General features: G+C 45.6%; 2 protein-coding genes across 2 annotated transcripts; both read right to left on the bottom strand.

Annotated features, from left to right (window-relative positions):
• Positions 1-702: 702 nt before the first annotated feature.
• On the bottom strand, positions 703-24954 carry LOC116966380 (bone morphogenetic protein 1-like). The gene is made up of 7 exons (XM_033012581.1): positions 24761-24954; positions 10868-10978; positions 9702-9839; positions 7847-7964; positions 4844-5022; positions 3562-3667; positions 703-859 (listed from the first exon to the last, which is right to left on the bottom strand). The coding sequence occupies exons 1-7, from the start codon at positions 24876-24878 to the stop codon at positions 703-705; spliced, it is 927 nt and encodes a 308-aa protein (XP_032868472.1). The 5' UTR covers positions 24879-24954.
• Positions 24955-41873: 16919 nt separating this feature from the next.
• tm9sf3 (transmembrane 9 superfamily member 3) lies at positions 41874-120869 on the bottom strand. The gene is made up of 15 exons (XM_033012867.1): positions 120697-120869; positions 104487-104682; positions 82345-82467; positions 78919-79079; positions 76012-76089; positions 75093-75224; positions 72055-72221; positions 63984-64078; positions 55261-55391; positions 53314-53453; positions 52800-52868; positions 51666-51812; positions 49661-49744; positions 47797-47873; positions 41874-43225 (listed from the first exon to the last, which is right to left on the bottom strand). The coding sequence occupies exons 1-15, from the start codon at positions 120778-120780 to the stop codon at positions 43158-43160; spliced, it is 1752 nt and encodes a 583-aa protein (XP_032868758.1). The 5' UTR covers positions 120781-120869; the 3' UTR covers positions 41874-43157.
• Positions 120870-121237: the final 368 nt, after the last annotated feature.

The following is a 121237-nucleotide window of genomic DNA, read 5'->3' as shown; positions in this document are numbered from 1 at the left end:
GTGACTCCATAGCCTCACAGACCACTTATGGTCGAACCCTCGTCAGTAGCTACGAGGGCTGGCACGTGACATCATGGGCAAGGGGGAGTGTCCTGCTACTTAAGCTTATCTGACCTTGAGACCACGAGAGTCAACAGGTAGCTGAGCCTGAGAGAACAACCTCGGTGTTAGCAACCTACTGTTTGAACCTAGCCTGACGTCTAGCCTTATTCACCACGTTTGGTGCCGCTACACCCACTTCCATAGGCCATCGTCCCGTGTCTTAGCACATTGACATTGATAGAATATTTCCAATCAAAACAGAGGTTCAAGTTCTGGGAGTTACCTGGCCAACGATATAGGTCGTGGAGTTTAGCTTAGTTTAGTTTAGAGATATAGCGTGGAAACAGGCCCTTCGGCCCACCAACCAGCGATCCCCATACAATAACACTATCCTACACACACTAGGACATTTACCATTTACCATTTTACGGAAGCCAATTAATCTTCAAACCTGTACATCTTTGGAATGTGGGAGTAAACCCACAATGTCACAGGGAGAACGTACAAACTCCATACAGACAGCACCCGTAGTCAGTATAGAACCCGGGTCTCTGGCGCTGTGAGGCAGCAACTGTACCACTGCGCCACCGTGCCACCCCCGGAGGTAATGGGCAATGGTACAGGGTCAGGGGTTAAAGGGCAACGGTAAAGGGTCAGGGGTTAAAGTGCAATGGTATAGGGCCAGGGGTTACCTGGGCAACGGTACAGCTTCTTGGCTTGGCTGATGTCCCCTTCACTCAGCTTCACTCTCTGCCCAATGGTTGGTCTCAAGCCTTGGTCATCTCTCCGTGGGAGGATGGTGTCCAAGAAAACGCCCCTGTGGAATGAACGCAGGGCACCAGCTGTGAACACGGCAATGTCAGCACCAGGAGACACACAGTGGCTGTGGAAGGCTGTAGATCAATGAAGTGTGTAAGTGTTAATGAAGGAAGTGGCTGGAGAACTGAGTGAGATGTCCTGGTGTGTAGGATGGTGCTAGTGTACGGGGATCGATGGTCAGCGTGGACTCGGTCCGTTTCCGTGTTGTATCTCTAAACGAAACTAAAAAAACTACGGGACCTGCAGGTCTGCCTGGAATAACCAGCGTGTATGTGTAATTGGAGATACTATCTGAGCCGCTAAGTTACTACAGCATTTTGTGTCTATCTTCGTGTAAACCAGCATAAACCAGCAATCCCCAATGGCTTTATGTCCAGCACCTTAACCACTCTGCCACGACTACCAATGTCTTTGGTGTGAATGGCCCGACCCTGACTAGCTCACTGCCAGGCACATTCTGGTTCACACACCAATTAACAGTTTAGCCACCCTGCTGTAGGAAAGATGTTGGCAAGCTGCAGAGGGTACAAAGATTTACGAGGATGTTGCCAGGACTCGAAGGTCTGAGCGACAGGGAGAGGTTGAGCTGGCTGCTTCTCTATTCCTTGGAGTGCAGGAAGATGAGGGGTAATCTTATAGAGGTGTATAAAATCATGAGAGGAATAGATCAGGTAGATGCACCTTCTTGCCCAGAGTAGAGGGAATCAAGGACCAGCGGACATTGGTTTAAGGTGAGGTGTGAAAGATTTAGGAACCTGAGGGTGGTGGGTGTATGGAACGAACTGGCTGATGAGGTCGTTGAAGCACAATGTTTAAGGAACATTCAGACAGGTACATGGATAGGACAGGTTTAGAGGGATATGGGCCAAACGCAGGTATTGGGGTTGGTGTAGATGGGGCATGTTGGTCGGTGTGGGCAAGTTGTACATTCACTCCTTACACACTAGGGGCAATTTACAGAGGGCAAATTAACCTACAAGCCCATACGTCTTTGTAACGTGGAAGGAATCTGGAAGAAACCCACACGGTGACAGGGAGAACGTGCAAACTCCACACAGACAGTACCTGAGGTCGGGATCGAACCGAAGTCTCTGGTGCAGTGAGACAGCTGCGCCACCGTGTCGCTTATAAACATTGAAAGGGATTGAACAGGAAGGTGGGAGAAACTCTATCCTCTGATGGGGGGGGGAGCCCAAATTAGAAAATCATCTTGGACTTTGGAGAGGAGCAGCTTCACAGATGGCACTGGGCCGCGATGTTTTGTAGTGTGTGTGTGTGGGGGAGGTAGAGAGAGAGAGAGAGAGCTCTTGGCCCATCTAGTCCACGCTGACCAGCGGTCACCCTGTACATTAGCAACATTTGGACAGGTAAACGGATAGGAAAACGTTCAGAGGGATATGGGCCCAACGTGGGGAGCTTGGACTAGTGCAGATGGGGCATATTGGTCGGCATGGGCAAGTTGGGCGAAGGGCCTGTTTCCGTGCTGTATCTCTAAACTAACCTCCATAACTTATGGACAACCTGTACATTCAATCGAGTGTTTGGGGGACCAAATCTATGCTGTCTAGTATTTTATCATTCCACCTTGGATAAAGGTTTTGACTGTGGGAGGTTTCTGAGGGATAAGAATTTGGAAAGACCTACCACAGATATAAGACTCACTGGTCTATAGTTTCCAGACCTAGCCTCGCAGCCCTTCTCAAATAGAGGCACAACATTAGCCACCCTCCAGTCTTGTGGCAGTCTCCAGTCTGAGAAGCAACCTTCCACCATCACCCTCTGCTTCCTTCCATGGAGCCAATTTGCTATCCATTCAGCTATCTCTCCTTGAATCCCATGTGATCTAACCTTCCAGAGCAGCCTACCATGTGGAACCTTGTTGAATGCCTTGCTGATGCCCATATAGATAAAGTCTATGGCTTTGCCCACGTCAATCTTTTTGGTGACCTCCGCAAAAACACTTAATCAGATCCGTAAGACACGATCTCCCATGTACGAAATTATGCTGACTGTCCCTAATCAGCCCGTGTCTATCCAAAGAATATAGTTCCCTGTATTTTCCCTCAGTAGTTACGATCTGGGGAGTATGTTTTCCTTGCAACGCTCTACACCCAACAAATTACAAGCAGCGTTGCTATGGAACTGAACCATCGCAGTTTAGTCCAAAGATACAACATGGAAACAGGCCCTTCAGCCCATCAAGTCCACGCCAACCTGAGATCCCCGCACATTAACACCATCGTACACACTAGGGTCAATTTACAATTCAATTAAGCCAATTAACCTACAAATCTGTCCGTCTTTGGAGTGTGGGAGGAAACCGGAGCACCCGGAGAAAACCCATGCAAGCCACGGGGAGAATATACAGACTCCACACAGACAGTCAGGAAAGAACATGGGTCTCTGGTGCTGTGAGGCAGCAACTCTGCCGCTGCGCCACCATGCCTCTCCTTTAGGGAGGGGTACAGGACATCCAGACGGTCCACTGAACTACGCCTTAAAACTAAGCCAGGGGTGAGGGCTACTTCAGTGGGGGTGTGTGGAGCTCCACAACTATGGGTGGGACTGGTGGGATTGGGTCTGGGCCATTGGGACAGAGTGGACCAGGAGGGGGGGATGAGACCTCCAGAGACGTCTGGGGCCTTGTTACAGTTGAGAGAAGGTGTGAAAGACGAGTTCCCGGCAACCTTGGCGCCCAACCTGGAGAAGGTGTTCCTGGCGTAGTGCATGATGCTGTCAAAGTCATAGATGTCTCCCAGGGAGTTCACTTCTGCCGGCTCCATCTTCAGGAAGTTATATTCCTGCCCTACGACACAACAACACACGGCGTTACTGTAGCTCAGAGAGGGGCGGCTCGGTGGCGCAGCGGTAGAGTTGCTGCCTCACAGCGCCAGAGACCTGGGTTCCATCCTGACTGTGGGTGCTGTCTGTACGGAGTTTGTACGCTTTCCCCATGACCTGCGTGGGTTTTCACCGGGTGCTCTGGTTTCCTCCCACTCTTCAAAGACGTATGGTTTGTAGGATAATTGGCTCAGTAAAATTGTAAATTGTCCCAAGTGTAGATGGTGTTAATGTGCGGGGATTGCTGGTTGGTGCAGACATGGTGGGCCAAAGGGCCTGTTTCCACGCTGCTTCTCTAAACTAAAGTAAAGCTGTCACTGGGAACTGCACGCGCACGCACGCTTAGTAACGTTCGTGTTCACAAATGATGAGAGCAGAATTAGGCCATTCGGCCCATCAAATCTACCCCGCCATTCAATCATGGTTGATCTACCTTTCCCTCTCAACCCCATTCTCCTGCCTTCCCCCCCATAACCCCTCACACCCGCACTAATCAAGTATCTATCTCTGCCTTAAATATATCCATTGGCCTCCACAGCCTCCTGTGGCAATGAATGCCACTGATTCACTCCCTGACTGAAGAAATTCCTCCTTTAATTCTGAGGCTACGACCTCTGGTCCTAGGCTCTCCCACTAGTGGAAACATCCTCCCCACATCCACTCAACCCAGGCCTTTTACTCTTCAGTAAGTTTCAATGAGGTCCCCCCTCATTCTGCTAAACATAATAATGGGGAAATATTATTCAGTGAAGCTGTTTGCTCACTTTCTGGGGTCTTGTAAAATCACCTGAGACATTGTCCCACCAAGCTGGCTCATAGTTTGGGTGCAGGGGTGCCTAGTGGGGGTGGTGGAATGGGGGTGGAGAGAGGGGGTGGGCAGTGGGACACACGGAGGGGGGTACAGGGGTACAGGGTACCTAGCTGCAGGTTGTCCAGGTGGATGCTGATGTGTGTGGGGGGCGTGGGGATCGGGGAGCTGGGGGATGGGGAGTGGGAGTAAAGGGGTACATGGTACGGGCGTACGGGGGTACAGGGTGCCTGGTTGCATGTTATCCCGGATGATACTGACATGGGAGTGGGAGTGGGACAAAGAGGGGGGCAGTGGGTTACACGGTACACAGTGCACGGTACAGGGGGTTACCTGGCTGGATGTTGCCCCGGATGATGTTGACGTGACCGTCCCGGTCGGGCCGGGTGTGTTCATGCCAGAAGCCGATCACGTGACCCAGCTCGTGCACCACGATGCCAAACTTGTCGCAGTTTTTGCCGATGGAGATGGCCTGTGGCCCCCCCCCGCGCCGGCCCACGTAGGAACAGCATCTGGGTACAGAGGTGGAGGGGGTCAACCAGGGGGCAGGGCAGGTACCCGTCCCACAGCACACTCTGTCACCCCACACATCCCACCCCACCCACACCGTCACCACGCACCTCCTCTACCCGAGTCCCACTGCAGAGACCAGGCCAGTGAACTGGCAGGACCTAGAAACTAAAGTCGTGGCCCGGCTGGGGCGCTGGTCGGGTCTCCTCAGGGTGCTTTCCTACCAGGGCAGGGTGTTGGCCATTAACCAACTGGTGGCCTCCATCCATGCTCTGCTTGACCACCTTGGCCACCTTTGCTAGGATCATCCAGAGGAAGTTGTGACCTTCTTCTGGGGCAACGGAAAGCGCTGGGTAATGCAGCGGTCCTGAGTCTCCCGATCGAGGAGGGCGGTCAGTTGCTGGTGTGCATTTGCACCCAGCTGGTGTATCTCCGCCTCCGCCCCTGTACTCCAGGCATCCTCCCAGATGGCACGGGCTGGTGACGCACCTTTTCAAACGGGACCGCTACCTTCAAGGAGGTACGCGGATAATGGTGGTGGGCGTCAGTCATGCAGAGGATGCCCAGCCTACCAGGACCTTCTGAGAGTCTGGAAGCTGGTTGCTGTCGACTGGGCCCCCCCTCCGCCGGCGGAGGGTGACGGGCCAGGCGTGAGAGCAGCCGGTCCTTGTCCCACCCAACCGGTTGTCGGGGGGGCTCGAACGTGAGGAGTACCTGTAGTTGAGCAAACCCCCGCTCAGCCGGAAGTACTCATCGGACCCAGGCGCCGTAATCCACCCCGGTAGCCGGTCCCACACAACCAGTGCCGTCAAACCCTCTCCATCTCATACGCAGGGAGGCATGTCCTGTACGGGCTCCTCCTCCAAACCCTGCACTTCCTCGCCCTGGCCCACTGTCCGGACCCCAAGTGGCGGTCGGTGTAGCCTTCCGGCCGCGAGGGGGGCCCCCGGTGGGGATTCTCCCCCTCTACATTGGGGACCTGGGGTGGAGGGTATTGCACCGAGGTGTTCCCTGCAACCTGCTTCTCTCGCGGTTCACAGACTCGCCAGCCGCCTGCCACTGTTGCGGGCTGGAAGAGTCTGTGTACCACGTGTACATGGAGTGCGTGAGGCTGCAGCCACTGTTTGAATACCTAAAGGGGCTGCTCCTTGCCTTCTGGCTGCACTTCTCACCCACCATCCTCATCTTTGGGCACCCTGTGCATTGGGGAACGGGTAGGGCTGAAGATGTCCTGGTTGGGTTGCTCCTGGGCCTGGCCAAGCTGGCCATCCGCGGGTCATGGCGCCAGGCGGAAGAGGGCTCTACCCGAGCCGGCTGCCTGCCCCTTTTCCGGGGTTACGTCCGTGCCCGGGTGGTGTTAGAGAGGGAACACGCGCAGTCCACGGGCACCCTGGGGGATTTCCGGGACCACTGGGCACCGCGGAGGGGGGGGGGGGGGGGGAGGGTGGAATGTATCCTTTATAAAGATGGGGAAATAGTTATCTCAGGTCAGTATATTTGTTTTACTTGTATTATGGAGTTGGGTGTGTTTGTATTCTACATATTATTGTAAATAATTGATCTTTGAAAAACATTTATCTTTGAAAAAACAGTATCCTTCCATCAGACAGCAATCCCCCACTACCCCGCCAATCCCCCGCACCCAAGCCCACCTGCCCCACCCCAGCCCACCTGCCCCACCCCATCCCACCTGCCCCCATCCCAGCCCACCTGCCCCACCCCATCCCACCTGCCCCCATCCCAGCCCACCTGCCCCACCCCAGCCCACCTTCCCCACCTCAGCCCACCTGCCCCACAACAGCCCCCTGCCGGTACCCACCCATGCCCCACCAGTATCCCTCCATCACCCACCCACCTCTGCCCACCGTGGCCCCCCCACCCCCCACACCAGCATTCCTTGACCCCGGCACTGTAATCTGTGACCCCTCCCTGACCCCAGCATCCTGACCTGTGACCCCTCCATGACCCCAGGTCCCTTATCTGTGACCCCACCCTGACCCCGGCACTGTGATATGTGACCCCTCCATGACCCCAGGTCCCTTATCTGTGACCCTCACCCTGACCCTGGCACTGTGATCTGTGACCCCTCCGTGACCTGTGGTTCACTGTGGGTGGTGCCGTGTGGGAGATACAACAGTGGGCCCAGCGTGGTGCCACGCTCAATGTAAGTACCTGGGTGACCAGTGCCCCCGGGCAGGATGGGCAAGGTTCACTCCCAATGACGTTATTGGCAAGTGGGGCAGAAAGTGAGGGGGTCGCACTGCTCATGTTCAAGTGATGATCTCCTTTCTATAGGTACATCCTTTTATTCTGAGGCTGTGCCCTCTGGTCCTAGACTCTCCCACTAGTGGAAACATCTTCTCCACATCCATATAACCATACAACCATATGACCATATAACAATTACAGCACGGAAACAGGCCATCTCGGCCCTTCTAGTCCGTGCCGAACACGTATTCTCCCCTTTCGGTACTTTCTTGATTGGTTCGGGTGTGAGGCCTTATGGGGAGAAGGCAGATGAATGGGGTTGAGAGGGAAAGACAGATCAGCCAGGATTGAATGGCGGAGTAGACGATGGGCCAAACAGCCTAATTCTGCTCTTACAACATATGAAATATGAGTATAGTCATAGAGTCACACAGTGTGGAAACAGGCCCTTCGGCCCAACCTGCCCAGACCGGCCAACATGTCCTAGCGACACTAGTCCCACCTGTCCACGTTTGGCCCATATCCCTCCAAAATAGAGTCATGGAGTCAGACAGAGTACCGGGGTGATCCCACGGTGTTCCCCTCTTGTGTTCCCACTCTCACTCGCCCGTCACTCACCCACACGGTCGGTAGGTAAAGACAATGAAGCTGTCCTCGGCCAATCGCTCCACAAAGGTGATGCAGGTGTACCTCTCCCAGTGCCTCATGGCTTGTTTAAATATGGCTCGCTGCGTTCCTGCATCATCCCAAACATAGAGCTGGCTTAGTCGGGTCACTCACAACACACAGAACGTACAACAAGAATCATTTGCACAATCCTCCCCATGTTAGAGTCTTAGTTTTGTTTAGAGATACAGCATGGAAACAGGCCCTTCAGCCCACCTAGTCCGCACTGACCAACGATCACCTTGTACACTAGTTCTGCCTACTCACGAGGGACAGTTCGTAGAAGTCAATTAACCTACACACCTGGGATAGACATAAAGTGCTTGAGTAACTCAGCAGTTCAAGCAGCATCTGGGGAGAAAAAGGATGGGTGATGTTTGAGGTCAGGACCCTGCATCAAACCCGAAACATCCTTTTTCTCCAGAGATGCTGCCTGACCCGCTGAGTAACTCCAGCACTTTGTGTCTATCTTTGTTATAAACCAGCACCAGCCCACAAACGTGTATGTCTTTGGAATGTGGAGGGAAACCGAAGCACCCGGAGAAAACCCACGCAGGCCACAGGGAGAATGTGGAAACTCCATACACACCTTCTACATTCACATCCAAGTGGTTAACTCACTGTGTGAGAGGTACAGCACTGAAACAGGCCCTACAGTGGGCCCATGCCAATATGCTTGCCCATCCACACTGATACCATTTGCCCACACTGGGTCCGTATCCTGCTATGCCTTGCCTATCTTGGTCAGCATGGACAGCATGGGCCGAAGGGCCTTCTCCCCTGCTGTATGACTGTACAATGACTCTTATCACCATAAGTGTCTCTTAAATGTAGTGTTTGCTGCAGACTCTGGCAGCGTGTTCCACGTCTCAATCATCTCTGTAAACTAAACCCTTCCCCTTAGATCCCATCTAAACCTCCCCACCCATGCCCCAGTAGTTTCACATCCCTCTGCCAGCTAATGCCCACTTGCCCATCGCTGTTCATCATGCCTATCTGAAAGCCTCTTAAACGCCACTATCGTATCTGCCTCCACCACCACCCCCGGCAGCACATTCCAGGTTCTCACCACCCTCTGTGTAAAACACCTTGCCCCACACATCTCCATTAAACATTCCCCCTCTCACCTTATACGTAGCTGTGCACTCTATTGTTGGACATTTCCACCTTGGGATAAGGTTCTGTGTCCACTCTATCGATGCTTCTACTAATTTTAGATACTTCTATCTAGTCCTCCCTCAGCCTCTGACGTTCCAGATAAATCAATCTGTCCGTCTCATCTCTCCCTGTAGCTGAAATGCTTCAATCCATGCAACATTTATGTAAATCTCCTCTGCACCCTCTCCAAAGCTTCCGCATCGTTCCTCTAATGGGGTGACCAGAACTGCACGCAATACTCCAAAGGCAGACTAACCAAAGTCCTCTAGAGCTGTAGAATTGTGGACAGGAGCCTTTGGGACCTTGGCCAGTGGCAGAAGTAGAAGGGGAGATCGCTGCTCGACATGGACTAGGTGGGCTGAAGGGCCTGTTTCCACGCTGTATCTCTATAGTCTAAAACAGATATGTACAGTGAAGATAGATACAAAATGCTCGAAAAACTCAGCGGGTCAGGCAGCATCTCCGGAGAGAAGGAATGGGTGATGTTTCAGGTCGAGACCCTTCCTCAGAGGGTCTCCAGTGATACTGCCCATCCTGCTGAGTTACTCCAGCATTTTGTGTCTATCTTCGATTTATACCAGCATCTGCAGTTCCTTCCTACACATTATGTACAGTGAATGTTTGCCCCCACTTTCAGACTCACACTGACCAGTGAAGTTCCCTCCTATGACGTAGGGAATGACTCCCTCAGGCCAGATCCGTTCTGCCCTCGAGGTCGCGGCTCGCTCCACTCTGCTCCGGGAAGCTCCCGCTTGCCCACTCTTCTCTCTCCCGATGACGGGGCTACCTGCAAAGACAAGGGAACAGTGACATTACAGCGGGCACCATCCCCATTATACAACACTTGCACCATCTCTGTGGCACGGTGGCGCAGCGGTAGAGTCGCTGCCTTACAGCGCTTGCAGTGCCGGAGACCTGGGTACGATCCTGACTACGGGTGCTGTCTGTATGGAGTTTGTACGTTCTCCCCATGACCTCATGGGGTTTCTCCGAGATCTTCGGTTTCCTCCCACACTCCAAAGAGGTTTGTAAGTTAATTGGCTTGGTGTATGTGTAAAATTGTCCCTAGTGTGTGTAGGGTAGTGTTAATGTGCGGGGATCGGTGGTCGGTGCGGACTTGGTGGGCCGAAGGACCTGTTTCCGTGCTGTATCTCTAAACTAAACTAAACCGGAGACCCAGGTTCAATTGGTAAAATAGTACAACATTTATGAAGGTTTAAAAATCGTAAAAACCGTCCCTTCCGGAACCCGCTGTCAATAACGCGGCGAGGAGAATAAAAAGCTGAAGGGGCGGAGTGTGTTGAGCGGCTCACGGAGAGTCAGCGGCTCACGAGAGTGTGCAGCGTGCGGGCTACTTCTGCGGCGACCAGCTGGAAGCTGCTGAGTTGAACCGGAAGCCTCTGAGTGAAGCCGGAGTGGAACCGGGATCAGCTGCGTGAGGCCGAAAGCTGAAGGTGCGGGGTGAGCAGAGTTCACCCCACCTCCCCCTCCCCCTCCCACACACCAACCCCTCCCCCACCCCCACACCCCCACCCCCACCCCCTTCCCCGCACCTCCCCCTCACCCCCCTCCCCCGCACCCCCCCTACCCCACACCCACTCCCTCCCTCTTCCCCACACCCCCACCCCCACACCTACCCCTCCCCCACCACCCCCCTCCCACACACCAACCCCTCCCCCACCCCCACCCACCCACCCCCCACCCCCGCCCCCCCCCCTCCCCCGCACCTCCCCCTCCCCCGCACCCCCCCTACCCCACACCCACTCCCTCCCACACACCAGCCACCACCGCAGTCTCCAGCGTAGCGATACTTACCCGAGGTGTGGCCGCTCCTGTCCATTCCCTGTCCCGTCAAATCTGTGCTTCCATCGCTATGGAAATATTTCAGATCCTCTTCATCCAGAGCAATATCTCCCCAGAAAGCCACTGGTAAAACAGAAGTATTAATGAGTGGGCTTTCCCAGCACTGGGCTGCACAGCAATGTGTACCACAATGGAGGGTGAGGACCAACTATAAAGTCAGAGTCATACACCACAGAAACAGGCCCTTCAGCCCAACCTGCCCATGCCGACCAACATGCCCCATCTAAACCAGTCCCACTTTTGACTCGTTTCCCTCTAAACCTATTTAATCCCATCACATTGTGACTTTTCTTTGTAATCCAGCATCTGCAGTTCCTTGTGTCCATTCATTTGACTTTGGCCACGCCGCATTTGCAGTATTGCGCGCAGTTCTGCGTTTACGGATATGAGTGAGTGACCGGGGTGAGACTCCAAGACATCAACGATTTCTAGAGCCAGCTCTTTGAGTACCCTGGGATGCCGACCATCAGGCCCTGGGGATTTATCAGCCTTCAGTCCCATCAGTCCACTCAACACCATTCCCTGACTAATGTGAATTTCCTTGAATGGCAGAGTAAATTTGATGGGCCAAATGACCTAATTCTATTCCTGTCACTTGACCTTATGTTGCCAGAACTCAAGGCCCTGAGTGGTTGAACAGGTGGCTGAACTTTAATCCTTGGAGCGCAGGAGGATGAGGAATGATCTTATAGAGGTATAAGATCATGAGGGGGATAATTAAGGTAAGCGCACAGACTCTCTTGCCCAGAGCAGCTGAATCGAGGATCTGAGGACATAGATTTAAGGTGAAAGATTTAATAGGAATCTGAGGGGTAAACTTTTCACACCTCTCAGATGTGTGAAAAATCTGAGTGGTGGGAGTATGGGAGTAACGAGCTGCCAGAGGAGGTAGTTGAGGCAGGGACTATCTCAACAGTTAAGAAGTGGTTAGACAGGTACATGGATAGGACAGGTTTGGAGGGACATGGGCCAAACACAGGCAGGTGGGCTAGTATAGATGGAACGTGTTGGTCAGTGTGGGCAAGTGGGCTGAAGGGCCTGTTTCCCACTGTATCACAACGACTAAACCACTTTCCTTTCCATCTGGTCTCTCAGCAACGTCAGGAATGAACATTGAATTCTCCAGCTTCAGGTGAACTGATCTCTCATCACTTCCCATTACCATGTTTAGGTACCGTTCTCACCCCGTTTACTTTAAATTACATCGCTAATGAACGGTCAGCAGTCCAGCTCCTCATCTCAACTTCCCTTCCCACTGCCTTTTGTCTTACACCCCACCCACCTCCTCCCCTCAGCACTGCCTTGGAAACTGTCAACACCACCTCTCCCTTGTTCAGAGGATGTGGGAGTAAAAACTGGAAAACGTGCAAACTCCACACAGACAGAAAGTGGCAAGACAAATGGATCGAGTGGTAAATAATAGTAAGATTAAACGAGAACTTACCAGTTTGAAGTTTGATCTGTATTTTATGAGGAGTTACGATGAGGGATTACGTGAAGAACCCGTCCAGCACGCATGCGCGACATACTTCAAAGCAGCGGTGTGGAATCACAGAAAGACACAGTAATTGAAATAAATATAGTAAAGAAAAGCAGAGCTTAGATACCAGTTGATCTCTATTATTGAGGGTGGGAGCGGAGGGCACGTAATCCCTCATCGTAACTCCTCATAAAATACCGATCAAACTTCGAACTGGTAAGTTCTCGTTTAATCTTACTATTTTACTTCGGAGTCACGTGAGTGACTACGTGAAGATTTTAAAGCTCTGTGATTTCAAACCGTGTAACAGTTCATACTTCACGCGATGCCGAAGTCATTCGAGGGAGGAAGTATGTTATCGTAATCAACCATGAATCTGTTTGTAAAACAATAATGGTGTTATTAACAATAACAAGACCAAAATGCTCCCCCGGTTTTAAATTATATATTTTTTGCAGATTCTAATACTTTTTCTGCAAACGATACAGGTTCTGCCAGCGGCTTGTTATAAATGTTTGGAACGTATACTCCCTAGACCACCCCGCTGTAGCCAGGATGTGGTCCATAGGCACGTCCATCCCCTTAGTCACTGATGTGGATGCTGCCCTAGTGGAGTAAGATTTATACACGTTAGTATGTACTCCAGTAACTCCCAGTACCTGCTTGAGCCACTTGAGATAGTTTGGCTCGTCACCCGACCATAAGGTTTCTTGTGGCTGACTCATAAGGCTTTTTCTCTCCCTCGAGGATTACTTATTGTGTCGATGTAGTTCAATGTGGGTCATGACACATAACCGTGGTTCAGGTGGGTATGCCTGGAATTCCATGACTAGACCTGATGTTCCTGGTCTGCTCTGTTTGACCAGCCCCTAATGGTAAATGTAACACGGTCTAGTAAACCATATTGTCCAATCGTAGTAGATGGAGGAACGGGACTCTTTGTGCTGATACAAGGCCATCAGCATGACCGTCTTCAGGGTGGGCTGTTCCAGGGTGAGGGACCTGGCTGGTGGCCATCCCCTAAGGTACGTCAGGTCCACACTGACATCCCAGATTTGTGTGTACCTAGGTCTGGGGGATTAGAGTTGAATATGCCTCTCCTAGATCACCAGTGGGTGGTACCCTATGGCCTGTTGTCCTGGTGCCCGAGTTAAGTAGGCTGACAGAGCACTTCTGGCTGTGTTGATGGCGCTGTAGCTGAGTCCTTCATTGTGGTGAAGACCTGCCAGGAACTCCAGTACAGGTTTAGTTGTGGTTGAATATGTAGTTCCTGTATTTGAATAGTATCTTCCCACTTCTTGATGTTCGCCAAGTATGTTCCCTAGTGGATATGCGATGGGATGCTATCATCGTGTCGATAGTGCTATTTGACAATCCAGGCCCAGCAGTGGCCTTCCCAATTCTGCAACACAGGCCCGGTAATGGTCTTTTCAAATCTGCAATCCAGTAGTTTAATTTATCGTGGCATGGGTGGCTTATGCCTGAAACTGGGTGAGTTGATAAGTCTGGGCTATTGGGAAATCATTAGGGTTTTGATGACCATGTCGAGGACCACTAGGAACCATGACTGTGGGTTTGCGTAGTACCCGACTGATGAGGCTGTAGTACCTGACTGATGAGGTAGGAAAAAAGGGGAGAGAACATAGAGATTAGATCCCCCCCCCCCCTGGTTCAGCGGGAATGTATTCATTGCCGCTGCCTCAAAGTTTGGTTTCAAGCGACATACATCGGTACGTAGTGATTCAATTGAAATACAGGGAAATCGATATCTGGTGTTCCATATTGCTTTGTAATTTCAACAAATACTTTGGTTTAATATGTCTGTTTACAGTATTTAGCTCACCTGGTAGGTAAGTTTGCTGATGGTCGAATATGTTTGACGACATACGGTTACCAATTGTTAAATAAATTGTCACATGATATCGATTTTATTCTGCCCAAGTGGTTTGGTATATGCCACCACTGTGATGTTGTTAATTTATAAACGAACATGCAAAATGGTGCACTACTGAATAATATGCTTTTACCAATAGAACGTACTCAATATTTCCAACTAGGTTTTATGCCCAGTGTCTATAGTGATGACGACTCCAGATTAGTCCATTTGCCACCATGTTCTGGGTATGGGTATTTAGTTTAAACACTAGCACCTTCGCTCTAATGGAAAGGTTCGTTAAGTAGCAGGTAATGCTGCTACTAATTCCCAATTACTCTAGCCACTTGTTGAATGGTTGGTTGATTGTTACGATTAATTGTTACAGGTTGTGCCAAACGCTGACTCTCCTCATGTCAATGTTATAGATGAGTGGATAGAGTTAATTGAATACCAGATAGTCAATAGTTGTGGATGGTGTCGACGTCGACTGGAGTTTTTGGCTCCATGACCTTACTCTAGGCTTGGAGAACAAACACTTACTTGCTCTCGGGCGGTAGTTTGAAGTGCCGGTTCCATCTTGCGTGTCTGTCTCCAGCCTGAGGTTTGGTTGCTGACTTTGCTCTAGAGGCTGCCTGCCATTTTTGGGTGGCATTTCTGCGGTTCTCGGGCGGCGAGTCTCCTTGTCGGGAGTATGCAGGGGTTACCGGCCGTTTTTTTAGTTTCCCTCCAGTCCGCTGCTGTTGGTCAGACAGCTGTTAGCGGACTGGAGGGAAACTAGACTGGAGGAACGGGGGCCGTTTCCCCTCTGCTGCTTTGCTGTCTCCAGTTCCCCTGGAGCAACAAAGAGGAGCAAAGTAGTGAATTTGAACCTGTGGGTAAGTACTTACCTAACGGTCCGTTCCTTCAGGCTTGTAGCGGGAGCGCCCGTACTCCCGTTCGTCGCTGTTGCATCTGCGTGAATGCTCATGCCGCGCATGCATGCTGGACGGGTTCTTCACGTAGTCACTCACGTGACTCCGAAGTAAAATACAGGGCATTGAGTGGAAGAGTCAGGAAGTCATGACATGGGACTTTGGCAGAAAGGAGATGAGGAGGAATTAATTTTCTCAGAGGGCGGTGAACCTGTGGAATTCATTGCCATAGGAGGCTGTGGAGTCTATCTATGGATATTTCTACAGCAGAGATTGACAGATTTTTGATGTAATTGTGTCAGGGGTTATGAGGAGAAGGCAGGAGAATGGGTTGAGAGGGAAAAAGGTCAGCCATGATTGAATGGCGGAGTAAACTTGATGGGCCGAATGGCCTAAATCTGCTCTAAGAATTTATGAACCCACAACGGCCCATTGTTGGCTATGGAAGAGGTGATAACTGCAGATGCTGGTTAATATATTAAAGGACACAAAGTGATGGAGTAACTCAGCAGGTCAAGCAGCATCTCTGGAGAAGATGGAGAGATGGGGAAAGATAGACCACAACAGAAACGCTGATCTCGGATGCTACCACCCATCACCAAGACAGAAGCGGTGACTCTGATAAGAACTCCAGTAAGACGCCGGTAAGAACAGAGGAAGTGGTCTTTGCATCGATGTACATAATGACTGGTGTACAAACAGTAAGATCAAATACACCCATTGCTCTCCTCACCTGGAGGTAATGACTGTCACTTGCACACCCTTCCATTTGCCTAGAGAGTTCACTAGTGATGATGACAGCTGTCTATATTCCACCAGATGCTAACGTTAGCACAGCTCCTGCCCATCTGCATGACACCATAAACAAACAACAGCAGGCTCATCCTGAGGGAGTCTACATTGTTGCGGGGGATTTCAACCAAGCATGTTTAAAGTCAGCGCTTCCAAAATTTGTACAATACGAACAGTGTCCCACCAGGGGGAAAAACACACTGGATCACGTCTACTGCAACTAAAGGGCCTGTCCCACTTACGTGTCCTTGGCACGCAAATTACGCGACCTCGTGGTCGCGTTGAGCCGCGATGGTTCCGCAAAGGTCGGGCGCGATTACATGCATACGCACAGCCGTCTGGAGCGCGTGATGTCATTTGAAGATGGACACAAAGCTGGAGTAACTCAGTGGGACCGGCAGCATCTCTGGAGAGAAGCAATGTGTGGCGTTTCGTGTCAAGACTCTTCTTCAGTCTGAAAAGAAGGATTTGACCCGAAACGTCATCCATTGCTTCTCTCCAGAGATGCTGCCGGTCCCGCTGAGTTACTCCTGCATTTTGTGTCCATCTTCAATTTTCTTGGCCCCGCTCTGGGAGTAGAAGTGGGGGCGGATCCGGAGCACAACGGCCGTGAGCCCCAGGCCGAGCTCGGCGATCGTTTGCCTGCTTCTGCTGCTGTTGGAGGTGAGATGTTGCATCGTGCCAGGGTCCTGGGCCTGTCCCACTTTGGCCGTTGGCGCGCAAAGATTTTGTTCACTACAAAAATTTCGGAGTCACACACAACTCCATACCCCTCCGCACTTCTCAGTGGGACCGGCCCCATGCGGCCACATGATGCCCGTGCGCCTCAACGCAACCACGAGGTTGCATAATTTGCATGCCAAGGACATGCCCATGGAACAGTACATCTCCCACAATTGGGCCTGTCAGACCATCTCTCACTGCTCCTCATCCCAGCGTATACTCCCCTCAGGAGGAAAACCAAGCTGGACATAAAGATCATAAAAACCTGGCCTGAGGGAGCTCTCTCTCAACTGCAGGATTGCTTTGCACGAACAGCATGGTATATATTTGAACAACAGGACTCACAGGAATACACAGAAACTGCACTGTTCTACATAATGAACTGCACCGATAATGTCACTGGTGATAAACACATCCGGGTTTATCCCAACCAAAAACCCTGGATGACTAGTGAAGTACAGTCACTCCTGAGAACCCGCAACTCTGCCTTTAGATCGGGTGGCAGGGCCCAATACTGCATGGCTAGAGCACAACTGAGGAGAGGCATCAAAGCTGCAAAGGAGGCCTACAAGAAAAAAGTGGAGGACCATCTATCTCACACACAATAACCCACGGCAGGTGTGGCAAGGATTGCAGTAAATCACCAATTACAAAGGCAACACACCGGTGACTGACAGTGCTAACACCTCGCTGGCGGAGGAACTAAACCAGTTCTTTGCTCGATTTGAGGTAAAGAGGCCCCATGCAGTCACCGACCTCAAGCTCCCGTTCACTCACTCTCCAGGAACACCAAGTGAGGTGCACGCTCAAGTCGGGGAACCCAAGGGAAGCCGCTGGACCTGATGGTGTACTCGACAAAGTACTTAAAGCTTGTGCAGACCATCTATCAGGGGGTGACGTGATGATGGGTGTTTTGGGGAGGGGGTTGTGAGCAGAGTATAGGTGGGGGGGGGGGGTGGGAAGGGCTTGTGGGATGTATTGTGTACAAGGGGACATGTGGCAGGGTGGGGAAAGGTCGCACAATAATCTCCTAACTCATATATTCTGTGCCCCAAACAACAAAGGCATCCGTGCTCTATGCTTTCTTCACCACCCTGTCCACTTGTGTGGCCACTTTGAGGTGAATTATGGACTTGATCGCCAAGGTCCCTCTGAACAACATTCTTCAGTGCCTTCATTGCGTGTTTTTAAGGCGGAGATTGGTAGATTCTTGATTAATACGGGTGTCAAGGGTTATGGGAAGAAGGCAGGAGAATGGGGTTGAGAGGGAAAGGTAGATCAACCATGATTGAATGGCAGAGTAGACTTGATGGGCGAATGACCTAATTCTGCTCCTACGACTTATGAACTTAGCATTTACTGTATATCTCCTCCCCATATTGGACCATGCATCACCTCACACTCATTGTGATTTAATTCCATCTTTAGCATAGAGATACATGTGGAAACAGGCCCTTCAGCCCATCAAGTCCACTCCAACCAGCGGTCACCCATACAGTACCATTATCCTATATACTAGGGAAAATTTACAGAAGTCAATCATACTACAAACCAGTGCATCTTTGGAGTGTAAGAGGGAACCGGAGCACCCGGACAAAACCAACACGGTCGGGGAGAACATACAAACTCCGTACAGTCAGCACGCATAGTCAGGATCAAATCCGGGTCTCTGGCGCTGAAGGGCAGCAACTTTACCGCTGCAACTGCATCGACAACCTTCCGCACTAAAGGTAGACACAAAATGCTGGAGTAACTCAACGGGACAGGCAGCATCTCTGGAGGGAAGGAATGGGTGATGTTTCGGGTCGAGACCCTTCTTCAAAGTTCAAACCAAGAACCAGAGGAGAGGGAGACTAGAGACATGGAAGGGTAAAGGTGTGAAAACGTCAGATCAAAGTTGGCAATGGTCAAGGAAATGTAGAATGGTTCATTGTTGGCTGAGGGGGTGACAGCCAGCATCTGCAGTCCCTTCCTACACAACCTTCATCACTATCCACAACACCATCTACTTTCCTGTTATCCAAAACATTTACTAACCACACCTCATACATTCATATCAACGGTGTTTTAAAAATATAGATGATATTTATGACAACCAATCCCTGTGGTGCATCACAGGTCCATGTTGTTCAATCTGATAACATCCTTCCTCCCCACCCTCTGCCTCCTGTCACCAAGGCAATTATGGATCCAATTCACTCGGATACTTTGGATCCCACGTGCCTTTATCTTCAGTCATCATTCAGGACCTTTAAATATACTGTACTTTATTAAAGTCCCTATACACAACATGGACGGCACGGTGGCGCAGTGGTTTTTGTCAGTCTCCCTACCTGCTTCCACTACCTGCAACCTCCGGCAACCACCTGCAACCTCCAAGAACCGCACGGAAACCTTGGGTGGGGCGCAAAGTCTCCAGAGGTTTCCGTTCAGGTTTCCTAAGTGGGACAGGGGCAATACAGTTCCGGGGACTCAGTTGAACCTGACTATGGGTGCGGTCTGTACGGAGTTTGTACGTTCTCCCCGTGACCTATCTCCGAGATCTCTGGTTTTCTCCCACACTCCAAAGACGTACACATTTGTAGGTTAATTAGCTCGGTATAAATGTAAGTTGTCCCTCGTGTGTGTAGGAAGGCGGTAATAATATGCGCGGATCGCTGGTCAGTGTTGTCTCGGTGGGCCGAAGGGCCTGTCTCTAAACTAAACATCTACCAACCTGTCTTCAAATTCATGAGATACAATTTCCTTCACACTGTATAGCCATGCTGGCTATCCCTGCTCAGTCCCAGCCTCTCTAATGAGCATAAATCCAATCCATAATAGTGCCCCTGTTCCACTTAGGAAACCTGAACGGAAACCTCTGGAGACTTTGCACCCCACCCAAGGTTTCCGTGCGGTTCCCGGAGGTTTTTGTCAGTCTCCCTACCTGCTTCCACTACCTGCAACCTCCGGCAACCACCTGCAACCTCCGGGAACCGCACGGAAACCTTGGGTGGGGTGCAAAGTCTCCAGAGGTTTCCATTCAGGTTTGATGCAAGGCTCATCAGCCTGTAGTTGGCTGGCTTGTGTTTAGTTTAGTTTAGAAATACGGCGCAGAAACAGGTCCTTTAGCCCACCAAGTTCGTGCTGACCAGTGATCCCCATACACTAGCACTGTCCCACACACGAGGGACAATTTATGATTTACCAAAGCCAATTTACCTACAAACCTGCACGTCTTTGGAATGTGGGAGGAAACCGGAGCACCCGGGGAAAATCCACGCAGGTCACGGGGAGAACGTACAAAATGCGTACAGACAGCACCCGTAGTCAGGATCGAACCCGGGTCTCAGACGCTGTGAGGCGGCAACTCTACCGCTGTGCAGACCCTGCTGCTCTTCTGCAATAAAGGAACAACATTAACTATTCTCCAGTCTTCTGCTACCTCACCTGTGGCCAACGAAGGTGCTAATCAATCCGCGAGGGCCCCAATAGCAACCAGAGACGGATCCTCATTCAAACGTGGCGATTTATCAATGTGTACACATCCCACAACATCTAACACTTCCTTCTTCACACCAACCTAACACACATTCTCCACGTTCCCTACCCTGAACAGTATTGTGGAAGGAATCCGGAGAAAACCCACGCGGTCACAGAGAGAACGTACAAACTCCGCACAGACAGCAGTCAGGATCGTACCAACTCTACCATGTGCCCCTTCTGCTTGTTGTATACAAACGAGGCATTCTATAGCACCTCACCCACATCCCCTGTCTCCACACGTGGACTAACACCTTTGGACACCACTCCCTTCCCCTGGCTAGCCTCTTGGACCTGATATAGCCATAACATGTCTCTTTAATCTTACTTACTGTCGACGTTTCAAGGCTCCATTCTGCCCAGATAATTTTTCTTATTCGATACCTTCAATATCCTTCTGCAGGTAGAAACTGCAGGTGCTGGATTTTTTTTCTCCAGAGATGCTGCCTGACCCGCTGAGTTACTCCAGTATTTTGTGTCTATCTTCAATATTCTTTGTCATCCAAGATTCTCTAATCTTGCCATCTTTGCCTTTCACCCTCATGCTGGATCTGAACTCTTACTAACTTTTATTTCAGTTGTTATTTTAGCCTCATGTGTCTGCTCCAGTCTACGTTCACCAGGTCCACTGATCAGCCTTCTTCCTACTGTGGAATTTTATTTGAGGACCAACTTCATCCCCTTACCATAACTAGCTTGCTTGAAACTTAAAGAATTATTGTCACTATCCCCAAAGTGTACCCCCACTGACACTTCCATCACCTGCCAGGTTTCACTTCATGGAGTTGGAAACAGGCCCTTCGGCCCATCTCAGTATTCCAGCCGTTGGCATAATGGGCTAGTCCCGTTTGCCTGCATTTGGTCCATTGCCCTCTAAACCCTTCCTATCCATATATATTAGGGTGGCACAGTGGTATTGCTGCTGCTTTACAGCGCCAGAGACCCGGGTTCAATCCTGGCTACGGATGTTGATTGTACAGAGTTTGTATGTTCTCCCCGTGACCTACGTGGGTTTTCTCCAAGTGCACTGGTCTCAGTCCGCACTCCAAAGACATGCAAAATGTATTGGTTAATTGGCTTCTGTAAATTGTAAAATGTGTCTGGTATGTAGGATAGTGCTACCATACTATCGCTAGTCGGCATGGACTCAATGGGCCAAAGGGTCTGTTTCTGTGCTGTATATCTAAAGTCTGTCTGTCCAAGTCTCTGTAAAATTCCGAATTCCGAAAAATCCTTGTTCGAGGCGTACCGTGGCCCTATCCCCAAACTCTACCTCCGCTACATTGACGACTGCATTGGTGCTACCTTCTGCACCAATGCAGATCTCACTGACATTATTCATTTCACCACTAACTTCCATCCGGCATTCAAATTTCTAAACCTCACCATCTCCATCGCAGGTAACAGACGACTGACCGTCATCTGCTACAATCCCACTGACTCCCATGGCTATCTGGACTACACTACTTCCCACCCTGCTTCCTGTAAGGACTCTATCCCCTACTCCCAATTCCTCCGTCTAAACATAGAAATTAGGTGCAGGAGTAGGCCATTCGGCCCTTCGAGTCTGCACCGCCATTCAATATGATCATGGCTGATCATCCAACTCAGTATCCCATACCTGCCTTCTCTCCATACCCTCTGATCCCTTTAGCCACAAGGGCCACATCTAACTCCCTCTTAAATATAGCCAATGAACTGGCCTCAACTACCCTCTGTGGCAGAGAGTTCCAGAGATTCACCACTCTCTGTGTGAAAAAAGTTTTTCTCATCTCGGTTTTAAAGGATTTCCCCCTTATCCTTAAGCTGTGACCCCTTGTCCTGGACTTCCCCAACATCGGGAACAATCTTCCTGCATCTAGCCTGTCCAACCCCTTAAGAATTTTGTAAGTTTCTATAAGATCCCTTCTCAATCTCCTAAATTCTAGAGAGTATAAACCAAGTCTATCCAGTCTTTCTTCATAAGACAGTCCTGACATCCCAGGAATCAGTCTGGTGAACCTTCTCTGCACTCCCTCTATGGAAATAATGTCCTTCCTCAGATTTGGAGACCAAAACTGTACGCAATACTCCAGGTGTGGTCTCACCAAGACCCTGTACAACTGCAGTAGAACCTCCCTGCTCCTATACTCAAATCCTTTTGCTATGAAAGCTAACATACCATTCGCTTTCTTCACTGCCTGCTGCACCTGCATGCCTACTTTCAATGACTGGTGTACCATGACACCCAGGTCTCGCTGCATCTCCCCTTTTCCTAATCGGCCACCATTTAGATAATAGTCTGCTTTCCTGTTTTTGCCACCAAAATGGATAACCTCACATTTATCCACATTATACTGCATCTGCCAAACATTTGCCCACTCACCCAGCCTATCCAAGTCACCTTGCTGTCTCCTAGCATCCTCCTCACAGCTAACACTGCCCCCCAGCTTAGTGTCATCCGCAAACCTGGAGATATTGCCTTCAATTCCCTCATCCAGATCATTAATATATATTGTAAATAGCTGGGGTCCCAGCACTGAGCCTTGCGGTACCCCACTAGTCACTGCCCGCCATTGTGAAAAAGGACCCGTTTACTCCTACTCTTTGCTTCCTGTTTGCCAGCCAGTTCTCTATCCACATCAATACTGAACCCCCAATGCCGTGTGCTTTAAGTTTGTATACTAATCTCTTATGTGGGACCTTGTCGAAAGCCTTCTGGAAGTCCAGATACACCACATCCACTGGTTCTCCCCTATCCACGCTACTAGTTACATCCTCGAAAAATTCTATAAGATTCGTCAGACATGATTTATCTTTTGTAAATCCATGCTGACTTTGTCCAATGATTTCACCACTTTCCAAATGTGCTGCTTTCCCATCTTTATTAACTGACTCTAACAGTTTCCCCACTACCGATGTTAGACTAACTGGTCTGTAATTCCCCGTTTTCTCTCTCCCTCCCTTCTTAAAAAGTGGGGTTACGTTTGCTACCCGCCAATTCTCAGGAACTACTCCAGAATCTAAAGAGTTTTGAAAGATTATTACTAATGCATCCACTATTTCTGGAGCTACTTCCTTAAGTACTCTGGGATGTAGCCTATCTGGCCCTGGGGATTTATCGGCCTTTAATCCATTCAATTTACCCAACACCACTTCCCGACTAACCTGGATTTGACTCAATTCCTCCAACTCCTTTGACCCGCGGTCCCCTGCTATTTCTGGCAGATTATTTATGTCTTCCTTAGTGAAGATGGAACCAAAGTAGTTATTCAGTTGGTCTGCCATATCCTTGTTCCCCATGATCAACTCACCTGTTTCTGACTGCAAGGGACCTACATTTGTTTTAACTAATCTCTTTCTTTTCACATATCTATAAAAACTTTTGCAGTCAGTTTTTATGTTCCCTGCCAGTTTTCTTTCATAATCTATTTTCCTTTCCTAATTAAGCCGCATCTGGACCCAGGATGAGGTGTTCCAAACCAGGGCATCAGAGATGTCCTTATTCGTTAGGAAATGGGGGTTCCCCTCTTCTACTATAGATAAGGCTCTCACCAGGGTCTCCTCTATATCACACGCAGTACACTTGTACACCTCAGTAAGGTCATCACCCCGCAACCTCCTACTTTAAAGAGACAAGTCTATCGGCACGGTGGCGCCGCGGTGGAGTTACAGTGCCAGAGGTCCTGACTACGCACGGTTCGTTGCTGACCACGGGTGCTGTCTGTACGGAGTTTCTCCCCGTGATCGTGCGGGTTTTCTCCGGGTGATCCGGTTTGTAGGTTCGTGGCTTCGGTAGAATTGTAAACTGTCCCTCGTGTGTGTGTAGGATGGATGGTGTTAGTGATGGCTGGTCGGCGCGGACTTTTCTGCGCTGTAACTCTAAACTATACCTTCTGAATTTTGTAGTCGGCAGAGCAGTCTACATATCGCCAACTTGGACAATTTTACATTTTTTATCAAGCCATTACCTACAAGTGTGGAGGAAACCGAAGCTCTCGGAGAAAACCCACGCAGATCACGGGGAGAACGTACAAACTCCATATAGACAGCACCTGTAGTCGGGATCGAACCCGGGTCTCTGGCGCTGCATTTTGCAACTTTATCGCTGCGCCACCGTAAACGATCCAAACTCTCCCAGTTACCGGCAAAACCAGGCAGCAACTGGTGATCTTTGTTTGAATAAACCTGAATAACGTAAGCTAAATAAACTAGACAGCTCTGATACTCGGGAAAGTGTGATGTTACACATACCCCTGAGCGGTGCGGGGTGAGCACCGGGCGGGGCCGGGCGCCGGCGGTCCGGGGATGTTCGGCCGGACAGAGGGATCGGGCCGTGACTGACCGGTGCCGGCGCCCGGAGCCCCACAGAGGGAGCGGCCGGCACGGACAAACGAGTGACCGGTAGCGGCCGCCCGACCCCACGGCAACATCCCCCCCGATCACTGTCCCCTCCCCGACCCACCTCCCGCTCGTCTGGCCGCAGGATCCCCAGCGCACGCTCCGGACATTCCGGACAAACTCTTCACCGGACCCTCTCCCCGCCCGCCCCCCGCACTCACCCGCCTTGCAGGGGTCCAGGTAGCGGCTGGTTTCGGAGCCGGGCCCCGGGGCGACGGGCAGCGAGCGGCCGCACAGCTCCAGCAGCAGGTGGGACACGAGGAGGCGGCGGAGGGTCATCGCGGGGCGGGGAGAGGGGATTCCCTATCCCGGGAGAGGTGGGGTGCGCGTCCGGGCAGAGAGGGTGTCCGGAGCGGGCCGGAGAGCGGGAGGGAGGGAGGGCGGACACGGAGCTCTCTGCTGCCCGACTGTCCCGGTCAGTTCACGGGCCGCCACTGAGCGGCGACTCCGCCCATCGCCCGCACCGTGTCCTGGGATAGGAGGCAGCGCCGCTCGGCCCGGCACGGTCCGGCATGGGCCAATGAGTGTAGCCAGGGCGGGGACCTGGGCCAAGCCGAGACATTCAGCGAGACCCAGCACGGCCCGGGTCAGTGTAGCGAGAGCAGGACAGGGTCTGGGATGGGATGGATCGGCGTGGCAAGGTGAGCCGGCACAACAGCACGGCTCAGTGTATTGAGGACAGGGGACCCGGCACGGCTCCGCTCGGGATTGGGATGGGCCGGGCCAGTGTAGGAGGGCAGCAGACCCGGGCCAAGCCAGGACATTCAGGGTGACCGGAGACGCGGAGCCAAGCCCCGGGGTGGGACAGGACTCGCAAGTGAGACAATCTCAAACAAAGTTCCACTCGCAAAACCCGCGAGGAACCACATTTTCACGAACAACCCGCGCCGGGCGCGGATTTACGCGCAAGATGCAACCTTCCACATTGAAGATGTGCGCTTGGATGAAGTACAGTAGTGAGAGGCCTAGCAGGTCTGCGCAGGGAATGTATGGGCGACCCTTCAGCCTGATGGAGTGGCGGCGAGAAAGAGGGGAACGTTACACTAATTTACTAAAACAGGTGGATAGGATAGGACAGGTTTGGAGAGATATGAACCAAACGCGGGCAGGTGGGACTAGTGTAGCTGGGACATTGTTGGCCGGTATGGGCAAGTTGGGCCGAAGGGCCTCTGTCCACGCTGTATCACACTTTGACTCCATCTGAAAGGGAAAGGAATAAACTGGGCAACATGTGAAAACTTCTCAAACACAGATGCTTCAAGGTCGTCGACAATCGGCTTTTCAAAATACATAATGTATCAGTTTTTATTTAATTTCATCTCAAAAAGCGGGAAACAATATTATGTTTAAAACATTACACGATAATGCTCAGGATGAATTTCGCAGTTATATGTTTAAACAGGCCCTTCGGCCCACAGTGACTGTGCCGAACATGGTGCCTAATTAAATTAAACCCTCCTGCCTCCACGTGATCCATATCGCTCCTACAAATCCATGTGCCCGTCTGAAACCCTCTTAAACACCAAATATCCTATAGTGATCTTTGTTAAACAATCCTTAAACCTTCACCACCGCCCCTCGACCGGCAGCAGACGGTTTAAGAAGGAACTCCATCAGAACAAAGCCTAAAACTTACAACTAGCCAAAGAAACTTGTTTAAGAAGGAACTGCAGATGCTGGAAAATCGAAGGTACACAAAAAAGCTGGAGAAACTCAGCGGGTGCAGCAGCATCAATGGAGCGAAGGAAATAGGCAACGTTTCGGGAGAAGGGTTTCGGCCTTCGCTCCATAGATGCTGCTGCACCCGCTGAGTTTCTCCAGCTTGTTTGTGTACCCAAGCCAAAGAAACTTCCTTGATTATAGTATAATAACTGGGGGGAAATTAATATTAAAATTTTGGAAAAGTCCAACAACCCCCACAATCAAAATGTGGATTATGGAGATGTCGGAGGCTTTACATTTGGAAAGAACTAGACTTGTCTTAATTGACAAACAAGAATTATTTGTTAGAATATGGTCTCCATTTATTAATTTTTTGAAAGGGTAAATTCATCCGGCACGGAGGTCTGACTGAAGCTTGAACCCAGGGTTAGATGAAAAGTTATGTTTTATAATCTACGGCCCTATCTCCATAGTTGTATTATTGATCATTTATTCTATTTTTTAATCGTTTTTTTTCTCTTAATAAATTTTTTTTTTTTAAATTATTAAAAAAAAGAAGGAACTGCAGATGCTGGAAAATCGAAAGAAGACAAAAATGCTGGAGAAACTCAGCGGGTGCAGCAGCATCTATGGATCGAAGGAAATAGGCAACGTTTCGGGACGAAACGTTACCTATTTCCTTCGCTCCATAGATGCTGCTGCACCCGCTGGTTTCTCCAGCATTTTTGTGTACCAGCAGACATTTACCACTCTGTGTAAAACAAGCACCCAGCACTCTGGGAACAAAAACTCTCCCTCTCACCTCATAACCGCCCTCTAGTCTTTGACATTTCCACCCTGGAGAGAAAGAATCTGACTGTTTCTGTCTCGGCTTCTCATCATTATACATCGGTCAAACACCCAGGCCAGTACGCGACTGAAGACTGGGACGCGCAAGAACAGAATGGACACAAAATACTGGAATAACTCAGCGGGACAGGTAGCATATGTGGAGAGAAGGAATGGATAGCGTTTCGGGTCGAGACCCTTTTTCACGACTGTTCGATTTAAACCAGCATCTGCAGTTCCTTCCTACAGAAAGATAAGAATGGGACAGTGTAAACCGGACTGGGTTACAAATGGAATAAGATTGCCACGTTGGATCCCAGGAGGGTTTTGTGAAGGGGAAGTCCTGTTTAACGAATCTGCTCGAATTCTTTGAGGAAGTAACAACCCGGGTGGATAAAGGGGAACCGGTGGATGTGGTATACTTGGACTTCCAAAAGGCTTTTGACAAGGTGCCACATAAGAGACTATTGCTAAAAATAAAAAATTATGGGATTGGGGGTAATATATTAGCATGGGTAGAGGATTGGCTAACAAATAGGAAGCAGAGAGTGGGGATAAATGGTTCATACTCGGGATGGCAACCGGTAACTAGCGGGGTTCCGCAAGGGTCGGTGCTGGGACCCCAGTTGTTCACAATTTATATAAATGATTTGGAGGAGGGAACCAAGTGTAATATATCAAAATTTGCGGACGATACAAAAATGGGAGGAAAAGTAGGGGATGAGGAGGATAGGAAGAGTCTGCAAAAGGATATAGATAAGCTAGGTGAGTGGGCAACAACTTGGCAGATGAAATTTAATACTAATAAATGTGAAGTCATTCACTTTGGGAAAAAAAATGATAGGGCAAGTTATTTTTTAAATGAGGAGGAGCTGCGTTGTAATGCAACGCAAAGGGATCTAGGGGTATTAGTACATGAATCACTAAAAGTTAGTATGCAGGTGCAGCAAGCAATCAGGAAGGCCAATGGAGTTTTGGCCTTTATTGCTAGGGGGATTGAGTATAAAAACACGGAGGTCTTGCTGCAGCTGTACACAGTATTAGTGAGACCACATTTGGAATACTGTGTACAGTTCTGGGGTCCATACTTAAGAAAGGATGTACTAGCCCTGGAGGCAGTGCAGCGAAGGTTTACAAGATTAATTCCTGCAATGAGGGGATTGACATATGAGGAAAGGTTAAGTAGGCTGGAACTCTACTCTTTGGAGTTTAGAAGAATGAGAGGCGATCTCATTGAAACATATAAGATCGTGAGGGGCCTTGATCGGGTGGATGCACCGAGGATGTTCCCAATGATCGGGGAAACTAGAACTAGGGGACATAGTTGCAGAATAAGGGGGGGCTCTTTTAAAACTGAGATGAGGAAGAACTTCTTCACCCAGAGGGTGGTTAATTTATGGAATTCACTGCCCCAGGGAGCAGTGGAAGCAGAAACTTTAAATATATTTAAGACTAAAATAGATGTTTTTTTAGCTGCCAAGGGGATAAGGGGCTACGGGGAGAGGGCAGGGATATGGACCTAGGTATGGTTAGTATAGTAAGACCTGAGTGATCTCCTGGACAAGTGTCGATCGCCTGGATTGGGGTCGGAGAGGAATTTCCCGGATTTTTTTCCCGAATTGGACCTGGGTTTTTATCCGGTTTTTTGCCTCCCCCAGGAGATCACGAGGTTCTTGGGGTGGAGAGGGGTGATAGCGGTATAAAGGGGAGGGTAGTGTCTTGTGTTCTGTGTCTTGTGTCTACTGTTTGTGGGTAAGTGTGTCTGTTTAGTGTTCAGCCATGAGCGAGTGGCGGTGCGGGCTCGACGGACCTGGTGGTCTACTCTCGCACCTACTTTCTATGTTTCTATGTTTCTATGTAGGGTCTGTGCAGCATTATTCAGCTCTGATAACATGGGAGAAGCAGACTTCCTGGAAATAAGGACGTTGGGCAGGATGGGGTCGTTCACTGGGGCAGTACAGAGCCCTCAGGATGGGAGAATTCACTCTGGACCAGCAATCATATCGGAGATAAACTAGCCGTCATGTACCTGGCACAGTCCGGTGGTGGCCCAACTCTCTGGACAGGTTCTTGATTGGGAAGAGTTAGTCAATGGGGAGAAGGCGGGAGAATGTGGTGGAGAGGGGAAGATAGATCAGCCCTGATTGAACGGTGAAATAGACTAAATGGGCCGAATGGCCTAATTCTGCTCCTACAAATTATTAACATGAACACGGAAGGTGCTAGGATAGGTTTAGAGGGATAGTGGCAGAAACCAGGCAAATAGAACTGGCCATGAAAGACGTCTTGGGCAACACGGGCGAGTTGGGCAGAAGGGCCTGTTTCCATGCTGTATAACTCCATGCCCCAAGGTGGGTGCTCTGTTCCCGCCTTACGTTGGGACTGGATGATACACCGTAAGTGGGTTAATGACCAGTGCAGGACTGCGCATTCAAGAAAGGGCAATGTATCTGGAACATGCAGGGTTAAGGACTGGAGGGAAAGCGGGGACAGGGCACCCAGTTTGGGCCATGATGGAGTTATACAGCATGGAAACAGGCCCTTCTGCCCAGCTCGCCCATGCTGCCCAATATGTCTTTCCGAGCCAGCCCTATGTGCCTGGTTTCACACCACCTCGACGAAAGCAGTCACCATAATTAAGGGCGACTCACACACACCTCGGTCATCCCCTCTTCACCCCGCCCCTATTGGGCACACATGCCACCAGATGCAAGAACAGATTCTTCCTCCATTATTATCAAACGCTTGAACGGACCTCTCATGTGTTAGGGATCCAGTCCTGATCTTCCAATTTACCTTGTTACTTTTTGTTTAAACTCTGCCCTTTTGCACTAACTGAGGCACTATATTCTGAAGAAACATTGAAACAGGGGACTGTAGATGTAGATGTTTACCACGGAAAACACAGAGTGCTGGAGTAACTCAGCGGGTCAGGCAGGCAGCATCTCTGGTAAACATGGATAGGTGAAGACTTCTTTAGACCGACCCCCCCACTCACTCAGTAAGTCTAACTCATTCAGGCTCACTCAAGAACCCAGTCTGAAGAAGAGAATCGACCCGAAACGTCACCTATCCTTGTTCTCCAGGGATGCTGCCTGGCCCAGAGTTACTCCAGCATTTTCTGTCTTCCACTATATTCTGCACTCTATACTTGTTTTTTTTCTTTTGCACCACCTGACGTGGCCACATATGATATGATTTGCCTGGATAGCATGTTCACTGATCTCGGTCTACACGATAATAATAAGCCAACCCCTCATGGTTCTACATATCTCTAAGGTCACCCCTCAGCCTCACACACTCGAGAGAAAGAAGTCCCAGCCTACCGGTCTCTATTTATGACTCAGGCGTTCCTGTCCTGATAACAAGGTTAATTCCCGGGATGGCGGGACTGTCATATGCTGAGAGAATGGAGCAGCTGGGCTTGTACACTCTGGAGTTTAGAAGGATGAGATGGGATCTCATTGAAACATATAAGATTGTTAAGGGCTTGAACACACTAGAGACAGGAAATATGTTCCCGATGTTGGGGGAGTCCAGAACCAGGGGCCACAGTTTAAGAATAAGGAGTAAGCCATTTAGAACGGAGACGAGAAAACACTTTTTCTCACAGAGAGTGGTGAGTCTGTGGAATTCTCTGCCTCAGAGGGCGATGGAGGCAGGTTCTCTGGATGCTTTCAAGAGAGAGCTAGATAGGGCTCTTAAAGATAGTGGAGTCAGGGGATATGGGGAGAAGGCAGGAACAGGGTACTGATTGTGGATGATCAGCCATGATCACATTGAATGGCGGTGCTGGCTCGAAGGGCCAACTGGCCTACTCCTGCACCTATTGTCTATTGTCTACTGTCTAACGTCCTTGTGAATCTTCTTTTCATCCGCTCCAGCTTAATGACAACTTTCCTAAAGCACAACAAGGTATACTAGTCAGCAAAGTTGGGAGAATTCAATGTTAATGCCATACGGACGCAAGGTCCCCAGACGGAATATGAGGTGCTGTTCCTCCAATTTCCGCTGTTGCTCACTCTGGCAATGGAGGAGACCCAGGACAGAGAGGTCGGATTGGGAATGGGAGGGGGAGTTGAAGTGCTGAGCCACCGGGAGTTCAGGTGGGTTGTTGCGGACTGAGCGGAGGTGTTCGGCGAAACGATCGCCCAACCTACGCTTGGTCTCCCCGATGTGGATCAGCTGGCACCTAGGGCAGCGGATGCAGTGGATGAGGTTGGAGGAGATACTGATGAACCTTTGTCGCACCTGGAACGACTGCTTGGGTCCTTGAATGGAGTCGAGGGGGGAGGTGAAGGGTTTGAAGAAGGGTTTCGGCCCGAAACGTCGCCTATTTCCTTCGCTCCATAGATGCTGCTGCACCCGCTGAGTTTCCCCAGCAATTTTGTGTACCTAAGGGAAACTACTCAAGGTGCGGTCTCACCAATTAGCTGTAACATGACATTCCAACTCCTGGAACTCAATTCCCTGACCGATGAAGGCATGCATGCCAAATGTCTTCAACATAATGTTCTACCCACGTCACCACTTTTGGGGAACTGGGTACCAGCACCCCTAGATCCCACCATTTACAGTGCAGGACCTCCATGGCTTAGCTTGCCAGAGTTAAATTCTTGCTGTACTTGGGACAGTACAAAACACCAAGACAAGAATGTGCCTCCAGGGGTGATGGTGGAAGCAGATGCGGTCGCAGCATTTAAAAGGCTTTCAGACAGGCACATGGATATGCAGGGGATAGAGGTTCATGGATAGGCAGATGAGATTAGTTTAACTTGGCATTAGGTTCAGTACAGACGTTATGGGCCGAAGGGCCTATTCCTGTGCTGTACTGTTCTATGTGATGGGTTCTATAATGTGCTGGGTATGGTTCAGTGCCCTCCCATCAGCACCTCACAACACTAATAAGGGTCCTTACCCAAACGTCACCTATCCATATTCTCGAGATGCTGCCTGACCCACTGAGTTACCCCAGTATTTTGTGTCATGTTTTCTTTTACAAATAAGCACTCTGCTTCTAACAGTCACAGTAATAACATATAACATATAACAATTACAGCACGGAAACAGGCCATCTCGACCCCTCTAGTCCGTGCCGAACACATAATCTCCCCTAGTCCCATATACCTGCGCTCAGACCATAACCCTCCATTCCTTTCCCATCCATATAACTATCCAATTTATTTTTAAATGATAAAAACGAACCTGCCTCCACCACCTTCACTGGAAGCTCATTCCACACAGCTACCACTCTCTGAGTAAAGAAGTTCCCCCTCATGTTACCCCTAAACTTCAGTCCCTTAATTCTCAAGTCATGTCCCCTTGTTTGAAACTTCCCTACTCTCAGTGGGAAAAGCTTGATCTCACCCCTTGTCCTAACCTTCTCTGCTACAGAATACTAGTCCCTTTTCCACTTGTGACGCAGGGTCTCAGACCTAAAGCATCTGCTTCTCTTCCCCTTCCCTGCTGAGTATCTGCAGCATCTGTGCCTGTTTGAGTTTTGTGGAGAGGCTGTGCTGGGCAGTGGGCTGGTCCAGAATTCACTGACTGAGAGGTGGAAGAGGGAGAAGTCTCATTACATGAAAGACCTGACTCTGCCGTTGAAGGGCTGCAACCAGCAAGGCTATGGAATAGGTGCTGCACCATGGGACTGGGCCCAGTAGCTCCTAGCTGATCCATCCCGTCATATAAATTATTGGATTCCGTGAATTGGATGCTTTCCTCGTTTCCAGCAGTTCCACAGATTCGAAGATGCCTGTGTATGAATTCCTTAAGGTGGCATGGCCATTGCACGTCCACTTGCAGGACTTAGTGAGATCTTGGTCCAGGACAATTGGGGCCAATGCTCCTCTCCTCACTTGACCATCTTTGTGTCCCGGGTGCAACTCCTGCAGCTGACCTTGAAAGCGCTGAAGGCATTACCCTGGTTCACCCTCATACTGGCCCACTCCTAGCGCCCGACGTCACCAGCGGCTCCCTCCCGGTTACACTGTCCGACGAGCCTTCTGGTGGGTTACTGGTCCTGCCAACTGACAAGCCTTCTGGGCATCGCACCATGGCACCTCAGCAAGGCCTCCGCCACGCGGCAAAGCCCAGACTTGCTGCTGGAAAGGGTAATGCCAGTACTGTTCCAAATCCTCAGGTCTATTGCTTCACTGGCAGCTTCACATGTACCATCCATCAGATGAACAAAACATTGAATCAGCCTCATCAGCTTCGGACCGAGCACTTTTCCTATTGCTTTTTGTTGGTACTATATATGAATATATATTTCTCAACAAATCACAGGGGGACAAATTACCTCAGCTACATCGACGACTGCATTGGTGCTACCTCCTGCACCCATACACAACTCACTGACTTCATCCACTTCACCACTAACTTCCACCCAGCACTCAAATACACCTGGACCATTTCCGAAACTTCCCTACCATTTCTTCACCTCACTATCTCCATCGCAGGTGATAGACGACTGACCGACATCCACTACAAACCCACTGACTCCCATGGCTATCTGGACTACACTTCTTCCTACCCTGCTTCCTGTAAGGACTCCATCCCCTACTCCCAATTCTTCCGTCTACGCCGCATCTGCTCCCAGGATGAGGTGTTCCACACCAGGGCATCGGAGATGTCCTCATTCTTCAGGGAACGGGGGTTCCCCTCTCCATAGATGAGGCTCTCACCAGGGTTTTTTTCGATATCCCGTGACACTGCTCTGTCTCCCCATCCCCCCACTCGCAACAAGGGCAGAGTCCCCCTAGTCCTCACCTTCCACCCTACCAGCTGTCACGTACAACAAATAATCCTCCGTCATTTTCGCCACCTCCAACGTGACCCCACCACTTGCCACATCTTCTCATCTCCTCCCCTGTCTGCTTTCCGCAGAGACCGCTCCCTCCGTAACTCCCTGGTCAATTTGTCCCTTCCCTCCCATACCAACCCATCTCCGGGCACTTTCCCTTGCAACCGCAGGAAATGCTACACTTGTCGTTTACCTCCCGCCTTGACTCCATTCAAGGACCCAAGCAGTCGTTCCAGGTGCGACAGAGGTTCACCTGCACCTCCTCCAACCGCATCTATTGCATCCGCTGCTCTAGATGTCAGCTGATCTACATTGGTGAGACCAAGAGTAGGCTTGGCGATCGTTTCGCCGAACACCTCCGCTCGGTTCGCAATAACCAACCTGATCTCCCGGTGGCTCAGCACTTCAACTCCCCCTCCCATTCCCAATCCGACCGTTCTGTCCTGGGCCTCCTCCAGGACCAGAGTGAGGCCCACCAGAAATTGGAGGAGCAGCACTTATTTCGCTTGGGCAGTTTGTACCCCAGCGGTATGAACATTGACTTCTCTAATTTCAGGTAGTCCCAACTGTCTCCTTCCCTTCTCAGCTCTCCCTTCTCAGCCCTCTGGCTCCTCCTGTTCCTTTCTTCTTCTTCTTCTTCTTCTCTCTCCCCCCCCCCCCCCCCCCCCCTCACATCAGTCTGAAGAAGGGTTTCGGCCCGAAACGCTGCCTATTTCCTTCGATCCATAGATGCTGCTGCACCCGCTGAGTTTCTCCAGCATTTTTATCTACCTGGGACAAATTACCATCTGAGTTCAGGATAATCAGGATGTAGTGATGTGCACATCCCAAATGGATAAAGAATTTCCATGGGAAACAGGGAACAAGAGCTCATTCTAATATGCCTGACGTTTACAATGAATGCTTTATTTGAGAACTATTCAATCAAATCAGCTAATACTACACCTGAATGCACAAATATACCACAGATGTTGCCGAAATACAGCTAGGGTGAGAAACCCAACATTGAAATGGTTCCATGTGCACTACATAATAAAATACACTTGTTGCTCATTTTCACATCTGGTTATTTTAAAGGATGATTGAGGTTTGATTCAAAGGCATAAAAAGGGAAACCAATGGTATAATGACAATCATCTACAGTTAAAGTGCTTCAAGATGTTGAATTATGTAATTACAGGGAAATGATGCAGAAATCCATCCAGACATTAGCAGACTCAAGTGCAGACTAGACATGCATGCTATTTACAACATGACTAAACAACCTATGGAACAGGCCAACAGGAATATCAAAGTGATAAGGCAGAGATTAGGTGCAATGGTTTTTTTTTCTTTAAAAGGAACTTACAAAAGGCACAGTGTTGGAATAACTGAACGGGTCAGGCAGCATCTCTGGAGAACATGGAGGTGACGTTTCAAAGGTTTCTTTATTAGTCACCAACACCAATTCATGTAGTGAAATTCTTGTTGCACATAAAAAAAGAATACAAACATGACAATAATAAAGAAATTTAAACATAAAAAATATCCCCCCACAATGGTTTTCATTATGAGGGAAGGCACTAAGTCCAGTCCCCATCCCCATGTCCACCCATAGTCAGGCCTATTGAGGCCTCCGCAGTCGCCTCTACGGGGCCTGATGTTCCAGGCCGTTCTCGCCGGGTGATGGTGCTCCGGCGTCGGGAGAGTCCTCTCAGCGGCATGGGACACCTGGAACGGCTGCCTCCTTACTCGAGACCACGGCTTCTGAAGCCAACAGGATGGAGCTCCGCCACTGGCGATCTCGCTGAGATCCGAGGCTCCCGATGTTAAAGTTCAGCGCCGCTGCCGGCGGCTGGCCGCTCCACAGACCCACAGCTCCGCGATGTTTCATCGGCGGTCTCAGCTCACCGGAGTTCCTGCGCGGCGACCCGAGCAAGGCATCTGCCGCTCTGCCGCTGCCGAAGCCAAGGTTCTGGGCGGTCCCCTCAGGAAACGCCGCTCCAGGCCCTCTGGTAGGCCGCGAGGACGGGTCGAAATTGCAGCCCGGAGAAAAGCTGCCTCTCCGACCAGGTAGGGACCCTGAAAAGTAGTTTCACCCTTCCACCCCCACCCCCCCCCCCCACACATAAAACAGACTAGAACTCCAGAACAAAACACTTTAAACAAAATGCATCGGTTCTTTATTTTGTGTGTGTGTGTGTGTGTGTTTACATATTCTGTTGTGCTGCTGGAAGTAAGAGTCTCATTGTTGTGTCTCGGACATTTAACTATAAAACACTCTTGACTTGTAGGATCTCATGAATTAGTTGCAGCAGTCCCTCAGGGCTGAAGAAGCCGGTGTGCAATTTATTTTTAAGGTGCGATGGCAGCTTGCAAAGTACTTAGTGAGATCTTGGTCCAAGACAGTTGTGGCCAGACTCCAGTGCACAGACCTCAGTGGTCACACATAGACTGATAGTGTGGAAACAGGCCCTTCGGCCCAACTTGCCCACGCCGGCCAACATGTCCCAGCTACACTAGTTGAAGTCCACTGATAGTTTACCTCTTTGTGAAGCACCCTGCATGTACGCACACCAGCTCAGCACGTCCTCATTCTCCAGGAACTTCTCCCACCCCTTCCTAGACACGCTCTCCACTCAACATACAACACAGAAGATGGAATACCATCGTTATCACTCTTCCCCACCCAACAATGGGCCATTATGGACTCCACCTTTCCTTAGTCATCTGTTACCAGCCCCGCCCGCTTTGTTCTGGCCTTTTCATACTTCCAGTTCCCTCCCCTCTACTTTCAGTCTGAAGATGGGCCCAGACCCAAAACACCAACCATCCATTTTCTCCAAAGATGCTGGTTGACCCGCTGAGTTAGTCCAGCACTTTGTGTCTATACATGGAATACAATACTTGGCAGTAAAGGTTAAGATGCAAGAGAGCTTTTCATTCTTACTTGATGCCCAACATTCCAGAGGCTAAAAATTAACATCCACAAGCATGAATCAGAATCTTTATTTTGCTCTATGTTGTAAGATTTAGAAAAAAGTAAAGTAAAAAATATTTGACTCTTCAAATCCCGTTCTTATCCAAAGGTGCGTTTATTTGTCACGTGCAAAATGTTAACACAGTGAAATTATTTTTCTTTCATCACTCCAGTGGAGTATTGCCATACTGCTGATCCTCAATTAGCAAGTGTACAGAAATAGTCTACCGAGGCCGCATGTAAGAGGCATCATGTGTTGGCACCATTTTCCAAGTCCGCGCTCTAGTTGCTGTGAGCGGTGCCTGTTCCAGGCAAGCCCCAGGCTGCTGCAGGGCCTCCAGCCATTTCCTACCTTGGACGCCACGTCAATAGACAATAGGCGCAGGAGTAGGCCATTCGGCCCTTCGAGCCAGCACTGCCATTCAATGTGATCATGGCTGATCATCTACAATCAGTACCCCGTTCCTACCCTCTCCATATCCCTCAACTCCACTATCCGTAAGAGCTCTATCTAACTCTCTCTTCAAAGCATCCAGAGAACAAGCCTCCACAACCCTCTGAGGCAGAGAATTCCACACACTCACAACTCTGTGTGAAAAAGCTTTTCCTCATCTCCGTTCTAAATGGCTTACCACTTATTCTTGCTGTTCTGGACTCGCCCAACATTGGGAACATGTTTCCTTCCTCTAGCGTGTCCAAACCCTTAATAATCTTATATTTTTCAATAAGATCCCCTCATCCTTCTAAATTCCAGAGTATACAAGCCGAGCCACTCCAATCTATCAACATATGACAGTCCCGCCATCCCGGGAATTAATCTTGTGAACCTATGCTGCACTCCCTCAATAGCAAGAATGTCCTTCCTCAAGTTTGGATACCAAAACTGCACACAATACTCTTGTTATGAAGGCCAACATGCCATTCGCTTACTTCACTGCCTGCTGTACCTGCATGCTTACTTTCAGTGACTGATGAACAAGGACCCCCAGATACTGTTGTACTTCCCCATTTCCACACATTTATCCACATTAAACTGCATCTGCCATGCATCTGCCCACTCACCCAACCTGTCCAAGTCACCCTGCATTCTCATAGCATCCTCCTCACAGTTCACACTGCCACCCAGCTTTGTGTCATCTGCAAATTTGCTAATGTTACTTTGAATCCCTTTATCCAAATCATTGATGTATATTGTAAATAGCTGCGGTCCCAGTGAGCACCGAGCCTTGTGGTACCCCACTAGTCACTGCCTGCCATTTTGAAAGGGACCCGTTAATCCCTACTCTTTGTTTCCAGTCTGCCAACCAATTTTCTATCCATGTCAGCACCCTACCCCAAAAACCATGTGCTCTAATTTTGCCCACTAATCACCTATGTGGGACCTTATCAAATGCTTTCTGAAAGTCAAGGTACACTACATACACTGGCTCTCCCTTGTCTATTATCCTAGTTACATCCTCAAAAAATTCCAGTAGATTAGTCAAGCATGATTTCCCCTTTGTAAATCCATGCTGACTCGGACCGATCCTGTTACTGCTATCCAAATGTGCCGCTATTTCGTCTTTTATAATTGACTCCAGCATCTTCCCCACCCCCCGATGTCACGCTAACTGGTCTATAATTCAGTTTTCTTTCTGCCGCCCTTCTTAAAGAATGGGACAACATGAGCTACCCTCCAATCCACAGGATATGATCCTGAATCTATAGCACATTGGAAAATGATCAAAAATGCATCCACAATTTCTCGAGCCACTTCCTTAAGTACCCTGGGATGCAGACCATCAGGCCATGGGGATTCATCAGTTTTCAGTCCCATCAGTCTGCCCAACACCATTTCCTGCCTAATGTGGATTTCCTTCAGTTCCTCCATCACCCTGGGTCCTCTGGCCACGACTATATCAGGAAGATTGTTTGTGTCCTCCTTAGTGAAGACAGATCCAAAGTACCTGTTCAACTCATCTGCCATTTCCTTGTTCCGCATAATAAATTCACCTTTTTCAGTCTTCAAGGGTCCAACTTTGGCCTTAACTAGTTTTATTCCTCTTCGCATACCTAAAGAAGCTTTTACTATCCTCCTTTATATTCTTGGCTAGCTTACCTTCGTACCTCATCTTTTCTTCCCGTATTGCTTTTAGTTATCTTCTGTTGCTCTTCAAAAGTTATCCAATCCTCTGGCTTCCCGCTCATCTTTGCTAGGTTATACTTCTTCTCTTCTATTCTTATACTGTCCCTGACTTCCCTTGTCAGCCACGGTCGCCCCTTACTCCCCTTGGAATCTTTCTTCCCATTTGGAATGAACCGATCCTGCACCTTCTGTATTATTCCCAGAAATACCTGCCCTTGTTGTTCCACTGTCATCCTTCCAGTTTTCTAATGTATCTTTCCAGTTAACTTTGGCCAGCTCCTCCCTCATGGCTCCATAGCCCCCTTTGCTCAACTGTAATACGGACACCCCGGATTTACCCTACTCCCTCTCAAATTGTAGATTAAAATTTATCATATTATGGTCTCTACCTCCTAATGGCTCCTTTACCTCGAGTTCCCTTTATTAAATCCGGTTCATTGCACAACACTAAATCCAGAATTGCCTTCTCCCTGGTAGGCTCCAATACAAGCTGCTCTAAGAATCCATCACGGAGGCACTCCACAAACTCCCTTTCTTGGGGGTCCAGTTCCAACCTCATTTTCCCAGTCTACCCACATGTTGAAATCTCCCATAACAACCGTAGCATTACCTTTATTACATGCCAATTTTAACTCTTGATTCAACTTGCGCCCTATATCCAGGCTACTGTTTGGGGGCCTGTAGATAACTCCCATTAGGGTCTTTTTACCCTTACAATTCCTCAGTTCTATCCATACTGACTCTACATCTCCTGATTCTATGTCATCCCTTGCAAGGGACTGAATTTCATTCCTCACCAACAGAGCTACCCCACCCCCTATGCCCACCTGCCTGTCTTTTTGATAGGACGTATACCCTTGGATATTCAGTTCCCAGCTCTGGCCCTCTTACAGCCATGTCTCTGTAATTCCCACAACATCATACTTGCCAGTTTCTAACTGTGCCTCAAGCTCATCCACTTTATTTCTTATACTTTGCGCATTCATATACAACACAATGACTACGGTATTCTCCTCCCCTTTCACAATAGTCACTATTGACTCCCTTATCCCTTTTCGAACTTTCCTTCCCATTAATTCGAGACTCTTTTGTAAGTTTTCCTGTACTCACTTCCCCTTTAACTCCATCTTTATACTCCCAATATGTCAACTCCTCCCCCCCATGAGGTACTGGAAACAATCCAGAGATAACCACCCTGGAAGTCCTGCTTTTCAGTCTTCTTTCTAACTCTCTAAACTTGCGTAGCAGAAACTCCTTCTTCTTCCCGACGTCGTTTGTGCCGACGTGCACAACTCCTGCCGGCTGTTCACCCTCCCTCTCCAGGATGTTCTGAATGTGGTTCGTGTTCATGTCCACCTTTGTTCCCCAGGGGGTGGGAGCCTTCTGCAGCCGACCTCGAGGGAGCAAGAGACTGCACACTCTAGAACCTTAAGCGAAACACAAAGTGCTGGAAGAACTCAGTGGGTTAGGCAGCATCTGTGGAAAGTATGAACAGACAGTTTTGGGTTGGGAACCTTCTCTGATCTGAATCATCATCTGTCCATTCCCTCCAGAGATGTTCATAAGTTCGGCCCATCAAGTCTACTTCGCCATTCAATCATGGCTGATCTATCTTTCCCTCTCAACAGATGCTGCCTGACCTGCTGAGTTCCTCTCGCACTTTGTATTTTGCTTTCTGTCTGCATTTAATTTTCCATTAAATTATTGGTCTGTTCTCTATTCCACAAAGGATTTTTGAAAAAAGGATTGGTTAAGAAATTGCACGATTGCTTGTCTGTTCGCAAGCCTCCAAGGTTTGATCACCCCGCGCGGGGGAGCTGACCTCCCCCCCCCGATGCGGGAGCTGATCGGCCCGACGCGGAGGGCCCAAAAGCTGCCGACTACGGGAGTCAAGATCGTCCCGTCAATGGAGGGCTTGAGGCACCCGACTGCGGAACAACAAAGGGAAGGGACTTGAACTTTATTTCGCCTTCCATCACTGTGAGGAATGTGTAGGAGTCACCGTGGTGGATGTTCATGTTAAAATGTGTTTTGGGTGATCTGTTACTTTTTATTTGTATGACTGACTTTGGCAAATGAAATTCCTCGTATGTTGCAAAACATACTTGGCAAATAAAGTGCTCTTCTGATTCTGATTCTGTTCGCAAGCCTCCAATATGAAATTATTGCTAATTACAGCAGTTTTAGAAAGCTAGGGAGAGTAGATTGTGTGCAGCTGTTATTGGGGACATGTGGAATTCATTTAAAGGCTGGTTATAATTTCGGACCAACATGTTCCAGAGAACACCAAGGATTACAAGGTTCAGAAACCTTGGAAGAATGAAAAGTACATGCAAGGTTTTGGGAGCTGAAATCAGGCAGGGCCCTTGACAAATATTAGGAAAGCAAGAAAGAAGGCATGAAATGTCCTAGATTAGTAAAATTATAGGGAATCCAAAGACATTTTATACATACATTAAAAATAGGAGGGTAAATATGTACAGGGTAGGACCACTCAAAGAGAAAGGAGTGAATTTATACCAGGGGCCGGAGGAAGTGGGCGAGGAACTAAATGTGGTATTCAGCAAGAAGGATGGCGCAGCGGTAGAGCTGCTACCTTACAGTGCCACCCAGGCTGATTACATAGGATGTAGACGGCAGAAAATTGGCTGAGCTGAGGACAAGAAGGTTGTCAAAAGATTGAGCAGGATACAAGCCAGTTGGTAATGTGGGCAGAGGAATGGCAAGTGGCGTTTAACCCAGCCAAGTGTGAGGGGAAACACAAGTACACAGTAAATGGGCTCAGTAAGTTGCAACCTACTGTGAATAACAAAAATGGTGTGTTGGTCGGCGTGGATACAGTCGGCTGAAGGACCTGCTTTCACGCCGTATCTCTCAATCAAATCAATCCAAGGCTTATGTCTGAAAATTTTTATTTTGTTTTCATTATTCCTGAACATTCCTTTAAGCGGTAAAGCTCCTGACGATGCACGTGTCAAGTGCTCAGGTAGGATTAACAAAATTTTAAGATTCTAAATTACAATTTTGTTGAGCCTTCAGAGACAGAATTGGAAAAATACTAAAGGAGTCAGAGTAACATCCACACATATAATGGAGGCGCCATCTTCATGCAATGGCGGGCAAGATGTAAAAAGCCACCCAAAAATTGTCACACATTTATACACCAAATTAATTTGTTATCAGAAAAAGTACTATGTAATAAATCTGTACATCCAAATAAATTTGGGTTCTACGCCTAAAGTTACATTATAAGGTTATATACATTTATTACCCCCTTTCATATTACCTTAAGTAAGCCTTCATTCCCACCGCAACATAAAACAAGACTAAGCTGCAAGACTAACTCTTGGAGAGGAGGAAAACAAAATGAGAAGATTAGTTTACACGCCCAATTATATCCTTTAGACCTGTCTAATAAAACATCAACAGATCCCCAGCCTTTCTAACAGTGTCATCATTTCTTGTACACTAACCTACCGTGAATTTCAGTGCAGACGATCACTTCTGTCCTTATTCTTCACTCTTTGGATCTTTGGATGGACTGAAGCTGAGAATTAATTACCTCTCAGACTAGAAGATATAGAAGTTGAGCTGGTCCAATTATATTCATGACTGATGTGCACTCTATTACTGTATACATAAACTGACAAATGTACACAAATTAAAATTAAATGCAGCAAGTTCCCAACATTGATAAAATACAAAAACATAGCAGGGTTTTGAGTAACGCTCACAAAAACTAGAATGCACAAAGTTTCTGGAGTTAGCTTTCTATGTCTGGTTCAGAAAGCTAACTGTCTCAGAACAGAGGCTCGAATAACTTTTAAGTAGTCAGATGTTCCCCTCCTTTGCAATAGAACAAATAATTTTAAATAAACTTTGTCCTCTTCACTGAAGAGAGCTAGTCTATTCTTCATTAATGAGCTATGTTTGTGTGGGAAGATCAGCACTGCGTTGTAGTAATGCTTACTGCATATAATCCAAGCCTTTACTGAAGAGTTGGTTAAAACAGTCAACACGAGCTCAGGATCAAGGGAAACAGATGTTGCTTAAAACTTCCACCAATGGAACCCACACTTTACCCAGTGTTAACCCAATGTCTCCTTGCAGTTTAAACTGTGCAAGTTCCAGTTTAACAAACGAAAAATGATCCTCAGCTCCCCTGGTCTCTGGCCTTCCTTAGTCAATTTTCACGTTTGTGTAGATCTTTCTGACAAAGGCACTTGTTCCCATAAAACCAACAGCACCTGGTGGGAAAAAAAGGAGCACAGCGTCTTACAATCCAAACAATCCTGATTAACATTAATATTCCATTTACAACAACAGCATAGTTTCTGCTTTGTCAAATTAATTTTTCTATACCTAGTTACATTATAATGTTATACACGTTTATTACTATGTACTTGTCCAAGTGTCTTTTAAGTGTTGTTATAGTGCCCGCCTCAACTCCCTCCTCTGGCAGCTCGTTCCATATATCCACCAATATAGGTGCAGCTCTGTGGGAAACCAAATGACAATTTCCTGGCCGACCCAGTATGGACTGAGGTGAAATACAGGAGTTCATGTATAACTACTGGAGATGCTTGAGATGAGTTAATATCCATGCACGGAGCCTGAACACTAACGGTTGTGTACTTGCCTCAACTACATCCTCTGGTCGTTCATTCCATATACCACCTTCAGTGAAAATGTTGCCCCCCCCCCCCCCCAGGTTCCTATTAAATCTTGCCCCTCTCACTTCAAACCTCTGGTTCTACATTCCCCCACTCTAAGTAAAAGGGAGCAGTCAAACAGACAGTTCAAACATAATAAACTAAATGAGATTTTCAATTTGGTAAATCTGGTTTCTTCACCAAGTGGTTTCAGACATGTCTACCCCCCTCCCCCCTCCCACGCCCAGTCAACGTCAAGTGCTGAAGCAGGTAAAATCTAACATAAAAGTCTTGATGCATGTTTCCATTCCAATTACCCTGAAATGCTTAATTGCCTAATAAAAGGAAAAAAACTGAAATTATTCAGCAACACTCAGAACCTCAGTGAGTCCCAGAGTTTTACAGCCAATTAAGCCTTTTTTCTTTGAACTGTAGCCACGGTTGTAAGACAGGAAATGCTGCAACCAATTTGCACCCAGCAAGTTCCCAGTGACAGTAATGTGATAAAGACCAGATAATGAGTTTGAAGTATTGGTGGGTGGACAAATACCAACAGAACCGAAGAAAATTACACCACTTCTCCGCAAAATAGTTTTGTGGGATCAAGACTGCGTAGTCAAAGCATGTAGCAAGACTTAAAGTGACAACTAACCCATTGAAAGTTAAGTCCGAACAACTGCACCACAACTTCACTGTAGGGCGGTACAGCGCCTGTGACCCAGGTTCGATCCTGACTAGTTGATTAGCGCAAGTGTCAGGGGTTATGGGGAGCAGCAGGAGAATGGGATAGATAGATAGATCAGCCAAATGGACTAATTCTGCTCCTATCACTTATGAACTTATGACTACAGGTGCTGTCTGTTGAGTTTGCATGTTCTCCCAGTGACCACATGGGATTTACTCATGATCCGGTTTCCTCCCACACTCCAAAGACGTACAGGTTTGGATGTGGGAGGAAACCGGAGCGCCCGGAAAAAAACTCACGCAGTCATAGGGAGAACGTATAAACTCCATACTGTTATGTAAAAATTGTAAAATTGTCCCTAGTGTGTAGGATAGTGTTAGTGCACGGGGGTGAGCGCTGGTCAGCTCGGACTCAGTGGACTGAAGGGCCTGTTTCCATGCCATATCTCTAAAGTATAACTAACATCAAAATCATCACAATATCAATTTCCCCTGCGACACATTGTTCCCCGATGATACTCGCCCAATAGGTCATTCGATAAGTCTTGATGGCTTGGCTCATCAACTTACCAACCAGTCAACTTCAATGCACAGCTAGGTCACCAGACATGTCCAACATTTAATAGCTTTTGATTTATAAATGGCAAATACAGATAGGTCCGCAGTAACAATAAATCATTGCTCTCAGTTTAGAGAAATTACTGCTATTTTTTAAGTTTTAGGGTGCATGGAAGCCAAATTTGACCATTTAATTTAGAATTATTCAATGATACATCATAGAATGGACAGCGCAGCGGTAGAGTTGCAGCCTTACAGTGCCAGAGACCCGGGATTGATCATGACTTTGGGTGTTGTCTGTATGGAGTTTGTACGTTCTCCCCGTGACCTGCGTGGGTTCTCTCTGGGAGCTCCGATTTCCTCCCACACTCCAAAGATGTACAGGCTTGTAGGCTAATTGGCTTGGTAAAATTGTAAATGGTCCCTAGAGTGTGTAGGATAGTGTTAGTGTGCTAGAATTGCTGGTCGGTGTACTCAGTGGGCCAAAGGGCTGGATTCCTCTACCTATCTCTAAACTAAAATTAAACACTTTCAGTTTCATTCCAATCCACAGCCCATGTTCAGACAAATAAAATCCAAAGCTGGCAACCCTGGTTTTAGTGTCCACCTAGACCCTGATCTAGCCTTGGAGACACCAGAGACTGCAAGCGCTAGTTACTGGAGCAACAAACAATCTGCTGGTGTTGCCAGAGTAAAAGCCCTGTCCCACTGTACAAGCTCATTCAAGAGCTTTCCCGAGTTTAAACTCGTGGTAAGTACATAGAATGAACGAAGCGGGTACGTCCAAGCCCGTGGACGTCTCTTAGAGGCTCGTAACGCTAACGGCAGGTACTCGGGAAACGCGGTAAGCTCGGGAAGACTCTTGAAGATTTTTCAACATGTTGAAAAATGTCCACGAGAGCCCCGAGTATCTGCGAGCGGCCATTACCGTAAATCTCCGAGTTTGAATCAGGGCAAACTCGGGAGAACTCTTGAATGAACTCGTACAGTGGGACAGGGCTTTAAGTTTGGAACGAGGCTACACCACATCGCTAACAAAAACGACAGATGTAGCTAGGACCTGAGCGAGTGCCCGTGGCTACACCTTGGATTTGTACAAAGTGAGAGCAGTTGAAAGAGAAGTTGGTCAGAGTTCAGCCAGGCAGATGAGAGTGTTGGTGAAGGGGAAACATAGAAAATAGGTGCAGGAGTAGGCCATTCGGCCCTTCGAGCCTGCACCGTCATTCAATATGATCATGGCTGATCATCCAACTCAGTATCCTGTACCTGCCTTCTCTCCATACCCCCTGATCCCTTTAGCCACAAGGGCCACATCTAACTCCCTCTTAAATATAGCCAATGAACAGGCCTCAACTACCTTCTGTGGCAGAGAATTCCAGAGATTCACCACTCTCTGTGTGAAAAATGTTTTCCTCATCTCGGTCCTAAAAGATTTCCCCCTTATCCTTAAACTGTGACCTGTGAGCTGGTTGGATGTGTGTTGCAGAAAGAAGCAGAAGGTTTTAACATCTTTTCAATGGACGATGGAGATGTATACGGACTGGACACCCAGAATGATGAGGTGGTGGGAGCTAGAGAATGGACATTGTGAAAGTGACGGAACAAGCTGTCCTGGATGCAAGGGGGAACGTAATGACAGGGGGAAACAGGATAGAGTACGGTATGAAGAAACAAGTTCAATGGGGCAAGAGCATTGTGAGGCAGCGGTAGAGTTGCCGACTTACAGCGCCAGAGACCTGGCTTTAGTACCGACAATGGGTGCTGTCCAATGGAGTTTGTACATTCTCCATGACTGTATGGGGTTTCCCCGGGTGCTCTGCATTCCTCCCACACTCCAAAGACGTACAGGTTTGTAGGTTAATTGGGTTCAGTACAAATTGTAAATTGTCCCTAGTGTGTAAGGTAGTGCTAGTACGGACTCAGTGGGCCGAAGGGCCTGTTTCTACGCTGTATCTCTAAACCAAACTAAAGCAGGCAGAAATAATGGGCCTATTTAAGGATCCTGGCTATGGACCTTGGATCTGTCTATGGATCCCGGGTAAGAAAAGCAGGAAGTGTAGGGACGAGGCATGATCACGTTGAAACTATGGAGGGGAAATCTGCTGATGTGATGAAATCTGTGACAGTGGGCCGGTGGTTGTTGGTAAGGTCATGATGCACGGAGAGATAAGAGGTGGTATCTGAGAGCCGTCGCTGGGCCAGTGCAAAGTAAAGGTAGTCCACCCGACTATAACAGCACTGACCGTCTGTGGATTTGATAACTAGGTTGCTCAGTGAATGGATAGCTACGCATTTGCACAATGTATGCATGGAGTTGGTGAGGGCTGTGGAGAAGTTGAGGCATAGGAAGGAACTGCAGATGCTGGTTTAGACCGTAGACACAAAGTGCTGGGGTAACTCAGCGGGTCAGGCATCTCTAGAGAAAAAGGATGGGTGACGTTTCGGGTCAGAACTCTTCTTGAGATTGACCCTTCATTAGTCTGCAGAAGGTTTCCGACCCAAAATGTCACCCATCCTTTATCTCTAGAGATTCCTGACTGACCCGCTGAGTTACCCCAGCACTTTGTGTCTATCTTTGGAGAAGTTGAGGTGGATGATATCACAGCAATTGGAAGTGAAAGGTTCAAGCGAGGGTAAAAGGTCCAAAGGGTCTAAGAAGAAGCGGAGAGTTGGAGACTTGAGAAGAGGTTATCAGTGGAGGGTTGATGAGGACTCCTTGCCAATGAAACAGGCACAGAGGCGACAGAAGAGCTCAACGTCATGTCAGGCCCAGAATTGGTTGAGGTACTGGCAGAGATGCACAAAGGTAAGACCTGTGTTGAGGACTGACTGTTCAGCATAAGCATATAGATGCTGTTTGACCCACTGCGTTCTTCCAACAGATTGTTGCTCCTGAACCACTACAATTCCAACACAGCACTTACCACACATGATCCCAAGCGCAGAGCTGAATACTGCCATGTACCCAAAATAGAATGCCGTCTGAAACAGTCCATACATCCTTTTGAACAAAAGTAGTAAATCATGATTTTAGTGCACAATAGACCAACATTTAATCACACAAATTATTCAGCTTTTAACAGTTCTTAAAATTTGATGAACATGTGCTCTTACACACACAATATCCTATTATGCAATGACATTTATTTCCATACAAAAGGTGGCCATCTTTCGACTGAAGGGAGGCCAGTCTCAATAAAAATTTAAGAGACTGGGGGACAGAAGTTAATGACAACGCAACACTATGAGAGTCAAAATAAACCAAGGAAAACTTGCCAAATAAGTCAAGTCCAAAAGCAAAATGTCACCAGGCTTGTATAGACTAGAATACAATGGTAAGTCAGAACAAAAATAGATGAGCCACTATCAACTTCACAATAATCTTTGGAGTTTGGTATTGTATTGTCATAGGGTGAGAAATATTAGAGATGAGGAAAATAACCACAAGCTTGGGCTAAGTGGTAAACGTTATTACTTTAAAAAAAATATATAAAAGCTATTACATTTATTCGTGAGGGAATTAAGATCTTGGGCTGGAATAAACAGAAAACACAGCCATGGATTAAATTTGGGGAAAGCACTTATTTGAGGGCTGAGAGGCTGGAGGCAATTCCTGAGGATCAGATAGAAGACCCTATTATGAGATGTGAAAGTGAAAGGGGATTGTTTTAAAGTCAAGCCGTTATTAAATTAAAGGTCATCAAACATAAGTGTCATGTGCAAACAGCAGCTGGTTTCAGATAGGACTAAGAAACAGGAAGAATTGGTTGACCTCAGGTTTACAGGATAGGAAATGCTGCCCAGCAGTGTGTGGGAGCAGTCATGTCTTTGAGAAATTTTATGTGGGGATAACGTTACTGAAAAGCAGCGCATAATTCAAAAATACGTAAATTAAACATAAATTCATAAGTGATGGATGGATGAATGAAGAAACAATACTTTATTATCACATGTGACAAGTCACAGTGAGATTTGTTGTTTTGCCCACTCAAGGTCTGCATAAAGGGCGCCCACAGTTACTAAGTATTTCATTTGTGGTCCCCTTAGTTCTCCGCGCCCCCCCCCCCCCCCCAGGTCTCTCATTGTTCTCCCTCTGGGCGGTGATAGGAGCAGAATTAGGCTGTTCGGCCCATCAAGTCCTCTGCCATTCAATCTATCTTTCCTTCTTAACCCCAATCTCCTGCCTTCTCCCCATAACCCGAGACACCCATAGTCACATATGGCTGTGGTAACATCTTTGTTAATCTCTGTACTCTCACCAGCCAAATGGTATCATTCCTACAGCAGTGGGACCAAAACTGAATAAAGTACTCAAAATGTGGCATCATCAGCATCTTGTACGACTGAAACATAACTTCCCAACTTCAAGACTCTATTCCCTTTCCACCACCCTATCTACCTGTGATGCTATTTCCAGGGAGGAATGTCCTTGTACTCCTGGATTCCTCTGCTCTGCAACATTGCCCAGGACCCGACTGTTCACTGCGAAGGTCCTGCCCTGCTTGACTTCCCAAAATGTAACACCCCATACTTATCTGAATTAAACTCCATTTGCCATTCCTCGGCCCACTTGCCCAACTGATCACGATTCCACTGGTATTCTTGACAGCCATTTTCACTATCTATGATACCACCTATTTTAGTGTCATCTGCAAACTTACTATCATGCCTTGTCCACATTCACATCCACATTCTCTTTAACCAAGTTACCACGATCATGCATTCTGAACACCTTTATTTGGCTTGACAGTACAATTATAAGTTAAACAAATAAACTTGGTTGCGTACTTTGTTTTGAAGAAGTAGTAGTAGAAGGAGTACATGTAAACATAGACTGCAGTAGATGCTGCCGAAAGAAAGCTTGTCCATTGCCTGCAACAGCAAGAAGTTTCATGTTGAGAAAAGATGCATTAAATCAAAAATCTTCAATATCACTCTACATACTAAAACATTCCACAACAGGAAAGTATAGAACATAGTACATCACAGGCGCAGGCTCTTGGGCCTTCAATGTCTGTGCCCAACATGATGTCAAGCCATCTCTTATCTCCTTGCACATAACCTGAATCCCTCCATTCCCTGCATATCCATGTGTCTATCCTAACGCTGCTTTAAAGGCACTATCATATCTCGCTCCATTACCACCCCTGGCAGCGCGTTTCCAACACCCACTACTCATCGTGTAACAAAAACTTGCAATCATAAAGAATGCAACTTTAAGTAGATAGAGGACCACTTCCTTTGAGAATTGCTGTCATGTCATTATATGAGGCGTTATGTTATAACGTAAAACAGTCCAAATTCAGAGAGCTGCAGTTTTATTAGATTAGAAACAGATCTTTTCATTCTAGCATTTTTGTTCCAAACCAAAAGCTGCAACCAATACAAAGATCAGAGTCTCATGGCAAAAAACTAACCCCGGGGCTCTTTGTTGCCACAGGTGACAGATGGTTCAAAAGCTGCACATAGGCACAGCAGTAGAGATGCTGCTTTACAGCGCCAGAGCCCCGGCTCTATCCTGACTACAAGTGCTGTTTGTATGGAGTTTGTACGTTCTCCCCATGGGCTTTCTCCGGGTGCTCCGGTTTCCTTCCACACGCCAAACGCTTTGTAAAATTGCCCAGTGCGTGGGTATCACTGGTCGGCACGGACTGAGTAGCCAGCAGGGCATGTTTCCTTGCTGTGTCTCTAAAGTCTAAAGTAAAGTCAATGCAGCTGCAATGAAAGTAGACGGAGCACCATGTTTTTCACAGAATTGTCAGTCTCTGAAATAAGCTGTTATAATCTCAATTTAACTGATCGTAATAAAAGTAAAATTAATTCCGCATTACCACAGGACGAACCTGGCAGGTATTATTGAACAAATGGGAATTTTACATATAAAACCATGGCTCTTGTTCAACACTTCAACACACTCATCAGGGCAGTACAGTGGCGCAGCAGTAGAGTAGCTGCCTCGTGGCGCCAGAGACACTGGTTCAATCCCGGCTGCGAGCGCTGTCTGTACGGAGTTTGTACGTTCTCCCTGAGACCACGTGGGTGTTCTCTGGGTGCCCCGGTTTCCTCTCGCATCCAAAATATGTGCAGGTTTGTAGGTTAAATGGCTGCTGCAAATTGTTCCTGTTGTGCAGCATCGAACTAGTGTACGGGTTCCACACCTAAACTAAACCACATCGTAATGTGCTGTACATGTACACAGGGGTTCAAATACAAAGCCCTTTAGCGTTACAAAGCCTGCTGAATAGTAGTTGGGTTCCCATATAAAGAGCAGTGAATTGGATAAAGTACCGGAGGCATTTGGTATCAACAAATCTGAACCAAAGTGAAAGTTAAACACAATCAGATATTTTGAGAGTCTGGTTCACTGGAGTGACAGGAAACAGTTCTGTACTAAAGCCCTTCTCACACACGGCTTAGTCTCAGAGATATAGTGTGGAAACAGGCCCATCGACCCACAGAGTCCACACCAACAATTGATCTTGCGGACACAGGATTGGTGTCATCCCATTTTGGCATGACTATGGCATGACTTGGCATGACCCTACACACTATGGACAATTTTACAGAAGCCAATTAACCTACAAACCTGCACGTCTTAGGGATGTGGGAGGAAACTGGAGCACCCGGAGGTAACCCACATGATCACATGGAGGACTTACTGCAGAGAGAGCACCCGAGGTCAGGAACGAACTTGGGTCCCAGGCACTGTAAGGCAGCAGCTCTACCACTGTCCCAGCCTCCAGTAAATGAACATTTAACCAATAGTCACACAGATAGGTGGGAGATAACTTACCACCTGTAATCTTCAGCATTTAGCAGAAAGTAAGTGCAGACAATGGTAACGCACACGGTCACAATGCAGAGAATAACCAGGACAAGCATCATGAAACCGTATACGTAATATATCTTGTAAGCCCAAAAAGAGGTGAAGATGAAGTACCTGAAGGAGAGAAGAACAGTAAATCACAATGCACTTTTTAAATTGATCTGTCTAAACTTCAGTGATTATAGTTTTTAGAGTTTATGACAACTGTACAAATTCACACAGTAATCCAACTAAATCAGTGTATTAACACCAAGACCCAGTTCCCTTTAATACCATCGTATACATTCTTTACACATCTGAAAGTGCTCTCACCATTGGCCATCATCAGTGATTTACCCTGTTTAAAATGACCAGTGGGTCAGAATGAGCAGAGTCCTGTATTGGTATTGCTAAATGATTTCACCACCTCCTCTACCTCACTTGTACACAGCATTACGTTTCTGCGTAAATGTGAATACCGTAAGGCTTCACTGAAGAATGCTGCATTCCACTATTTAAATGGAAAGGAATGCTTCAAAATCAGTTATTTACAAGCGAATGGCCAAGAATAAACCATTCCTGCTCCTTCCTTCCTACAGGCAAAAATGCTATAAATATTCATCAGATCAAACAGTATCTGTGGAGAAAGAATATTCATCCTGAATGAAGGGGGACACGTCGAGAACAAAGGGGGGCCCGGCAGGGGGCTGCCTGCAGTCACGTGTGGTGGCAGGCAGTAGATAGGACTGTTTGGTGAACTTTTTGAAACGTTGTCGCTGCCAGAAACGTGGCGACTCGTGTTCTGCCCAGGTGAGGTCTGCTGCATGAATGTATCGGGTTGTACAAAGCATTTCACTGTACCTTGGTACATGTGACAATAAAGTATCAGTGAACTGTGTGGCTGGCTGTTAAGTGAGCTTAGTGACATCTTGTGATACTGGATAACCTGTAGCTCACTGAACAGATCCATGATGGCAGTCACTGTCAGGGAAGTGCAATCAATGCACAGAAACCATATCATCTCTCTTGGCCCTTACGTAAAAATTCTGTAGAGAATGTCTGCAGAAAAACCAACCCAACAAAATTTTTTTTGCTACCGTATAAAAGTAAAACAAAACTTACATCTCAATAAAAATAGAACCAAATGGCAAGATTCCACCAAGGCAGACGATAACAGCTGGCTCCATAAACCTGCAAACACAGGGTTAAAGTCAGCACCAGTGAGCACAACGCTACAATAGAAAGCATTGTCCATTGCCGCCACATTTTCCAATATTTCCAGTGTGGAGAAGCCTTTTATTTTGATTCTAAGAGCGAGTCTCCTCCAAGATAGCATTCCACGTACCGAGATATATTCCTTGCGTTCGCAGAATAAAGAGAACTGTGAATTGTATTAAACCAATTTCCGCTATAAAACTCAAAAGATGAAATGACTGCCTTGTGCTAGAAAGACACACTGATCATTGAAAGCTCAGTAAACAAAATGAACTAGCAGCGTTGATTTAATAGAGTTTTGTCCAGCAAATCATTTCTGCTGCTTACAGAAGCTGACATTTTAACAGAGTTTAAAATGTTGATTTCTCTAAATCATATAATGAACTGAATAAATTGTCAATAAATCTTTACATCTACTTACCACTTCTTCTCTGGAATTGGACGTGGCACTGCATTTACACGGCAAGGGAAGTTGGGTTGTCCTGACATATTTCTACCAAGAATAGTCCCCACTAAATTCAGTGGGAGGATGACAAAAAAACAAATGCTGCAAACGGCAACCTTTGAAAGAGGAGAACAATCATCTTAGAGTCAATTTAACCTTGCTGCGCAAAGTTACTGCACCACTAAAATATTCTCACAAACTGTCAACCATAAAAGACACAAAGTGCTGGAGAAACTCAGCATGGCAGATAGCATTGCTGGAGAATAGACAATAGACAATAGGTGCAGGAGTAGGCCATTCAGCCCTTCGAGCCAGCACCGCCATTCTATGTGATCATGGCTGATCATCCCCAATCAGTACCCCCTTCCTGCCTTCTCCCCATATCCCCTGACTCCGCTATTTTTAAGAGCCCTATCTAGCTCCCTCTTGAAAGCATCCAGAGAACCGGCCTCCACCGCCCTCTGAGGCAGAGAATTCCACAGACTTACAACTCTCTGTGAGAAAAAGTGTTTCCTCGTCTCCGTTCTAAATGGCTTACTCCTTATTCTTAAACTGTGGCCCCTGGTTCTGGGCTCCCCCAACATCGGGAACATGTTTCCTGCCTCTAGCGTGTCCAAACCCTTAACAATCTTATATGTTTCAATGAGATCCCATCTCATCCTTCTAAACTCCAGAGTGTACAAGCCCAGCTGCTCCATTCTCTCAGCATATGACAGTCCCGCCATCCCGGGAATTAACCTTGTAAACCTACGCTGCACTCCCTCAATAGCAAGAATGTCCTTCCTCAAATTAGGGGGCCAAAACTGCACACAATACTCCAGGTGTGGTCTCACTAGGGCTCTGTGAACATGTGAACTAGAGAACATGGATAAGTGCCGACTTTGAAGAATTTCTCCCATATTCTCCAGGGATGCTGCCTAACCCACTGAGTTACTCCAGCACTGGTCTTTTTTTGTAAACCAGCATTTAGTTCCTTGTTTTTTACATACTGCAAACCATAACTGGTATGAATACAATCATAAAAACATTGAGTCTGTAGTGTCACGTGCAAAACATTTATGAATGTCAGGTTGATACAAAAAGACACGTCATCTGCTAAATTATTTTTCAAACCAACAGCTTTCTTTGTATGGTATTAGCATAATAGGTATTGTGGGCAATTCAATGATGACACCAGAGCCCATTAAGGTACAGCTAATTCAAGAATCATAAACTCTATAGCAAGGAGACAGGCCACTCGGCCCATCTCGTCCATGGTGATTAAGTTGCCTAACTGAGCTAGCCCCACTTGCTTGTGCCTGGGCCTCATCTTTCCAAACCCCTCTTCATCATGTCATCGTCCAAGTCTCTCTCAAAACATCGCAATGATACATGGCTCCACCACCACCTCGTTCAATAAGCGCCACCCTGTGTGTGAAGTAGTGGAGTCGAGGGGCAACTGTAAAGTAATTGCCCCTCAGCTCTCCTTTCAATCTTTCCCCTCTCACTCTGGACTTATGCCCTCTAATTTTAGACTCTGTAGGGCAAAAAAAGTGGCTATTTATCTTGGTTAGCCATAAAATTAAGACAGCAATGCTCACAGCTAAAGGAAGAAAATGTTGTATCTTTCCAATCCAAGGTTTCATGTACAAAACCAATTTTGGTTCTTCCACATTGAGGTAATGAAAATATTCCTCATGTGAAGATTAACTCTGTTTAACACTATTAAAAAGCAATAACGATAAGTCTGGTATTACTTGTCCATAATTAGAGCAAACAATAATGATACTGTGTAATACTGAGCTTCAATGTAGCGTAGACCAAATAAGGATGACCAAAAAATCATTAGAATTTCAACTTTGCAAACTTCATTGGTAAGTATGATATTTAGTCATTTAGCTTTGAGAATGATTCAACCATTGATGCCTTAGCTGCCATGCTTACCATTGTTCCAAAAGGAATGGCCCGTGATGCATGATAATAGATCGCAATGAAGTTTATGAAGAATGCGGTTCCACACACCATGGCTGGGATCAGAAAAGCCCCGATAAACATCTGTTTTATCCATCTTCTGCCTGATTAAATGTAAAAAAAGCAGAAATTTACTATTAATTTCAGTTTCATCAGCATTCGCATTACACAAATAGATTTTCACATTATGAATTAATGCTATATTATTCCTATATTATCTTTTTCTCATTTCTATCTGGGACATTTCTCATGTGACATAATAACCAGGGCCCATCCATCTCCACTTCCTTTCTTCGCCCATGTCTTCCCCATTAAGGAAATACCAAACACCCTGTCCTTCTTCCCTGAACAAAGATTCCACTCCAGCTATATCTAATTTGTTCCAAGGACTTGGAGCTTGTCCTTGTGCCTCCAAGGCAACTTGTACAGCAGGGCTTACAGCAGCTGTAACCCCAAACCAGAAATTGTCAGTCATTTTGGTCACCAATAATGATGAAAAATGTCACCAACATATGTGGGAAGTAGGAATATACCAGCTCAATCTGTGGAAAATAAGAATATTACAGCTAATTTTATAGTTTTGTAAACAATCAGGGCGGGAGTGGTGCAGCAGTAAAGTTGCTGCTGTACAGCACCAAAGACCTGGGTTCGATCTCGACTTCAGGCCGGGTTCGTTCCTGACTGAGTTTGTACATTCTCCCTATGACCGCATAGGTTTTCTCTGGGTGATCCGGTTTCCTTCCACACTACAAAGACGTACAGGTATGAAGGCTAATTAGCTTTGGTAAAAATAGTAAATTGCCCTCGTGTGTAGGATAGTACTAGTGTAAGGGGTGATCACGGCACGGACTCGGTGGGCCGAAGGGCCTGTTTCTACGCTGTGTCTCTAAAGTCTAAATCAGCTATGATTGGTACCAGCGTATCATTATTTACTGTAAAACAACCTCCACTTTTAGTGTAAAGCAGAATCGATTGCAATATTTGACGGGAAACTATCACATTATCAAAGAATAGACGCAAGAGGCTGGGTTGGTGGTTGCAGCGGGAAAGTGTAACTGAATACAGGTTATCCCTTGGGAACAAGAGATCTGCGTTAAGAGATGTCCATGTTAATCTTGTCTGTAAATTGGAAAATACACAAATCACTTGATATGATAACCATACCTGCACTGTATTGTAATGAACGGCATCAAAAGCACACAAGACTGACAAGAACAATGACTAAACGTGACGAGGGGAGGAAACTAGCTCTACCTCTCATAGGAATTAACCTACGACAGACTTTTGAATTTAATAATATCATGGACGGCAGTGTGTATGTGGGGGGGGGGGGGGGGGGCAATGTTGGGTGTTCGTGAACCGAGACCAGGCCGTGAGGTGATCCACTTTCTGACATTATGCGTTGAATGGCAAATGCTCTAAACCTCGCTGCTGCTATAGGTTATACTCCCTCTGCTGTCGGTCGCAAATTTAAGACATGTAGAAACTGATTTAGACATGTACAAACAAGGAACCGCAGCCGCTAGTTTACAAATAAAAGGGCACAAAATGGTGGAGTAACTAAGTCAGTCAAGCAGTATCTTTGCAGAACTTGAATAGATGATGTTTCAGGTCAGGATCCCTCTCCAGACTGGGTTGAAGAAGGGTCTGATTTGAAACGTCACCTATCCATGTTCTCCAGAGAACCGATTTAGACAATTACAATCCAGATCCTGGATTGTAATTAAAATAGTAACTATCATCTAAAAAGAACGTGGTTGAGAGAGAGGAAAACTCACAATTTTTGAGATGCATAAACACAGCAAGAAATAATAAAGAAATCACACATATTTCATTGTCTTTGCCTATAGTGATGTTAGAAACTAGTTCAATTGGAGGAAATTAGTCCCATTGCACCGCCTAGTGGCATAAACATGTATTGGTGGGCTGCATGGGCTTATCTTGCCTTTGCTATGGTTGCACGAAGTACAAAACTCCCTGCAGCCGATGCACAGATATAGCTATAGTGATGCCTCAGCTTAACTGCACCAGTGATTTTTCATCCTGAAAAATTGTTTTGCAAAGTATGAAAATAATCAATCAATTTGATTCTTGTTCATGATTTAACTTTTTAGGATTATGAATTAATAATATGATGCACGGTCAGCTTTCCAGGATATGAAAATGCAAACATATAGATGCTGGATATTCAGAAAAGGTGAATGTTGGAAACATTCAAAAGGCCAGGCAGAGTCTGTGGAAAGACGGATTCTTTATCAGCACTTGGTCTTAGGCCTAAAAGGTTTTTCTAATGATTCTTCTGAACCACCATTTTCTGGTTCAAGTTTCCAGGAAGATACCACCATTTCCCATTTTTAAGCACATTTTATATTTGAATCTTTGATTTCGTATCTGAGCGAGAGCTAATTTTGTTACTTTCCTTGTAGTTTGTGTGAACACAACTGAAAAAAAAAAAATCATGATCCGTTTATTCCGAAGTGTTTACCCTATTTCATGAAAGAGGGTAAATGCTGGAGTCAATTATAAAAGATGAGATAGCCGCACATTTGGATAGCAGTAACAGGATTGGTCCGTCAGCATGCATTTACGAAGGGGAAATCATGCTCGACTAATCTTCTGGAATTTTTTGAGGATGTAACTAGGAAAATGGACAAGGGCGAGTCAGTGGATGTAGTGTACCTTTACTTTCAGAAAGCATTTGATAAGGTTGCACATAGGAGATTAGTGGGCACATAGGAGATTAGTGGGCAAAATTAGGGCACATGGTATTGGGGGTAGAGTGCTGACATGGATAGAAAATTGTTCGGCAGACAGGAAATAAAGAGTAGGGATTAACGGGTCCCTTTCAGAATGGCAGGCAGTGACTAGTGGGGTACCGCAAGGTTCGGTGCTGGGGCTATTTACAATAATAATAATAATAATAATAATAATAATACATTTATTTATGGGCGCCTTTCTAGAGTCTCAAGGACACCTTACAAAAATTTAGCAAGTAGTGGAAAAACATGTAAGCGGAATGAAATAAATAGTAGAGACATGACTAGTACACAAATTAAAGACAGAATTCAATTCAAAACACAATATGAGGCAATTCAAGCACAGACGAAAAGGGAGGGGGACGTGGGGCTAAGGATAGGCAGAGGTGAAGAGATGGGTCTTGAGGCGGGACTGGAAGATGGTGAGGGACACGGAATGGCGGATCAGTTGGGGGAGGGAGTTCCAGAGCCTGGGAGCTGCCCTGGAGAAGGCTCTGTCCCCAAAACTGCAGAGGTTGGATTTGTGGATGGAGAGGAGACCAGCTGATGTGGATCTGAGGGACCCTGAGGGTTGGTAGTGGGAGAGGTCAGTGAGATATACATCAATGATTTGGATGAAGGGATTCAAAGTAACATTAGCAAATTTGCAGATGACACAAAGCTGGGTGGCAGTGTGAACTGTGAGGATGCTCTGAGAATACAGGGTGACCTGGACAGGCTGGGGGAGTGGGCAGATGCACGGCAGATGAAGTTTAATGAGGATAAATGTGAGGTTATCCACTTTGGTATCAAAAACAGGAAGTCAGATTACTATCTAAATGGCGACAAGTTGGGAAAAGAGGAAGTACAACAGGATCTGCGGGTCCTTGTTCATCAGTCTATGAAAGTAAGCATGCAGGTACAGCAGGCAGTGAAGAAAGCGAATGGCATGTTGGCCTTTATAACAAGAGTCGAGTATAGGAACAAAGAGGTCCTTCTGCAGTTGTACAGAGTCCTAGTGAACTGAACTGAACGTTATTTATAGAGCACTTTAAAAACAACCACTGTTACAACAAAGTGCTGTACATGACTAATCATAAACATAAAACAAAACAATAAAAACATTAAAAGACAGTAAAAACAATGAAAAACAATAGAAACACTAAAACAGGAGCAAAGTCTCATGCAGGGTCGAAAGCCAAGGAATAGAAAAGGGTTTTAAGATTAGTTTTGAAAATGGACAGTGAGACCACACCTGGACTATTGTGTGCAGTTTTGGTCCCCTAATTTGAGGAAGGACATTCTTGCCATTGAGGGAGTGCAGCGTAGGTTAATTCCCGGGATGGCGGGGCTGTCATATGCTGCGAGAATGGGCTGGGCTTGTACACTCTGGAGTAGAAGGGTGAGAGGGGATCTTATTGCAACATATAAGATTGTTAAGGGTTTGGACACGCTAGAGGCAAGAAACATGTTCCCGATGTTGGGGGAGTCCAGAACCAGGAGCCACAGTTTAAGAATAAGGGGTAAGCCATTTAGAACAGAGACGAGGAAACACTTTTTCTCACAGAGTTGTGAGTGTGGAATTCTCTGCCTCAGAGGGCGGTAGAGGCCGGTTCTCTGGATACTTTCAAGAGAGAGCTAGAGTCACGGGATATGGGGAGAAGGCAGGAACGTGGTACTGATTGGGGATGATCAGCCATGATCACATTGACTGGTGGTGCTGGTTCGAAGGGCCGAATGGCCTACTCCTGCACCTATTGTCTATTGTCTAAGAAGGTACTATAATAGCATTTAATAGACACTTGGACAAGTACATGGATAGGATAGGTTTAAAGGGATATGAGCCAAATGCAGGCAAATTGGACTAGCGTAAATGGGACATCATGGCCCGCACGCATTGGTTTGCCAGTTTCCTATGTCCATGACCAACACGAAAATTAACGTTATCGATGGCAAGGAGGATCGTCTTGTATTACAGGATATTGACAATTGATAAACTGGGGAGAGAAGTGCAATGTATTTGAGATGATGAATGAAGGTAGAACAAACATGAAGAATGGTAGGCTCTGAGCAGCACAGAGGAACAGTGGGACTTGGTGTACAAGGTTCCTTGAAGATGGTTGTACAGGTAGATATGGTGGTAAAGGAGGCGGAAGGGATCAGCCATCATTAGCTTCTGCACAGTATAGAGTTAGTATTTTGCAGTACAGAAGCAAGCCCTTTAGTCCACCTTGTCCATATTGACCATCCAGTATCCACAAACTAATCCCAATTGCTAGCACAGTGCATGGTATTCTATGCCTTGATCATTCAAGTGCTCGTCTAGATACTTCTTGTGTGTGTTGAGTTACTGCCTCCCTCACACTCTCAGGCAGCGCATTATAAATTCCAATCACCCTCTAGTTATAGTTACCTCATATATAGAAAATAAAAGCACCATACTATAGGAAGGTTGGAGCGGCACATCTAACTCTACAAAAAATACAGTGCCCTCAATAATGTTTGGGACAAAGACCCATCATTTATTTATTTGCCTCTGTACTTCACAATTTGAGATTTGTAATAGAAAAAAATCACGTGGTTAAAGTGCACATTGTCAGATTTTATGAAAGGGTATTTTTATACATTTTGGTTTCACCATCTAGAAATTACAGCTGTCCACTAATTTCATGGGCACCATAGTGTTTGGGACACATGGCTTCACAGGCGTTTGTAATTGCTCAGGTGTGTTTAATTGCCTCCTTAATGCAGGTATAAGAGAGCTCTCAGCACCAAGTCTTTCCTCCAGTCTTTCCATCACCTTTGGAAACTTTTATTGCTGTTTATCAACATGAGGACCAAAGTTGTGTCAATGAAAGTCAAAGAAGCCATTATGAGACTGAGAAACAAGAATACAACTGTTAGGGACATCAGTCAAACCTTAAGCTTACCAAAATCAACTGTTTGGAACATCATTAAGAAGAAAGAGAGCACTGGTGAACTTACTAATCGCAAAGGGACTAGCAGGCCAAGGAAGACCTCCACAGCTGATGACAGAAGAATTCTCTCTATAACAAAGAAAAATCCCCAAACACCTGTCCGACAGATCAGAAACACTCTTCAGGAGTCAGGTGTGGATTTGTCAATGACCACTGTCCGCAGAAGACTTCATGAACAGAAATACATAGGCTACACTGCAAGATGCAAACCGCTGGTTAGCCACAAAAATAGGATGGCCAGGTTACAGTTTGCCAAGAAGTACTTAAAAGAGCAACCTCAGTTCTGGAAAAAGGTCTTGTGGACAGATGAGACGAAGATTAACTTATATCAGAGTGATGGCAAGAGCAAAGTATGGAGGAGAGAAGGAACTGCCCAAGATCCAAAGCATACCACCTCATCTGTGAAACACGGTGCTGGGGGTGTTATGGCCTAGGCATCTATGGCTCCTGAAGGTACTGGCTCACTTATCTTCATTGATGATACAACTGCTGACGGTAGTAACATAATGAATTCTGAAGTGTATAAACACATCCTATCTGCTCGTTCAAACAAATGCCTCAAAACTCATTGGCCGGCAGTTCATTCTACAGCAAGACAATGATCCTAAGCATACTGCTAAAGCAACAAAGGAGTTATTCAAAGGTAAAAAATGGTCAATTCTTGAGTGGCCAAGTCAATCATCTGATCTGAACCCAATTGAGCATGTCTTTTATAAGCTGAAGAGAAATCTGAAGGGGACTAGCTCCCAAAACAAGCATAAGCTAACAATGGCTGCAATACAGATCTGGCAGAGCATCACCAGCAACTGATGATGTCCATGAATCGCAGACTTCAAGCAGACATTGCATGCAAAGGATATGCAACAAAATACCAAACATGACTACTTTCATTTACATGACATTGCTGTGTCCCAAACATTATGGTGCCCTAAAATGGGGGGACTATGTATAAACACTGCTGTAATTTCTACACGGTGAAACAAAAATGTATAACTTATTAGAATCTGACAATGTGCACTTTAACCACGTGTGATTTTTCTATTACAAATTTCAAATTATGGAGTACAGAGGCATATAAATAAATGATGGGTCTTTGTCTCAAACATTATGGAGGGAGGGCAATGTATAAGGAACAAAGACACCAAAACACTTCCCCATAATAGGTGTAAAAAACTTAAGAGTGTAGGTTTAAGGGTGCGTGGGGAGGAAGAGATTTAGATAGGATCTGAGGATAGTGGTTGGAATGTGGAATGCACCATATGAATGAGCAGTAGAAACAGGATCACAGTTTTTAAATCCCTAGTGTATGAGCAATTTATTGGCCATGGCAGAGACGGCTATGGACCAGGTGCTGATAACTGGGATGACGGGGCCATGATGTTCAGGACTAAAATATGAATGAAGGAATAAGTTTATTGGCCAAGTATGCACACATACAAAGGAATTTGCCTTGGTGCTCCGCTCGCAAGTAACACACAACATACAGTAAACCATTAAGAATAAAACATAAAACATTAAAACATTATAGTTTAAACATGTGAATGAAATAGCAAAAGGAGGCTACAGACGTTTGGTTATTGAATAGAGCTACTGCTTGTGGAAAAAAGCAGTTTTTATGTCTGGCTGTGGCGGCTTTGACAGTCCAGAGTTGCCTTCCAGAGAGAAGTGCTTTAAAGAGTTTGTGGCCAGGGTGAGAGGGGTCAGAGATGATCACTAGCTTCCTGACACGTGCAGTGTATAGTTCGTCAATGGGGAGGAAGGTTGCTGCCAACAACCTTCTCGGCTCATCAAACGTTTCGCTGCAGCCTCCGGATGTGGTGTTTGATGGCTGAGCCAAACCAGACCATGATGGAGAAGGTAAGGACAGACTCTACGATGACAGTATATAATTGGACCATCATTGCCTGTGGCAGATTGTGCTTCCTCAGCTGCCGCAGGAAGTACATCCTCTGTTGGGCTTTTGGCTGTGGAGTAGATGGTGGCCCCCCTTTTAAGGTCCCTGGAGATGATGGTTCCCAGGAACTTAAAAGACTCCACAGATGTGACACTTCCTGTCTGTCGGCAGATTCCTCCCCATCCTGGATCAGTCCAATCTGTTTGCGGTATGAACATTGACTTCTCTAATTTCAGGTAGTCCTTACTTTCTCCTCCCCTTCTCAGCTTTCCCTCAGCCCACTGGCTCTACCTCTTCCTTTCTTCCTCCCCTCCCCCCCCCCCCCACCCTCACATCAGTCTGAAGAAGAGTTTCGGCCCGAAACGTTGCCTATTTCCTTCGCTCCATAGATGCTGCCTCACCCGCTGAGTTTCTCCAGCACTTTTGTCTACCTTCAGTCCAATCAGGGTTGTGTCGTCGGCAAAATTGAGAAGCTTGACAGAGGAGTCTGTGGAGGTGCAGTCGTTGGTGTAGAGAGAGTAAAGAAGAGGGGAGAGTACGCAGCCTTGCGGTGCTCCTACGCTGAGGGTCTGCGGGTCCGAGATGTGCTTTCCCAGCCTGTCTGTCAGGAAGTTGATGATCAGTTGGGGATCAGCCAAGGGGCCTGCTTCAACGCTGTTTCACTCTATTAAAGATTGTTAAGAGTAGCTATTTTGCATTCTGGAGTTTGACATAGGAAGGCAGCACTAAAAATAACTAATATTTGGGGTGCAGAATAAATGCCAACAAGCAATGAAAGAGAAGGGAGTTTCAATTTAGAAAACAAAGCGAGGACCAAGAATGATATGTACAGCAGTAAAAAAAAACTTGAATGGACAAAGGGAGTTTGTTAATTCACAGAGATAGACACATATGCTCAATAGGTCAGGCAACATCTCTGGGGAAAAGGAGGTGGTGACATTTTGGGATGGGACCCTTCATCAGAATAACTTCATCAGTTAATTCACTGTTTTGGTTCACTTATTAACATTGCTCATTGATGAAATGCAAATGCATCCTCTCACACAAAAACAAAACTGAGAAATAGCAAAAATAGAGTACAAAACCCACCTCCTTGTCGAGCATACAGACTACCTCCAAAATAGCCATTCAGCGGTGATGTTGCAGCAAACACAAATATGGCTGTACTTAGCATAGATCCTCTCCTGCAAAAGGAAAAGAAAAACAATCAGAAAAAAAGACAGGAACTAAAAATGTAAAGATTTGAAAGTCAATGAGTCATAGAAAGTCATAGAGTAGGTTGCCTTTACAAATATGAAACACTCTTTTGGTCTAACAAAATCTTTCTGCAATATCATGCCACTTCTGCTTGTATTAACCCACAGGTTGCAAATGATTTGACTTATGCATAGGACAAGAAATGTATCATAACAATAGCATTCTTTGTTCAAATGCATTTCTTAGTATAACTACAGGAATATGTGGAACAGAAAATCAATGGTAAAGAAAGCGTACTGCATACTAAGCAGACAGTCTTCACCATTAGTGGCACATCGGTAGAGTTGCTGCCTGACAGCGCCAGGGACCCTGGTTCAATCCTGACTACGGGCGCTGTCTCTATGGAGTTTGTACGTTCTCCCCGTCACCTGCGTGGGTTTTCTCCGGGTGCTCCCGTTTCCTCCCACACTCCAAAAAGTGCAGGTTTGTAGGTTAATTGGCTTGGTATAATTGTAAATGGTCCGTAGTGTGTGCAGGATAGTGTTCGTGTGTGGGGATCACTGGTCAGCACAGACCCAGTGGGCAGAGGGGCCGTTTTCCGGGCTATATCTCTAAACTAAACTAAAAGCTAATTAGCTCAACAGTGAAAGTTACTTTATTTAACACAGGAAGCCACCTATGCCCAGATCTCACTCCAGTACATGACAGGATGACAATCTGATTTAGTAGAATCATACAAGATCATAACTGGTCTACGCACAATATAAAATGATGTTCCAATCATTTGGCAGTTCAAGGATCAGGGAACACAGTTTTAAGTTTTGGACAAAAGATGAGGTAAACGCAGGCGATGATTTACACAGGCAGCAGTCAGGAAGTTTTAACACTACCTGAAAGGGGGAAAGGAATAGAATCAAGCTGGAGAAGACACAAAGTGCTTGGAGTCGGTCAGCAGATCTTGCAGCAACTCGGGAGAGCATGGCTAGGCAACGATTCAAGTCGGGACCAAGAAGTTCCCCGACCCAAAATGGCACCTATCTGTGTTCATACGAGAAGCTGCCGGATCCAGTGAGCGAGTCCAGCACTCTGTGTCTTCTTTTGTAAATCAGCATCTGCAGTTCTTTGTACAGAATCAGAACCAGTTTCTATAGAATCAAACACGAATTGGATAAGCAATTGAAGGAAAATAATTTGGAATGTCTGAAGTATGAAAGGGGCGGGGGGGAAGAGCAGGGAAATATTGAAATGGTCACTTTGATCAGAGGCGGATGAACATCCCGTGTTGTGGATAATGAAGAGGATTTCCAAAGTCTACAGAGTGATTTAGGCCATTTGGAAGAATGGGCTGAAAGATGGCAGATGGAGTTTAATGCTGATAAATGTGAGGTGCTACACCTTGGCAGGACAAATCAAAATAGGACGTACATGGTAAATGGTAGGGAATTGAAGAATACAGTTGAACAGAGGGATCTGGGAATAACCGTGCATAGTTCCTTGAAGGTGGAATCTCATATAGATAGGGTGGTAAAGAAAGCTTTTGGTATGCTAGCCTTTATAAATCAGAGCATTGAGTATAGAAGCTGGGATGTAATGTTAAAATTGTACAAGGCATTGGTGAGACCAAATCTGGAGTATGGTGTACAATTTTGGTCGCCCAATTATAGGAAGGATGTCAACAAAATAGAGAGAGTACAGAGGAGATTTACTAGAATGTTGCCTGGGTTTCAACAACTAAGTTACAGAGAAAGGTTGAATAAGTTAGGTCTTTATTCTCTGGAGCGCAGAAGGTTAAGGGGGGACTTGATAGAGGTCTTTAAAATGATGAGAGGGATAGACAGAGTTGATGTGGATCAGCTTTTCCCTTTGAGAATAGGGAAGATTCAAACAAGAGGACATGACTTCAGAATTAAGGGACAGAAGTTTAGGGGTAACATGAGGGGGAACATCTTTACTCAGAGAGTGGTAGCGGTGTGGAATGAGCTTACAGTGGAAGTGGTGGAGGCAGGTTCGTTAGTATCATTTAAAAATAAATTGGGTAGGCATATGGATGAGAAGGGAATGGAGGGTTATGGTATGAGTGCAGGCAGGTGGGACTAAGGGAAAAAAGTTGTTCGGCACGGACTTGTAGGGCCGAGATGGCCTGTTTCCGTGCTGTAATTGTTATATTATATTATAATGGGCTAAATGACCTCCCTGTGTGCTATAATGAACTACAATTTCAATCAGATTAGAATTTTGAAATCTTTCTTTTCTGTAACAAAACACCAAAGTGGTCTATAGTAGCATAAAAGCTGCTTAGGCCGAGATCAACCAACTTCATACAAGATTGGCTTGAACCTGGACCACCGTGATTTATCTAGTTAAGCTGCTCACTAGAAACAAGTCATTAAGCCATCAGGAACATTTCAGTGTATAATGTGAAAGTTATTGAACAGCTTTAAAGTGCATCCTAAGGCTTCCATTACACACATTAAAATCAAGAGGGCGACTCGTGAGAGGGTTTCATTCAAGGATAGAGAGAATTTATTATTGGTGCCAGACGACTTGGGCGACATATTGGATGAGTGTTTTGCATTGGTATTCATCAACAAAGGCATAGAGGAACGTGAGCAAGGTGTATTAATACGCAAGAGTAATTTGAGATTAATAAGGAGATGCTGTTGGGTCTTTTGAACAATATTAAGATGGATCAGTCCCCTGGGTCAGGTGGGATTTGTTTTGAGGAGGTTTTATGAGGAGACTAAGGTGATTGATGAGGGTGGGCAGTGTTTAGTTTAGTTTAGAAAAAGCGCGTAAACAGGCCCATCGGCCCACTGAGTCCACGCCGACCTGCAATCCCCCTACATAGCACTATCCTACACACTAGGGACAATTAAAAAAAAATTTACCAAGGCCAAATTAACCTACAAACCTGTACATCTTTGGAGTGTGTGAGGAAACCAGAGCAGTGGGGAAAATCCACGTGATTATGGGGAGAACGTACAAACTCTGTACAGACAGCACCCATAGTCAGGATCAAACCCAGGTCTCTGGTGCTATAAGGCAGCAACTCTACTGCTACGCCATCGTGCTGCCCACAGTGGGTGTTGTCTACATGGATTCTACTAAGATATTTGACAAGATTCCTCATGGTAGGCTGATCCAGAAGATTAGGGTGCACGGTGACTTAGTAATTCAGATTCAGAATTGGCTTACCCTAAAGAAGACAGAGGGCACTGGTGGAAGGGTGTAATTCTGGCTGGGGCACCATGACCAGTGGTGTCCCACAGGGATCAGTGTTGGGACCTCCATTGTTTATGATATATAAAAATGACAAACGGAGATGGGCTGGTTAGTAAGTTTGCACATGAAACAAAAATTGGCGGAGTTGCATACATGAGGGAGGCTGTCCAAGGATACTGCAAGATATAGAACGATTACAAATATGAACAAAGAAAAGGCAGATAGAGTTTAATCTGATCAGGTTTGAGTTGTTGCACGTGAATTTGCAATGGGAAAGTATACCGTTAAGGGTTGGACCCTTAATAGTATTGATGTGCATAGGGATCTTAATATCCCTGAAAGTAAGTGCACAAGTGGATGGAGTGATAAAGAAGGTGTATGGTAATGCTCGCCTCCATCGGTCGAAGCATTGTATGAGTCAGGAAGTCATGTTGCAGTTTTATAAAACTTTGGATAGGCTGCATTTGGAGTATTGTGTCCAGTTCTGATTGCAGGATGTGGAAGCTTTGGAGAAGATTTTGAAGAGGTTTACCAGGCTGCTGCCTCCTTTCGAGGGCATTAGCTATAAGGAGAAGTTGGACAAACTTGGATAAACACAAAATGCTGGACTAACTCAGCAGATCAGGCAGCATCTCTGAAGAAAATGGACAGGTGACGATTCGGGTCAGGACCCTCTTCGGTTTGCTGAAGGGCTTGTGTATATCTCTGAAGATCTCTCCTGGTCCGAGAACACTGATGCAATTATAAAGAAAGCACATCAGCGCCTCTACTTCCTGAGAAGATTACGGAGAGTCGGTATGTCAAGGAGGACTCTCTTGAACTTCTACAGGTGCACAGTAGAGAGCATGCTGACCGGTTGCATCGTGGCTTGGTTCGGCAACTTGAGCGCCCAGGAGCGGAAAAGACTGCAAAAAGTTGTAAACACTGCCCAGTCCATCATCGGCTCTGACCTCCCTACCATCGAGGGGATCTATCGCAGTCGCTGCCTCAAAAAGGCTGCCAGCATCATCAAGGATCCACACCATCCTGGCCATTCACTCATCTCCCCGCTGCCTTCAGGTGGAAGGTACAGGAGCCTGAAATCTGCAACATCCAGGTTCAGGAATAGCTGCTTCCCCACAGCCATCAGGCTATTAAATTCAACTCAAACAAAACTCTGAACATTAATAGCCCATTGCACTTTATCTGCTTATTTATGTGTGTATATATATTTCAATGGTATATGGATACACTGATCTGTTATGTATTTATTTATGCCTACTATATTCTGTTGTGCTGAGGCAAAGGAAGAATTTCATTGTCCTATCTGGGACACATGACAATAAACTCTTGAATCTTGAAAAGATGCACATCAGATCTTAAGAGCTGGTGTGAACAATTTCCTTGCTCAGTTCTACATACATGTCCTTTAGCCATTTGAATTTGTGCTCTCCTATCGTGCTGCCACAGTTTACCGAGGTGTCTGTTCCAAATTGATCTTTCCGGTGGATTTACCATTTCCCTTTGTTATCAACTGTTAACTGCTTAATACTTTGCTAATTGCTCAATACTTCCATTTGACGTGCTGGTTTAGAATGAAAGGAAGCAGCCAAACAAACTGACGGCCACTGACAAGCATCAGTCTTTTGGGGAACCCACTGAAGGGCAGCACAGAGCTGATCTACCAACAGTCGTACCACACACATAACCTACATGACACGTTTAGGTACTCCACCACAGTTTATCTCCGTAAACCAGCATCTGCAGTTCCTTGCGTCAATATGTACAAGTCAGTTGCCGTTAAGATTTAGGGTACAGAGGGGTGGTATAAAGGCCATCTCTATTCCTTGGGACTCTATTCCTTGGAAAGCAGGAGGATGAGGGGTGATCTTACTGAGGTGTATAAAATTATGAGAGGAATAGATCCGGTAGATGCACAGAATCTCTTACCCAGAGTAGGTGAATCGAGGATCAGAAGACATAGGTTTAAGATGAAGGGGTACATTTTTTAATAGGAATCTATTGAGTATAAAAACACGGAGGTCTTGCTGCAGCTGTACACAGTATTAGTGAGACCACATTTGGAATACTGTGTACAGTTCTGGGGTCCATACTTAAGAAAGGATGTACTAGCCCTGGAGGCAGTGCAGCGAAGGTTTACAAGATTAATTCCTGCAATGAGGGGATTGACATATGAGGAAAGGTTAGGTAGGCTGGAACTCTACTCTTTGGAGTTTAGAAGAATGAGAGGCGATCTCATTGAAACATATAAGATCGTGAGGGGCCTTGATCGGGTGGATGCACCGAGGATGTTCCCAATGATCGGGGAAACTAGAACTAGGGGACATAGTTGCAGAATAAGGGGGGGCTCTTTTAAAACTGAGATGAGGAAGAACTTCTTCACCCAGAGGGTGGTTAATTTATGGAATTCACTGCCCCAGGGAGCAGTGGAAGCAGAAACTTTAAATATATTTAAGACTAAAATAGATGGTTTTTTAGCTGCCAAGGGGATAAGGGGCTACGGGGAGAGGGCAGGGATATGGACCTAGGTATGGTTAGTATAGTAAGACCTGAGTGATCTCCTGGACAAGTGTCGATCGCCTGGATTGGGGTCGGAGAGGAATTTCCCGGATTTTTTTCCCGAATTGGACCTGGGTTTTTATCCGGTTTTTTGCCTCCCCCAGGAGATCGCGAGGTTCTTGGGGTGGAGAGGGGTGATAGCGGTATAAAGGGGAGGGTAGTGTCTTGTGTTCTGTGTCTTGTGTCTACTGTTTGTGGGTAAGTGTGTCTGTTTAGTGTTCAGCCATGAGCGGGTGGCGGTGCGGGCTCGACGGACCTGGTGGTCTACTCTCGCACCTACTTTCTATGTTTCTATGTTTCTAATCTAAGGGGTAACTTTTTCCACACAAAGGGTGGTGGGTGTATGGAACAAACTGCCAGAGGAGATAGTTGAGGCAGGGACTATCCCAACATTTAAGAAACAGTTAGACAGGTACATGGATAGGACAGGTTTGGAGGGATATAGACTAAGCACAGGCAGGTGGGACTAGTATAGCTGAGACATGTTGGCCGGTGTGAGCAAGTTGGGCCAAAGGGCCTGTTTCCACACTGTATCACTCTGTGACAATGCCAGCTGCTTAAAATTATGGTCATGGTATTATTTGATTAAAGTTGAATATTGCAACAAACCTACCTTAGAATATTGTAGCTTTTATTAGAAACCCGTGATAATGATGCTAAATAAGAAAGCACTCCAGATCGGATTTAATAGTTTTCCCTTTAAGATTGTACATTTTCTTTCGCTGAACACCCGATTCCCGCTCTCCCGCACCCCAGATGACGTTCAGGCCGACCCCCATACAAACAGGCCTTCAGACATGAAGTTAACTGAAATGTTGAATCCTTTGCCCCTTTCCACGCTGCATGGAGCATCTGAATGCTTGTGCAGCCTAAGCTAAATTTGATACAAGGTGTGCCCAAGTGTTATATAGTTTCAGCATAATACCCAGCTTCAATGACACCCAAAAGAAGAGGCTTTAAAATTGTTACGAAAAGGTTCAGCATAGCAGTGAAACAATCTTCTGGGAGGCACCCCACTTAACATACAATAGAATAATTGAGACATGATTGTACCAAGGGATCAAGTAAGTCCGTCAGAGAATGCAAACGAACATAAAGGGTACACTCTATGAACGTATTTTCTTATTGGCTATTGTTAAACTATTGAAAGTAATCTCAGAATTTGCTCTGAAGGTGGGGCAGGAATTCAGATTAAGCTACGCGATAATTACCAGAAAAACACACTTTTGCGGGTTCAGGCAGCTCTTTTACACAGATATGATTCCATTGGAACTTCCATCACAGCTGTGTACAATCCCTTTCCATATGACCTCCATACAAGCAGTTTCGGACAAGTTGAGGTTTAGTTTAGAGATACAGCGTGGACACAGGCCGTTTGGCCCACCGAGCCCGTGCTGACCAGTGATCCCCGTACACTAGCATGAGGGACAATTTACAATTTTTACTGAAGCCAATTAACCTCCAAACCAGCACCTGTTTGGAGTGTGGGTGGAAATCGGGGAAAAGCAAGCGGTCACAGGGAGAATGTACAAACTCAATACAGTCAAGCACCTGCAGTCGGGATCAAGACCGGGTCTCCGACACTATAAGGCAGCAATTCTACTCCTGTGCCACCGTGTTGCCCTTGTGATATGTAGAAGGATAGTGGAGAATGGTGGTGGAGTTAGCAAATAATATGTAACCCACTCTTTGTTACCAAAGCACATACATCAGGGGTACGGAGAACAGTCTAGTACTACCCTGGCTGAGGCTCTGAGACTGGGCAAAATCTGAGTGATCACTGCTTGTGAAGTACAATCACCCACTAAGCTGTAAGAAACCTACCAAATGTGATTCAGGCTTGTCAAAGTCAATTTGTTGTGTTAAAGCACACATGGTTTTCCCCAATAAAACTGTGAATTTGTCAGTATAACAGGAACAATGAACAAAGGATTTCTGCTGAAGTGCTCACTATTTAAAACATTGAAAAATATGAACTGCCCAATAATACAAGACACTCTGTACATACTTTGTGTAAGAAAGAACTGGTTTAAACCGAAGGTAGACACAAAATGCTGGAGTAACTCAGAGGGACAGGCAGCATCTCTGGAGAGAAGGAGTGGATGACGTTTTGGGTCTGAAGAAGGGTCTCGACCTGAAATGTTACTCCAGCTTTTTGTGCCTATACTCTGTACATACTTACTCTGTGTACAAGTCTTCTATCATCGCCACAATGATGACAATAAGAGAGACAAAGAAAATCTGGCAACCAGACCCAATCAGCGACGAAAATATCAATGGATGACTGGAGGGCCTGAATACATCCCCATGAACTTGTTTCCATCCGTACTCATCACCCAGATCTCTGTCCTGTTAAAACATAATTTTACTACGGGTTAATTGCTGAGCACTTTTTTTGGAAACAATGCACAAACTTTGGAAACAATGCATGAATCGTAGCCAGCACTGATTACAGATAATCCTGCCAAATTGTAATTTCTGAGAGACTGTGTTATTTGGAAGCTGCAAAGGTCTATGCTTCAAACGCTTAAAGTGAAAGTTTTAGTATCACAGAAGGCTCCATCAAAGGAGCTTCAGGTAAGTTGTGGCATATCCACCCTTTATTTCCCCCCCCCCGAAAAACAATGCTGGAGTAACTCAACTGGTCAGGCCGCATCTCTGGAGTGCATGAACAGGCGGACATTTTGGGTCGTGACCCTTCTTCAGACTTCAGAAGTCTTAAAAAGGATCCTGACCGGAGAAGGCACCATCCATGTCATCCAGAGATGCTGCTTGACCACGATAAGTAACTCCAGCAGCTGCAGCTTCTTGTGTTCACAGTGCAACTGGCAGTTTGCAGGATTTCTCGGGCATGGGACACACAGGAGCACATTGATGGATATATATATTGTCCTTGATATTTAACAAGCAGATTGGGAGGTGCAGAGAGTGGTCTCAAGCTGGTGACTATAATTGTGATACATAGGGTTCAATACTACAACATACTATCAGGACAGGCATGATGAGGACACTTAGCCCCTGAGGGTGTCTTAATTCCCCCCACTTTGTAAGCAGAACATTCAATGACATTGTGGCCACAGATAACACTAATCAGGTCTGATACCATTGCAAGACTACATTAGAAGTTTGGTTTTAACCTATTAAGAAAAGTGGCATTCCAAATTTACAAACACAAATTGACGGGAAAAATCAAGGAAAGATTTATGACAATTTGGTTATAGCTGGAAATTGTTCAACAAGCCTACTTAATTTGATAAAAGTATATTTAATCAGGACACAATTGCACAACTTGTATTGCCCACTATGACTGAAACCTCAGTGTATAATAATCCATCTTGTTTATGTTAACATCTAAAATATTGTCACGGTCACGTTACTCCACTGGAATCTCGAGTGTACAATGGGTAAGTAATTCATCTTACTTAGCTTGAATTTGGATGGGCATTCGAGCCAAAGAAAACATAATAGTGGCGGCATAGTGGCGCAGCGGTAGAGTTGCTGCCTCACAGCGCCAGAGGCCTGGATTCAATTCTGGCTATAGGTGCTGTCTGTACAGAGTTTGTACCTTCTTCCTGTGACTGCGTGGGTTTTCTCTGGGTGCTCCGGTTTCCTCCAACATCCCAAAGAAGTACAGCTTTGTAGGTTAATTGGCTTGGGTAAAATTGCAAATTATCCCGTGTGTAGTATAGTGTGAGTGTACGGGGTGATCGCTGGTTAGTGAGCACTCAGTGGGCCGAAAGGCCTGCTTCTGCGCTGCATCTCTAACGTTAATATGGATTATAGTATCAATCTATCCTTACAATCCACGAAGGAAAAGAGTTAGGGAAACTGAAGACAAGATGATAGTCATAGAGCACGGACATGGGCCTTTTGGCCCAACTTACCCACGCCGACCAAGATGCCCCATCTAAACTGTTCCCACATGCCAGCTTTTGGCACATATCATTCTAAACCTTTCCTGTTCACCTACCTGTTCAAATGTCCTTTAAATGTTGAGATAGTACCTGGTTCAACTAGCTCCTTCCCTGATGCCTAACGAAAAACCTCTTCAAAGCCACTATCATATCTGTCTCCACCACCACCACCCCTGGCAATGCGTTCCAAGCCCCCATGACCATCAGTGTAAAAAAACTTGCCCAGCATATCTCTACTAAACTTTCCCCCTCTCACTTTATAGCTATGCCTTCTAGTGTTGGACATTTCGGCCCTGGGAAAAAGGTTCTGTCTACCCTTTCTATAATAATAATAATAATAATAATAATAATAATAATAATTTGTTTATAGGGACAGTGCATATTAATGAACATTTGCATGTAAATATGCGAGATTGTAGCCAATCAGTAGCTAATTTCCGTCTCTAGTCCCAGGCAAAGGTAGGTGAAGTGTCTTGCCCAAGGACACAACGACAGTACACACTCCAAGCAGGATTCGAACCGGCCACCTTCAGGTTGCCAGCCGAACACTTAGCCCATTGTGCCATCTGTCGTCCTTACATGCCTCTCATAATTTTATATACTGCTCTCAAGTCTCCCCTCAACCTCAGAAGTTCCAGAGAAATCAATCCAAGTCTGTCCAACCTCTCCCTATAGCAAAACCCCTCTACTCCAAGCAGCATTCTACTAAATCTCCTCTGCACCCTCTCCAATGTCCCCACATCTTTCCTGTAACGGGGCGACCAGAACTGCATGCAATTCTCCAAATGCGGCCTAACCAAAGTCCTATAGAGTTGCATCAAGATTGATAAAGTCGTTTTAAAAGGCTTACAGAATCCTGGGCTTTATAAATAGTAGATAATCTTTATGAAAAGTTATTTGATTTGAGCTGGATTATTGTCTCAAATTGGCTGCAGATGAATATATTCGAAACAAATCTATAAATCTACAAGACATTTAGGGAATCAAAGTCTGTGGTGACAGTGGAGGAGCGAGGGGCTGAATTACCAATATTTTGACATTTTGTTCAATTCCGGGTACTGCGCTTTAGAAACACACGGCCGTTTTGGACAGAGATTTATCACAATAAATCCAAGGATGAGGGATTTTACATGTGTATAGATTGGAGAAGTTGAGATTGATCTCCTTGGAATAGAGGGAATTGCAAGGAGATCTGATGAAGGTTTTTCAAACCATGAAGTGTACAGATAGAATGAAACGGATTCCAACAGCAAAGGGGAGATGGCCTTCATTGTCAAAACAACCTCATCACAGGAGTTATCCTCACCATGTCATCCATTTCTTCCTCCTTACTGTACCGTGCGTAGTCCTTTCGTAAAGTGCGCATTAGAATCATGGAAACCAATCCAACCAAGAAAATAACCATCATGAAGGAATTGAAGATCGAGAACCAGTGAATCTGCCAATACACAAAAGAGTATAAGAGATATAGGATCTGCATTTTTAATTTACAGATTTACAATCTCAAACAAATTTCCACTAATAAACTAACATTCAATATGATTACTAATATGGGAACGACATGCAATCAGGACCTGGGTGCGGGATGCAACCTACCATATTGAAGATGGACACTTGGATAAAAATATAGTGAGGTATAGTGATGTACGAGATTGATCCCTGGGATGGTGGGACTGTCATATGAGGAAAGATTGAAAAGACTAGGCTTGTATTCACTGGAGTTTAGAAGGATGAGGGGGCATCTTTTAGAAACATATAAAATTATAAAAGGACTGGACAAGCTAGATGCAGGAAAAATGCTCCCAATGTTGGGCGAGTCCAGAACCAGGGGCCACAGTCTTAGAATAAAGGGGAGGTCATTTAAGACTGAGGTGAGAAAAAACGTTTTCACCCAGAGAGTTGTGAATTTATGGAATTCCCTGCCACAGAGGGCAGGGGAGGCCAAGTCACTGGATGGATTTAAGAGAGGGTTAGATAGAGCTCTAGGGGCTAGTGGAATCAAGGGATATAAGGAGAAGGTAGGCACGGGTTATTGATAGGGGACGATCAGCCATGATCACAATGAATGGAGGTGCTGGCTCGAAGGGCCGAATGGCCTCCTATTTTCAATGTTTCATTGTATACATTACTGGTAGAATTACACTTCAACTTGACTCAAGGATTTAAAGAGGGAAGGGAATAAACTGTGGAAGAAATAAGATCAATAACGTTAAAATTCAACATACTCTGTGTTGAAAGAAGGATGGGTCAAGGTACTTATCAAATCGGTCTTCAAACTTCACATCAGATTTCTTCCACTTCATCTAAAATAACCACAAAACAAATTACACAATAAAACAATACACTATGTGAAATTGGCAAAAGTACGTCTAATCAGAACATAACTGCACAATTTGTATTACCCATTATGTCTGAAATCTGAGTGTATAATAATCCATCTCATTTATGTTGCCATGTGAAACATTGTCAAGGTCACATTATTCCCCTTGACTTTCAATCTTACAATGACTAAGTAATTCATCCTATTTAGCTTGAATTTAGAAGGGGATTTTAGCCAAGGGAACAAAGGGTTAAATATGGGTCATAATATCGACCTACCCAAACAACTATCAAAATACAGCATGTTCCTTAACAACTTGAACCTTGGCAAAAATGTAAAGTGTTATGATTCTGGGTGTTCCATCTGACCTGGCTACTGTGTGTAACATGCTACTACCAAGCACACATTAAAGGGCAGCTATTTAAGACTGGACTGGAGCTCTTTTGAGGAAGTCTCATTCAATGGGGAAACAAAATACAGTGCCCTCCATAATGTTTGGGACAAAGACTCATCATTTATTTATTTGCCTCTGTACTCCACAATTTGAGATTTGTAATAGAAAAAAATCACATGTGGTTAAAGTGTATTTTTACACATTTTGGTTTCACCATGTAGAAATTACATCAGTGTTTATACACAGCCCCCCATTTCAGGGCACCATAATATTTGGGACACATGGCTTCACAGGTTTTTGTTATTGCTCAGGTGTGTTTAAATACCACCTTAATGCAGGTATAAGAGAGCTTTATGGACCAAGTCTTTCCTTCACATTTGGAAACTTTTATTGCTGTTTATCAACATGAGGACCAAAGTTGTGTCAATGAAAGTCAAAGAAGCCATTATGAGACTGAGAAACAAGAATACAACTGTTAGAGACATCAGCCAAATCTTAAGCTTACCAAAGGGTCTGGCAGGCCAAGGAAGCTGATGACAAAAGAATTCTCTCTATAATAAAGAAAAATCCCCAAACACCTGTCTAACAGATCAGAAACACTCTTCAGGAGTCACATGTGGATTTGTCAATGACCACTATCCGCAGAAGACTTCATGAACAAAAATACAGAGGCTACACTGCAAGATGCAAACCACTGGTTAGCCACAAAAATAGGATGGTCAGGTTACAGCTTGCCAATAAGTACTTAAAAGAGCAACCATAGTACTGGAAAAAGGTCTTGTGAACAGATGAGACGAAGATTAACTTATATCAGAGTGATGGCAAGAGCAAAGTATAGAGGAGAGAAGGAACTGCCCAAGATCCAAAGCATACCACCTCATCTGTGAAACACGGTGGTGGGGGTGTTAAGGCCTGGGCATGTATGGATGCTGAAGGTACTGGCTCACTTATCTTCATTGATGATACAACTATTGATGGTAGTAGCATAATGAATTCTGAAGTATATAGACACATCCTATCTGCTCAAGTTCAAACAAATGTTTCAAAACTCATTGGCCGGCGGTTCATTCTGCAGCAAGACAATGATCCCAAACATACTGCTAAAGCAACAAAGGAGTTTTTCAAAGCTAAAAAATGGTCAATTTTTGTGGACAAGTCAATCACTCGATCGGAAGCCAGTTGAGAATGCCTTTTATATGCTGAAGAGAAAACCAAAGGGGACTAGCCCCCAAAACAAGCATAAGCTAAAGATGGCTGCAATACAGTCATAGCATGCAAAGGATATGCAACAAAATACTAAAATATGACTACTTTCATTTAGATGACATTGCTGTGTCCCAAACATTATGGTGCCCTGAAATGGGTGGACTATGTATAAACACTGCTGTCATTTCTACATCGTCAAACCAAAATGTATAAAATGGCCTTTATTAAAATCTGACAATGTGCACTTTAACCACGTGTGATTTTTTTTCTATTACAAATCTCAAATTGTGGAGTACAGGCAAATATATAAATGAGGGTTTTTTTGTCCCAAACATTATGGAGGGCACAGTGGGCATCGTCAATGAACAGATGGTGACAGGTAGTAATTAATTTGAAGTTTCCCCATATATCACTAGTGCCATTTGAGATTAATAGTCAGCAAATATGTAGCAGGAAATCTGCCGGTGGAGTTCTGGAACAGGCTTGGTTACATAGTGTTAACATTATTAACTTCTCTGCTGTTAAGAACAAAGGTCAGATTACATTGGATTAAAACACCAACAGGCAAATTCCAGAACACAGTAAATGTTGACATTTGAATATTAATACAGAAACTGAATGAATTAAAGTCAGTCACGGGAGTACACTTTTCAACTGTGGTTTTAGATTAAGAGATAGCATTAGCACTATGATACAATTATAGAACCATCGGTTCATGTTCATTAAACAAAGGATATTCAAGTATCAAAATAGTACTCACTGTTTAAAAGGGATTTAAATACCACTTTAAAATGAACAATATTCAAAATGAGGCACAAAGTGCTGGAGTAACTCAGTAGTATCTCTGGAGAACATGGATAGGTGACATTTCAGGTCAGGACTATTCTTCAGACTGATCCATTGAAGCTGCCTCACCTGCAGAGTCACTCCAGCACTTCTATTGTAAACCAGCATCTGTAGTTCTTTGTTTCAATATTCAAAATGAATTGATGAATAGGATGGGGCAGTTGCCTCATATATAGAACAGTACCAAGATTCCCAGCAGGCTGGAAAACTTTTGTGCCAGAACACAAATTTACCATTTGCACTACTGTGTGAAAATATGCTTTCTTTGTAATATTAATGGAGGCTTAGAGTATAGGCTAGTTACATTCTTGCAACATATTGTTGCAATTGTAAAAAATCATATTTTCTGTTTCAAACTATACTTACCGAATAGGACATTGGAATTTTTGTGTTCGCCACCAACTTGACCTTCCCTTCGCTGGTCAAGTTAACATCAACAATTCGGTTGCCATTATAACCTATCTCAAGTTTCTTGTAGGTCCAGAGGAAGTGATCTTCACCGTTTTCATCTGCTTCACCTACAATCCCTGCAAACACAAAGAGAAATGTACCACACCCTGCTGTTTGGAAAGCATTTGCATTCCACTTTGCAAATGTGACTATCTCCAAGTAATGCGTACTTTCCAAAAACAAATTCATGCGCTATACAATGCATGTGATTCAGTGAGGAAATGGATCAGCCCCTATCGCGGGGGTGACCAAAACTGAACACAATACTCTAAAAGTGTGGCCTCACCAATGTCCTATACAAATGTAGCATTATGTCCTAGCTTCTATACTCAATTCCTTGATGGATGAAGGCTAGTCTGCCAAAAGCCTTCACCACCATATCTAAATACAATGCCACTTTTGGGGCATTATATACCAGGTCCCTCTGCTCTCTAAAATTCTTCAGGGCTCTACCGTTCAAGGTTCTGCCCTGGTTTGACTGCCCAAAATGTAATACCTCACACTTACCAGAATAACACTACTTTAGCCATTCCTCACCCACTTGCTCAGTGACCAAAATCCCAATGTAATTGATGAAAACCATTTTCAATATCAACGCTACCACATATTTTAGTAGCATTGCAAATTTACTAACAATGTCTTGTACATTCTCATCCAAATCATTGATATGGTTGCTTCCCTTCCTCTCTCTACTTACTCTTCCCACTGGACTTGCCTGTTCTACTTCCTACACGTGTCAGCCTCTCCACCTGCCGCCCTGCCATTCTGAATTCCAACCTCCCACCTCACTAGAATGAAACCTCTAAGTAGCACTAGCAAAACATCTCTGCAAGGATATCTCTCCCCGTCCAGTCCAGAAGCAACTCAGGTGCCTTGTACAGGTCACCCCTGCACCAGAAGAAATTCCAAAGATCCAAAAAACTTGAAGTCCTCCCTCCTGCACCTGTCATCAGACCCATCTCCTTATTTTTATTCTCGCTAGCAAATAGCACCTACAGAAATATTGAGAGGTCTTGCTTTTCCGCTTTTGATCCAACTCCCAACATTTCCTTTGAGGGTCAGTCACATCTCCCTCCTTAATTACATCGTTTCTACCTATGTAGACCATGACCTCTTTCAGGATGTACATTACTTCTTACAAGATATTCTTGACCCTGGAACCAACACACTATCCTGGAGTCTCACTCTCAGCCACGGAAATACCTCCCGACTATCGAGCCCCCCACTACTGTTGCTTCTTTAACTCTGTCCTTCCCTGCTGCACAACAGAGCCTGTTATAGTGCCACTGATTTGACTGCTGGTCGGTCTGTTCTCCCTTGAATGGAGGAGGTTCAGAAGGCATAATTAAGGTATATAAAACGATGAGGGGTACTGATTCAGTTGGCTGAAGGAACCTTGCCCTATATCTGAAAATAAAATTGGACAGCCCCCCCCAGTATAGCTGTTAAAGAGGGTAATAGCCACAGGGCATGTGCACTGCTTGCCTGGTCTTGCTGATAAGTTACTCGTATAGCATCTGTCTGAACCACCTTCCTAAACATCGTATCTATGACACTTTCTGTGTCCTCGTGAATCCAACTGCAGCCCAAATCATCTGAAAGTTTCAACTTATTGTAAAACTTTAACATTTTTTTAAATAAATGTAACAATGTGTTTATAGAGAGTAACATCTAGCAGCACAGAGGTCCAGCACGAAAGTCCCGAGTGTGCTGAATTATCAGTTTTACTCTACTCAATGAGGGAAAATGCCAACGTAAATAGCACACAGAAAGCTGGAATCTTATTTATATATCCAAATATTTTGTCATGTTCAAAGCAAATACTTCCGATGGTCCTACATCTCAAACCACTCCAATGTTCTCCCCAGTTTCACCATGCTGCCTAGAAGCTCATCTTGTATGCGGCACTCATTGCTAGATCTGTTGAACCCATTAAAAATGAAGGCCTCCCAACATCAGGCCAGGACAGAAAGGTCAGAATGGGAATGGAAGTACAATGGTCAGCAACCGGGAGATCCAAAAGGCCTTGGCAGACCGAGCACAAGTGTTCGGTGAAATGGTCGCCAAGTCTACTCTTGCTCTCGCCAATGTACAGGAGGCCACATCAGGAACACCAGTTGCAGTAGATGAGGTTAGAGGATATGAACCTTTGTCTCACCTATAAGGACTGTTGCGGTCCCTAGTTGATGGCGAGGGAGGAGGTATAGGGACAAGTGTTACCTCTCCTGCGGTGACAGGAAAAGTACCTGGTGAGGGAGTGGTTTGGGTGGGAAGGGATGTGAACTAAAGAGTTGTTGAGGGAGCGGTCTCTGTGGAAAGCGGGAAGGGGTGGAGATGGGAAGATCTGATAGGTGGTGGAATCACGTTAGAGGAAATGTTGGGGATGATATGTTGAATACAGAGGCTGGTGGAGTGAAAGGCGAGGAGTGGGGGAACTCTATCCTTGCTCTGTCTGTGGGGAGGGGAGTCGTCAATGTAGCAGAGAAAAAGTGGGGTATGGTACCAGTGTACGCCTGGAACAAGTATCGATCAACGTAACCAACAAAAAGACAGGCATAGATGGGTCCATGTGAGTGCCCATGGTGGAACCTTTAACTTGGAGAAAGTGAGAGGAGTCAAAAGAGAAGTTGTTGAAAGTGAGGATAAGTTCAGCCAGGTGGAGGAGAGTTTCAGTTGAGGGAAATTAATTGAGTCTCTAGAAAGGCAAAAGGTGATTTAATCACTTTAAGATATTAGTGGAGAAACCGCATAGAAAATATATTTTTGTTGATTGGGGAATTTAAAAAAATGAGATATGGCCAAAAGCTTGAAGCCAGATGTTTTAAGATGTGGTGAGGAAATGCTCCTAAATGCAATAGATGACAGAAATATGGCATTCTCTTCTGCAAACACAAAATGCTTCTGGATTTTTAAAAATTAAATCCAAGATTTAATAATTATTTTTTATTATTAAATCCAACATTTTGTTTTACAAAGGGATATGGGGAAAGGTTAACAAAAAAATGAAGTCATAGATCATTCATCTGTGGTTAGTCAGAGCTAGATCATTGAGCGGTGAAGTCAGAAAGTATTCATTCTCCACACAATGGGCACTGGAAATGTGGACCTCTTCGCCAAAGAACTCTGGTCAAGGAGCAAGATTGCAAAACTCATATAGCCATAGAGGAAACCAAAGTGGGTTGGTGGTGTAAGATACTATTCCACAATAAACTCATTTTATGTTACGGCAGGCTTGAAAGTTGAATCCCACATTCTTATACTTTGGAAAACCATGATGGGAGAGAGAACTCCCCCAAAATCTGAGAAAGCAACATGTTTTACAAATCCTTGAACTGAACTTACCCCATATTGGCAAATCATCAATGTACATCTGGTACCAGTAGTGGTTCTTGATAGCATAAATAAAGGCATCGCGCTTTTGTTTATCCAAATCAATTTCACAGTAAGTATTTTGCATGACATCATCTAAAAAAAAAATAATGCATCCAATTTATCAATTGGTATTATAAACATTTGTTTTTAAATTAATAATCCACAAAATCAGTCTTTCCCATTCCATTGTGCCTTTGTCATTCTTAACTCCTGGTCTTCAAGTTAATTTTTTTGTTATAAGTCTTGGGTCTTTCACAATCCCAGAAGTTACATAAATTGACCAAACAACCAGTAAAAAATAGTGGGAGGCACAGTAGCGCAGCGGTAGAGTTGCTGGCTTGCAGCGCCAGAGACCCGGGTTCCATCCTATCTATGGGTTCTGTTTGTATGGAGTTTGTACGTTCTCTCCGTGACCTGCGTGGGTTTTCTCCGGGATCTCTGGTTTCCTCTCACACTCTAAAGACATACAGGTTTGTAGGTTAATTGGCTTGATATAATTGTAAATTGTCCCTAGTGTGTATAGGATACCGTTAGTGTGCGGGGATCACTGGCTGGTGGGCCGAAAGGCAGGTTTCCGCTCTGTATCTCTAAACTAAACTGGAAACTTTTACTTCAGGGACCCGAAAAGACTCATCCAGAAAAGTCACAATCTATATAACATCCTGTGTCAATATAGAACTTTTACATAATTGCAATGGAGAACTACCAGAGAAAATAGTGTCTTGCAGACCACTTTCACCCGGCACATTACCTCTTTAATCTCCTCCCATCAGGAAGGAGATATAGAAGCATTAAAAGTAAAACATCTCGCTTCAGAGACAGCACCTACCTCCAAGCCATCAGATATTTGAATTTGCACTAATCACTCTGCACTTTCTTTTGCACTTGCACTTACGCTTAACATGACGCTGCTGGGTACTGTCCTTCCTGTATATATTGTCCTTCGTACGGTATTGTCTGTATTATTTATTGTGGTGTATGTGGTGGTTGTATTGTACTGTATTGTATCTGTCTGAGAGCGAACCAAGACACATTCCTATCAACTTGTTGACATGGCAATAAACTTCTTGAATCTTGAATCTTGAATCTTGAATGAAGGAAACATGCCAAGGGACTTCAAAAAGTTAGATTATAAGTCTAAAATCTCAGAAAACACTGAAGATTTAGTGCAGGAATGGTCAAAACGATAGTTTTAATGCAACTTAAAGTTGGGATAGGATGGGGCAAAAGTTAGAATATTTCAGAAATACATTTTATGGTGTAAGAACTTAAGAGTCAAGAGAGTATTGTCATGTGTCCCAGATAGGACAATGAAATTCTTACTTGCTGCAGCACAACAGAATATGTAATACAAAACGGAAGATAAAAGTTCAGTGTGTCCATAGACCATATATACACAATAAATAAACAGATAGTGCAATAATAATAATGATAATAGACTGTTATTGTTCAGAGCTTATTTGATGTCGTGTTAAATAGCCTGGTGGCTGTGGGTGCAAGTTCTAGTGGCTGCAAGTTCTGCTAGAAAGGAGGATGAGGTGTGGATGAAATGTATCTCATCCATGAACTGTGCAAGGAAATTCAAATGTTTAACAATGAAAAGTATAGCAATCTGAATTGATTTAGAATGGATTTTAAAAAATCAGAAACTCCAGTTGGCAGGAAAATCTTAGCAGTAACATAGATTAATAGTTCTATGCCATTTCCTAGAAGTTCGAAGAATGAGCAGAAACCAAATTGAACTTTACATAATCCAGGGCTCAATAGATGATGTAGCCAGAAGGCAGTGGAAAGTAGTTGCAGCACTCGAGACGTTGGAGGAGGAGAGGCCACAACGAATGTCATCAGTATGCACTGTGCACAGTGCTATCAGAACCCTATTTAAACATGAAATAGAAGGAAGGGCTGGGAAAGGAACCTTATGCTGTACGCTTTGAAGATACAGGTGCACAACCTTTTATCCGAAAGCCTTGGGACCAGACACTTTTCGTAATTCAGAATTTGTCGGTCTTCGGAATGGAAATTTTTTAGCGTAGATTTTAATGGCTGGCTCAGTGGTAGAGTGCTCGGCTCATATCCGCAAGGTCGCGAGTTTGCGCCTTGATCCTGGCAGTTACTCGATCGCGAGTTTGAGTCTTCAATGTCGTTTTTTCTTGCAGAATAAATGTTTGTATGAAATACAGTGTAGGAGAAGTGTACTGACTGTGTGGGCAGAACTTTGGAAGTGATTGCCCACCAGTCTAAAAAGCCGCTGTGTCTCCCTGTCCCTGGGATAGCAGGGGGCGATCAAACAGCACAATACCCCCTCCCCCTCCAACTCCAGAGGAATCCGCTCCCCGATGGGCCGCTACCAAAGATCATAGAGGAGCTCCTCTATGATCTTTGGCCGCTACAGCGACAAGTGGCAGTTCGCCCACAGCCCGAGCTGCGCCCCCTCATCCGCCACCCCAAGAACAAGACGTACCTTGCACACCATCAGCTTCTGCCCCTACGTGTTCCTCTGGAGTTGGAGCGGGGCTGGGCTGGAGTTGCTGCTGGCTGTGGGTCTCTGGGAACTCCGTGCTTGCAGTGGGCCTGGGGGTCGGTGGGCGGCGGTGGGAGCTGTGGACCTACGGACCTACCTCCGTGGAGCTAGCCAGCTTCGGAGCGTGGAGAGTTGCGGGGGCGAGCTGCTGCGACCCGACTCCGGTGGATGGTGACACCGGGAGCTCGCGGGTCTCCGGTGGGAGACCGCTTTGCGGGGCACCGGCAGCGGCGACTTCTCCCGCCCGAATTACGGGGTTGAGAGCAAACATCATAGAGGTTGAGAGTGACCTGGAGGGGGGCCTTACAATGCCCGGCGCGGCTGTAAATTGCCGCGGACTTGCTAGCGCCCGCCGGGGGCTCCAACATAAAGACCGGGGCAGGGCCCTACATCTCCCGGCGTGGCTTTGAGTGGCCGCTCCCCGATGGGCCCCTACGACGCCCCGAGCTGCGCCCCGTCATCCGCAACCCAGGTTCCTCTGTAGTTGGAGTGGGGCTGGGCTGGGCTGCTGTTGGCTGTGGGTCTCTGGGATCTCCGTGCTTGCGGTGGGCCTGGTGGTCGGTGTCCAATTGGTCCTGACACGGTCCTGCGAAATCGCCGACGTGAAGACAGTGCAAAGCCCCCGCGCCGGTGCAATGGGCGGGGAGCTGGAGAGGGGAGGGAAGGGGTCACACACATGGCCGGGAAGCAGAGGGGTGTAGGTGGGGTGATACTGAAGCGAGCGACAATCTGCTGCTGCTGCCTGCCCCGCTGAGTTAAAAAGTTCCCACGCAAGACTCACGAAACACTGTATATCGTGAGTCTACCGTGGGAACTTTTTAACTCAGCGGGCAAGGCAGCAGCATATTGTCAATTATTAACCCTCCCGTGCAATATACCCTCATCTTCTCTTTTATGAATGGGGATTTAGTTCCCTTTTCTTCGAGGACCGACCGGAGGTTCCGCTGTCACCTCTGCGGGCCGCCCTCGGTGAATTTCAAGGACCTTTCTTCAAGGACCGAAAAAATGGCCGCTATTCGGAGGTTTTCGTTATTTGGATCTTCGGATAAAAGGTTGTGCACCTGTACTGCAAATATCTGGTTGTTATTAGTTCTGGTTGTGCAGGGACAGAGAGAATGTCGCAGGTAGAATGACCAACCAATATTAAATTAATGGAGACGTTGAGAATGATAACGTGCAGCTATTGCAAACACGTCGGAATGTGACAATGACGTGGAGCAAATTCAATGCTGTGAATTAGTGCAATTTTTCATCTTAATTCCAAAAAATACAAGAACAGCAATATTCCATAAAATGGTCCAATCTGACCCCTCAATTGCTCAAGATTCCAGCATTCGTAGACTTTAGAGATACAGCGCAGAAACATGCCCTTTGGCCTACCGAGTCAACACCAACCAGCGATCACCTCGTACACTAACACTAACCTACACACTAGAGACAATTTGCAATTTTACCGAAGCCACTTAACCTATAAACCTGCATGTTGGGGTGGAAACCGTACAAACTCCACATAGGCAGCAGCCATAGTCAATATTGCACCTGGGTGTCTGGAACTGTAAAGGGCCTGTCCCACTTGGCGATTTTTTCGGCGACTGCCGGCGTCATATCAGTGTCGCCAAAAGATTTTGAACATTTCAAAATCCAGCGGCAACAAAAAAATGTTGCGACACTTAAAAAAACGCCGCGTGTCATACATCATCACCCCGCAAATTTTTCAGTGATTGATACGTCAGTCTATGATGCCGGCAGTCTCCGAAAAAAATCGGCAAGTGGGAAAGGCCCTTAAGGCAGCAAATCTACCACTACACCTCTGTGCTGCCCTGCAGTTTTATGGGGCACTAAAATAAGGCCTCCTTTCACAATGCCCAATAAAAAAATATTGTAGTTTCTTATTTCCCCACAATTTTCCAGGAGTGATTTTAAACTAGGAAGAAACAAATTCAATTTAATGGTAATAATATTGTAAATCATTCAAAGTTTTTTTTTAATGTATTCATATGAAAAAGTCTTGAAATTCAAGACGTTAAGGGTCACTTATAACACAAAGGCAATTGTAATGAAAGGAACCACCAAATAAATTATTGAGATGATAAAGTGCGTCATTGCTGCATTTCTTTCCAACATTAACAAAAAATCAAACGAAGAAACGTTCTCTGTTCTTAAAATTATTGTATGAGATGAAAATAGTTCTTATGTTAAACTCTCTAAAAATAATTAATCTGGCCTAGTGAATTATTGTGCCGTAACTGGGCACGGCAAGCTCACAGCACCTGGTGTATTGTGTTCAGTTTTGGTCACCCTGCTACAGGAAGGATTATGTTGCAAGGCAGCGATTATTTGCAAGGAGGATGCCAGCACTTCAAGGCCTGGGCTCCAGGGAGAGGTTGGGCAGGCTAGGTGATCTTTATTCCTTTGAGCGCAGGAGGATGAGAGGTGATCTTATAGAGGTGTATAAGATCATGAGGGGAATAGACACGGACACTTTCACCCAGAGTAGAGGAATCAAGAATTAGGGAACATAGGTTTAAGAGAAAAGATTCAATAGGAACCCGAGGGGAAAATTTTTCACTGAGGTGGTGGGTGTATGGAATGAGCTGCCAGAGAAGGCAGTTGAGACAGGTACTATAACAACATTTAAAAGGCATTTAGACAGGTACATAGATAGAATATGGGCCAAACATGAGCAGGTGGCACTGGTGGGGCATCTTGGTCAACATGGGCATTGGGCCGAAAGGTCTGTTTCCATGCGTATGACTATGGCATCTGCTGAACGTTTAATCCTGTTTCTCTCCCCACAGGTCCTGTCTGACCCACTGAGTTTTGTTATTCCTACATTTCTCATTTTAATGACCATGTTTCCAATTTCAACTTGGTGTCTAATCCTGCACAAAACCTGACCTCATTATTTTAACTGTATTCGGTGTGGAAATAAAAATGAAAAATTGTGGAAATATTCAGCACATCAGGCAGCACCTGTGTAGAATAAAATATTGGTTGAATTTGGTCAAATGGTTTGTTCCTGTCCTGTCCAAATCTATGTAAAGGTTTCAGCTTCATGGTTTTCTGGGACGACAGATGGCACAATGGGCTAAGTGTTCGGCTGGCGACCGGAAGGTAGCCGGTTCGAATCCCGCTTGGAGTGCATACTGTCATTGTGTCCTTGGGCAAGACACTTCACCCACCTTTGCCTGTGTGTGAGTGATTGGTGGTGGTCGGAGGGGCCGTAGGCGCAGAATGGCAGCCACGCTTCTGTCAGTCTGCCCCGGGGCAGCTGTGGCTACAGAAGTAGCTTACCACCACCGAGTGTGACTGAGGAGTGAATGAATAATGTGATGTAAAGCGCCTTGAGTATTAGAAAGGCGCTATATAAATCCCATCCATTATTATTATTATTATTATTATGGTTTTTCATTAAAGCACATTCTTAAAGCATATTTACAGCATGGATAGGATGGTTACTCAATAACTTTGGCAACCATTTAACAAAAGTAACACACCAATCAAGAACTCCATTGAACACAATTAATTTAATGTATGAATATGTCCCACGATACTTGAAAGAAATATGCCAAACAAGATTTTACAGTTGATCAACGATGCCTACAGCTTGTAACGAAGCTGTGTAGATGTGTATCTTAAAGGAGAGATAAAAGAGATGGGAAGTCAGAACTTGAGGGAATTCTGCAGTTTAGGAGCTCAGTGTGGCGGTCAATGGTGGAGAAGTTAATTCAAGAATCACCAAGTATCCAGAATTCAAAGGTAGACATTCCAAAGGGTTGAAAAACTTTAGAGATAGAAATGAACAAGCCATTGGAGATAGATACAAAATGGTGGAGTAACTCAGCGGGTCAGGAAGCATCTCTGGTGAAAATGGATAGGTCATATTACCAATCGTGACCCTTCTTCAGACTGTAAGGAGAACCTGGAGATCCAGTCGGCCTTGGACTGAGCGCGTGTTCAGCAAAAAGGTCGCAGAGTCCACACTTGATCTCACTGATGTACAGGAGTACACATCAGGAACACCGGATGCAATAGATTTAATTAGAGTAGGTACCATGCCCTCCATAATGTTTAGGACAAAGACCCATCATTTATTTATTTACCTCTGTACTCCACAATTTGAGAGTTGTAATAGAAAAAAACCACGTGGTTAAAGTGCACATTGTCAGATTTTATTAAAGGCCATTTTTATACATTTTGGTTTCACCATGTAGAAATTACAGCTGTGTTTATACATAGTCCCCCCCCCCCGCCCCCGCCCCCCCCCCCCCCCCATTTCAGGGCACCATAGTGTTTGGGACACATGGCTTCACAGGTGTTCGTGATTGCTCAGGTGTGTTTAATTGCCTCCTTAATGCAGGTATAAGAGAGCTCTCAGCACCAAGTCTTTCCTCCAGTCTTTCCATCACCTTTGGAAACTTTTATTGCTGTTTATCAACATGAGGATCAAAGTTGTGCCAATGAAAGTCAAAGAAGCCATTATGAGACTGCGAAACAAGAATAAAACTGTTAGAGACATCAGCCAAACCTCAGGCTTACCAATATCAACTGTTTAGAACATCAGTAAGAAGAAAGAGAGCACTGGTGAGCTTACTAATCGCAAAGGGACTGGCAGGCTAAGGAAGACCTCCACAGCTGATGACAGAAGAATTCTCTCTATAATAAAGAAAAATCTCCAAACACCTGTCCGCCAGATCAGAAACATTCTTCAGGAGTCAGGTGTGGATTTATCAATGACCACTGTGCACAGAAGACTTCATGAACAGAAATACAGAGGCTACACTGTAAGATGCAAACCACTGGTTAGCCGCAAACATAGGATGGCCAGGTTACAGTTTGCCAAGAAGTAAAAAGAGCAACCACAGTTCTGGAAAAAGGTCTTGTGGACAGATGAGACAAAGATTAACATATATCAGAGTGATGGCAAGAGCAAAGTATGGAGGAGAGAAGGAACTGCCCAAGATCCAAAGCATACCACCTCATCTGTGAAACACGGTGGTGGGGGTGTTATGGCCTGGACATGTATGGCTGCTGAAGATACTGGCTCACGTACCTTCATAGATGATACAACTGCTGATTGTAGTGGCATAATGAATTCTGAAGTGTATAAACACATCCTATCTGCTCAAGATCAAACAAATGCCTCAAACCTCATTGGCTGATGGTTCATTCTACAGCAAGACAATGATCCCAAACATACTGCTAAAGCAACAAAGGAGTTTTTCAAAGCTAAAAAATGGTAAATTCTTGAGTGGCCAAGTTAATCACCCGATCTGAACCCAATTGAGCATGCCTTTTATATGCTGAAGAGAAAACTGAAGGGGACTAGCCCCCAAAACAAGCATGCTAAAGATGGCTGTAATACAGGCCTGGCAGAGCATCACCAGAGAAGACACCCAGCAACTGATAATGTCCATGAATCGCAGACTTCAAGCAGACAATGCATGCAAAGGATATGCAACAAAATACTAAACATGACTACTTTCATTGACATGACATTGCTGTGTCCTAAACATTATGGTGCCCTAAAATGGGGGGGCGGCAATTAAACACACCTGAGCAATCACGGACACCTGTGAAGCCATGTGTCCCAAACATTATGGTGCCCTGTGGACTATGTATAAACACAGCTGTAATTTCTACATGGTGAAACCAAAATGTATAAAAATGGCATTTATTAAAATCTGACAATGTGCACTTTAACCACGTGATTTTTTCTATTACAAATCTCAAATTGTGGAGTACAGGCAAATAAATGATGGGTCTTTGTCCCAAACATTATGGAGGCACTATACATGTGAACCTGTCCACATTAAACGATTGGACGTATTTAAAATCAATTATGAAACAATGTTTCGACTGACATGCACAGAACCAGGGGTCACAGCCTCATAATAATGAGCCAGCTATGCAAAACAAAGATGAAAAGAAATCTTCATTGAAGGGTGGCAAATCTTTGGAATTTACCAACCATCTGAGCTGCAGAGATAATCTCCAATTTATTAGAAACAAACTTCAGTAAGGCACTTGACAAGATTCTGCCTGGTAGGCCTCTTGTGAAGGTTAGATCGCATGCGATCCTGGGATCCATGGAAGGAAGGTGATGGTGGGAGGTTGTGTTTGGACTGGAGGCCTACAACTAGTGGTGTGCCTCAGGGATCGGTGCTGGGCCCATTGCTGTTTGTGATTTATATCAATGATTTGGAGGAGAACTCAGAAAGCATGATTAGTACATTTGAAGATGACACTGTTTCCATGCTCTCTAACTATGAGTTGATATTTAGATTTAAGAAAAGCAAGTGGTATGATGTTAGATCAAGAAAACTATGCTGAACTAAATGATCGACCATCAGTTTAGTGAATGTCACTGCAAATGCAAAGTGCAAAAAAGCAATGAACTCTCAATGTGCAATCAGTAGTGTTGTGGAAGCTCATCCACCCATCATCCTCCCTGCAAGTCTGGTTCCACATGCCACCTACCAGCCTCAGCCTTAACCCCCCCCCCCCCCTGCACTCTTCAGTCCTGATGCAGGGTCTCGGCCCGGAACATTGAGAACCCCTTTGCCTCCACAGGCGCTGTCTGATTTACTGCATTCTTTCAGAAATGTTTTTTTTGTTCTAGATTCCAGCATCTGCAGTTGCCTCTCAAAAAATCCCCCTCCCTCCGCCTTGAAAAATATGCCATAAAATTTTTGCACCAGCTGCCTTAGCTGGCTCCAATTGACTATTGCATACCATAAGGAAAACTGCATCCATTCTATCCAAGTCAAAATGTGTGGATTGCATGTGCTGGATCTCAGATGAAGGCAGAGTCAGGTAGATACAGCATAGAAAATGCCCTTGGGCTATCTTGGCTGTAATGACCATCTAACACCCATTTTTATATTAATACTATCCTAACCAATTCTATTATCTCCACATTGTCTTTAACTAATTCTCCATCCCGAATATTCTACTACTGGGGACAATTTAAAGTGTTTAAAGAACCTACAATTCTGCACATCAGTGGGTTGTGGGAGTAAATAACAATACTGGGTGCCCTATCAGCTGGAAAGCCCATGAGGTCACAAGGTGAGTGCACAAACTCCACACAGGCAGCACTGCAAATCAGTGGGGCTGCGAGGCAGCAGGTCCAGTGTTAAAACCAAGGCCCTGACTGTTCTCTCAAGTGGATACAAAGAATAATGTGGGACAACTCCAAAGTCCAAGCATGTATCTGCAATGTTTAGCCCATAATCAACATTTAAAAAATTTGCTGATCATCATATTGCTGCTTGTCAGCTTAGGTTCCACAAAGTGACTGCAGTGTTTCCTTCATCAGAATTTTGAAAACATTTCCACTGACTGTAAAATACTGTGGGATGGCCTGGCATAGTAGTAAAAGGGACAAAATGCTGGAGCAACTCAGCTGGTCAAGCAGCATCCCTGAAAACATGGATAGGTGACGTTTCGGGTCGGAACCCTACTTCAGAAACGTTGCCTATCCATGTTTTCTAGTGATGCTGCCTGACCCAGAGTTACTCCAGCATTTTGTGTCTATATTTGGTATAAACCAACATCTGCAGTTCTGTGTTATTATATAGTATAGACACTATACATATAGAGTAGAAGATTTACCAACTGTAGAGTAATTTAATTATGAGGTATTCTGAGACACAATTCTATTCAAACATCTCATTTCAAATCACAGTACAGTTCTTTACCAAAGGAGGAAATGATCCTAATAAAAGAGAAGGTTAACCATGTTCCGCCATTACCAAGAAACACCTAAGAACAGATTCATCATAATAATCAAGATTATGGCACGGTGGCGGAACGGTAGAGTTGCTGCCTTACAGCGCCAAAGTCTCGGGTTCGATCCCGACTACAGGTGGTCTGTACAGTTTGTATGTTCTCCCCGTGACCGTGTGGACTTCCCCCGAATGGTCTGGTTTCCTCCCACACTCCCAAGAAGTGCAAGTTTGTAGGTTAATTGGCTTCAGTAAAGATTGTAAATTGTCCCTAGTATATAGGAGAGTGCTAGTGTACAGCGATCACTGGTCCTCTTTGGACAAAGGCCTGTTTCCATGCTGCATCTCTAAACTAATCTAATACTGAAAAGAATGAGTATGTTTCTAGTATGGGTGGAGCATCAGCAAGAAAGCTTGATCATCCAACTTTTTTTCTTGGCAGATGAATTGATCAAGTGAAACAATTGGGACTATTTATTTAAGATTTTTTTAAACTAAACATTTCCAGTGGCAATCATGCCCACTTGCCAGGATTCTTTAGATATCTTCATTCCCACATACTTAAAATCAGTGTACCTGAATCACCATTTAATTTAGCAAGGTAATCACTTGCATTCAGTTTTAGCCGTTAAAGTAACTGATTTTACCATTAATCAAGTTTCAAGAGTGCTTATTTGTCATATGCACCGGATATAAACCGGAACAATGAAATTCCTACGAGCTGGAGCTTTACAGGCACCTTAGAGGCAACAATAAAACAATAAATCATTTGAAGTAAGTTAAACCAAAGTCCGCAGTGGTTCGGTAGTGTTGTGCAAGGCGGCTTTAAGAGCCTGACAGTTAATGGGAAGAGTGTAGGAAGATTCTGCACATGCTGGTTTAAACCGAAGATAGACATAAAAAGCTGGAATAACTTAGCGGGACAGACAGCTCTCTGGAGAGAAGGAATGGGTGACCTTTCGGGTCAAGACCCTTCTTCAGACTGGACCCGAGTCTAGGCCAAGTCAATAGACAATATGACAATAGACAATAGGTGCAGGAGTAGGCCATTCGGCCCTTCGAGCCAGCCATTCAATGTGATCATGGCTGATCATCCCCAATCAGTACCCAGTTTCTGCCTTCTCCCCATATCCCCTGACTCCGCTATTTTTAAGAGCCCTATCTAGCTCTCTTGAAAGCATCCAGAGAACCTGCCTCCACCGCCCTCTGAGACACTCCAAGTCATTCCTTCTCTCTAGAGATTCTGCGTGCCCCGCAGAGTTACTCCAGCTTTTTGTGTCTATCTTCATTTAATGGGAAGAAACAATTTCTGAACCTGGAGGTTCTCATGCTCCTGTATCTTCTTCCAATGGCCAAGGTGGTGTAGGTCTTTGATATTAGTTGCCCAGTTGAGACAGCACCTTCTGTAGATCTCTTTGATGGTGGGTGGTGAAAGCTGCAAATATATGCTTTTACTAGCCTATCAGGCAGTGCATACCAGCAGATAGACACAAAATGCTGGAGTAACTAAGCAGGTGAGGCAGCAACTCTGGAGAAAAAAATTGGGGACGTTTCGGGTTGAGATCCTTCTTCAGACTGCGAGTACATACCAGTGCTTGCAAAATAATGCAGTGTGCCATTACATATCTGGTCCTTCTGGCATCACCACAACTTACAAAACACTCCACTATGTTAGATTCAGAGGTCTACTCTGTCTGTATCCTTCATCGGGTTTTGATCAATGGCTCACCTTATTTTTCTGCTTTAAACATCTTCCCTTTTTCTGCACGATAATCTCATCGGTTATTCAGCATGGTTTTGAAGAAGTGTTAGAAGGGTTCTGACTTGAAACGTCACCTCTCCATGTTCTCCAGAGATGCTGCCTAGCGTAACTCTAGCACTGTCTTTTTGTTTTTGCAAACCAGCATCTGCAGTTCCTTGTGTCTTCAACATGGAATTATTAAGGAGATTGATTGTGTCTGAACAACAATAGAATTTTTCAAAGCAGCAACTTCAGTAAGGCCTTTTTGAGAAGGTCCTAAAAAGTTTAAACCCAAGGGACCCAGGGCAAATAAGATCCAAAATTGGCATGGTAACAGGAGGCAATGGACAATGGTGGATGGCTGATTTTGTGATTGGAAGCCTGTGACTAGTGGTTTACCACAGGGATCTGTGCAGGTACTCTCAGTGTTAGTTGTACATATTAACAATTTGGATTTGAACAGTAATGTTCTTAATAGTGAGAATAGGCTACGGCACGATATTGATCAGTTGGTAACATGGCCAGACCAGTTACAAATGGGGTATTATTCTGATTAGTACAAGGTGATGCACTTTGGGAGGACTACGTACCAACAGAGTGGGAACTTGGGAATACTGAAGTACAGAGGCACCTCAGTGTACGTCAAAGATCCTGAAGGTGGCAGCATGTGCAAGAAAGCACATGGGATTATTATATTCTGTGCCCCACCTAACAAAGGTAAAATTAGGGAGATTATGTTACAACTTTACAAACATTGGTTAGGCAACAGCTAGATGCTGCATACAGGTCTGGTCACCAAACTTGGATGTGATTGCACAGCTAAGGGAGTAGTGGAGATTCGCTAGGAAGTTGAAATAGGGTCGTAGCAGATGAGTCTAGGTTAAGCAGAAGAGGGAGCAGGCTGGAGGCGAGCAGTCTGAAGAAGGGTCTCGACCCAAAATGTCACCTATCCATGTTCTCCATGGTTGCTGCCTGATCTGCTGAGTTACTCCAGAATTTAGTGATCTTCACTAGGATGTTGCCTAGAATTGGGTATTTCAGTTATGAAGAGTGGCTGGATTGTCTGTTTGTTTTCCTTGGAGTAGAGGCAGCTAAGGCACTTGATAGAGGTTTACCAAATTATCAGGGGTATAGATATGAAGGTAGTAGGAAACATTTCCCCATTTCTAAAACTAAAGCGTAAGAGACGCCCATTTCCTCCAAATACAAGGCGTAGCTATGGGCACGCGCATGGGCCCAAGCTCTGCCTGCCTCTTTATAGGGTACGTCGAACAATCTTTGTTCGAGGCGTACCATGGCCCTATCCCCGAACTCTACCTCCGCTACATCGACGACTGCATTGGTGCTACCTCCTGCACCCATACACAACTCACTGACTTCATCCATTTCGCCATTAACTTCCATCCGGCACTCAAATACACCTGGACCATTTCCGACATTTCCCTAGCATTTCTAGACCTCACTATCTCCATCGCAGGTGATAGACTACTGACCGACATCCATTATAAACCTACCGACTCCCATGGCTATCTGGACTACACTTCTTCCCACCCTGCTTCCTGTAAGGACACCATCCCCTGCTCCCAATTCCTCCGTCTACGCAGCATCTGCACCCAGGAAGAGGTGTTCCACACCAGGGCATCGGAGATGTCCTCATTCTTCAGGAAACGGGGGTTCCCCTCTTCTACTATAGATGAGGCTCTCACCAGGGTCTCTTCTATACCCCATAACTCTGCTCTCACTCCCCATCCTCCCACTCGTAACATGGGCAGAGTACTCACCTTCCACCTTACCAGCCATCACATACAACAAATAATCCTCCAACATTTTTGCCACCTCCAACGGGATCCCACCACTGGCCACATCTTCCCATCTCCTCCCGTCTGCTTTCTGCAGAGACCTCACTCTGTAACTCTCTGGTCAATTCGTCCCTTCCCACCCAAACCACCCCCTTTCCTGGCACTTTCCCTTGCAACCGCATGAAATGCTACACTTGTCGCTTTACCTCCCTTGATTCCATTCAAGAATCCAAGCAGTCTTTCCAGGTGCGGCAGAGATTCATCTGCACCTCCTCCAACCTCACCTATTGCATCCGCTGCTTCTAGGTGTCAGCTGCTCTACATCGGTGAGACCAAGCGTAGGCTTGGCGATCGCTTCGCCCAACACCTCCGCTCGGTTCGCACTAACCAACCTGATCTCCCGGTGGCTCAGCACTTCAACTGCCCCTCCCATTCCGAATCCGACCTTTCTGTCCTGGGCTTCCTCCGTGGCCAGAGGCCCACCGCAAATTGAAGGAGCAGCACCTCATATTTCGCTTGGCAGTTTATACCCCAGCGATACGAACATTGACTTCTCTAATTTCAGATAGTCCTGGCTCTCTCCTCCCCTTCCCAGCTCTCCCTCAGCCCACTGTCTCCGTCTCTTCCTTTCTTCTTCCCGCCCCCCCCCCCACCCACCCTCACATCAGTCTGAAGAAGGGTCTCGACCCGAAACGTTGCCTATTTCCTTCGCTCCATAGATGCTGCCTCACCTGCTGAGTTTCTCCAGCATTTTTGTCTACCTTAGAATCTGAGGAAGTCGGTGTTCATCCAGGTGGCAATGGAATCTGAAATGCACTGCTTGAGTGAGTGGTGAAGGCAGGTACTCTCACAACATTGTGGGATCTAGGCAAGCACTTGAATTATAGTCCTTCATGGGATGAAAGAAATCCTCTCCACTATTTACTCCACAAATCTGATTGATTTTTTTTGAAGACTTGAGCAAAGAGGTTGATGAGGGCAGAGCTGTAGATGTTGTGTACATGGACTTCAATAAGGCATTCGACAAGGTTCCACGTGGTAGGCTGCTCTGGAAGGTTAGATCTCATGGGATCCAAGGAGAGATAGCTGAATGGATAGCAAATTGGCTCCATGGAAGAAAGCAGAGGGTGATGGTGGAAGGTTGCTTCTCAGAACGGAGGCCTGTGACTAGTGGTGTGCCTCAGGGTTCGGTACTGGGCCCGGTACTGTTTGTCATCTACATCTAAATGATTTGGATGAGTTTCGTAGTTTTTTTTAAGTTTTTTTTGCACAATCTGCAAGCATTGCCACTTTTCATTTCACTGCACATCTCGTATGCTTACGTGACAAATAGACTTGACTACAGGGCAAGATTAGCAAGTTTGCTGATGGTACAAAAGTAAGTGGTTTTACAGATAGTGAAGATGCTTGTGAACGATTGCAGCAGGATCTGGATCGATTGGCCAGGTGGGCAGAGGAATGATTGATGGAATTTAATCCAGTGAAATGTGAGGTGTTGCATTTTGGGACCTAGCAAGGGCAGAGCTCAGTAAATGGTAGGCCTCTGGGTAGTGTTGTAGAGCAGAGGGATCTAGGAGTACAGGTGCATGGTTCCTTGAAGGTCGAGTCACAGGTAGATAAGGTGGTCAAAAAGGCTTTTGGCACTTTGGCCTTCATCAGTCAGAGTATTGAGGATAGAAGTTGGGAGGTCATGTTGCAGTTATATAAGACGTTGGTGAGTGCATTTAAAATATTGTGTTCAGTTCTGGGCACCATGATATAGGAAAGGTATTGTCAAGCTTGAAAGGGTTCAGGAAAGATTTACGAGGATGTTGCCAGGACTAGAGGGTGGGAGCTATAGGGAGAGATTGAGTAGGCTGGGTCTCTATTCCATGGAGCGTAGGAGGATGAGGGGAGATCTTATAGAGGTATGCAAAAGCATGAGAGGAATAGATCGGGTAGATGCAGAGTCTTTTACCCAGAGTAGGGGAATCAAGGACCAGGGGACATAGGTTCAAGGTGAAGGGGAAAGGATTTAATAGGAATCCGAGGGGTAAGTTCTTCACACAGAGGGTGGTGGGTGTATGGAACAAGCTGCCGGAGGAGGTAGTTGAGGCTGGGACTATCCCATCGTTTAAGAAACAGATGGACAGGTACATGGATAGGACAGGTTTGGAGGGATATGGACCATGCGCAGACAAGTGGGACTAGGGTAGCTGGGACATTGTTGGCCGGTGTGGGCGAGTTGGGCTGAAGGTCCTGTTTCCACACTGTACCACTCAATGACTCCATGACTCTATTCCTTCAAGAAATTACATTAAATCTGTGGCCACTGGCTTCGATCTGTTAAAATAAATAATTTCTATTTAATTCCCTCATGTATGCCAAGTAAGTCCCTCTCTATTCCAAAGCAACCTTTCCTCATTTCCCTAGTTCTATCAACATTCTCACAGATCTGCTGAACCCTCTAATGAAACCATGCACTTGCCCTAATGTGGAGAAGCATGCATTGTACTCTAGCGTCGCCTACTTAATTGTGTTTACAAGTCTAACAGTTTTCCTACTCTTGTATTTAATGCTACAATCAACAAAGTATCGCAATTATCAACTGACCAAGCAACTTAGTGGGATCTGTCGTCATGCACTCTCTCTACATTTCTCTTTCCAACTTTGTGCTGACTTGCCTTATTTGGACTGTACAAATGCCATCTTGCACACTTGACAGGAAATACCTCATTTTGTCACTTTTCTTATTACTAATTTAAACTGTCTTCCTCACTATATGTGACTTAGACACACTAGATTAGTGAAAGGCCCAGATAGAGTGGATGTGGAGGATGTTTCTACCAGTGGGAGAGTCTAGGACCAGAAGACATAGCCTCAGAATAAAAAGATGCACCTTTAAAAAGATGAGGAGGAATTTCTTTAGTCAGAGGGTGGTGAATCTGTGGATTTCATTGCCACAGGCCCATGGGGGCCAAGTCAATGGGTATTTAAGGTCGAGATTGACAGATTCTTGATTAGTACGGGTGTCAGGGGTTATGGGGAGAAGGCAGGAGAATGGGGTTGTGAGGGAAAGATAGCTCAACCATGATTGAATGGCAGATTTGGGCTGAATGGTCTACTTCTGATCATATGACATTAACTTAAATGAAATAGCACAATGGAAATAGCCATATATAATTGAAATAAATTACAAAATCAACCAATGTGTCAATACCTGTCCAGCCCTGCTGTTAATATTCTTCTACTTACATTGACTTTGTTTTCAGTAACAGAACCTATTTTGGTCCTAACTTTAGATTCCTGGATACTTTACCTATCTATCACATCTTCCACGAGGGCTTGGTTAAAAGATTTATTTAAAATTCATTAAGATGTTAAATCATACCTCAGTTTAGCAAAGTTGGTGTATCCTCCACTGAAAACCTTTCACTGCTTTTCACTTTTTCAAAAGCTTTTCACTGTACTTCGGTACACGTGACAATAAACTAAACTGTAACCTTTGCACAAATACACAAAATCAAATTGAATCACAACCCCTTCCTGCCCGCTTTCATTTCCAAACAATGTTTAACATGCTCTTCTCTGATAAACTTGCACATGAAGCTGAAGCATTCCTGAATGAAGTTTTAACAATTCTGCCTCTGCACCTTTTATGCTGATGTTATTCCTATCCCTCAATGTTATTGTGCTTTGATTAAAAATGTGGGCACCAGGATGATGCAACTGTATCTTTTCTTTGTTCTTGGTTCAACATATGGCTTCATTTGATAATCTTTGCAGTATAGTATATGAGATTTACAAGAGATAATGTCTCGAGATCGGAAATAATGGGATACATTAAATAATTCCTCGATCAGTACTCAAGGAAGAAACGGAGGAACGGAATTTTAAAACAAGTGAAAATCTAAAAATCTGCAGATGCTGGAAAGTTGAAAAAATATAAATGCTGTGAAATAGTGTCAGTCATACGGCGTGGAGACAGACCCATCATCCCAATTTGCCCACGCTGTCTAACATGCCCCACCTAGTCCCACCTGCCTAAGCTTGACACATATCCCTCTAAACCTATCCCATCCATGGTAGACAAAAGTGCTGGAGAAACTCAGCGGGTGCAGCAGCATCTATGGATCGAAAGAAATAGGCAACGTTTCGGGCCGAAACCCTTCTTCAAACTGATGTAGGGTGGGGGGAGTGGGGCGGGGAGAAGAAAGGAAAAAGGAGGAGGAGCCCGAGGGCTGAGGGAGAGCTAGGAAGGGGAGGAGACAGCAAAGGCTAACGGAATTGGGAGAATTCAATGTTTATACCACTAGGGTGCAGACTGCCCAAGTGGAATTTCCGGTGGTCCTCACTCTGGCCATGGAGAAGGCCCAGGACAGAGGTCGGATACGGAATGGGAGAGGGAGTTAAAGTGCTGAGCCACCGGGAGGTCAGGTTGGTTAATGCGGACCGAGCGGAGGTGTTCGGCAAAACGATCGCCAAGCCTACGCTTGATCTCACCGATGTAGATCAGCTGACATCTAGAGCAACGGTTGCAATAGATGAGGTTGGAGGGGATGCCGGTGAATCTCTGTCGCACCTGTAACGACTGCTTGGGTCCTTGAATGGAGTCGAGGGGGAAGGTAAAGGAACAAGTGTTGCATCTCTTGCGGTTGCAAGGGAAAGTGCCCGGGGAGGGGGTGGTGCGGAAGGGAAGGGAAGAATTGACAAGGGAGTTACGGAGGGAGCGGTCTTTGCGGAAAGCAGACGGGGGGGGGGGGGGGGAGATGGGAAAATGTGGCAAGTGGTGGGGTCACGTTGGAGGTGGCGAAACTGATGGCGAATATTTGTTGTATGTGGAGAACTTCTTCAAAGTAGGCATACCTTGAGGAGATTTTGCAGTGGAGTAGACAAAGTGTTTAAGAAGGAACTGCAGATGCTGGAAAATCTCATCCATGTACCTGTCTAAATGTTTCTTAAACGTTGCGATAGTACCCGACTCAACTACTTCCTCTAGCACCTCGTTCCATATACCCACCATTCCTTTGTTTAAAAAAGTTACCCCTCAGGTTCCTATTAAATCTTTACCCCTCACGTTAAACCTATGTCCTCTGGTACTCGACTCCACTACTCAGGGCAAGAGACTATGCGCGTTTACTTCAATCTATTCATCGCATGATTTTGTACACCTCTAGAAGATCACCCCTCATCATCCTACGCTCCAAGGAATAGTCCTAGCCTGCTCAACCGCTCTCAATAGCTCAGGCCCATGAGTCCCGACAACATCCTCGTAAATCTTCTCTGCACCCTTTCCAGCTCAATACTCAGCAGGCTCATTCGAAAGAAAATGAGCTACAATTTCAGGTCAAAGAGCCTTCATCAGAACTGCGAAAACACGTTAGTCTACGTAGTAAAGGAGATGGGAAAGGGCAATGGGTGAACAAAGGGAATGTCTGTGACAAGTGAAATAATGCAACAGTTAAGCAGCAGTTTAATATTTTAGATCTATTATTGTGCTGTGAGGAAGGGTTAACCGATAATCTAGTACTTAAGTGACCAATGGACAACAACAATAGCTTTATATAAAGATTGAAAGTGACTTAATTCAAAGTGGAGTTTTAAATCTGAATATTCCAAAATATGGAAGCAGTTGGAGCCGGCTACAGCTGACTGGGAAGATACAATAAAAATAACAGTGCATATTCAATTTGCCAACATTTAAATAATTGATGCATGGTTAACAAGCAACATATATTCCTTTAGGGCAAAAATGAAATGAGAAAAGTGGGAGATTACGTGGCTATTAATTGAAGTTCAAGACAACATTAGAGACAAGGAACTGCAGATGCTGGGAATCTTGAGCAAAACACAAAGTTCTGAAGTCATTCAGTGGGTTAAGACCAATGTGTGCGTCTTGCTTATGAAAACATTGGATCAATTTGCTAAAAAAAACAGTAAGCTGAACGATTGGAAAGATTTTAGAATTGAACAGAAGAGGACCAACGCATAAGGAGTAAAAGGCCAAGCTAGCAAGGTTTCTACATTAAAAAGGAAATCATTAACTCAACTTTTCAGATGTCCCCTATAAACTGAACAATGAATAAAGAAACATTGGAGAAAATAAATACAGCGACCCCACCCCCCGAAACGGTGTCAAACTACATGTCCAGAGTGAATGTGTGTGCTGCAATTTTGTCGCCTTTTGCGTGCTGAATTTTCACCGCTTTTCGTGTGCACAGATTTCGTTGCTTTTCGCATCCTGAAATTACGTCGCTTCTTATTTCTTAGAAATTAGTTTTCATAAAAATGTATTATTGGAAAGTACTGGGACTGAAAGATGATAAATTTCCACAGCTGATAACCTGCATTGATTGCTATGAATTCTATTCCATATATTCTAGAACAACTTCCATTGATTGGAAAGTAGTAAATGTAACCACATCATTTAAGAAAGACAAGAGATGGAAAAGAGAAGAAAAGAACAGCTTTACACCGGCTGCAGGAACATCATTATTAAGGAAGGTATAAAAGAGCACTGAGGAATAGAAAATTAAGAGCAATGGTTTCAACATGGTTATCAGAGAGTAACTATGGGAATGTCAGGTGAATGGTATACTGGAGTATCTTCAGAAGGCCTTCACGGTGGTACATCGGTAGAGTTGCTGCCAGTACGGAGTTATGTGTCATTAAGAGTAATATACCAATGAGGATTTAAGGAGAAAGAGGGCCAATTTCAGGACAGGAAGCTGTGTCTGTGGGGTGCTTTTGAGTGTGGGTGCCTTGGTTGTTCATAAAGACGTATATCAATAACTTACCTGAATAAATTATCATGAGCAATATGTCCAAATTGAGCATGAAATAATAGCTGGCAGCTGCTGCCTGAGCTGTTAAAATGGCTACTCAAGAACTTGAAGCTGAATGCTCCTCACATGGAAGGATTGGTTTCTTGTGGCCCCATATGTGCTGTTTTCAGGCTCATTCGCTTCTTCATTACTGTCATTAGATTGCACAACAAAGAATGGCAGAGTGGTGCAGCTGATAGAGCTGTTGCCTCATAGCACCTGACCTCAGCTGCTGACTTTGTGAAGTTTGCACATTCTCCCCAAATCAAATTCCTCATATGTTGCAAAACATACTTGGCTAATAGTATGATTATGATAACTATGTGAGTTTCCTCCCACATCCCAAAGGCATGTGTAGTTGTAGGTTAATCAGCCTGTAAAATTCCTCCAAATGTGTCTGGGGTGGATGTGAAAGTCGGATAATGTAAAAATAGTGTGAACGGGTAATCGATGGTCAATGCTGAAGGGCCTGTTTCCATGCTGTATCTCCCAAACTAAAATGGAACAAAAACACATGCCCCCCCCCCCCCCAAATTCCAATAAATTCCAGCTTTGCCCATCTCTTTGCTGAGAGAAGTTCCTCAAGGCCTGAGCCGGGATATTCCATTGGTGCTTCATTTCCCTTTGGTTCACCAACCAGGCTATACATTTTGTTGTTGCTGGGTAGCAATCAGAGTTGCACAGTCTCCACATCCCTTGCAGGGTTCTTGGGCTGTTTTCAGCCTTGCCCGCATCCTCCAGGTCAAGGTATTTATTCTGGGATAACATTTGTGTTTAGTTTAGATTAAAGATGCAGCATGGAAACAGGCCCTTCGGCCTACCAACCAGCAACCACTGTACACTAGTTTTACCCTACACACTAGGGACAATTTTACAGGAATTTTACAGAAACCAATTAACCTATAAACTTGCACATCTTTGGAATGTGGGAGGAAACCGGAGCACGCAGAGGAAACCCACGCGGTCACAGGGAGAACGTGCAAACTCCACACAGACAGCACCCATAGCCAGGATTGAACCCGGTTCTCTGGCGCTGTAAGGCAGGAACTCATCTGGAGGGCCTGTAAGCAGACTGGCTGCAGGAGGGAGTCCACTGCCTCGACGGGGGAATGGGCCGCTGGAGGCACTGTAGCTGCCTGGGGGTTCAGCTATACTGGGCGCCGCTCCAAGAGACCAGGTGTGTGGACCGCAGGCAGCCTGTAGCCGTAGAGGGCAGCACGGCTAGGGCAGCACGGCTACGCTGCCAGGACAACAGACCATGGTCAGATCAAGATCCCTGCACTTACAACAACTGGGACTTGAAAATGGTGCCACACTGGCAACTCCTTATTCTGTCTCAGTGTACTACTGCTATACACGTGTACTGTGCTTATGTACCGAAGTGTATACTAAAATGAATTTCACTGTACCTCGGTACGCGTGACAAATGAAGTACCATACCATGCCACCCTTTAACATTTTCCATCAGGTACATGAATGATAACAAAGAAAGTGATAGAAATAAAATGTTCCTACCTTTAAATTTGATATCAAGACCACTAAACTCGAGCTCTACTCCTTGAAGAGCTTCACCTAAAGTCTCATGATAATGGTTAATAGTCTTTTTCTTCCCTGCACAAAAGGGCAGGGAAAAGTACTTGTATGTCTCTTGCCGGTTATGGTATGGTCCAACAGTATTCATCCACAAGACGACTTCTTCTTTATCTGCATACTGAAAAAAAATGAGAACATTAAAATGACAAGCAGTTCAGTTGCAACTATGTAGGTTTCTGCAATTCAGCCAGCATGAGATAACAAAGTAAAGATTTTAAATAAAGCATCCTAAATTTTCAAACAGAATTCCGAAATAAACAGTTTTTGCTAATCAGCAGAGGTGGCAGATATATAATCACTTTGAAGAACATCTACAGCTTGTGGGCAAAGTCATTTATATTCTAAATGGACACAAAAGGAAACTGCAAAACTGCAGGTGGTTAAAAGAAAGAAATACAGGATGCCCTCCAAAAGGCCAGCACGGTGGCGCAGCAGTGGAGTTGCTGCCTTACAGCACCAGAGATCCGGGTTCGATCCAGACTATAGGTGCTGTCTGTACGGAGTTTGTACATTCTCCCATGACCTGCGTGGGTTTTCTCCAGGTGCTCCGGTTTCTCCCACATTCCAAAGACAAACAGGTTTGAAGGATAATTGGCTTGGTAAAATTGTAAACTGTCCCTAATGTGTGTAGGATAGTTGTAGTTGCGGGAATCACAGGTTGGAACGGATTTGGTGGGCCGAAGGGCCTGTTTCCGTGTTGTATCTCTAAACAAAATTAAACTATTATACACCAACCCGTATTCTAACCCATAAGTTATTCAGGGGCAAGTGCCAGCAACCTATTTAATATGCACTGTTCAACCCAATGCCTTATGTATGCCTCTCCTATGTCTAAATAAACAGGTCCAAATTAAACCAGGGCCACTCAACCAGAAACAAAGCTGAGAATGTTAACTTGAAACAACTACAGGCCTGAACCCAAACTCTTTGATGCGCAACACTTTACTCCCCAAGTGTGAATAGGATCAGCAAAACTATAAATTACATATTTTGATGTACAAATGCTTTATTTCATGCAGCCCTTCAGATACCCCTTGCTTTCTCTCCCCTCCCCTTCCCAGTTCTCCCTGTAGTCTTACTGTCTCCGCCTACATTCTTTCTTTGTCCCAACCCGCACCCTCCCCTGACATCAGTCTGAAGAAGGGTCTCAACCCGAAACGTCACCAATTTCTTCTCTCTAGAGATGCTGCCTCACCCGCTGAGTTACTCCTGCATTTTGGGTTTACCTTCGGATTTTATCAGCATCTGCAGTTCTTTCCTACACATGCTTTATTTCATTGTTCAGAAGGTCATAAGTTCATAATTTCTAGGAGCAGAATTAGACCATTCGGCCCATCGTCTACTCTGCCATTCATTCATGGCTGAGCCGGCGCGGACTCAGTAGGCTTGTTTCTGCGCTGTATCTCTAAACTAAACCCCAGATTTATGATTGCCCATTCAAGACACCCACCTGCGCATTTAAATTCTGCCTTATGGAGCAGGTATCCCAGAAAAGCCTTCTTCCCCTGCCCATCAACTGCCTACACACATGCTGGTTAAATTCAACATTGTATTTAAGAACCATTCTTCTGCCTTTCTCACTGAACTTAAATCAAACTGACGTCCCAACGAGTTATTCAGAATACATCCGTTTCTCCAACAAATGCTTTAAGTCAGATGCCGGATCAACCTTTCAAACGCTAATGTATTGGACTAAAACAAGCCAATCAAGGTTTGTGTTCCAATGTGCTCCATTTCCTTTTGGTCCTGAAATGGTTTTGGTTTTCAAAGCATTACAATTCTAGTTACTTGGCTTCTAATCTACCAGGAATCTAAACTTCATTGCTAAAATTTTTAATTGCATTTACTGTATAATTAATTGTGAAAGTCTAAAGAAAGTTTAACATAAAATAACAGCAGGCCAGTGTTATCACGGCTGATCTGCCGCAGGTCTCATCTGTTGTGTGCCAGCTCCTCCAGCCTTCAATTACCCGATCTTTCAGATATGTATCCATTGCCTCTTCAAGCACCACCAATGATCCAGCACCTACAATATCCGGGGGCAGAAAATTCCAGCGTTTCACCACCATCTGCAAGGTTGTGCAATTCAGTTTTAAATGACTGTCCCCTAATTTTGTAACCGCATCCCCTCATTCAAGAATCTCCCGTTCGTGGAAACATCTCTACATTACCGTGTCATACTCTTTAGGAATCTTCTATTCTTCTGTACTCCAAAGAACTTGGATCTAATATCTTTAGCCACTTGAGACAACCTCTCATCCCAGGAACAAGCCCAGTTATTCCACTGTCCTTATTGTAACAATACCACTCTAATTTTAAATTCCAACTTTCTTGCAATAGTTAAGATGTCATTTGCCTTCCTACCCACACAATGCACAGTCTAACTTCTGAGTTAGTTTGTTTAATTTATTGTCACGTGTACCGAGGTACAGTGAAAAGCTTTTCTTGCGTGCCGTCCAGTCAGCGGATAGACTATATACGATTACATTCAAGCCATTCACAATGCGCAGGATGAAGGGAATAACGTTCAGTGCAAGATAAAGTCCAGTAAAATGTGATTAAAGATAGTCCAAGGGTCTCCAATGAGATAGATGGTAGCTCAGGACTGCTCTCTAGTTGTTGATAGGATGGTTCAGTTACCCGATGACAATTAGGAACAAACTGCCCTTGAATCTGGAGGTACACAAAATTGCTGGAGAAACTCAGCGGGTGCAGCAGCATCTATGGAGTGAAGGAAATAGGCGACGTTTCGGGCCGAAACCCTTCTTCAGACTGATGGGGGGGTGGGGGGGAGAAGGAAGGAAAAGGGGAGGAGGAGGATGAGGAGGAAGAGCCCGAGGGCGGGCGGATGGGAGGGTGGGAGGAGACAGCTAGAGGGTTAAGGAAGGGGAGGAGACAGCAAGGGCTAGCAAAATTGGGAGAATTCAATGTTAATGCCATCCGGACGCAAGGTCCCCAGACGGAATATGAGGTGCTGTTCCTCCAATTTCCGCTGTTGCTCACTCTGGCAATGGAGGAGACCCAGGACAGAGAGGTCGGATTGGGAATGGGAGGGGGAGTTGAAGTGCTGAGCCACCGGGAGTTCAGGTAGGTTATTGCAGACTTAGCGGAGGTATTCGGCGAAACGATCGCCCAACCTCCGCTTAGTCTCACCGATGTAAATCAGCTGACATCTAGAGCAGCGGATGCAGTAGATGAGGTTGGAGGAGATACAGGTGAACCTTTGTCGCACCTGGAACGACTGCTTGGGTCCTTGAATGGAGTCGAGGGGGGAGGTGAAGGGGCAGGTGTTGCATTTCTTGCGGTTGCAACGGAAAGTGCCCGGGGAGGGGGTGGTGCGGGAGGGAAGGGAAGAATTGACGAGGGAGTTGCGGAGGGAGCGGTCTTTGCGGAAGGCAGACATGGGGGGAGATGGGAAGATGTGGCGAGTGGTGGGGTCACGTTGGAGGTGGCGGAAATGGCGGAGGATTATGTGTTGTATTTGCCGGCTGGTGGGGTGAAAGGTGAGGACCAGAGGGACTCTGCCCTTGTTGCGAGTGCGGGGATGGGGAGAGAGAGCAGTGTTACGGGGTATGGATGAGACCCTGGTGTGAGCTTCATCTATGGTGGCGGAGGGGAATCCCCGTTCCCTGAAGAACGAGGACATTTCCGATGCCCTAGTATGGAATGTCTCATCCTGGGAACAGATGCGGCGTAGGCGGAGGAATTGGGAGTAGGGGATGGAGTCCTTACAGGGGGCAGGGTGGGAAGACGTGTAGTCCAGATAGCCATGTGAGTCAGTGGGTTTGTAATGTATGTCGGTCAGGAGTCTGTCCCCTGCGATGGAGAGAGGTCGGGGATGGGGCCCATGTACGTATTGAACAAGGATTGTTCAACGTACCCGAAAAAGAGGCAGGCGTAGCTGGGGCCCATGCGTGTGCCCATAGCTACGCCTTGTGTTTGGAGGAAATGGGAGGAGTCAAATGTAAAGTTGTTGAGGGTGAGGACCAACTCCGCTAAGCGGAGGAGAGTGTCAGTGGCTGGGTATAGGTTGCTCCTCTGGTCGAGGAAGAACCGGAGGGCTCCAAGGCCATCCTGGTGGGGGATGGAGGTGTAGAGTGACCGGACATCCATGGTGAAGATGAGGGGGTGAGGCCCCAGAGAGTGGAATGCGTGGTGGCGGCGGAGAGTGTATGAGGTGTCTAGAACATAGGTGGGAAGGGATTTAACCAGGGGGGATAGGATGGAGGAGGTCGGGGATGGGGCCCTGGTACGTATTGAACAAGGATTGTTCAACGTACCCGACAAAGAGGCAGGCGTAGCTGGGGCCCATGCGTGTGCCCATAGCTACGCCTTGTGTTTGGAGGAAATGGGAGGAGTCAAATGTAAAGTTGTTGAGGGTGAGGACCAACTCCGCTAAGCGGAGGAGAGTGTCAGTGGCTGGGTATAGGTTGCTCCTCTGGTTGAGGAAGAACCGGAGGGCACCGAGATATGGATCTGGAGGTATGGGTTCTGCGATTTGTGCACAAGAAAAGCTCTGTACTTCACCCATCTGCAATCCCCTTCCTTTAGATTCCTCTCATCAAAGTGCATAATCTCCACCTTAAATTCCATTTACAAGTTTTTGTTCACTGACTCGACCTCTATCCATTTGCAGGATCTTAATATCCTCATCACAACATGTCCTCCCACCTATTTTCCTCTCACCGCAAACATAGATACCTGACATTCTGCTACTCCCCTGTCATTAAAGAATAAGGGGTAGGCCATTTAGAACGGAGATGAGGAAAAACATTTTCACCAAGAGAATTGTGAATCTGTGGAATTCTCTGCCTCAGAAGGTAGTGGGGGCCAATTATCTGGATGCTCTCAAGAGAGAGTTAGATAGAGCTCTTAAAGATAGCAGTCAAAGGGTATGGGGAGAAGGCAGGAACGGGGTACTGATTGTGGATGATCAGCCATGATCACAGTGAATGGTGGTGCTGCCTCGAAGGGCCGAATGGCCTACTCCTGCACTATTGTCTAATAACATAAATTATAAGTAATTGGAAACCAAAAACTGATTCTAGTTACATAATTTCTGCTTGAGCAAGAGCTGTTTATCCAGCCCTGTCTGCTATGCAATCTCTAATCTTCAATCCATACTAACACACTTCCCTTAATACCATGTGCATTATTATATACCAGGTACATCTTGCGCAACAGCCTTATAAGTGGTAGGTAGACAAAAATGCTGGAGAAGCTCAGCGGGTGAGGCAGCATCTATGGAGCGAAGGAAATAGGCGACGTTTCGGGTCGAGACCCTTCCTCAGGCACCTTTTCAAATGCCTTCTGAAAATCTAAACAGACAGATTGCCTCTATTGATTTTGCTTGTTACATTCTCAAACAAACGCATAAAATTTGTCAAATAGGATTTATCTTTCAAAAACCCATGCTAATTTGTTTGATTGCATTAAGCTATTTATTCCTTGATTATGGACTCCACCACCTTATGAACAGATGTTTAGCTAACAGGCCTATGTTACTCACTTTTTGGCTTCTTCGCTTATTAAACAATCAAAGCACATTTGTGGTTTTCCAGTCAACTCCGAGTTCTGAATACCATCTAGCAACTGATATTTTGGTTCTCGATTCCCCTACTCTGGGCAAGAGACTGTGCGCCTACCTCTCATGATTTTGTTACACCTCAACTTCCTTTTTTGGGAAGTTTGCATTGTCCTCCAGCACGAAAATATGAATTCCCTAATTTTTCAATAATTCCCCAGTCTATCTCTCTGGAGAACTTACTGCAAATGTAAACAAAAGCATAATCTGTAGAGTGAGTAAATCTTGCCACTGGGTGATGATTGGAATAGTCTATGGACTGGTTTGGATATTTGGTTCTGACAAATGTTTTAAATTATATGCACCTGTTTTTCTTTTCCATTTAAAATTCATTTTTGTTTCTCTGCTTTCTCCGTGCAATGTTTCTAATGCCTCCTTTCTTTACTGGAAAATGGTTTAATGTTTTTATTAGGTTATATCTTATTCCCCCCCCCCCCCCCCCCCCGTGACAGAAGCCTCCTCGTGGCGATCCCTGGAAGCGATGACGCGATGCACTCTGTTGCAACATGTTGGACGACGACAGAAGCCAGCAGCGAGCTACATCGTCTGACACATGAGTGAATGAACCCCCCTCCCATCTCATCTCTAAAAATGCAGACTAATTTGCACTTAACATTATCTGGCATGTTGCAAGATGATTGGGAAATTAGCCTCCCCTCCACGTGGCAGTTGGCATGTATCTGAAAATTGCTTTGTTTTAAAAATAGATTAAAACTAGGGGTGGGAGGGGGAAACAAATGTACCGTGGAATATACAGTTACTTAAATTTCTCTTTGTCATTAAATTTACAAACAAAAGCAACAAAGTAACAGAACTAGTTATTTAAAATAATGTACTAGTAAAGCGTTAAAATGCAAGGAGGAATGATACTTCCATTAATATCTGTAAAACAGCACATCTGTAAAGAATGGATAGACATTCCAATCTTTTGGACACTTTTCAACACCATTTGCACTCCCACCTACTCTAGATGTGCAAGTGTTACTTCAGAAACACTCTCTCTGTAAGAGCAGACAAATTAACTCCCCTTTACATTAGCTTTGGATCTCAAGTCCATCACGTGTAAACATTAAAAAGTAAACTAGTGGGTATACTACTTGAATTATTGTGGCATTCCACAAATAATATAATCAGAAATCTATTTTTTCTAGGACTGGGCAACTATTTTTCCTTTTACCCATTATCCCATGGATTGTGGGATCACCATTAAGATTGCCATTTATTGAGTGCCTCAATTTCCCTTAAGAAGGTAGTGTACTAAAACTTTAACAATCCAACGTGATTGGGATTTCGGTGGGACCACTCTGGCAGATTTCTTGGACGATTGAATATTACATAATGGTACTGTCGATGGTACTTTATTTGTCACATAAACCAAAGTACAGTGAAATTCAGTTTTGTCCTATTTAATATTTCAGGACGCTGTTATATATTATTAAGATGTGTAGGAAGGAACTGCAGATACTGGTTTACACCAAAGATAGACACAAAATGCTGGAGTAACTCAGCGAGTCAGGCAGCATCTCTGGACGGATGGAATAGGTGACATTTTATGTCTCATTGAATTTGCATATCTTTCATTCATTTGTCCTTTATCTCGCATTTCCATCTACCCTGACTTTCAGTCTGAAGAAGGGTCTCGACCCGCAAAATCACCTATTCTTTTTCTCCAGAGATGCTGCCTGTTGGAACTCCAGCATTTTGTGTCTATCTTTATTTTTAAGTTGTTACACAATACATGTTCCAGAGAACCGTGTATGTTTAATGGGAGGACAGGAATTAGGGGCGCAGGCAAGCTTCAAAGCAAGGGAGGGGCAATGAACCTGGCAAGTCAGGTGCTGAAACACAAAGATTTTTGAAAAATTGGACCGCAAATCATTGCAACATGACAGAGGTGGACTGCTTGCTAACCTGGGGAAGTGCGTACGGGAAATACAATGGTGTTGGGTGGAGTATCAGGCACAGTGACATAACAGCTAAGAGAAATCGTGAGATTTTTAGGTCAGGATAATGTTTGGCTTGGAGAGGGTGGCAATAATAATTCCAGACAATTGTTGACTTTGTCCTCCAATATAATGGGAGTTTGGCAAATGCTATAAAAAGAACCTTAGCAAATATTGCATAGCATCTGTAGCTTCAGCTATAGGTGAACAGAGTGAATGGTCAGAGTCATAGAAACCTATCAAGTGACAGCTTTTCATTGGAATGCATCATGCTTCTTGATCGTAAAGCAAAAACCTGCAGGTCTGGGAGAACTACAATGAAAACAGAAATTGCTGGAAATGTCTCACTTTTTTCCCCCCTAGGGTGAAAACGTCAAAGACTAGAGGGCATATCTATAAGGTGAGAGGGAAAACTTTGAAAGGAGATGTGCAGAGCAAGTTTTTACTCAGAGAATGGTACACTGTAGAGTGCTGTGGAGGTAGATACAATAGTGGCATTTAAGAGCCTTTCAGATAAGCACATGGAGAAGCAGGGAATGGAGGGATATGGATCGCGTGCAGGCCGAGATTAGTTTAACTTGGCATCAAGTTCGGCATGGACTTTGTGGGCTAAAGGCTTTGTTCCTGTGTTGTACTGCTGTTTTATTCCCAGACTTCCAGTAGCAGCTGTGCTGTTTACTTCAATCCCACCAATTATTGTTTCAGTGCTCTCCTGTCCTCATTCATCTCCTCCATCAACACTTCCTCCAGAAAGCAGTTGATTGGCAAACCCTCACTGCCAGCTCACCACTATTTGCATGATTCGGTCTCAGATGTACAACACTTTTTTTTCTCTTTGTTTTCCCAACCCTTTCCTTCCTCTAAATGTAAACATGCTCACTATCTAACTTGGTTCTGATAAAAGATCAGCACTCAAACTTTTTAAACTGCTATTTTATCCACATATATTGATTGACCTGCTGAGTATTTCCAGCGACTAGTTTCTCCATTTGATTGAGGTTTGACTCAACATTCTGTCTCCATCAACATGGGATTCACTCTGGTTATTTCTATTGTCCAGATAAATTTGATTTGACCTGAGACTTGTAATAGATCCCTCCTTCTTTTGGTTTCGTTTTTTTTAGTCTAGAGATACAGCGTGGAAACAGGTCCTTTGGTCCACTGAGTCCGCATCAACCAGCGATCCCCGCACACGTACACTATCCTACACACTAGGGACAATTTACAATTACACCAAAGCCAATTAACCTACAAACCTGCACGACTTCGGAGTGTGAGAGGAAAACGGTGATCTCAGAGAAAACCCACGCAGGTCACGGGGAGAACGTATAAACTCAGTACAGACCCATGGTTAGGATCGAACCAGGGTCTCTGGCATGGTAAAGGCAGCAATATCGCTGCACCACCTGTATTGTTCCAACACACATTCTTGGTCATAGTTTGGTCTACCCTTTAGAGCTTCTACATCAGCTTCTGAATTCCATTTGGTTCCCCCATAAGCTCAGGGAATTATGCTGGGCCTCCTCTCCAGCAGTGCCAACATAGTAACATTCTCAGCGGGTCAGGCAGCATCTTTGGGGGGGGGGGGGGGGGAATGGACAGGATACATTTTGGCCAGGATTCTTCTTTTGACTGACAGTACAATTACAATTCTTATGTTCATGTACTTCCGTTAAAACATAATCAATCCACCCAACACACTTCTGATCCCCAGTCCTCCAGCTATCTGAGAAGACGGTGCTCCAGTTCTTGGTGTCTGATCATACCAAATTTAAAATAATCCGTACCTGGTGGCTGTGTGTTTAACTGCCAACAACTCATGGCATGGAATTTATTTTAAAAATTTAAACATCTGCCTTTGAGGCAGTCCTTAAACTCAACAAGGGCCATTGATCCAAGATGACGCCCAGGTAAAGGAACTCTGTGTGCTGGTCTGCAAAACACGCATTACAATTGCCCCACTCCTTTAAATCCCTATTCCAACAGCAGCATTTCTTTAATCTTTAATCAGACGTTACAGGGCTTTACCTTGCACTAAACTTTATTCCCATTATCATGTATCTGTACACTGTGGATGGCTCGACTGTAATATAGAGTCATAGAGTGATACAGTGTGGAAACAGGCCCTTCGGCCCAACAATGTCCCAGCTACACTAGTCCCACTTGCCTGCGCTTGGTCCATGTCCCTCCAAACCTGGCCTATCCATGTACCTGTCTAATTGTTTTTTAAACTATGGGATAGTCCCAGTCTCAACTACCTCCTCTGGCAGCTTGTTCCATACACCCACCACCCTTTGTGTGAAAAAGTTACTCAGATTCCTATTAAATCTTTTTCTCTTCACATTGAACCTATGTCCTCTGGTCCTCGATTCCCCTACTCTGAGCAAAAAATTGTGCATCTACCCGATCTTTTCCTCTCATGATTTTGTATACCTCTACAAGTTTTTCCCTCATCCTCCTGCACTCCCAGACCACTCAACCTCTCCCTATACCCTCTCACACCTTTTAGTCCTGGCAACATCCTCGTAAATCTTTTCTGAACCCTTTCAAGCTTGACAATATCTTTCCTATTACATGGTGCCCAGAACTGAACACAATATTCTAACTGCAACATGACCTCCCAACTTCTATACTCAATACTCTGACTGATGAAGGCCAAAGTGCCAACATCCTTTTTGACCAACTTATCTACCTGCGACTCGACCTTCAAGGAACCATGCACCTATACTCCTAGATCCCTCTTCTCTACAACACTACCCAGAGGCCTACCATTCACTGTGTAGATCCTGCCCTCGTTCGACATCTCAAAATGCAACACCTCACACTTTTCTGTATTAAATTCCATCAACCATTCATCTGCCCACCTGGCCAAATGATCCAGATCCTGCTGCAATCTTTCACAACCATCTTCACTATCTGCAAAACCACTAACTTTTGTATCAGCAAACTTGCTAATTTTGCCCTGTATGTTCTCATCCAAACCATTGATATAGATGACAAACAGTTACAGGCCCTGAGAGACACCACTAGTCACAGGCCTCCAGTCTGAGAAGCAACTTTCCACCATCACCCTCTGCTTCCTTCCATGAAGCCAATTTGCTATCCATTTAGCCATCTCTCCTTGGATCCCATGTGATCTAACCTTCCAGAGCAGCCTACCATGCGGAACCTTGTCGAATGCCTTACTGAAGTCCATGTACACAACATCAACCTTTTTGGTCACATCTTCAAAAAAATCAATCAAATTTGTGAGACACCTCCCACATACAAAACCATGCTGACCATCCCTAATCAGCTCTTGCCCATCCAAATGCCTGTATAACCTATCCCTCAGAGTACTATTCAGTAACTTACCAACTACAGATAGGCTCACCAGCCTATAGTTCCCAGCATTTTCCCTGCAGCCCTTCTTGAAAAGAGGCACAACATTTGCCACCCTCCAGTCTTCCAGCACCTCTCCTGTATTTAAATACAACTCTTAAATTTCAACCAGGGCTCCCGCAATTTCCTCTCTAGTTTCCCGCAATGTCCTCGGATATATCTGATCAGACCCTGGAGATTTGTCTACCATACACGACAGTACCTTCAGTACTTCTTCGACGGTAACCCTGACTGCTCTCAAGACACTTCCAGTGACTACTCCCATTTTCTCCAACCTACTGTCTTTCTCCTCGGTAAATACAGAGAAGAAATACTCATTTATTGTCATATAATCATGTACCGTCTTTCCGCTGACTGGCAAGAAAAGTTTGCAACAAAAGCTTCTCACTGCACCTCAGTGCACGTGATAATAAACTACCTTCATCACCTCTATAAGGAATCACAGCAACTGGATCCTGAAAGAGGTCCTCTAGGTTTTGGCAGCTTCCAACCAAAGTCCATTTACAATGCCCACCCTGGTGCACCCTGTGTAGGATTGTGCAGATAATGGTTCAAACCGAAGATAGACACAAAATGCTGGAGTAACTCAACGGGTGGGACAGCATCTCTGGAAAAAAGGAATTGGTGACGTTTCGGGTCAAGACCGAGATCTGAAGAAGGACCTCGGCCTGAAATGTCACCTATTCTTTTTCTCCAGAGAAGCTGCCTGACCTGCTGAGTTACTCCAGCTTTTTGTGCCTATCTAAACTAAAGCGGAATCTGAAGACGAGTCAAAGGGCTGTCCCACATGGGCGACCTAATCCGCGAGTTCTAACGAGTTTGCCCTCGACATACTTGTAGCATGGTCGACACAAGGTCGTAGGTCTTTATAACTCTCCTTCATGCTCGAGAGTAGTCCCTGTGTACTCGAGGCCTCAGGTACGTCACGGAGTATTTTTCAACATATTGAAAAATGCCCATTAGTTAAAAAAAGGTCGCCATGGAAAAATCGATACTTTTTTTACTCATAGGTTTCGTCGTAGTAGGTCGGCATGTTAGTCGTAGGTAATCGAGGGTTGTCAAAGGTAGTCGTAGATAGTCTTCATCATAGTCGAAGGGAGGTCGAAGGAGGTAGTCTTCAGTCTCCACTATTCGGTGTCCAATTTTCCCAAAGTTAGTCGTAGCTAGTCGAAGCTAGTCTTTAACATAGTCGAAGGAGGTCGAAGGAGGTCTTCAACATGACATTTTAGCAAACTCTCCTAAACTCATCTAAACTCGCCAATTAGGTCGCCCAAGTGGACCACCCCTAACACCTGAAAAGTCAACTGTTCCTTTTCTCCAGAGTGCTGCCTGACCGGCTGAGTTACTTTTGTGTCTAAACTAAAACTAAACTAAACTACCCTAACGTGGGCTTACAGCTCAAATTCTGCTTCATAATAACCCGATAGTCTATTATTGCTATTGCACTTTATGTTTATTTATTGTGTATATATATGGTCTATGGTATATAGACACACTGAACTTTTATCTCCTGTTCTGTATTATGTTTACATATTCGGTTTTGCTGCAGCAAGCAAGAATTTCATTGTCCTATCTAGGACACATGACAATAAAACTGTCTTGAGTACTGCAAGATATTTCACTCCGTTATATGCAAACTGCCACTTTGTTTGGACTTTGTCCCTCTATTCAATCAGAATAACAAATCCAGCTTCGTCCCCCCCTGCCCCCAATCAGCATTCACTCCTTATTCACCAAGATGGTCAGTTCCAGCTTTCATGTCATTTTGAAAGCTCCAATTATTTGTACGGTATGTAATTGCACTAGCAAAGGTCAACATCAGCAACAAAAAAGTCGAGCATTTGAAAAGTGACAATAAGCTTCAGAATTTTTATTTAAACTCGTAATCTACTGGATTTACATAAAATTTCATCTGTTCTTCCGATGTCGTTCAAGGAAAGAAGTTTACCTTTGTTACCTGTCCTCACCTACAGGTGATGTCAGACACTCTGTAGTTAGCTCTTAATTATTACCTCACTTCAGGAACAATTAGGGATTAAAAATTAAATGCCAGAATCCCCATACATGAAGCTATATTATTAATAAATCATAATTAGCCTGCTGAAATCTTCAACTAACATCCAAACTCCCAAATTTCACATCTCTAGAGGCCACAAGTACTTTGTCGCATGGATAATGTTCTCTTTGCAAAATAAGGATGACACAATGTGCAAACCCACTGCCAGTAGTGCAATTGCCAGTTCAAATTCAAACAAAAGCTGAATCCACAAAACATTGTTCCAATGTTTACTCAAGATACATGCAAGTTAAAATGTTCACATATAATGCCACATCAGTGTATTGATGGCCCTGTCAAAAAAGGACCAATTAGACACAAAAACCTGGAGTAACTCAGCCTGACAGGCAGCATCTCTGGAGAGAAGGAACAGGTGACATTTTGGGTCGAGACCCTTATTCAGCATCTGCAGTTCCTTCTTATACAAAATGGACCAGTTAGTTCGATGATGGTCAAAAAGGTCACAGCAGAGAATGAGGTTATTCACCCTGTTCAAAAACACCAACTCTAAAACAATCCCGCTGGTCCCACTCCTCAGCATCCTTTACGAACCTGAGCAATTTATTTTTCAATTCCGGATACACACACACAGCTACTGTTTAAAGCAAATTTACTTCAAACCAATTCGATCTCCACTACTTGTCGGAAGTAACTGCAGAAGCTGGTTCAAACCAAAGATAGACACAAAAAGCAGGAATAACTCAGGTGGGTCAGGCAGCATCTCTGGCGAAAAGGAATTAAAGGAGGATCTTGACCTGAAATGTCACCTCTTCCTTTTTCTCCAGAGATGCTGCCTGATCCGCTGAGTTACTCCAACTTTTTGTGTCTATCATCCATCTCCACCACCATCACATACTGATTTGAACCACATAAATACGGTGGCAAAAACGAGTGTAATACGTAGGTGAGGAGAAGAATCTGGGGGGAAGTTGAAAGGAATAGGGTGAGCAGCTCACAGGCTGATTATCCAACAGTGACTGACTCACCACCAAATAGCCAAAGTATTTCTAACATCTACAATGTGTGATGAAGTATTGAACAGATGCCTGGATGTGCAGAACCTAATGCTTAATAAGACACCATTAAAACTGACCAACAAGCATTGACGAGATGTGCAAGATCATGGGTCACTATTAACTTCTCAAAAGTAGAGTTGAGTAATGTCTAGAATCCAGTACATTCCAGTCCTAGATACTGACCAAATAAAAAAACGTGTTTCCTTTTATTTCCTCATTCCTTTTGTTTATTTTCTCCTTGTCCACTGATTATGATCCCTCGATCAATTGGAACAGTTTCTATCCATATTGTACATAACCTTAGTTAGCTAAAATATTTCTACCAGATCCTTTCACAACATTTTATGTATCCATATCCTGCACCCCAAAACCATTTTAAGAAATCTGTATCCTTGCTGAACCCCCTATCCCAAGACAATACTTGGAGTTGTAACCAAGGGTAATTATGACCAGCTCGCTCTGGCATTCTAATCTATTTATAAAATGTATTAGATTTTTGTTTAAAATAACCAGCACAGCTGCATAGCTGGTAAAGCTGCTGCCTCTCAGCACCCGGAAGTTTTAATTCTGATGTCTGCATGGAGTTTGCATGTCCTCCCTGTGACCAAGGGTTTCTCCTGTTTCAGTTCCAATTTCCTCCCACATCCCAGACAAGTGGGTTGGCAGTTTAATTCGCAGCGGTAAACTGTTTCTAAATGTGTTGGCGAGGAGTACAATCTGGGGGGAGTTAATAGGAATAGGGGGTGAAGATAATGGGATTTGTGCGAGTAGGTAGTTGGTCAGTGTGGACACAGTGGGCCGGATAACCTGTTTCCATGCGAAAGATCTCCATGACTAAAATGGAGCCACTATCTCAGAACACTGTTCCTGTCCCCCTTTTCGAATTGTGCCCTCCAGTTTATGTTGCCTATATCCCCTTCCAGCCAAACTGTCACGCTTCTCAGTAAACTTAACCTGCCACCACTGATCCACCCATTTCACTAACTATCCACAACTTCTTGAAGTCCCAAATACCCTCGCATTAGAGTTCACAACAAAGACATCTCAACAAGTATATGATCACGTATATGATTCAAGTATATGAAGGGTAACGGTAAAGAAATTGAGGGCAATGAAATCATTCTCACCCACAATAAAGACAACACCAGATTTGTCACCGGGACTGAGTTTGATGCCATGCAGTTCACCAAATGGCTTTTGCATCCATGACAGCCCAAATGTAGGGTAACTTATGATGAACATTTGATGGCACTGGGTTCTCTGGAGTTTAGAAGAATGAGGGGAAGACATTGAAGCTTATTAAATAGTGAAAGACCTGGATAGAGTAAATGTGGACAGGATGTTTCCACTAGTGGGAGAGTCTGGGACCAGAGGTCATAGCATTGAAATAAATGGGCATTCCTTTAGGAAAGACAAGGAATAAATTATTTAGTCAGAGGATGGTGAATCTGTGGAATTCACAGTCATAGAATACTGTGCAGCCCAAGTCAAGGGGCATTTTTAAGGCAGAGATAGATTCTTGATTAGTACATGTGTCAGGGGTTGTGGGGAGAAGGCCGGAGAATGAGGTTAAGAGGGAAGGATAGATCAGACACGATTGAATGGCGGGATAGACTTGATGGGCTGAATGGCCTAATTCTCCTCCTAGAACTTATGAACATGAATACAGTTTAATTGCCCTGGTAACAACGCTAAATGATCCGACTAAACATACATGAGCCACAGCTGTCAGCACCGGGGGCGGTGGGTGCAAAGGAAACGAGATAACTTCAGCTGCAACGAGTAAAGACAACGAGGCTTGACGCAGATAAACCATACGTGGAAGGAGGAGGAAGCCTGCTGCCTTCCACTGGCGCCCACACCGCTGCCACCGCCGGCTCGGCCAGGCCAGGCCCGGCTCTGGGGGAGAGTGGAGACACCGGCACACACTGTAGGCCTGGAGCCCGGCCCTTCAGCCGCCACATCCACACCTGGCAGCCGCCCTGAGGCCGCAGTCTAGGCCTCGGGTTTGAGGCCGTGTCCACGGGCCGCGGCCGGCGAGTTGGGGTAGCCGGGCCGCTCGGGACCGACCTGGGCCTAAGCGCCGTGGCCCGGGAATGAGAGGGAGAGGGAGGGGGGGCGCCGATCAAATCCAGCCCGGGGCCCACCTTACCGTGTGGTCGTGCTCGTCGGCCCGGGCGCACAGGACGCTGAGGCCGAGGCAGGCGAGCAGCAGAGGCAGGGTGGAGGGCGGCATGTCGGCGGCGCTGGCTCCGGCTCTCGGCTCTCGGCTCCGCTCCGGCTGCGGCCCCGCCCGCGGCCTTGCTCCCTCACCAGGCGCGCACCTCCCTGCGCCACGTCACCGCCACGCCGAGCACAACACAACGCCACGCCGCCGCCGCCGCCGCCGCCGCCGCCAGCCAGGGAGAGAGGCGGGGTCTGGGGCAATGGGCGGGGTCTGGGAGGTGTGGGCGGGGTTACTATAGTGGGCGGGGCCCGTGCAGAGGACGGGTCCTGCAGAGGGAGGGGCCAAGATAGTGGACGGAGTCACTGTAGTGGGCGGGGCCCGTGTAGAGGACGGGTCTGCAGTGGGCGGGGTCTGGGCGGTGTGGGCGGGGTCACTATAGAGGGCGGGGCCCGTGTCGCAGACGGGTTCTGCAGTGGGAGGGGCCAAGATAGTGGACGGGGTCACTGTAGTGGGCGGGGCCCGTGTA

The sequence above is a fragment of the Amblyraja radiata genome, chromosome 37, assembly GCF_010909765.2.
Source record: "Amblyraja radiata isolate CabotCenter1 chromosome 37, sAmbRad1.1.pri, whole genome shotgun sequence".
Taxonomy (NCBI): Eukaryota; Metazoa; Chordata; class Chondrichthyes; order Rajiformes; family Rajidae; genus Amblyraja; species Amblyraja radiata.
The sequence above is the reverse complement of the archived record's forward strand: the minus strand, read 5'-3'. Positions and strand labels throughout refer to the sequence as shown.

Excerpts from the sequence above, each read along its gene's own strand:
- LOC116966380 (XM_033012581.1), bottom strand. The coding sequence starts at position 24,878 with ATGACCCTCCGCCGCCTCCTCGTGTCCCACCTGCTGCTGGAGCTGTGC. Across the intron at positions 5,023-7,846 it reads TTTACCTACCGACCGTGTGG|ATGCTGTTCCTACGTGGGCC; the intron begins GTGAGTGACGGG and ends CTCTGTACCCAG. Across the intron at positions 3,668-4,843 it reads CCGGGGCAACATCCAGCCAG|GGCAGGAATATAACTTCCTG; the intron begins GTAACCCCCTGT and ends GTTGTGTCGTAG.
- tm9sf3 (XM_033012867.1), bottom strand. The coding sequence starts at position 120,780 with ATGCCGCCCTCCACCCTGCCTCTGCTGCTCGCCTGCCTCGGCCTCAGC. Across the intron at positions 75,225-76,011 it reads CATCCTTCTTTCAACACAGA|ATTCACTGGTTCTCGATCTT; the intron begins GTATGTTGAATT and ends GTGTATTGGCAG. Across the intron at positions 55,392-63,983 it reads TCTGTATGCTCGACAAGGAG|GCAGAAGATGGATAAAACAG; the intron begins GTGGGTTTTGTA and ends ACATTTAATCAG.